We start from the raw sequence: 144,179 nt of genomic DNA, 5'->3' as shown, positions 1-144,179 counted from the left end.
GGCAGGAGTCTGGAGCAGGCTCCCTGCCTTCCATACCCCACACACCATTCAAAGTGGTTGGCTGCAAGTGCATGTGTTTGCTGCGTGCAGCTTGCCAGGGGCAGGGAGGGCTCTGCATGACGCTGTCACCCCCAGCACAATCTTGCAGCTTCCATTGGCTGGAAACTGGCCAATGGGAGCTGCCAGAGCCATGCTTGCAGCACAGGCAGAGTGCAAAGTAGTCTCCACCAGGGACAGGCGGGGTACAGATCACATGACTGCCACAGGATGGCCATTCTAAACATTATATCAGGGTGTGGAAGGTAGGGAGCCCTGGACAGGCTCCCACTGGGCTGCTGGCTTGGCCTTCTCTATATTAGGCACCCATTGGACAGTCTGCCTATGGCACCCCAGATCCTCCCCCGTCAAATCTTCTGTCCCCTCTCCTGCACCCATGTCCCAAGTTGCAACCTAAACCCTCTGCAGACCTGCTCCTGCACCCCTTCTCCAGGTCATAATCCTCTCTTGCACCCATAGCCACTATCAGACCCTAAACCTCCAATGCTCTGCCTCAGGTTACAAACCCCTCCTGGCCTAGGTCAGAACCCAAACCCCTGCACCTCTGCCCCAGGTCACAAGCTCCTTGAAGACCCCTAGATTGTTTCTTAGGGTCAGAATCCTTTTCTGCACCCATAGACATCCCCATGCCCCCTCCTGGACCCTGAACCCTCTTCTGCACCCCAATCTCCTGCCCCAGGTCACAACCCGCTCCTTTGCCCAACCTCCACCCCAGACCCCACACCCTCTCCATTCATACTGTGTAAGAGTGAGGCCTTTGACCACTTCACAAATACTTGGAGCGGTCCTGTATCAAAAATTATTGCCCACTCCTGCAGTAAAACCTAAATTAAGTCAGTAGAGCTGTGCTGGTTTATGCCAGCTGAGGCACTGACCTCTGATATTTGTTATTATATATAACTGCTGCTTACTGTTTAAGTGTAAAACTTAAACACAATGATCTATACATGTGTAATCAGGGTCTGAATGAAGTCTCCCCTGGCATCTAGTTGAAATGGGGGGAAATGATTTCCAGAGCAAGCTGTATTTACAGGAATACACCTGTTCTGTACAGGTACCCACCAGACCTGAGCTGTGTAGCTCCATGTAGTCAACACTGCTGGTGTTGGGTTACAAAATCAGTGGAGTACTGAATGCAGGCATAGTGAAATTATACTTAGCCTGTCCTGATTGAAGGGTCACCCTCACTGAAAGGAATTTGCTAAGCCAGGAGCTTGAAAGCCACACCTTTGTGGATGTAAGAGGTTTGGGCACACAGGAAGTATAGCCCCTCCCTAAGGTCAGGGTGAACCTGTTCCTCCCCACTGTCGAAAGATAGAGCTTCATAGGGACTCTTGTTATGTCAAATGCTTCACGAAGAACTGACACTCACTAAGAATTACGTGGGCTCTCAAGAGCCTGACCTGCAGAGATCAAGGCACAAATACAGGTAGCAAAAAGTGACCTGAAACTGGAATCGAATGGGCAACTGGTAAGACAGCCAGCGGACAGGAACCACAGCTGCATGAGGGGCCAGTGGAGAGGAGCTGCGGCTGGTTGAGTGGCTGGTCGGAGCAAGTGCTCAGGAGGTGGAACAAGCCAAGTTCTTTCTTCCCAGGGTAGGGGGATGAACTCACACAGCTGTACCTCAGAAGCCTGGATCGTCACTGAACAAGGACAACCCCTGGGGTGGGGGGAGTGATGAAGGAGCAAGGGGAGGGGTACAATAAAGGATTTTTGGCTGTGGAACTCAGGAGACTGAGGCAGAAGACGCTGACCTACACACTCTGGACTGGGTGTCTTGCTCACAGCTTTATGATTATGAATCTCGATTGCAGCATTTTCCCTAAATAGAAGTCGGTGCCTTCCCTCATTTCATTAAAGTTTCTTTTCTAAACTCAGACTCTGCTTGTGCAAGTGGGGAAGTATTGCCTCTCAGAAGAGGGAGCCAGAGGCATGTGTCATTTTCCCAGATTGCTAGGTGGGGTCTGATACTGGGTTTGTGTTGTATTATTGACAACGTACTCCTAGATATTGAAGCGGCCCCAACCGCTGCTGCATAAAAGTCAGGGTCTGCTGTCTTCATTTACACTGCATGCTTTACAGGCAGCAAAGTACTAAAGGAGCCATGGGAAAAGCTAAAATACTGGCTCCTTTGTGCGTTAGAATCTTTGGGTTGCCAGAATGGGTTCCCCTTATGCCCACTTCTCATCGCTGTCCGTGGGACTGATCCTGTTTCCTTTTGCCTCAGTGGGCACCAGTGCAGGTCCTGAATCATGAGAATGACCTTTAAGGTCAGAATTTTAATCCCAACAGTCTTTTTAAAGACTGCAGCATGGAACGCCTTTGACCTTTTTGATGATCTCTGTTGGACTGGCTGAGCATTCTATCCACTCCCTGGGGCTTGCTCTCTGACTCTGTTACTAATCTCACTGCGGAGGAATACAAATGTCAAAGCTGCAGAGGGCTATGCTCTGCAGCATCCAGGGAATACTGCCCTTTTGATGTTTGTACCTCAGGATGCAGATTATGAGAAATCAAGCTCATACCACAGACGGAATCCTTTCCTTGTGCAAATGAATGTGAAAAAGAATCATTCAGTGTTACTGAGCCTGGAGCGTTATTGTCTCTGCTGTGCAGTTTCTTGCAAGGCTTGTAACACAACTTCACAGGGAAGCTTATGAAAGTGTAGATGGAATGAATCTGTGATGGTATAATTTGCGCCTTCTTCTGGCCCCTTTAGTGAGCACAGTGCATCGATTTAGACCCCATTGCATGTCAGAAGTGGCTGTAAATAGGTGAAAGAAGAGAGGCACAGAAGAATAGACCAGTGGTCTGACTGTGGCCAGCATCAGATGCTTCAGAAGAAGATAAAATACCTCAAAATGGTGAGTTATAGTATAACCAGTCAGAGGGTACTTCTTCCTAATTCCTGTCCTCTACAAGTTGGCGTCTGCCCTGAAGCATGAGGGTTTATATCTACGTTTATTTTTTAATTCCTCTCCAAGGGAAGGGACTGATGCTGAGTGCAAAGGACCTGAAGTTATGGTGAGGGGAGTCTAATATAAAGTATGTTACAATCTGAGTTTGGCCCATCTTGCTCCCTCTCTCTTCACCTGGTTTGCTGATTTTTCTGTATGCTTCTGCATAGTTCAAGAGCTGCTTTCCTTTGCCTTGCCACAACTAATTTGCTAATATGACAAAAGGCTTATTCCAAACACAAAATAATATGCTTCATGAAACTTCAGGAGGCTGGAAATAATTCACAGGAAGTCACTATAAATGGCAATTTCCTAACACAGAAAGTGTTGCAGCCAACACACAGGAATTCTGTAGCAGACCTTGTCCTAACAGATAAAGACACAGAAGCACAGAACTAAAAGTAAATGATGGACGTGACATGATCATTTTTATGATGAGCGACAAGAATAAAGTCCAAACCAGCAATATAAATGCATGGTGTTTTAATGGGACAATTTCACAAAACTAAAAACAATTATGTGCCAAATCTGCTAGAAGAAAGATTTAATTTAAAATTTGACTAATAACTGGAGAAAAGAACACATTAAAACTACAATCCCACAGCTGAGGAAGAAAACTGTGATGGTTAAAAAACTAACCTGGTTTAGAGTCGGAGTGAAGGAATCAATAAAAAGTTTGTGTGTGTGTGTGTGTGTGTGTGTATGGAAGAAAGGAGAAGTTAATAGCAATGAATATAAATCAGAAGTTAATAATTTTAGAACATTAATAAGAGAAGCCAAGGGACACAAGAAGTACTTGAGGACCAACAAATGTAAGGGCAATAAGATTTTTTTTTTAAATATGTTAGGAAAAGAGTGGTACTGGTCCATTACTAGATGGAAATGGTAGAATTATCAATAATAATGCAGAAAAAGCAGATGTGTCCAATATATTTTTTCTGTTCTCCATATGGGTAAAGAGCAGATGATGCCATCTCATTGTACTGTGAGGATAACATTCTTTCCAGATCACTTGTGCCTCTGGAAGCCATTAAACAGAAGCTACTAAAGTCAATTTTAAATAAGAAGATCCAGATAAATTGTATCCAAAAGCTGTAAAACAGCTCATGGAGGAGCTGGCAGGGCAATGAATGATGTTTTTCAGAGAGTTTTGCAGCACTAGGGAAGCTCCAGAAGAGCAGGAGAAAGCTAACGATGTGTCAATTTTATACAGGGAGAAGGTGAAGGGTAGTAAATAGGATGACCTGGGTAATTGTAGGCCTGTCAGACTGACCCACATCCCAGTCATGATAATGTAATGGGTGATATGGGACTCAGTTGATAAGGAACTAAAGCAGGGTTATATAATTAATGAAAATCAACATGAGCTTATGGAAAACAGATCTTTCAGAAAAACCTGATATTTATGAGAATACAAATTTCATAGATAAAAGGGAGAGTGTTGACATAACAGTCTTAGGCTTCTGAAGAGTGTTTATCTTCATGTTAGTAAATCAGAGAATATAATATAAGATTCTATCGCAGGGATTCCCAACCTATGGGTCAGGACCCAAACATGGATCACCATTAGCTTTTCTAAGGGTCGCCAGCTGGGCAGCTCTGAGCTGCATGTGGCTCCTTAAGAAGCCATTTGCAGCTCCTGCCAGTGCCACTGCTCATTCCTCCAGCTCCCAGTCTCTGCCCTACCACACTGAAACAGAACTCAATTTAATTGGATTAACAGCCAGCAGGGCACTATTATATGGGAACACTCATTGGCATGTAATAAATAATTCTTGTCCAGTCCCTCAGCCAGTGTAGAACCAATTGCTTCACTGAGGCTATTCTGAAATACACCAGTTGAGGATGTGGCCCTTTTAACATTTAAACCTGAAAATGAATATTGTGGGATTAAAGTTCTGTAATTTTCAGATAAATTCTCTGCCACATATGCATCAGCAGGATTCATAATTACTCACAAATAGCCAGGAAACTAGCAGTCAGTAAAGTAACCACATTTAAACAGCTAAGCTATATCAGAGATTAATAAAATGTATGAACCATGACTGGCAGCAGAATGATTCTGAGTCATAAAAATAATACACTATTCACCACCGCGTACCGCTAGTGCACTTGCATAATGGAATGGATTTCCCCTGTTAGTCTTCATGCATATTCCTGGGGCCTGAATGCCAGCACAGCTCAAATCTTTCACCACCAACTCATTAACAGCATTTATAATGCCATGACTCTAACCACAATACTTGTACTTTTGGCTCCTCCTAATGCCATTGCTATTGATGTGGCTATCTAACAAGAGCAGCCACTAAAACTGGATCTCTTCAGATTTGATCTTCGTTAAGTGGTTCGTACTATGCACACGTGATTGGAATAACAAATGATAACAAACACTTGCTTTTATAGGGACAAGCTACTCAGTCATCTGTAATAATAGCTGAAGGTTCTATGGGCCGGCCTCTCCGATATATCGAATTTCTGCCTGGAGTAGCAGAGAATGGGTATCAGCAAGGAGTAGGGCAACCACATCTCCCTGTCCCAAATACAGGACAGGGAGATATGGGGGGAGGGGTGGCTCATCCCAGCTGCACCATGCCTCGGGGAGCCGGAAAGGAGGCAGCAGCTCCTGGCCCTCCCCCAGAGCCTCTGGGAAGCCACAGCTGCCAGCCTCCTTGGGAGTCCTGGGGAAGCCATGGCCTCTGGAGATCCCCAGAAGCTCCGGGCAAGCTGCAAGCTTCCAGGCTCTCTGGGAGCCCCAGGTAAGCAGCAGCCACTGGCCTTCCCCCAGAGCCCTGGGGAAACAGCAGCTGCCCATGCTCCCCTGAGGCTCAGGGAAGTGACTTCCCCCAGCAGCTGCTAACCTAACCCTAACCCTTTCCTGTGCAGCTGCTGGCGGAAAGGTCAGCAGGGCAGGGCCCAAATACGGGACAATTAGTCCCTTTTGAAAAATAGATCAGGACATCATTTTGGCATCCCAGCTATGGGAGTGTCCCGCCAGTATGGGATGCATGGGCACCCTAGCAAGCAAGCCATTTAGGACTCTCTCAGTCTGTGTTTGGAGCTGCCTTTAACAAAAGTTAGACGAGCCTGGGGGGCTGGCGACAGTTCTCAGGTCCCATCACATACTCCAGCCATGCTTCCTCCCTGACCCCTTGCTATCGATCAGTGTGCCAGAACTCTATGAGGCAAGGTAGCAGAGGTGTAAGCTATGTTGTCTCTATGCCCAATGCAGATTTACTGTGCTGGGGAAATGCTCAGAAAGGGGCATAAGGAGTGATCCCAGGGTCTTTGGCCACTAGAGCAACCTAAAGTGGAAGGAAAAGGGCAAAGAACAATGCTTTACATTTGCCTTCAGAATAGCCTACAGTTTAGCGATACACGTCCATTGTAGTATCCGTTTCTATCCCACAAAAGTCCTTTTCTAGAGGAACAACATCGTCAAAACCACAAAACAAAGGTTCCCAGCCAGAGTCTCTGAGGCAAAGCTTACTTGTTTATGACATACAAGCCAGAACTCAGAGCTCTGAACAGCACTGAGACTGAGCAGCTCCAAACCCCTTTCAAGACAGGGATTTTGAGCACCCGGAGCTTCGTTGTGCCACAGAGCACACGCAGCTGAAAGGAAGGCAGGCGGCACTAGGGAAGATCTTGTAAACTTTCTTTCCTCCCTCACACTCCTCCACACTTTTGTCTGGACCTTCATTGCACGAGGAGCTCTTCGGTATCGGATCAGCATTTTCTCTTTTCTACTGCACATTTATGGTGGTTGTGAAATAATAAAATAATAATAGGGAGAAGTAAACCAGAGAAGCCATTTGTGGGAGCTTGAAATGTCTGTCCTGGAATGTCTACCCATTTCAGGGAATATCTACTTTGGGATGCCCGTGATAACATTTAATCTCCTCATTTTCTCTCACCCACAGACTTAAGCAGCTGCAAATCTTGGCTTACAAAATCAAGTGATCAGCTGCTGAAGTAAAAATGTGTTAACTTTAGCATTTGCTTTGTGTCTGTCTCTGCCAACTGCCAGGCATGACAAATAAGCAATTTTTAAAATATAGGATCAGATTCACCAATACCCTCTGCCTGTTTGCATCCCCTCCAGTAATGCAAAACAGCCATAAAACTGATCTTAAGTGTACACGGTCTGCGTGCATTCTTCTCACCATAGGTGATGCATGGGGGGTGTGCAGGGGAGCCACAACCAACCCCCCAGCATCATCCCAGCCCCACTGCACTACCTCTGATAAGAGCAGGGCAGTTCCCTTCCCCCCTGGAGCACAACAATCCAAAAGGAGCACAAGTGTCCTAGTTTACACTGCTCCTAGGCTGTGCTGCTCCGGGGAGGGGGCACTGCCCCACCTGCAGCGAAAGCAGTGTGGCACTTCCACAGAAAGAGGTGGGAGCAAGGGAAGCAGGACTGGGAGGCAGGATGGCATGGACAGTGAAGGGGAGGGCATGGGCAGGGCAAGAGTATGTGGCCAGTGCCCCACAAAGAATCCCCAAAGTGGACTCCTCTGCCTCTCACTCCGGGCTGGTGAGGAGTACAGGAGGGTCTCAACATTCGTGAACTTATGGTTCACAAATTCGTTTTATTCCCAAGAGGCCACTTTCCTGGGGCCCCAAGAAGGGAGCGCTGGCACCTGCTGCTTCCCTGGGGCCCCAGGGCAGGAGCACCGGCAGGCGGAGCGGCTGCCATATTCATGAAATTCAACATTCGTGAGGGTTCTCATCATGGAACTCTCACAATGTTGAGACCCTACTGTGTTCATTCAAACTTTGTACTTTCCCCTTGCTCCCTAATAGTGAGGGGGAAGGTGAGGAAAAGCATGAAATGTCCCATTACATGCTGCTGGAGCCCCCTCCTGCACTCCCAAAATGGCACCCCTTCAGCAGGACCCTGCATCCTGTCCCATTGCTAGCTGGCACTTGCTGCAGTGGTTGGTGAGTTTAGGCAGGTGCCAGCCAGTTACATGTCACCTGTGATGCCCACCTACTAGCCCTTTAGGTGCTGCCCATCTCACCATCCTCTCCCTGCTTTTCCCCTTCAACCCAACCCCCAGCACTGCAGCTCCTCCATATTCCCTCCATCCCCAGCAGCACATGTCTTTCTCCCAGCACTGCATGGAGAAGCAGTCCCTGACTGCAGCACTGAGGTCACCGATAGCCTGGCCAGCAACAGGCTCTTTCTTCCCCCCCCCGGCCCCAGCTGTGTCTGAGCTTGTGTCTCTGGAAACTCAGGACTCTAACCAGAAGGAGACAAGCTTACATGTGCTGAGCCCATGCGCCACCCACCCACATTGCCATAGGGAAGCCTTTCTGCTCCTCAGCTAAGTTTGCAACCAGTAGAAGAGGGAGAGTAATTTCCAGCCTGTTCACATCCCGAACTTGCAGGCACCACAGCATCCCCCTTGGGCAGGGGGATTTCACCTTCTTCACCCACCCCCAGCCCTGAGTCCTGCTATATCTCCATGGGTGCTCTCCTCATTCCTATGGGGTGGCCTTCTCATTGAAGCCCAAGTTCCCTGGGCCCTGGTGCACAATGTAGCCATAGGACTCAAACCCTTCCTGCCCATACTGTACCAGTGGATTGGAGGTGATGGGGTTATCTTGGTGGCCAGCAGCCACCTGGAGATGTTAGGTACCTTTTGGCACTGTAATGGCAGGAAAGCTGTTTCCAGCCACGCTGGAGTAGGGGTAGGGGAAGAGATGAGCTCTGCCAAATCATCGCTCCTTCTCCTCCTCCCACTCTTTCTCTGCAGCTGGAAGCAGCTCCTATTCCTTGCTTCCTGCACAGTGCCAAAAGGCTGCTGCTGGCCACCTTCTGCCAAGAACCTGGCAGAAATGTGGGGAAGGGGCACGTGACCCTTCATTTCCCCAACCCACATATTGCCCCGGGAAGACACAGTGACAAGTACTAGCAAAGGTGGGTTCCTCCTGGAAGGCCAATGGGACATGAAGGGCAGTGAGTCCAGGCAATAATGGTCATATCAGTCACGCATACCCACCTTCCCCACGTGAGAGATGTATACAGGAGAATGTGTGCATCCGTCTTCCTCATTTGAACACTAAAGCCTGAAAGGTAAGAGGGTAAATTAAAAGAATCCTGCTAAGCAGTATTTCTTTTTAACAGAGCCAACTTCATGTTTATGTGAATATTTGTACCATTGATTCCTATTGAACTCATTTGAATCATTTCCAGTAGAGCACTATCTCCAGATCTGAAGGAGTCCCATGAAAGCTCATCACCTAATAAATCATTTTGTTAGTCTTTAAAGTGCTACATGACTGCTTTTTGCTTAAATATGAGTAATTTTACCAGATGTCCCATATTCAGCCTTGGGAAACATGGTGACCCTTCAAAAGTCACTTATATCTCATTCACCATTGGTTAATGAAAGAGTTTAAATTCTGGGATAGATATTCTTGTAATATCTTTGTCTGTTCAGTATTTCTTCCTGTTTCTCACTACTTTCTGCGGCAAATCAAAGCACCAGAAAAGTCTCACTCTTTGGGTGTTCATGTGAATTTTTTTCAGCTGACTTCTGTATTTATTCTTCCTAAATGGAAAAGAAATCCATCACCTCTATATAACTCTTCTCATTAATCGTCTGATCCAAAACTCACTGAAGTCAGCCTTCCCATTGACTTTAGCATGCTGGGTATCAGGCCCTGTGGAGTTGGGAACTAGCCTTCTCTGTTCCTTACTCACATAGTTACTTTCACTAATGTTTACTGGTATGAGCGAAGCTTACCAATGGTGTAGGGGTATCTGGACACAGCCAACATATTATACATGATAAATAAAAAAGATCAACCATGTCGCTGGAAGACTAATTTTACCTTGGTTGATTGTCCTTAATTTTGCCCTAAAGTCCAAATGTTTGTGTAATATATGCTTTAAAGACTTCCACCTTCCTTTTTCCGTCCTCTCCTGCCTATCAAGTTGACGCTGATACATGTTGCAGCTAGAAAAGACTGTAGAATAAAGTACGGAATCCCTGCAGCTGAGAAGTGCATGCAAAATTTGCTTCTGCTATTTCCTTTATCACTTGTCCAAACTCGCTTGAACTGTGCATGGAACCATACTAACTCACCCATATCAGAAAGTGCCAATTAATACCAGAGCTGCCTACTGCTTGTCTTTCACTCCCTGCAAGGTTTCCTTTCTTTCCCTGTAAGTCTTTCTAAATGTGAGTGGAAATGTCAGTGAATTATATGCTTGTGATGAGAACAGCCCAATACAAGTAAACGCATGTAGCTATATACCTTGGGTAAAAAAGAAAAGGACAGTTTATTATTGCAGTGCCTTGGTAGACACAGACAAAACATGTGACTATGCTGATGCTATATTAACTGTGCAAAGATAGTTGTACCTTCCCTGCTTTCATTATGCAAGCAGGGAAAATTATGTGTTGTGCAGCTCTTGAGTCATTGGCTTCTCTGAAAACATTGTCTTACATAGAACCTGATGGGAACCTTTCCAATGACTTCAGTGAGCATTAGATCACGCCTAAATGTAGAGACTGACAGGGCTGGTGTCATTACTTACATCTATACAACTGTTAAACACAACTTTAAAAGCCTCTTGTTTTCCAATGATATAGTCCAGAACTAGAGTTCACATGGAAAATGGATCATTCTTCAAATAAGCTTATATTTTGAAGGGCATAATATTCCTATGCATATATCTAATGGGAGTTCTCAATCTACCACTTTCTACTGACCACTCTTTGATTTTCACAGCACCTCTCTAAAGCTACATCTGCACTAGAGGGTTTTGTCAACAAAACTCATGGAGAATGCACATTAAAAATGTGTTCTGTCAACAAACTGTCAACAGAACTCAGCACTTTGGCCAGCAGCCTTCTGCCTCTCCCCCATGAGGCAGAATGCCTTTCTCAACAGGATCTGTTGACAAAAAAGCTGTGTGGCTGCTCTGGGGGTGGGGGACCCTCTGTTGACAGAAAGGGCTTCTGGACCATCAGGCAGCCCTGTCTGCTGTGTTTCCAGTTGGCTGTTCTGTCGAGAGAGCGGCCGGGCAGTCCAGCCACTCTCTGCTGACAAAGAGGATTGACAGGGCAATCTGCTTTCATGTGTGACCACGATCTGTTGACAGTTTTGTCGGAAGATATCTTCTGACAGTAACGTATGTTGACAGACAGCTGTAGTGTAGACATAGCCTAAGTGTCACGGCCCTAGAAGTAAAGCATTCTTCGGTGTGAAGAAATGCCCTTTTCAAGTGGCCAGCTTCTAAAGAGGGATTAGAGCAGATGAGATTGCATATACCATAACAAGTCATATAGGCAATGTACTGATGATGATACTGATGTACTGATGAAGAGACTGAGATCACAGCTAGAAGAACATCTAGCAGATGAGCAAGTGGAATTCAGGAAAGATAGAAGTACCATAGAGCAGGTATTGGCACTAAGACTGATAGTGAAGAAATGCTCATTGAAAGAACAGGAACATCTACAATTGCTTCATTGATTTTCAGAAGGTGACTTGGGCGGTGCTGGAGCCACACTGAGTGGATAGCAACTGATGTAGTTGTTGAAGCACATCAGTGAACAATGCAGATGCTGTGGTGAGAATGTGCAGAGTTGGGAAGTTGGTTTAGAATGAGTGGAGGTACGAGACAAGGAGATCCAGTACTGCTGAGTATCTTCATCATGAACCTGGACAGAGGGATTGACAAGATCAAGGAAGAGGTAGAAGGGATATCAGTGCATGGGATGAGAATTAAAAACTTGAGGTTCATGGATGATATAGTTATCATCAAAGAAGAAGCTACTGAGAATGGTGCAGGTGCTAAATGAGGAGGCAAGCGGCACCGACTGATTAGGAACATCAATAAAATGAAAACAATGGTATTTGGAGATTAGGAAATAGGAAGAAAGATCAGTGTAGATGGGATCAAACAAGAGAGTGTGGAGAAGTTCCATGTATCTGGGGAGCATCGTGACATATGATCTAGATTGTAAGAAGGAAATAGCAACTAGAATAGCAAAAGCAAGAGCAAGTTTGAAGGCGATTTGTAAGATCTGGAAAAGCAAAGTGATTAGCTTAGGAATAAAGCTGAGCACCTTGAAAACATGCATATTCAGCAACATGTTGTATGGATGTGAGACATGGCTGATAATGAAAGATTCAAAGAGAAGGATATTGGCATTCGAGAGGAGTTGTTCTAGAAAGATCTTGAAACTAGAATGGATGAAGAAGGTCACCAATGAGGAATTATATAGGAAGATATGGCCAAAAGAGAACCTACTGCAGAAGGTTATACAACAGAAGCTACAGCTATTTGGGCATATCTGCAGAATGAACAAGCAAAAAATCAAGACCCTGGTACCTGGCATACTGGATGGTTCGAATAGGAAATGCAGACCCCACAGAGAATGGGTAGATGATATATAGTAGGTTGGTGCAGAGCTACTCTACAGAAACTGAGCCACTCTGCACTGGACAGAGAAAGATGGAAGGAAATAGTGAGGGAGGCATCGGACCTCAATGGGCACTGAGCCCATAGCTGCTGCTGCTAATGATGTACAGAGATCACTTCACCCATGGCTGAAATACCTCATGCAAAAACTTCAGATTAACCAACATGTTGTTTATAGCGGCCCACATTCTTTGTTTTAGTCAAAGAGAGAGAGAACAGCAGCAGCAGTGGGAAGGAGGAAGGTCTTTGTTGGAATCACCTGTTTTTATACACTTGAAAAGAGAAGCATCCAGAAATATTCAGAAGAGGAAAGTAGTATCCACTGAGCATGCTCAAAAACTTCCTTGCAGTGTTTGAAGGCACCATTATGCCCAAGCTGCCATTTTCATGTCTCAACATCTGTAACAATTTGGCTGCAGTTGAGTGTTACTCCAACCTTTACCTGTTCAGGAAACCCTCAAATTTGTAGTGACACAGCCTTGTTGACAGTACAGCAAAAAGTGGGGCAAAGTAAATGCTTTTGTCAACACTTTTGTGGGCAACCCCCCTCCACCCCACTCCACCCCCAACATGTGAAGGAAACGAGATTTGTTAAAAGACCTATACTCACAGTTTTGAAGATAATGCCCAGAGTTTGTCTCTGTCCGGTGCTTTCTGAAAAGGTAGATCTCTCACATGGGCTTCAGCAAAAACTTAAACCAATATGCAGGAAGCATATAACAATTGTTGCCCATATCTTGCGTCAATATCCCACATTCTCTCTCTCTGTCTTTCCTCCTAACATAGGGATGGACATGGGCCAGACGCAGTTCATTGGGGTAAGCCCTTGGCAGGCAGCCAGATACTTTATTTACTTGATTGTCTGCCTGCATGGCTGCTCACAGCTCCCAGTGGCCTCAGTTTGCTGTTCCTGGCCAATGGAAGCTGCGGACAGTGACGCAGGGCAGGCCAGCACTTCCTGCCCCTCCCCTTGGCCTGGAGCAGTGAACTACAACCAACTGTGCCAGTTACCATCTATACCTATCGTAAAAGACAGTCCCCACCATCAGGAGCTTACAGTGTAATCGTAGTGTGGTGGCAGCAGCTCTGAACTGCAGGTTTTCCATATTTGATTTTTCTAGCAGTTCGAAAATCCTTATGCGGACTGGGATGTTTTGGAAGTTAGTGCACCTCACAGGGAGTAGGCGGCCTGAGGTGACATATCTCATGCTCATTGGCTGCTCCCTAGTTGCATTCTGTAGGGGCTCCGTCAAAGCAGTTTCCTGCTCACCACCTAACATTTTGTGTGCTTTAAAATCCACATGCATACTGTGCACTTCTTCTACTGTCAGGGAGAACACTGGTAATTAAATAGAGGGAAGGCAAAAGACAATTGCAGCAGCTGCAGCAACATTAGGCCTGGTCTACGCTAAAAACTTTTGACAATAGAGAAATGTCAGTTGACTGTGAATCTTTGACGTTTTTTTTACTGGCAAAAGGCGTCGTGCAGATGCAAAGTACCATTTATCTTATTTAGATAAGAGGTGTTATCAATAACATTATGAACATGTTTTTACCCTGGTAAGTTACACCTACATATATTACAAGTGTTTGCTAAATTAGCTATACCAGTAAACCTTTTGTAGTGCAGATTAGGTCTTAAGAAAAGGTAAGCATGCCACCTGGTCCTCACTGTTTCCTAAACAATGGGACTAAACAAAAAATTAGTCCTGCATCACTTTAAAGACTAGTAATATAATTTATTAGGTGACGAGCTTTCATGGGACAGACCCACTTCTTCAGATCTGGAAAATCCTGATAAATGATATCTGAGAGTAAGAGAATTTAACAGAAAGATAGAAAAAATGAAATAAAAACTGAGGAATCAGCTAGATATGACAGAAGGAAGATGAGGGGAAAGGGGGAAGAAAAGTAGTTTCTGCAAGTATCTATTAAGTTAAGTGGGCTGCCTGGGATCACAACAAATATCAAAGATGGGGAAACTGTCCTTGTAGTGTGTAAAGTAATTGATGTCTTTGTTGAGTCTGAGGTAAAAAGTATCAAACTTGAGAATGAACTCCAATTCGGATGTCTCGCTTTGTAATCTGGTGTTAAAGTCTCTGTTTTAGAATGTACGCTTTTAAGTTTTGGATGCGATGGGACACAGTGCGAATAAAAAAATGTGGTAGTTACAACTTTTCATCAATGCCAGTATGATCAAAACAGGACAGTGGTCATACTGGGACAGACCAAAGCTGTGTCTACACGTGCATGCTACTTCGAAGTAGCGGCACTAACTTCGAAATAGCACCCGTCGTGGCTACACGCGTCGGGCGCTATTTCGAAGTTAACTTCGACGTTAGGCGGCAAGACGTCGAAGTCGCTAACCTCATGAGGGGATCGGAATAGTGCCCTACTTCGACGTTCAACGTCAAAGTAGGGAACGTGTAGACGATCCGCGTCCCGCAACGTCGAAATTGTGGGGTCCTCCATGGCAGCCATCAGCTGGGGGGTTGAGAGACGCTGTCTCTCCAGCCCATGCGGGACTCTATGGTCACCGTGTGCAGCAGCCCTTAGCCCAGGGCTTCTGGCTGCTGCTGCTGCAGCGGGGGATTCATGCTACATGTACAGGGTCTGCAACTCGTTGTCGGCTCTGTGGATCTTGTGGTGTTTAGTGCAAGTGTGTCTGGGAGGGGCCCTTTAAGGGAGCAGCTGGCTGTTGAGTCCGCCATGTGACCCTGTCTGCAGCTGTGCCTGGCACCCTTATTTCGATGTGTGCTACTGTGGCTTGTAGACGTTCCCTCGCTGCGCCTATTTCGATGTGGTGCTGAGCAATGTCGATGTTGAACATCGACGTTGCCAGCCCTGGAGGACATGTAAACACTATTCATCGAAATAGCCTATTTCGATGTTGCCACATCGAAATAGGCTACTTCGATGTAGGCTTCACGTGTAGACGTAGCCCAAAGGTTCATCTCACCCCATATCCTGTCTTCTGATAGTGGTGCCTCCAAGGGAATGTGATCATCAAGTGGCCCATCCCTTGTTGCCCATTCCCAGCTTCTGGCTAGTTGCCATTGATAGACCTCACCACAAATTTATCAAGTTATTTTCTGAACCTGTTCTAGTCTTGGCCTTCACAACACCCTCTGGCAAACAGTCCCACAGCTTGACTATGGATTGTTTGAATAAATACTGTCTTCCATTTGTTTTAACCCTGCTGCCTATTGATTTCACTTGGTGACCCCTTGTTCTTAAGTTATGAGAAGAAGTAAACAGCACTTTTTATTTACATTCTCCACAGTTGTCAGGATTTTAGAGACCTCTATCATATACCCCCTTAGCCATCTTTTTACCAGGCTGAAAAAGTCTTATTAATTGCTCCTCATATAGAAGCTGTTCCATACTTCAAATCAATTTTGATTAGGAATTGCTGAGTACTAAAAACACATCCATAATAGAGCCCTATTCTCAGGGCTGTCATAATGCTGACATTAATAAATGCAGTGCCAGGATACTGTGGTCAGTCAAAACCATAACTAGTGTTCAACATTAAATATGAAGTCAGAAAACAAATTTCAATTTCTGCAATAATTTGTGCATGGTTCACAAGCCAAAGGTTTTCACCCCATATAGCACTGCTGTTTTTGTGAAAGGGGGTCCAAAGGAAATGTTAGAAAGACTTTTTTAAACCAGCTATTGCAACTGCAAATTATAGTTTCCCATCACAAACTGCTATAGGAAAATCAAGGAGTGCATAAATTACAACAAACATTTTAAATTACTCTAAGGCAAAGGACAGAATTTCTATAGAAATTTTTCATCCCATTAAAATGGAAATCCAGATATGACCTCAGTTATGATGGGTCATTCACTAGTGCCAAAGGAAGAGTCCCTGGTGCAAGCTAAGGTCATGTATCAAGGTCTTCCACAGATACAGTACCTAATCCAAAGAGATCTCTAAAATCCACATGCACAGGAAAATTGTCTTGAAAATGTACATACCCCTGGGGTAGAGTTTGTGGTGCAAACATTGGGGCTGCATCTACTCTACAGTTCTGATTGGAAAGAACGTCTTTCAAAAGAGAACCTCGAAAGATGCTCTTTCAAAATGGAGCATCCACATACACCAGCAGGGACCGAAGGTTCAGTCCGCTCTTTCAAAAGGCCCCCAGCACAATTTCGAAGGAGAGCATCCACACACGCTAGGGGGCTCTTTCGAAAGAGCAGGGACAGGAAGCACCACAGGCACAGTCACATGGCAGATGAGCCCTTGCGGATCCACTGCCTGCCATCCCCTTAAAGGGCCCCCCCGATACCTCAGCCTGCACACTCTGAGGGCCAGCAACCCTGTTCCCAGGCAGCACGAGAGTGAGAGAGAGAGACAGCGAGAGAGAGAGAGAGAGACAGTGGAGGTGGCATCCTGAACCCCGAGCAGAACCAACCCCCTCCATTGCAGCCGTGGACAGCACCCTGGCCGTGGTCCTGGCTGCCATGCTGCAGCGGCTCTGGGTGGCCACCACAATAGCCACCCTCCTGGACGCCACCCTCAGGGCACAAAGTCCCCAGCCAGTTCCCCCGTGTCATCCGCCGCCCGTGGAGCTTCCCCACAAGCAGCAACTGGTGGGACCGGCTGGTGCTGGAGGACTGGGGCAACGACTGGTGGCTACAGAACTTCAGGATGACCAAGGGAACATTGTTGGAGCTGTGCCACTGGCTTGCCCCAGTCCTCCAGCACCAGGACACACACCTGAGGCCAGCACTTCCCCTGCACAAAAGGGTGGCCATCACCCTATGGAAGCTGGCCACCCCGGACAGTTACCAATCTGTCAGCCACCAGTTCAAAGTGTGCAAAACCACCATTGGGACCATCCTCATTGAGGTAAGCCATGCCCAGCTCACACCTAGGCTGCATGCAGGGGGTGGGGGGGCAGCCTGGTGACAGGCACTGTCGGGAAAAGGGTGGGCACCCCTGGGCAGGGATGGGGATGGGCACGGGCACGGACGGACACCCTGGGGCCAGGGGCAAGGATGGGTATGGGCACAGACAGGCAAGCCGCACCCCACCCCATGCTCACGAGCGCGCCCCCCCCATTCCCTGCAGGTCAGCTGGGTGATCAACAAGGTGATCCTGACGCAGCTGGTGCACACTGGGGACCTGGACGACACCATCTGGGGATTCCAGGAGCTGGGCTTCCCCAAATGTTTTGGGGCCCTGGATGGCACCCACATCGCCATCTGGGCCCTAGAGCACAGCCGTGGGGCCTACGTCAATTGCAAAGGCTACCACTTGGTGGTCCTGCAGGCCTTGGTCGATGCCAACAGCCAGTTCCAGGACATCTACATGGGCTGGTCTGGCTGTGCCCACGACACGAGGGTCTTCAGGAACTGAGGGTTGGGACGCCGTATGGCTGAGGGGACCTTCATCCCTGGCAGGAGCTCCCCATTGCCCTGCATTGTGATGACACAGCCTGCATTGTGGCAGACGCGGCCTACCCCCTGCAGGCCTGGCTGATGCAGCCATACACCGGGCCCACCCAGCCGAGCCAGGACCTTTTTAATGAGCAGCTGAACTGCTTCTGGGACACCGTGGAGCAGGCGTTCAGCCGCCTCAAGGGGTGCTTCAGATGCCTCTGCACCAGGCTGGAGGTGGGCCTCCCCAACGTCCAGGCAGTGGTCAGGGCCTGCTGCACCCTCCATAACCTGGTGGAGGCAAAACATGAGCCCTATAAGCAGAGGTGGACCAACAAGGTGGTGCGCAGGTACAAACAGCCCCCTGCCACTTCATGCCACCAGGCCTGGCAGTACAGGGTGCATATAAGCGAGGCCCTGCACTGTGCCTTTGAGCAGGGGACATGGTAACCCCCCCCCACCCTGCACACTGCCCCCTACCTGTATCCTGCACACACACTCTTCCCCCCACCCACACCCTGCACACACACGGACACCCACCAGCACCCAGGCATGGGGGGACACAGGTTAAACCATAAACATAAACTATTTACTTCAAGAACTGTACCCCTCATTTTCTAGGGGGAAGTATATACATGTGGGGGGAGGGTACGTGGGGAGAACTGTTTACATGGGAGGGAGGGGGGAAAAGGGAAAACTATTTACATGGGAGCGGGGAGGGTGGACAGGGGGCCGGGGTGGGGGGGACACGCCTCCAGGGGGCTTAATGGCCGGGAGCCCTGTCACCCTCTCCTGCCCTTTCCTCCATGTGTCTGGGAGCCCTGCCGGGGCCAGTGGCACAGGGAGGTAGGGGCGCAGCTTGGGCGCAGTCCCCATGCCTGTGCCAGGCTTGGCACGGGGGGAGGGAAGGCCGGGGGCTCAATCTCCACCTGGCCAGCCTTGGCCAGCAGGGTGTGAGCCAGGCAGATGAGGCTGGCCGGGAGCAGGTGGGGAGGGAGCAGGGCCTCGAGGTCGGCCTCCTCAGGTGGGGGCATTGTGGCGGGGGCAGGGGGGAAACCGCTGGGGGGGGGAATGCATGGACGAGGGGGGCATGGGGACAGTGTGGGGGCTGTGGGTGCACGCGTGACCTGCAATGGAGCGGCGGCAGGGGCCAGGTGGCCAACCACAGCCTGGGTGAGGGCGTCCAAGTTGGACCCCACCTGGTCCCATGCCTGCTGCTCCATGGCAAGCCACTCCTGCACGATGCCCGTCAGCTCCCTGAGGGCAGCCGTGTGGGCTGTGCCCCCTGCCTCCTCCTCCCCAGCCTGGTGGCGCCAGCGGAGGGGCTGGCGCAGGCCCCTTGCTGGCACTGTCAGAGGCCTGGGCCGCTCCCCCTCGCCCTCAGTGGTGGGACTCCCCGGGCTTGTCGTGGGGCTGGTCCTGCTGCTGGCTGCTGAAGTGGTGGAGACAAAAAGGGAAAGGAACAGGCCAGTAGTCCTGGTGAGGGACCCCCTGAACCCTCCCCCGCCCTGCCCACCCTATCCCAGCATCCGGGGTTCCCCATCTGGGTTGTGGGAGCGCTGGCTCTCCTCTGCCTCCCTTGGTCCCTCCGCGGCCCAGTGGCCCTTGGTACTGTCTGGCCTGCATGGTGCTGGTGCCACACGTCAGCCCTCTGAGATGGGGATGGCGGGGCCGTCTGGCTTGCCTGTGCCCTAGGGCTGCTGTCCCAGGGGGACTGCATGCCCCAACACCCGGCCCCGTGGCCACCAGCATGCATGGTACGTACTGTGGGTCCCTCCAGGAAATTGGGCGAGGCACGGTTGGAGGGGACCAGGCTGGATGGGCCTGAGGGGACATCAATGACGAGGGTCCCCTCGCTTGAGTCCTCATCATCGCTCATGTCCAGGATCCTTGGGGGGCACCTGCAGGTGGCCAGTGGTCTGGGTCGGTCCTCTCCCTCGGTCCCTGTTCCCATCTCCTCTAGCTCAGTTGGGGGGTCAGCGGTGTCCAGGTATATGGCTGGGGGTCCTGCCTCCTTGTGCACAAGGAGGCGATCCAGTTCTCAGTAGTAGGGGCAGCTGGTGGACGCTGCCCCTGACTGCCCCGCCAGTAGGCCTGCCAGAGCTCCTCGACTCTGAACCTCACATGGGCCGGGGGCCGGGTGGGGTGATCCCGGCTGGTGAGGCCCTTGGCCAGGTACTCGAAGGCAGGCACATTTCGGTGCTGGACCCCCGTCTGCTGCAGGACCTCCTCATGTGCCCAGAGGGTGAGGAGGTCCTGCAGCTCGGCCTCTGTCCCGGAGGGGGCCCGACATCTGGGGACCTGGCTCCCCTCCTGGGAGGACTCCCTCCAGTCCCTGGATGGCCCCTGGGGCAGGCAGGAGTCCCGGCTGCTGGCCATGGTACCGAAGGTGCTGCAGCTTCCCCCGGGGCGTTGTGGCTGGGAGCTGTGCGGGCAGCAGCGTGGGCTCCCTGCTGCCTGCACGTGCTCAGTTTCCTGCCTGAGGGCTTCTGGGAGCCTGCGTGCAGAAAGGCGGCTGGATGCAGGAGCCATAGAGCTCTCCTTGTGCTGTGAGCGGTGCTGCCGCCTGCCAGCTGATTGTGGCCATGGAGGACCCGCTCTTCAAAAGAATGGGCCACAGACCGTCTATACTTGCTCTCTTCCGAAATTGTCTTTCGAAGGAGGGCGCTTTTCCCATCCCAGGAGCGGAGACCAACTTCGAAAGAACGGGGGAGTTCTTTCAAAAGCGGCGCGTCAGTGTAGATGCTCCGTGGCTTCTTTCGAAAGAACTCGGTCTTCTGATCTGAATTTCAAAGGTACTTGCTCGTGAAGGTGCACCCTGGATGATTTGATTAAGAGGTTACCAGGATACATGAACAGTATTAATTTTTTAACTTTTCAATATGTGCGTAGTAAGATGATCTTGAACACAATTTGTCATAAGGGATATCTGACTACACAGATCTAGATAAAACAATACATTTCCTATACACCTTTCCCTGCTCCAGTTTTTTTCACCGCTTTGGCTGTGTCTACACTAGCTCCCAACTTCGAATGGAGCATGGTAAGTAGGGTGTGGGGAGATTACTAATGAAGTACTTCAGTGCATATGCAGCGATTCATTAAGCTAATTCTCCCCCACGGCAAATTTGAAGTGGCAAATTCCGAAGTGCCAGCTTGTGTGTAGACATGGCTAACCCACGGCTACTTTGAAGTGCCCAGGCCACTTCAAAGTCCCTTTACTTCTCAAAATTTTGTATTATATCACATTCCTTTTGGGGTCACTTCAGAAATGACTGGGTTAAGATTGGGAATCTCTTTTTACAGTCAGTATAGAAAATAAGTCTGTAATAACCATGTTGCAATAAAATAGTGTGAAAACAGTGTTAAAATAAATTTGTCTTGCCACATATTTTTATTTTACTACCCTGCTGACATGGCTACCACCCCAGATGAGACAGGTACACAATTTCTAGTTGGAGTATGCAGTGGGGAAGCTGCCTCACTCTGTCTTTAAAGAGATTAAAGCAGGCCAGAGAGGCTCTGCAGAGCTTCAACGAACCAGGATAGGGCTTATTGACAGCCTTTCAACTGGAGGCTTGAAAGCAGCCAATCAGGGCCAGGCTGGACTCTCTAAGAAGGCTGCAGGCTAGAGAGGATTGCAGTCTCTCCCCCAGAGGGGAAAGGGAAAAGAACAGGCTCTTAGAAAAGCACCTAAGACAGAGTAGTGCTGGGCAGGGTCAGCAGAGGCTAGGAGAATTCAAGGTTGATGACTTCCAGACTGGGGCCCTGTCACAACAGAGAACGTGTCATGGCTGTGGGGAAATGGCCCAGGGATGTAGGCAGTACAGGAGAGTGGAAGTAGGGCAGTAAGTGGCTGCTGCTGGAGGGTCCCTGCCCCAGAATAGCAGGCTGCTCTGGGTCCCGCTTTTCCTTCCCAGAAGCTCCCAGTACCCTGGAAGGGGGAGAATAACCAACAGTGTGAGTACAGCCAGAGGGAAGTGTCCGTAAGTGGACACCAAAGTCCTAGAACGATGTGGTTCCAGCTCTGCAGACAGTGGACACAATGAGCAAGACACCACCAATGAAAGCACACCACTGAAAGAGCCAAGTCCCAAAATAACCAGCAGGGGGCATCACCGTGGTGAATCCACCCCATTACAGTACAGTATAGTGCAAGGAAAGTGGTTTGGTTTGGTTTTCCCTGAACTTTAGTTTTGATGACTACTTGCAGGATTCTCATAATCGCTCCTTTGGCTTCCTTTGATGAATCACACTACAGTGTTTCAAGAACAGAACTATAAACAAACCTTCACTGGAAAAATTAGAGATACTTGACAATGAACTGCACTATTCATACCAGGGTTATATCATGTTCCCAGCACATTATTAACTTGGGTGGTACTTGCAATAAATGACAAACAAAGCTTGCACTTTTATTATGAGAGTGACTAGTTATCTGAAAATAATGTGGGAAGAAGCAGCTTTAAAATCAAGCTGCATTTCTACATCTTGGTATTTAAATAGCCCTGATCTCTGCAGTGCCTGAACACATTAAAAATATTTACAAACTTATCCTCACGATTCCCTGTGAAATAGGGATAATATATTGTTATCTGTATTTTACGAGTGAGGAGCTGTGGTAAAGATTAAGAGCTTTGTCCTAGGTTATAGGAAATCTGTGGCAGAACAAGAAATCAAGCCAAAGTCTCCTGCCTTCCATTTGCATCCTTTCACATCCTTTTCCCAGCCAATGTTGCCTTGCCTTCTCCCAGGTGTGTGTTGTTCATGTTTGGAGCTTTGTGAGCTAGCAACTGGCCTCTGGACAGGCAGCTTACACTACTATAGCCCACTCCTGTCATGCTTGTGGCCTCAGGAATTGTGGAGCATCTATTCTGGAGGCAGATCTCAAGTTAGTGTATCAGTCCCACCAATCTGTTCTTAATTAATGCTTGTGCAGCTAAGAGCCAGATTTGGTCCTTTGCACTGGACTTGCCCTAAGTGGGTATCTGTTATTTCACTGTTGACAGAAAACAAAAAGAGGTTAATAGTCTCACAAATAACTAAGGTTACCATATTTGAACTTTCAAAAAAGAGAACACCCATGAGGAGTGTATGTGTATCAGTATTTACCAACTCATGTTGCACTAATGTGTTATAAGGACCAGAGAGGTAGCCGAGTTAGTCTGTATCTTCATAAACAAGAAGTCCTGTGGCTCCTTATAGACTAACAGATATTTTGGAGCATAAGCTTTTGTGGGCAACGACCCACTTCGTCAGATGCATGAGTCTTAGTATATATAGCACATTAACACATTAATACAATGAAAGCTGGTAGATTTTAAATATTATAGAAGATTTTAAAATGGTAAATATGTGAATATAACATGGTTTTCAACTGAGTCTATATATATGTGCATATATACATATATGTAAATAAAACAACGTTATATTGACTTTTTTACCATTTTAAAATCTAATGTATAGTAACATATAGAGAGCATCAGTTGAAAACCATGTCATATTCACATATTTACCATTTTCAAGCAATTTCAAAGCCTACCATCAACATGAAATTTGTCTTTGCCTAACTAACACCATCTTTAGCGGTGATTTCCAAAGTTTTCAGCATCTTTTCACAACTACAATTACTCAAGTCTGGAAGTTGAAGTTCTATATGAGCTGCATTAAAACATGAACCATACAGTAACTTCTAAACACTGGAAGCAATTTATTGGAGTATGCTCAGCTATGTAAATTTAAAGCATGTTCAAAAATCAACCACAGGATGTGAAGGTTGCATACACTGAGTGACACTAGCACATTCAGTAAAATTTAGGTATTATGCATGATTTTATTTTTTCACAAAATACAGAAACTAAAGATACTCAGTTAAAAATACAAATTCTGCATTTTTCTGTGCTTTTTCCCCTGTGGCAAATAGATTTCTAGGATCCCTGATAATGTCTACAGAGGTGTTAATAGGCAATTCTACTTTGAATGGTCCCTTACAATATGTACTACATATGATGAAGAAGCTGTTCCACCTTTCATTTTGCTGAGAAGCTGGGAATACCTTTTTCAGACTGAGGGAAGAATTCTGTGGGAATCTTGTCTCTCTTACTAATGGAAGTTGGTGTAATAAAAGATATTACCTCAGCCACCTTGCTTCTCTGTTTCTATCCTGAACATTCTAAAGCAGGAAATTCTCAGTCTTTCACTCTTAGAACTTTCAGAAAATTAAACAGTCGTTTCCCTTGTGTCATTGTGTGCTGCTGTAGCTGGTTAAACCATTCAGGAGAAATGGATTTAGGTGTCCTGTATGCAATGCTTTTTTTTTTTTTTTTGTGGTAATAAAAAAATGGAGCTGGTAGTCAGCCGGCTCCCTGCCCCATCCTTCCAACCAATTTCTGGGGCTGAGGCTGCTGATGTACCGGTACTCAGTACCAGCAAATACTAGCACAAAAAAAGCACAGCCTATAAATGTGAGATATAACTTCAGGAGTAATTTCCTTTCGAACAGGGAAGAAAACAATAAGAAGAAATATAGACCTGTCCTTATTCTATATGACATATATAAATCTGACTGGACATACAATATGACTGAACATACATACAACATACAATATGACTGGCCATGCATAAATCATGAGCTATGCAAGGCTTTTGAAACAGTAAGTGAAGACATCTGTCCTTCTTTAAATGCACACACTCCCCTTCTTTTGTCATTTGCTTTGCAAATTTGCTGTAGTCTGCACCAGTCAAAACAGAATGCTATCTTTCTGAGTAGCGCCATCAGTGACAGCTCTAATTATTTCAGGGTATTTTCTTTGCCCTTTGCCTCTCGAAATAGTTTTTGTTTAGTGGATAAGATTCTAGGCTAGAATTCAGAAAAGGGCAATTATCTTCCTGGCTCTGGAAGTCACCTTCTGTGTTGTGAGTAACACAACATTCCTGGCCTCAGTTTTCTTACCTGTGGAATGTGAATAATATTTACTTCTTTTTAGAACATGCTCTGAGACGTACGGATGAAAAATGCTATATAAGAGTTTGATATAAGTGCTGTGTAGAACATTTTTATGAGTCTCGCTGAGGTGGTTTAAATTACATGTACATTAAACTGTTTGTGCCCTCTGGGTCATTTTAACAGAGTATTAGCAAATGCACATTTCAAATTACAAAGAAAGCAGATAACATCCTCAGTGTTTACTATGGATAAAAACATGCATAGATGTCCAAGCACTTTCTAGACATTAGCTATCAAAGCCTCAGATCACCTCTGAGGTGTAAGCAAGGAATATCGAGTAACAAGTGGTCATCTCTGAGAGAACATAGCAGCTGCTCAACAGCACTCTTCTGCAGAACTATGTAAATGTATAGTGGAAATAAGAACACTCCAACTATAATTGCATGGGGGATTAGGGATGTAGAAGGTAACTACTGCATTGGAATTTGGCCAGGATACCAAACACTTCTAACTACTGAAAAACTGCCAAAAAAGCCCTCAGTGGATTCAATCAAGTAGCCAGGTCCTGGCTCCAAATCTTGTAGAAACAAAGTAACTTCTGGTAGTACAGTAATAGAGAGTAAGCCATGCTAGTCTATATACTATCAAAACAAAAAAGCAGTCCAGTAGCACTTTAAAGACTAGCAAAATAAGTTATTAGGTGATGAGCTTTCGTGGGACAGAACCACTTCTTCAGATCATAGCCATACCAGAACAGACTCAATATTTAAGGCATAGAGAACCAAAAATAGTAATCAAGGTTGACAAATCAGAAAAATATTATCAAGGTGAGCAAATTAGAGAGCAGAGGGGCTGGGGGTGGGAGTCAAGAATTAGATAAAGCCAAGTATGCAAAAGAGCCCCTATAATGAGCTAGAAAATTCCCATCCTGGTTCAAACCACGTGTTAACGTGCTGAATTTGAATATAAAAGAGAGTTCAGCAGCCTCTCTTTCCAAACTGTTGTGAAAATTCCTCTTCAGTAAAATGCAGACTTTCAGGTCATTAACAGAATGGCCCACTCCATTAAAGTGCTGGCTCACAGGTTTGTGAATCTGGAGTGTTTTTATGTCTGTTTTCTGCTCATTAATTCTTTGTCTGAGAGAGTTTGAAGTCTGTCCAATACACAAAGCATCTGGGCATTGTTAGCACCTGATGGTATATATGATGTTAGCGGAGGAACATGAGAATGTGCCCGTGATTCTGTGAATAACCTAGTTAGGTCCAGTGATGGTATCTCCAGAATAGATATGTGGACAAAGTTGGCAACAGGCTTTGTTGTAAGGAAAAGTTCCAGGACTGGTGTTCCTGCGGTATAGACTGTGGTGATTAGTGAGAATCCTCATAAGGTTGGGAGGTTGTCGGTAGAAGAGAACAGGCCTGTCACCTAGGGCCTGATGGATTAAGGATAGGTTGTAGGCCTTTAATAATGTGTTGCCGTGGTTTGAGTTGGGGGCTGTAGGTAATGACCAGTGGTGTTCAGTTATTGGCTTTTTTTGGGCCTGTCTTGAAATAGCTGGTCTCTGGGTACTCGTCTGGCCCTGCTGATTTGCTTTTTTATTTCTCCTGGTGGGTAATTCAGGTTTATGAATATTTGATTGAGATCTTGTAGTTTTCAGTCTCTTTGTTCACATATCTATTCTGCAGATACCATCACTGGACCTAACCAGGTTCTTCACAGAATCATAGGCACGTTCTCATGTTCCTCAACTAACATCATATATACCATCATGTGCCAACAATGCCCAGATGGCAATTTTCTAGCTCATTATAGGGGCTCTTTTGCATACTTGGCTTTATCTAATTCTTGACTCCACATCCCCACCCCTCTGCCCCTCTGCTCTCTGATTTGCTCACCTTGATAATATTTTTCTAATTTGTCAACCTAGATTACTATTTTTGGTTCTCTGTGCCTTAAATATGGAGTCTGTTCTGGTACGGCTGTGATCTGAAGAAGTGGGTCTGCCCACAAAAGCTCATCACCTAATAACTTATTTTGTTAGTCTTTAAAGTGCTACTGGACTGCTTTTTTGTTCTGGTAGTACAGTGCTTCTTTTTCTGTGCTGTGGCCTTGCTTAGTTCTCAAGGGACAACAATCATCTGAGGAATCAGCAGCATCACTTCCTACAATATCCAGGAATTTCTGGGCGGTCTTTCACGCAGGTCCTGAATGGCCCCTCTTCTTCCCACCAGGACCAAAGACAAAATCCAAGCAAGGGAAAGAGTCAAGTCAAGACTGCAACAGTTCAGCAAAATGGGAGTACTCACTTAAGCAAAGCTACTATGTGCTTGAGAGTGAGTGGAGCTTCATTAAGGTAATTGGCCTGATCACCTAAGTGCCTGCAAAATCGGGATTTATCCATTGATTAGTACTGACACAGGATTTAAGTTAGATACATGAGTTGTATCCTGGGAGTGTCATTTTAAGGGAAGAAAAAAAAATGTTTGAGGAGAAATTCAGTGAGTTTTTTTTTTCTGAAACAACAAAAGCCATCCTGTGTTTCTGCTCCAGAATATGTTAAATGTACTGAAACCATTCTGACAGATACCATATACTAGGTGATTGTATTGCAACACCAACACACCCAGGTTGTTGGCAGGGGAAAATTGAACCTACAACCCTATGAGTCAAAGCCCTCTATTCTACCACATGAGCTAAAGGCCAGCTGGCTCTGAACCTACCCTGTAGAGCAGAGACTTCACTTTCCCTAGTATGTGGGCTTAGTGTTTCTGGAGTTACAGTACACTACTTCATAGGGTTCTTGTCAAGGATGCTACTGTGTAATAAAAATGATAACCTTGTTCTCATGCCCTCGGGAGAGATGGATTTAGCTGTCTAGATGTCCTGTAAGCAATACTTTTTATTTATTTATTTATTTATTTATTTATGGCACTGACATCACTACCATATGCTAGTAGTAAATTGACCAGAAAAAGAATATATTTCCTGTAGCTCAGTGTAGGAGCTGTAATGATCCATTCTCAGTCCATGTTCACAGCCACGCAGGAGAAGGAAGTCCTATTTTTAGAAACAACCTTGAGCATGTTTACTGGCAAGCCTATCTACAGGCAAACCGCACAACTGCGTTAACTCTTTGATCCAACAGCTTTTCATAATCAAAGAGCACGGCTCAATAGGCTGCATGATTGAACTTATGTATTCAGGCAGCAAAACACACCTGAGTGAAGTACAGTCTAATCATGTGATTGTTTTCTGTTGCTTTCTTTTTTTAATGTATACTTCAGAGATGGAGATAAAAAGAATTTAAGGTGAAGGCCTATGGTTCTATGCAGAGAGAGTCACAGCTGGAGCTGTGCAAGCTCTGCCAGGCTCAGGCCATGAAGTGGATGGCAAACTGTAGGGTCAGCATATATGAGCTTTCAAAAAAGAGGATGCCCCTGAGGTTGAGTGTATCTGTACCAGTATCTACCAACTCACCTTGCAGTAATGTGTAGTACATATAGTACATTAATACAAGTGGAGCTGGTGGATACTGATACAGACACACTCCCTCTGAGGGGTGTCCTCTTTTCTGAAAGTTCAAAGATGGTAACTCTAGCTGAGCTCTGCAGGATGGATGCAAATCAAGTTTGAGTTTGATAAACTGGAACTCAAAGAGTAATTAGCACCCTGCTGCCTTCCCTCCGCCTGCGCGTGTACACAGCTACCGCAGCTACTACCTCCCGCCTCCCAAGTCTCCTCCTCTGCTTCACCAGCTCCTCTTTCTCCCAAATCAGCACTCACAGAATGTTTTGTGAGGTTAGTGATGGTGTCTGCTTCCCACTGCTGAGACCTGGGAGACACTTGTTATCCTTGCCACGTGTTTTTCAGGCCACAAAGGGCCATTTCCTCTAAAAGAAGCTTCAGAGAGCCATAAGAACTGAGTGACTGCCTGCATTCCTTCCCTTCCACCTCATCTGTAGCACAGCTGGTGTGCGGAAAGTGCCTGTTCCCTGGAGAAACGGCTTTATGGAAAGACAGCCAATAATCAGTGCCACAGCGAGGAAGCTCCTGGAGATGACCCGAAAAGAATTTGCTAGGGTAGATGCACCATAATCCCTAGCATGCTGTGCAAGCTTGGTTCCATATTTGATCTCAAGAGAACTACACAAAGTTAGGTAGATTTTGAAGCACTTTGCTACATTGGACCTAAGGAATACACCAGTAGAAAAGACGGTTTTTGCTGGGGAATGAAGGAGGCTTCCGAGGAAGAAAGTGAAATTCATGCTTCTCCAATCTCTGCAATAACTGCAGCTTTTCACTCAACTTTTGTGAGTGAAGGCTGAGGTTTTCAAAAGTATTGAACCTCCAATCCACTCAAACCAAGGCTCAAAATGAATAGTGCAGATATAGCCCAAAAGATGGTCTTTTCCTTCATTTAAAAGCACTGCAGTAAAATGGCAAGAGTTTAATCTGATTTTATCACAGTCTCCCATTAGACTTGAAAAGATATTGTAAGTAATTCAGTTTTCATGCCTTTACAGGTTTATATTCATTTAACACTTGTGCACCAGGGATGTAAAACCTTTTAGTTATATTTTTATAGTTTCCTTTGGTGACAGCAATAATTAAAATACAATAATAGGCTTCCTCATTTTTAAACAAGCTTTGTATAAATCAGTGCCAAAATGTCTTTGTCTAGAGCAACAAGGTCAGGCCACCAGACCATGGTAGGAAGGGGAAAAGGTAGCTCAGGATGCAGCCCTAGCTAGGGGAAGGGAAACCGCTGATTAAGCACCCAGGTGAAAGCAGCAGAGAGGGACTGCTGTTAATCAATGAGGGCCAACTTATCTCACAGCCAGTGTGCTGGCAGGGCTTTTAATAAGCCATCCTAGTCAAGGAAGGTGGGGCGTGAGAGAGAAGGTAGAAAAGGCTGGGAAGTATTTAAGAGTGATGTAAGATGAGATAACAAAGCAGACAAGGAGACCAGCAGCGTTTGGGAAAGACAGCAGGGGACGAAGTAGCTCCAAGGAGGGGATGCTTGGACCCCCTCCCCTGCAAAGACTGAAAGTCCACACTGTGGCTATGGGGGAAAGACTGCTCAGCCAGCTCTGACAGACAGAGGTGGGTGCAACTTAAACCCCTCAGCCAGAGGGAGAGGAGCAAGCCCCTGGCAAGACACAGGGGGTACCTGCTATATATGGCATCAGGTGGGATTAGCTGCTGCCATGAGAACCTGTAGTGGACTCACCCAGGGTAGGCAAAGCTGCCCACAAGAAGAGAAGACAAGATGGGGGATGCAGTCAAGGTGGTTGTGCAGGTCAGGGCCGCCCAGCAGGAGGCTATCCGGGTTCAAATTGCCACCCACCAAGAGTCGGTTTGGTTACAAGAGATCAACCAGCTGATGATGAGCCAAGCAGCTCAGAACCAAGCCACACTGCAGAAGGAAATTGTCCAGCTGAAGACTTTGGGTGGCTATGGGCACTCTGCTAATCAGCTGGATAGCACCTGAATCTCTCCTGGGCAGCTGTCCAAGCACTCATCTTACAGGAAACACTGTTTCTGACTCCAAATCCAGTGCCCTACTCTCTGGCCCACACTGCCTCTCTCATACCCTGTGTGCTCAGTACCATCTGTGAAGTGCTGAGGTTCCTTAAATCCTGTTGTCATTGGCAGTAACACTGCTTAATGCTTGGGTCATCAGCTTATCGTAAACATTGGAGCTGGTCAGAAAAATTATGATAAAACCCTTTTTCCTTCTGTCAAAATGTTTCAAATTGTCAAAACACGCCTGCTTTCCTGCCAGCTCACCTGCCCAGAGACTCAGCAGTCTGCCTGGTGGACTGATGAGGACCCAGGAACCAGAAAGTCCTTGGAAGCTTCTGGTTCCTCAGCAACCTACACATGTAACTGCAGAGCAGCGTAGATTTCCCAGGACCACAACAACTCACTGTATGGACTCAGGGTCTCCAGACTAGTAGGGTCTGTGGCATAGGGCAGCTGCCGGGTAGACTATCCTGGACTCAGAGCTCTGTTCCCTTTCTGAATCCCTTGTTTGAAATCACAATAGAACAAAATATCAGAACCATCTGCAGAATGCAGCTACCTCTGTCCAGAGCTAGGAAATGCTGTGGTAAATACATCACTCAGGGCATGTCCCTTTAGCCATATTGATTCACCTTTCCTCAAACTCTGACCTTCTACTGCCTCTCTTTTTCTATATTAAGCGTTTTTTTTATGAAAAAGGACCTCAATTTTAACAGGCCTGACAATTTTCAATTTGGCTTATAGACCAATTGAAGCTTTTCTTATAAGTCCTTTAATGTGTATTTGTTTTTATTTTTAGCAGAATTATGAATAGACCCAAAGGACCAGGCTGCAAAGAGTGTGACTGTGTAATGTTTACTACTTTGCAACTGGGTTTGATAAATGTACAAATGTTGAAATGCTGCCATGAAATATATTTCCAAGAAGTATTGTTAACGCCTATTGGAAACCACATGTTGTTCTAATAGGAGGGAAAAACATGATAAAATATGGATTAACACAAGATAAGAGTCATAATAATACACTCTGAGAAGAGCAATAACCATGCATTTTCTGAGAAAAGGGATGCATATTGAACCACTTCCAAGAAAGAATTTTAATTTGTTTCCCTGGAATGGCAACTTATGCCAGAGTAGACTGCTCAAAAGGAGGGCTATTTTTCCACCTACAGCATGTGTTGTTTAGGCTGAAGCTCAGTTAAATTCCTCACTCTGCCATAGACTTTTTGTGTGGCATTGGGCAAGTGGCAGTCTCTTTGTGTGTCAGTGTTCCATCTTTAAAATGAAGACAAAAACATTAAAGATGGTGACTTGTTGAGAAATTATACTGATGGGCAGCATACATGTATCAGAACTGATGAAAAAGTTTTCCAGGTAGCAGTGCAAGGAGTGGGAGAAATGAGACAAAGTCCAGAGGCTGGGGTGTTCTCAGATGTCAGGTATCTTTTTTTTTTTCTCCCTTTTTTGGAGGGGGCAGGAGGGAGAATATGTGCCTATGTATTTGCACAGAATTCTGAGTTAGAATAAGATTAAGGTCTGTGTGCCTTAGCATTCTCTGATAAACATGACGGGTGCATCTACACTAGCTAGTTACTTCGAAGTAGCTGACACAACGTCGAAATAGTACATGTCACGTCTACACATCTGTGAGCTATTTCGATGTTAAAATCAAAGTTAGGCGGCGAGATGTCAAAATCACTATTCCTACCTGAAGATGGGAATAGCGCTCTACTTCCATGTTCAACGTCAAAATAGGGCGTGTGTAGACAATCCACATCCCGCTATGTCAAAATAGCGGGGTCCTCCATGGTGGCCATCAGCTGAGGGGTTGAGAGATGCACTGTCCAGCCCCTGCGGGGCTCTATGGTCCCTGCATGCAGCAGCCCTTCGCCCAGGGCTTCTGGCTGCTGCTGCCGCAGGTGGGGGGTCCATGCTGTGTGCACGGGGTTTGCAATTGGTTGTCGGCTCTGTGGATCTCGTGCTGTGCAGGGCAAGTGTGTCTGGGAGCAGCCCTTTAAGGGAGAGGCTTGGGGCTTTGCTGTCCCCTTATTTCGATGGGGAGAGCTTGTGTGTGTGGATGCTCCACAATTCCTTCCGGAGTGGCTCCTTTCAACATTCTCCGTCACTACTTCAACTTTGAACATCAATGGCACCAGCCCAAGAGGATGTGTAGATGATATGCATCGAAGTAGCCTATTTCGATGTTCTTACATCAAAATCGGCTACTTCAACATAGTTGCTAGTGTAGACTTAGCCAACATGGCAGCAAATAGGTGATTTCATATACAGGTACTGGGTTGCTGCTGTGTATACTCTCAAGCTGTGTCTACACTACAGTTTTGTCTACAGACGTCACTATCGACAGATATTTCCCTATAGAGCCTCTGCCTACAGAACACATCCACACATAATAGTGGGTCTCCTTGTCGACGCCCTCTGTTGACAGAGAGTGGCCTATTGCCTAGCCCTCTGTCGACAGAACAGCCAACCAGAAGCTCTGCAAACTGTGCAGTCTGGTGAACTGGAAGCCCTCTCTGTCAACAGAGGTCATCCCTTCCCTCCCCTGGAGAATCTACACTATTTTTCTGCTGACTGAATTTGTCTACAGAGGCACTATGCCTCAAATATTGTAGACATAACTCTTCTGGGAAGAAGGTTGTGTTCTGTTGACAGATTCTCAACAGAACATGTTTGTAGTGTGGACATTCCCTAGTTTTGTTGACAGAAGGCCTCTTCCGTTGACGAAACATTGTAGTGTAGACACAGCTTCAAAGTTTAAATACATAAAATTGAATTCAGATAAAGACTTTGGATACAAAGCCTTATAGACAGTGTAGTCTCTCTGGAACATAATTTATAATATGAAGTCCATCATAACCTTAACTGTTACTGTTGTTATTGGGCACAGCTATAGTCTGACTGGAAAGGATAGAATTTGCCCTCGGTAACCCAGGAGGATTCAATAGCTTGGTGAGTCACAGACATTTGGTCAAGCGGGTTTAACCCTCAACGTGGCTTTCAGTAAAAGAGAAAGCTGGAAGTTTTCATTGTTGAGAAAGAGGTTGAACATTTTCAGTAATCTAGATAATAAAGCTGGGGCCTCATCAGTCCAATATACCAGGTGTATGGATAGGAGAGTGGGAAATGGGACAGAGTCCATTCCCTGGGGTGTACTCAGATGCATTCCAGGAGCATGTGCTGACATGGCAAAGTCCTGTGCATTGTACACTTAGCATATGTCACCCCTTGCAGCCATCAGTATCTTGGTTCCTCTTATACACATTTCAAACAGTTTTGTTTTATAGTTATATAACAACAATGATATTACAAGGTAAAAAGCCTTACTAGAGCCTGACTGTGAGGGCTGGCATTTGTACTGAAGGACAGCTTGTTTAAATTTGCACCACCTGTTAGCATTTGAAAAGGCCAAACATAGAATAGATAGGTGCGTTGCAAGGCATCATTACAATACACCACTAAGCATCCAAAGGTATGTCTTCGTTACACCTGAGACCACTACTGTGGAAGCTGAGTTAGATGACACAAAGGTAACCATGACTCTGTGACTTACTTGGTCAAGTCACACCCCACATCATGTCAATTAGTTATGCATACACCTTCTTCCCTGTTAGGTAAGACCATGACTAGTTGACGCAGTCCTGAACACAACCTGCTCTTTTCCAAGATGACTGTAAAGTCATACTCCACATTGTGTCAGCTTATTTGATACTTCCCAAATGAGTTCTAACAGGGTAACATTTCCTCATGTACCCAAGGGCACAGTGTCGGAGATAGATGTCCTGTCTGTCATGTAAGGAATGTGCCAGCAGGAGCTCAATACTGCTGAAGGAGTTGGGGAATGTGTCCTGCAGATATTATTTGCATGATAATACAAAGGTGTGCATATGTAATGCCTTGTAAACAAAGCCTCATGGGAGCAGGCAAAGCAAGGAGATTTTGTCTATTGTAAACAACATATCGTTGTAAAGTCACAATTTATGCTATCACCCAGTGTAAGAATTGTGGAGTCTCAACAATGCTTGAAGTTTTGTGTGGGTACAGGGCAATTGTCACTATTGTGTAAGATAGACACAGAGGGCTCCCCCACTCGAAGCATTGTGAGAGAAAAAGTGGAAGGCATAGTGGTTGAACCAGCTGGCTAGAAGCCTTTTGGCTGTGCAGCTATAAGACTGGTTTGACAAGTTCACCCCCCACTGTTCACAGGCAGACCTAAAGATGGGTCTATAGTTATTCAGTGAGAATCCACCTTGGTAGGTACTGAGCTGCTGTGGCTAGGCCTGGAGCTGAATGCTACGATGAGCTGAAATCACTGAGAGCTGGAATCACAGGGTTTTGCCGACAGCAAAACCCACAAGACAGCAGCAGATAGACAGTGTGGCCAGCTGGTTGGAGGAGCAGTGGATGGATGGACGGTGCAACCAGTGACCAGCCAGTAAGAGGAGCAATGGACGGCATGACCAGCAGCCAGCTGGTAGGAGGAGCAGTGGGCAGACAGCAGGCACGACCAGCAGTTGGCCGGTGGGAGGAGCAGAGGATGGACGGACATCGCGACTGGTGGTCAGCTGGTAGGAGGAGCAGCAGTGGACGGACGGATGGCTCAACAGGCAGAGGGCTGGTAGGAGGAGCAGCAGACGGATGGCAGGTGCAACCAGCTGATGGCCAGTGAACCAGCTGGCAGGGAGAAAGCAGAATGCTGGAGCAGCGTAAAAGGGGCATTGCCTCAGGTTCATTGAGGGAATGCATCAGGGTGATGTGTCCGGGCCTGCACAGACTGGACCGATGTTGTAAGTGGGGCATTTGAAAAGGGGAGGTACAAAGAAAGTTTGGGTGTGTGGATTGTCTGGTTACAGTATTGGACTGGTGAGCCTGAGAGGCAAGGGACACTGCTCAATCCATTTGAGCTGGGACAGTTACTTGAGGATTGGTTATGAACTCTGGGTGTGGTATTTCCCAAGCTCATGCCAATTGACTTTTCTGCCTTTTTCATTATAAGTTTCTTTTCTACACTCAGACTCTGTGCTTGCGAGTGGGAAAGCATTGCCTCTCCAAGGCACCTGGGGTGTGTGAATTTCCCTGGCTACTGGGTGGGGGCTGGAGCCAGTTCTGTGTGAGATGGATGAAAAGGGACCCCTAGATATTGAACCCAGCCCTGGTGGCTGCCAGCTCCTTCCGGCAGAACAATTACACTCATATTGCAAAGAAGTATGAGTTTTCAGGGCTGGATTTTTAGTAGCAGGTTCCTGGTGTAGGAAAGCTTTTTGAGAGGGGAACAAATTGTGGCAAATCTTGTGACATTTCTAAAAAGTGGACTCGTGTCCCACGAGGACTAGGTTGAGGTGTAATCATGAAGCGTGATCCTCTTGTTCCAGACCATGAAAACACCTGATGACCTAGACTACCACACCCTTTGCAGAAAAAATCTTCCAGAACCAGCATAAATGCCTTGGGCACTGAAGCTGACGTGTGACTAAATCCATTACTACTGCTCCAAGAGAGACTGTGCCACAGCATTCCAAATTCCATGCCTCCTAGGCCCTTCCCTGCTTATGAAGGTAAGGGTGTTCTTTGGGTCCCTAAATGAAGTGTGATTGTAGAATGAGCAGGAGCGTATACTCACACTAGCTCTAATGGAGCTTCCTTAGATAACAGTAGTGAAAAGGAGGCTGCATGGATTTCAGCAGCAGCTAGCAACCTGAATACATACACAGGATCCCTGGCAGGCTTGTAATGGGGCTCACAGCCCATGCTGAAGTGTGTGTTAGTCCATCTTCACTCCTATGTTGGCCACACTAGCTATATTAATGGTAGTATAGGCATGCCTACCTGTGCTTCAAGCTCACCCTAATTTGTGACGTGGATTTATCCTGTGGTGTCAAAAGTCTACAGATGAGCAGAGAATAGCTTCCCAGGCATCTCATTCTAAATCTCACAGACAGAGGCTAATCTAGTTTAGAAACTAATCCAGTCTGGGGACCATACTTAGCAGACAAATGCCTTGAGGTGGACCTGAAGTCAAAACCAGGCCGATCTATGTAAAAGGATAGATACTGTAGCTGAATACATCTCCTCTCCTATCAGACACTTAAGGTGCTCAGCTGTTCAGTTCATTGCCTAATTTCCCCAACAGTTCTTAATTCTTCATGAATGATCACAATACTGTACCCAACTCTCCTCTCATTTCCACTTTTTCACACTGCTGTGAATTAATGGAGTTATTCCTGACATACACAGCTTTAAGTGAGAGCACAATCAGCCCCTGTGGAGGTAAGTGAAAATGAAACAAGCATCCAGAGATGAAAGACTAGAGTATATTATATCAAATAGCCACTTACTCAGCTAAAAATCTTTTTTAACACAGCATTTTGCAAAGGAAATTTCTAGACTTGGGATGACAATTCAGCAAGATATTTTTGCACAAAATAACTTGTTTTGTACACACCCTTTCTTCTGCCAGCTCTTCCCTCACAAAAAAAAAAATAAGACAAATATTTAAAATACTTGCTTAATTACATTTAAAAACAGGGAAATAGGGAGCAGGAATATGAAAGTCATGCATCACCTCTGTATTTGTCAACAGCGTATTCAGTCCTAGAATACTGTGACCTATTCTGGTGTCCACAATGATACAAGGATGTTGAAAAATTAAAGAGGATTCACAGAAAAGCCACAAAAATTATAATAGAATTAGAAAAAAATATCCATTATAGTGACATGGTGAATTAATTTAACCTGCTGAAGGCTATCAAATAGATGGTTAAGTACTGACTTGATCTTGGGTGTTGTTTACCTAAGATTTATGACCTTGCTCCTACATGGCTTTTGGCCAAGGCACCATCTTAGAAATTCTTTGCTTTTGCCAATTAACTGAATTTTTCACCTCATTCCAAGTACTGGGCACACTCAGCCCAGATATGCTCTGTGGCTGTAGTTTATTTTATTCTACATTTTTGTGTTTGATATGGGACTTAATGAATAACTAATTAAAGGAGGATAATATAATTATCCTCCCATAAAAATGGGTGCATAGCAAATGTATCCTGTTAGACTAATTGGATATCTTTTTATGCAATTACAAGTTTTTTGATAAAGGTAACTGTATTTAGAATATACTTCAGTTTTGTGAGGTGTATGACTTGGTATTACATGATTAAAATCTAGAAAGATATAAAATTAACCTGCCACTGTTTAAAAGAATTAAAAGTTGGCCTCCTGATAAGTCTAAAAATGTAACTATAAATAGGAAATGATTACTGAGTAGGTATATTTCTAGTAAGGTCCCACAGGGTTTGGTTCTTGGTTCTACTATTTAATATTGTTGTCAGTGACCAAGAAGAAAATACAAAATTTTCACAGAAAATGTTTGCAGATGACTCAGTACTTGGAGAGGTGATATAATGAAGAGAACAGGTCACTGATACAGAGCAATCAGGATCTCTTGGCAAATTAGTAAACAATGTATTTTCATACAGCTAAATGTAAATATATATATCTGGGACCAAGAAAATAGGCCATACTTACCAAATGGAGGACTCCATCCCAGCGAGCCTGGACTCTAGAATAAAAAAAAAGATCATGGTGAATAATCAGCTAGCTCGGAGATATCAATGCGACACACTGGCTAAAAGGGCTAATGCAGCCCTTCGATTCATAAGCCAGTGAATCTCAAGTAGGAATAGAAAGGTTATTTTACTTCTGTATTTGGTGCTGATACACTTGTTGCTTGAATGCTGTAGTGTAGTGGTCTCCACATTTCAGGAAAGATTTTGATAATTTGGAAAGGATTCAGAGAAGAGCCAGAAGAATAACTAGAGGGTCAGAAAGCATACCCCATGGTGATAGATTCAAAGAATTCTGTTTCCTTTGCTTAACAAAGAAAAGACTAATGGGTGACTTGCTCACAGTCTGTAAGTCCTTTTATTGGGAACAAATACTTCGTAATGGACTCTTCAGTATAGCAGAAAAAGGTAGAATTGAGCCAATGGCTGGAAGTTGAAACTAAACAAATTCAGGCAAAAATCACAATGGAGAGAGTATAATTAATCATGAGAACAATTTACCAAGCATCATAAAAGAGTGTCCAACAGTGACAATTTTTAAATAAAGACTGGAAAGTTTTGGGTTTATTTTTTTTAACAGGATCTACTCTAGGAATTATTTTAAGAAATTTATATAGCCAGTGTTATACAGGAGTTCACACAAGATGATCACAATAGACCCCTCTAACTTTGGAGTCTATTATATTATATTATATTATATTATCATGCCAGCTAGATTCAAGTTAGCAGCAGACCCCGCCTCCCATAGGGCGTGAACAGAGTGGATCCTAAATATGGCTGCTCAGTTGTGGATGCAGCAGCCAGACCATTCTACCACCTCAATCCTTGAAATGGAATGACTGGTACCTGCATCCTCTTGGGTGTAAATTGGTACAGTTCCACTGAAATCTATCCTGAACAGGGACATCACTAGGAGCAAGGGATGTTGCAGAAGCTATAGTCACCCGAAAATTTGCCTTAGTCCCACTCCCCCAGCAATTGCCAGTCTCTGGCCACTAGATCTAAGAGCAGAGTGGAGAGCTGCAGGTGCTGGCTAGATACCCAGCTCAATGCATCACCACCACCAAAGTCCAATGGGGTATTTCATAGAACTAGAAGGGACCTTCTGAGGTCATCAAGCCCAGCCCCCTGCACTCACAGCAAGACCTATTGTTATCCCTGACAGTTTTTTTTTTTTTTAAATCTAACCTGCCCCAGAAACTTGAAAGAGTCCCTCAAGGACTGAATTCACAACTCTGGGTTTATAAGGCAGTGCTCTAGCCACTGAGTTTTCCCTCCCCCTGAACAAGTGCTGGAGACCAACTGCTTGTTGTAGTGTGTTGCCCAGAGCAGGTGGGAGGGTCCTTTGCTCCCCACAGCAGCTCAGACTTACCTACTTTAGCTTGGGTTCCTGGACCCTGCCCTCCATGGTCACTGCTCCCTGAAGGCTCCAGAGACAAGTCACCACCACTCAAGTGACTGTTGCCAACTGCAAACAGTTGAAGAGCAGCAGAAAGCTGAGAAGCAACTGCAGACCTGGAGCTCCAGCAGCAGGAGATGGAAGAACGTTGTTGCTGCCTGCCCCATAGCACCAGCCAGTGAAGCAGGTGCCCTGCACTGCCCAGCTCTGGCTTCCAGTCTCCAACCAGGCCAGGTGGCAGGGACTTAAGGGGGAAGAAGAACAGATGACACGAGAGGTCACTTAGCTGAAGGGAGGCAGGGAACAGGGCCTTGTGGCAGAGTCTTGTGGTCGGTGGGGTTCAGCCCTGGCAATTTTCTGTTTAGAACATCAACACCCCCTCTCCCCGCAACAGAAGAATCTGGTGAAGCTGCCGATCCTGAATGTGTTCAACATAAGGTCCACTTGTATTCATGTGGCCAGAAAATACATTCCATTTCTGCAAACATGAAGCTGTCTCAGCTGTACTTGTCAAAGTGTTTGCTCCACATGCAAGTGAGACGAATTGACAGCCCAAGCGTGAGGAAGCTCATGACACAGGTGGCTTGGATTAGACATGTAGGAATATGCAAAGGGCACTTGAAAAAGGAATAAAGATTGGTGACAGGAATTCTCTGAGCTGCTGAATGGTCACACTTGTGGGACTCAAGGTGTCTGCTGGGCAAGCTTTCTTAGAGGTGCACCACTGGCACATCCTAGCAGTAGGATCACACAGAAGACATGCAGAGAAGAATCTAAGCTTTCCCTTAGAAAACAAAAGCAAGGTGGTGTGGCAAGGGCCCTCTTTCCCAGTGTTTGGGACAGCAGCCTTTCCCCTTTGCCAGAGGTTCAGGCTCACAGCTGGTTTCAGAGGTAGAGAACCGAGCCACCACCCCTTTTGGGATTACCTTCCATGCTGTATCTGTTCAACTGTTTGTACTCTCTATGTTCCTTGCCCTTTCTCTCTCTCAGTCTCTTGTCCAGCTGTGTTTGCTTGCTTGCATTTGCTCTCTCTTTCTGTCTGTCAGCTATCCATCTCTTCTCTGCCATGCCGTTTCTTCCCCCTGCCTCCTTCTAAAAGTGGGGGGGGGCTTTTAAAGGCTTCTAGGAGTCCTGAAGTAGGGTCAGCTGGCAGTAATCTGCTTGGGCTAGCTCCCTGCCAGCTGCTCCTAATTGTCTGCAGCTTTCCACCTCTAATTAGCAGGCCTTTTACCCTTTCTGGGTCGGCTTTTCCCTACTCTGTTGCAGCCCCCTGGTCTGACCTTGTCACAGTGGGAAGGGAACAGATTCTCATATAAGTCAACCTAATTTCAGAGAAATGAATGGAGCTACATGAATTTATACCAGTTCATGATTTTGTCTCAAGTTTGCAGCTATTGTAGTTGAGAGCTAACAAAAGTCTCAAAGATAGGCACTATTCCTCGTAGAATGAGGTTTACCAAATTTGAAGTAAGCTGGTTGCTATTTCAAAATTATTTTGAAATGGTGGCATTATGTAGAGATGCTCACAAAGTTATTTTATTCCAATATACCTTTGCTGTGCAGACACACCGCCAAACATAATTTCTCACAGCTGAGACTTTGTTTAGAATAACTATACAAAACACCTGAGGAAACATTAAGTGTCCCCACTCTTGCCCTGAAAGAACTTAACTCTGCTGAAGCTGAAGTAAGATAGGATTATAAACTATATTTTCCTTGTTCATCACTGTAACATCTATGTTAATCTTCACACCAGTGCAGAAGTGTCAGTGACTGCAAAATATGTTGTTGGTGCCATTGTGTCTTTGGCGGTCACTAGATGACAAGTAGGATGTCTTCATGTCACCCTCCTATTTGTGACTCTGTTGATGGCTGATCAGCTCGATTCTGGAGCCACAGGTCTTATCACAGAAGGTGTAGTTGTTGGTAGCTGCTGGAGGGCATGGGACAGTTTTTACTACTCTTTTCTTCTTCTCCTTCTCTCCTCACTTGCACTGCAGTGGGACCTCTCAGCCTGTGCCACCCCTTCACAGATTACCACTCTCAACTGGGGACAATCTTAGGCAAAGTTCTCCCAAGTGTCGATACCAATGCAGCACTTTTTCACGTGTGGCTTCAACATGTCTTTATGCCACTTCCACTGCCCCCACCCCCATAACACTCCTCTGTCTTTCATCCAATTTGGAAAACAGAATCTGTTTTGAAAGGCACTGATTAGACATCCAAACCATGTGATCAGTCCAGTGACGAATGATAATGGCTTCAGTGCTGGTCCTTGTTCGACTCTTCCAGGACACTAGTGTTGGTGTGCCTATCCTACCAAGAGATGTCTAGGATTCTCCTGAGGCATCACTGATGATATTGTTCAAGTGCCTTCAAATGACACTTGTCCAGGTTTCACATGCATACAGTAGCACTGGAACAACCACTGCATGGTATACAAGGAACTTTATCTTGGGATAGATGTCCTGGTTCTGGAAGACACTTTGTCTCAGGTGGGCAAAAGCAGAGCTTGCATGGCTCAAACAGTGCTGGATTTCCACATCAAAGTTGACTTTAGCAGAAAGATGACTTCCAAGGTATGGGAAGTGCTCCTCATTTTCCAGCAGTTCTCTGTTGAGTTCAACAGAAGGTACATGATGTTGTCCCATCAGCAAGCGTTGGTGGAGCACCCTGGTCTTTTCGACATTCAGTGTGAGGCTGAGATTCTTGTGTGCTTCAGCAAAGGTACTTGCAATGACCTTAAGTGATGCGGGAGAAAGAGCAGCAACCATGTTGTAATCCCTGTACTGGACCTCTGTGATCAAGGCCATGGACGTCTTACTTTTAGCCTTCACTCTCTTGAGGGTGCAAAGTTTCCTGTTCATTCTATAGACAATCTTCACACCATCTGGAAGCTTGCCATCAATGATCTTCAAAACAGTGGAGAAGTATCAATGACTGCAAAATATGTTGTAGGTGCCATTGTGTCTGTCCCTGAGAGGACAGCTAAAACTTTATCCACAAGGTCAATGTAAACAGTTACAAGGGAAATAGCACACCGCTCACAGTCTGAGGATAACACAAATTAAAAAGGCCATTTTTCTTCAGGAAAGACAGTTGTTTACCTAAATTATAACTGTTATTCTTCAAGATGTGTGCAGAAATGTATTCCACTCATGTGTGCACCCCCAGGGTGGTGCTCACACCCTGTTGTTCTAACTCCTATCCTGATTATTTCAGGGCAGCACTGCCCTGACCATCTCAGATTCTTCACACTGAACATCCAGAATAGGGAGTCAGATGTGGAGGGCATGGAAGGTGGGTTGTAGACTATATACTTGTAACCATATCTTGAAGAACAGGAGTTACAATACAGGTAAATAACCATCATTTCCTTTTCATGTGGCTGCAGACTTATGTTCCACTTAGGTGATATAGACGTAGTGCTTGTAGAAGGTGAGACTCAGTTTATTTATGGAATAATTGTAGGATGGCCTTCTCAAAGTTTGTGTCTGACCTGACTACAGTAAAATAATCAAGCATGTCTGGCACAAGTGTGTATAAAACACCAAGAACAGCCCTACAAATGCCCAACAGTAATATGTCACTGAAGTGCTATCATCAAATGAGCTCCCATTCACTTTAGAGGCATGGTCTGAGCTGCTTCACATGCTCTTATAATTCAAGAAGTTACCCATCTGGATATAATGTGTGTAAAGACTGCCTCACCCATTATTTGATCTGCATAGGAGATAAACAGACATGTGGTGGTTGAAAAGATATAGTTCTGTCCTGGTCGAATGGACTCTAGGTCTGAGTGAAATCACTTGTGCCAAAACAGGTGAACCCATCAAGACAGGCTTGACCCCGAAAATACACCAAGAGACAGAGGCTTCAGTCTGCCCCAGAGACTGAATCATCTCACTAAGTCCCTGCACCAGCTGGTATATGTCTGGTGTAGAGCAAGGGCTGACTGGCACTGGGTCTCCTCTTCATGAGTTGATAAGAATCAGCCTTGGTGCATGCAATACTGAGGCATCAGTGTCATGGGTCCTAGAACTTTCAGGTGCGGCCTGCATTGATTGCACCGAGGTTGACCGTACCAGTGCCAACAACTTAGTTGATTTCGGGGCCTGCACCAGAGAATGGGAATGGCATTGAGCTGGATGCTTTGGAATCTCCATTGCTGGGATGGATCTTTCTTTGGTGCTGGATGCAGGGTTGAAGATGGTGTGCTGTGTATGAAAGAACTCAATGCAGGATCCTGCCAGGAAGGTTGAAGCACTGATTCCATGAGGAAAAAAAGCCTTGAAAATTCAGCACTTGGCCTGATGAACTTCCCACAAACAATGAAGACAGGCATCTTGAGGATTGCTTGTTGGTATAGACTTCAAGCAGGAGATACATGGCTTGCAGCATTAAAAGTTTTTCACTGCCCAGTTCCTGGAGGGGACACAAGGATAGAAGAGAGACCTTCAACCACCCACTGACTGCCTAACACTGACTATAACAACTACGCTAAAGAAAACTATTGACATCTATTTACACAATAAAAAGCTAGGGAGTCATGGCATAGCAAGAGTACTCAACCACATTTCCAACAGCCTACAATGGCAATAAGAAGGAACTGAGGGGAGGTTGGGTCAGCAGGGTCATATATAGAGCTCTGCACCAGCACCACTCCAGGGGGCTCTACAGCTGGCCTGATGGGTAGCAGCTAGGGTAAAACTTCACAACTGGCACACATGTAGCACACATACACCTAGCTTGAATAGACATGAGCAAGCAATAAAGGAAGGAGAAATCATAGTTATTAAGAAAACTGTTTTCTGAGACAGGAGGGACCAAGAACAGGTTGCCAGGTGCTCAAATGGACAGCCATCACAACATTAAAGTTTCACAAGGGAATGGGATTTTTCACAGGCAGGTAGAGACAATGATTCCCCTTCGAAACCTCATCAACATGAGATTCAAGAAAACTGACTTCCTTTGGATGTGTGGATGAGATGTTGAGATCATTGCCAAGTAGACCGTCAATGAACTGAGTGACAGTCCAGAAGACTGAAGGTGCAATAGATACTCCAAAATGTCCTCAGTACAGGCCAGCATCAGCCAAACTACCTGAGCAAGTGACCACTCCGAAAAATGCTCCCGTGTGCCATATATCATCTGGTAAAGGGCTTCCTGCTGTAAAGCCATGTAGCACCAAGGCTAAGAGATGTCAAGTGCTCATTGCTGAATGCAAAACTCAGCCAGGATGTGAGGTCAGTAAACGTACCTAGAAGCACTTCCCAGCCTATTGAAGAGGAATCAGTGACTACAGTTTTGTTCAGTGGAAAATGTGCAAAGGGAACACTCTAGTATATGTTGCTCTCAACTGTCCACCACCATGAGGAGGTGAAGATCTCTGGACGCATCTAGACAAGGCTGGCTCGTGAATGACAACTTGTATAACACACCAGCTACAACCACACGTAAAAAAGGTAAAGGTGTAATTGCACATGCTGGACAACCTAAGTGCATGTAATCACATGATGTACAAGGGGTCCCCTTTATACGTTGTGGTTAGGCACAGCAAAGTTGTGATGTATAGCGAAACAACATATAAAGGGGAATTTTCCCCGACAGGAATACATGTAAATACCAGGGGTTAGGGACAAACAGTAACAACACCCAAATGACTTATAGTGGGAAATTTTCTTCAATAAGAATGCATGTAAATATATTGGGATAGGGACCAAGTCCTCTAAGTTGTTTTCTTGTTTTAATATCTGTTAGCAACGGAACACAAATTATGCATTAAAACATTTTCATGTAAAAATTCATAATTAAAACACACAATTTAAAGGATTTTAACCTTAAAACATAGAGGGCCCTGCTTCAGTTTCAATTAAAACATTTTTAACATAAGGATATTAAAAAAGGGATAGAGAATAAGACGAAGAATATTATACTTCCCCTATATAAAACTATGGTACGCCCACATCTTAAGTACTGTGTGCAGATGTGGTCTCCTCACCTCAAAAAAGATATACTGGCATTAGAAAAAGTTCCGAAAAGGGAAACTAAAATGATTAAGGGTTTGGAAAGGGTCCCATATGAGGAGAGGCTAGAGAGACTGGGACTTTTCAGTCTAGAAAAGAGGAGACTGAGGGGCGATATGTTAGAGGTATATAAAATCATGAATGGTGTGGAGAAAGTGAATATTGAAAACTTATTTACTTGTTCCCATAATATAAGAACTAGAGGACCCCAAATGAAATTAATGGGTAGTAGGTTCAAAACTAAAGAAAATTTTTCTTCACACAGCGCACAGTCAACCTGTGGAACTCCTTGCTGGAGGGGGCTGTGAAGGCCAGCACTCTAACGGAGTTTAAAAAAGAGCTCGATAAATTTTTGGAGGTTAGGTCCATAAATGGCTATTAGCCAAGGGTAAAGTATGGTGCCCCTAGCCTTTAGTCAAAGGCTGGAGACAGATGGCAGGAGACAAATTGCTTGATCACTGTCTTCGGTTCACCTCCTCTGGGGCACCTGGCATTGGCCACTGTCGGCAGACAGGATACTGGGCTGGATGGACCTTTGGTCTGACCCAGTATGGCCGTTGTTATATTCTTATGTTCTTATGTTCAAACATTCATTTTAACCTTCACACCCAGAGAGTCCTGCTTCAGTATGAATTAAAACATTTTTAATGTAAGAAATCATTAAACCAAACATTCATTTCAACCTTATCACCCAGCAGGTCCTGCTTCAGGTTTATCAGGGAAAGTATGCTTCATTTCCTTTTAGAGAAAGAATCAAATGTTGTCTGCTTTCCTGCATTTTGCTTTGCTTTTAATATTTCTCAGTAGCAAGCCACAGATTCTCTAATGCTCCTAGCTACCGCTGATGAGCGGTCAAAAAGATTGTCACTTCTATGCATGATTTGTATTTCTCGTTCAATATGGTCAAACATTTCCTTTAAAGACTGACTTGTGAAGACTGCTTTCTGTTCGGAATCACCCCCGTCTTCACTATCAGATATAGTTTCTTCTTCAAAACCATGCATGTCCAGCTCTAACAGATCATCATTGCTCAGAGGCAAACCATGCAACTGCAACAACTCATAAACTAACTTCCACTTGATGGAAGCCTGCTTTCTTTGCCAGTTTGACTATCTGATCATGAAAATCTGATGAGCATCGAGGCCAAGGAAGGTATGGATTGCAGGAGGACACATTTTTTTCCAAGAATGGTTCATTAGGTGGCTAGAAACTTCATCTCAGGTGGAGCCAATCAACAATATAGAGTCATAAATGCTGAATTTTTTTTCCAGAATTCCGGGACTGTGGATTTTTTCATTACCATCAGTGTCAGCTAGGAGTCTGCAAAACATCTTTCAAGTAATAGGCCTTGAACATTGCAATCACACCCTGGTCCATAGGCTGCAGCAGAGATGTTGTCCTCTGTGGCATGAAAACAATCTTAATCTCGGGACACAGCTGTTCAAAATCAAGGTTATGGGCACTGGCATTGTCTAATATGAGTATAATCTTGAACATTAAATTATTTTTCTTGCAGTAGTCTTTCACTTCAGGGACAAAGTAATCGATGAACCACTCACAGAACATTTGCCTCATAATCCAAACCTTGCGGTGGGATTTCTAGATAACAGGAAGGCGAGATTTTACTATGTTCTTCAATATTCTTGAATTTTCACTACGATAAACTAGCAATGGCTTTAATTTCTTATCCTCCTTGGCTTTGCCTCCTGAAAGGAGAGTAAGACTATTTTTTGTGGCTTTGAAACCAGAAGCAGCCTTCTCTTTCACAGAAGGCATGCACTTCCAATACAGCCGAGTTGCATCAATGTAAAAAACCTGCTTAAAATCATAGCCACCTTCTTCAATGTTTTGTACAAGGTTGTCAGGAAAAGTTTGTGCAGCATCTGCATCAGCGCTGGCTGCTTCTCCCTGAATCTCTACGTTTTAGAAACTATACCTTTTTTGGAAAAGGTGAAAGCATCCTTGGGCAGCCTTGAAGGGCTTTTCATTTGAAGTAGATTCCTCTCCCAACAGCATTTTTAGATCTTCATATAAGCTTAAAGTGTTCTCTTCGATGAGGGCTAAACTGATTAGCATGTTCTGCTTATGGAGATCCTTGATCCATAATGCCAGCAAACGTTCCATTCTCTCCATTATCTCAGTTCTTTGCCTTATTATTTTTAACCTCTGAATTCTTCAAAGTATGTTTACCCTTGCTTTCTATTTCGGAAGCATTCTTCACTATTGTACAAACACTCATCGCCGGCAAGTTAAGAGCGCGGGCAATGTCAACTGCTCGTTCACCCTTTTTACTATGACCTGTAATATCCAGTTTAGTGTCTAAAGCAATACTACTGCATTGTTTCTTTGCCTTGGCACCTTCAATTGCACTTGCACTATGCTTGCTCATTGCTGATGCATGGCAAGTACATATAGTACAGTACAAGGAACAATGGCACAGAATGCATAACAGCTAGCCGCTAGTTGCAATGTGAGAACACTGGGCGAAAAAAGAGGTGTGGAGGATTCTAGTTCATTACATAACTAACATGGCAGCTGTGAATTTCAAATTCAGTGTGACAGCGGAAGAATGAGGAATTTCTATGTCTTTACCCTCAATTTGTCAGTGAAATGAGGTATGAAACAATGTACATTAGGGCGATGTATAAAGAGGACCCCCAGTAATAACTTTAAGTATGCATGGACCACGATTGAAGGTTGATATTGTACTGCCAGATATAAGTGTTAAATCACTTGAAATTTTTCTTTCAGCAGAAGCACTCTCAAAATCATAAACTTTGTTATGGCCCCAATGAAGCCAATTTTATGAGTTCATATTACTGTCAGCTTGTCTCTGGTGTGAGACCCAGATGATCAAAGACATATAATGTGAATCAGACACGGGAGATAACTTTGTCTCTAAGCTTGACTCTCACTGACCAATTTTCCAGACAGGAGGAAATATTAATGTCTCTTTTTCTGAGGTAAGCTGAAACTACAGCTAAGGTCACAACAAAAATGCACACTGAACTGATGGCACATTATTGACTAACAGATATTTTGGAGCATAAGCTCACTTGGACAAAGATGAAGCAGGTCCAAAATATGTGCTAGTCTATAAGGTGTTACAGGATTTCTTGTTGTTCTTGAAGATACAGACTAACACAAGTACCTCTCTGATACTGAACTGATGTTAATCAACCATGACAAATATAATGAACCTTCTGTGGCTTCACAGGATTGCCACACAGAAATAATCATCCTGAAGATTCAGGGTAAAAAAGATCACTCTAGTTCAAGGAGATTTGCTAAGTTATTGATATGGAACCCCATATAGCTGATATATCTGAAAGAGACACCACCAGCACCAGAAGATCCCATCACACATCTTTTTGGCATCAAAGCAAATAACTGAGCTAAGCCTGATGTTGGTGCCAAGTCTGATGAAAGTGTCCATAGTAAAGACACAGTGACAAAGATAGCATCTATATCAACAAAATCCTTGGTATTGCATAGGATGTTACCTACAACTCTACCCCCAGATGGTGAAGAATGTACTGCTGAGAAGTGAGACAGCTTCACAACCCAAGCAAACAGCACCAGTGTCAGGGTAGAAGATGAGGTAGAACATATGGCCCCTGAACTACCAGGAAACCTTTACCAGAAAGGCAAAGCAGTTCTGACATCATCCCAGTGGTGTGAAGAGAATCCACGCCAATGCTGTATTCAATGATACTGGACTTGACAGACAGCTTTATTGGAGTGGAAAATCGAGACTCCAGCTGGCCCTCAACATATTACCATGGTGGGACTAGCTGCTCTAGCTCCATCATGTATACTGAAGGACTCTGTTCCAGGCAGCATTTCTCACAGAGGATGAAGAAGAGAGTTCCTCTAGTCCTGGAACAGTCCCATTTGGTTTTACAGGACCTCTTCCTTGGAGGATCTGAAGGAAGAACAACTTCACTTCCTGTTTAGGGAAGTACTGGATCTCAAGCCAAGAACCACACTCTGTTGGCACCACAGAGGAGCACAAGGCAAGACAACCTGAAGAGTTCCCCAGTGCTGAAGTAGGTTTCATGGCCTATTCTAAGTGATGCTGATTTTTCACCCACACAAATTTCTTTACCGCTTCCACACTTCAGGGACACACACACACCTTTACCCAAACCCTAGGGCTCAAGGTGTGACCCTGTTAGACTCCCACCCTTATCCAATTCCTAGGGCTCATGGCGTAATTCCCTCGAGGTCTGCAGGATCTGTGGCACTGAAAAAACCTCACACAGTAATATTCTTACTCTCTATTTATTTACAATTACCAAGAAAGCAGAATACATGCTAAGCACTCAGAATCATACTCACCAATCGTGATAAAGGCAGGCAGACTTCCCCTGTTGGACAAGTCTCTGGATGCTGGTTGTTGCACCTCAGAGTCTGGCATTTCTAGACTTCCAGGTTTTTCCTTCTTCCCTCCTGTTTTTAACTTCTTGGACTCCAGTTTAAGTAGTAAAACTTGAGTCCTGCTTAGCTACACCTTGACCAATTATTTTAGTATAATTTTACTAACCAAAAGTAACCTATGGAAACAGAATTATCTAACCAATCAAACCCCACCACTCTAATTTGATTTATACTTAGTAAAATTAATTAAACAGCAGACAGAAACAATTACAAACCAGACAGAGATCATACAGGAAACCGGAGAACAGTGAAGACAATCATCATAGAATGGGGATTCCACAACCTCAGTTATTGATAAGTAGTTTCTTGCCAGACAAAATGTTAACTAAGTTTTCTTTACCCATCTTGAGATCTGCTTTCTTTTATCTGGTGACAGTGGGTGGCATTAGGACATGCTTTGCCTCTTAACAGCCTGGTGTGGAATTATTGTAATGAAATTTTGATGAAATGTGACCTTTGACTTTAGATGAAATGTGACATCGCTCTACAGCTAATGGATGCTCTTTATTCTGGTTGTGGAGGAGCTCTAGGACTCTCAATGTGGTTATAGAAAAAACATATCAGTTATATTGTTGTAGTTTGAGACACAAAATCTCACCACCTGTGTCCTCTTAAATGACTTTTTAATGTGTCCTTCCAGTCACAACAAACACTGTGTGGGAGTCACTGCTGGGGATAGCTATGTCACACAACAGATGTTTAAACCCTGGTGAGTTCATCACCTTTGTCAAATAACTATCCATCCTAAATACTGTAATTAAAACTGAGGGTTCTACTAAGCTACATTGAACATTAACTGGTCATCACCTACAGCCCTCATCTCAAAAAACTGCAACGAATTATTAAAGACCTACAACCTATCCTTAACCAGGATGCCACACTCCAGAAGGCCCTGGGTGACTTGCCTGTTCTCTCCTACAGACAACCTCCCAACCTTATGAGGATCCTCACAAACAGCCACAGTCTATATCTCAGGAATACCAGTCCTGGAACCTTTCCTTGCAACAAAGCTCGCTGCCAGCTTTGTCCACATATCTTCTCTGGAAATACCATCACTGGACCTAACCAGGTTACTCACAGAATCACGGGCACTTTCTCATGCTCCTCTACTAACATCATATACGCCATCATGTGCCAACAATGCCCAGATGCTTTGTATATTGGACAGACTTCTAACTGCCTTAGACAAAGGGTCAACGGGCACAAAACAGACATCAAAACACTCCAGATCCACAAACCAGTTAGTCAACATTTTAATGGACTGGGGCATTCTATTAATGACCTAAAGGTATGTGTGTTACTGAAAAAAAAAAACTTTCACACCGCTCTTCAAAGAGAAGCAGCTGAGCTGGCTTTTATATTCAAATTCGACACATTAACACGTGGTTTGAACTTGGATGTGAACTTTCTGAGTCACTACAGGGGCTCGTCTGCATACTTGGCTTAATCTCATTCTTGACCTTCCTCCCACACCCCTCTACTCTCTGATTTGCTCACCTTGATTTTTTTTTCTGATTTGTCCTCCTTGATTACCATTTTTGGTTCTCTGTGCCTTAAATATTGAGTCTGTTCTGGTCTGGATATGGTCTGAAGAACTGGGTCTGTCCCACAAAAGCTCACCTAATAAATTATTTTGCTAGTCTTTAAAGTGCTACTTGACTGCTTTTTGTTTTGATAGTGTATAGACTAGCACGGCTCCCTCTCTGTTTCTATTGAACATTAACTGTATACAAGAAATTTGCAGAAGAATGGAGAGAAACAGCATGAGGTTAATCACCACACACAAAGATCCAACTTAAGCTACAAGCGGAGAGAAGGAAATGAGCATCAGGGTGATGCTGCCTTTAAATAGCCAGGTGAGAAGCTACAGAAATAGGGTGTAAGGCTGCCCCTGTGGTGTTCCTTGAGAAAATTCTCCAGCTTCAATGAGTTGCATGTGCACACACAAGTGTAACACACATCTGCACCCACTCAAAGAACGTAACATGCAGGAATCCTAAAGGTATGAGATTGAAACTTTTTTTTTTCAGTGAGAATTTTGCAAAACTTGAAACAACACGAATCAAAGCCAATGAGTGATACGTTGTCCACAATACAAAATGCAGTCCTTTTTGCAAGTCATCTGAATTAGTTAATTGTTTCCAAGTGAAGACCTCCTCCTGAAAGCACTATTTCGGAGACTGATGATTTAGCATAGGTGAATCAAAGTAGCTCTATTAAACCAGCATTGCTACTCCAGCACTTTAGTGGGAATACTGCTCTCTCAAATTGTGAACACCACACTTTTAAAGTCCCAACTGACTGAAAACGCTGTCTATGGTCTCTCAATGTGGTAACTGCATGCACTAGAAACTAAAGGTGATGTGAACTGGGGGCCACATGCAACTCCACATTGCTGCCCCTCGTACTCACTGCGAGCTACACTTTTGATGAGTATACGAGCAGTCCCATCCCTCCCCCACAGGAGCACTGCCTGAAAGCGCTACTCCTAAATCATGCTGCTCTGGGGAACGAGGGGGAAGGGGGACTGGCCCTGCATGCACCAGAAGCAGCACAGTGCTTCCGTGGGAAGAGGTGGGTTGAGGTGGAGCATAGACAAGGTGAGGGTTGGGCATGGAAGGGGAAGAGGAAGTCACTCGTTTTCTGCACTAATGACGGTTCTTCAAGCTGTCCCCCCCATGGGTGCTCCACTCTAAGTGTCAGTGCATCTTCATGCTGGTGCTCGGAGATTCTTCTGTAGCCATGATTTCCCATGCCACGCATGTGCAGTAGCCCCTCCATTCCTCCTCTACACAAGCAAATAAAGCAAGATGCTACAAAGCAGGGGGAAAAGAGAGGGCAATGGAGCACCCCAAGGGAATATATATCTCAAAGAACCATCGTTACTGTACAAAGTGAGTGACTTCCTCTTCTTCAAGTAGTGTCCCCGTTGGTACTCCACTCTGGGTGACTATAAAGCAGTAGTCGCACTTTGGAGATGGGTTTGGAGTCCAGTAGCAATTACAATTGACAGAAGCTTGACTCATTTGAATGGAGGAAGCAATGGAAGGTGAGAGAATGTGGTGCTGTGCAAATGGATTGCAGGAAGACCACGTTGCCACCTTGCATATGTCCACAGAGGTATGTTCTTGAGAAAGGTAGTAGTGGAAGACAACCCAGGTAGAATGGATGGTGACAGCACCCAGAAGCTCCCTTAAGTGAAGTGCATAACAAGCATGAATGCAGGTGGAGATCCAATTGGACAGACATTGAGAAAAGGCAGGCAGGCCCTTGGACCACTCCGTGAAGGACAGGAAGAGCCAAGGAGACTTCTGCCAAGGCTACTGAAATTAATGTAGAAGGACAATACGTGATGAGCATCCAGAGTGTGCCATGCTGCATGTGCAGGATTGGAGTGCAGCTTCAGCAAGAACGCATGTAAACAGATAGGTTTGTTGATGTGAAATGGAAAGGGGAACCTTAGGGAGAAACTCAGGATGAGGGCAAAGGGTGACTATCCTCAGTAAACATGGTATAAGGAAGTTCAGCCATAAGAGAGGTGAGCTCCCCAACCTTCCTGGTCAATGTGATGTCATCTAAAAATGAGATCTTCTTTGGAAGACGGAGTCAGGAACACATTACCAGGAGTTCAAAGAGTAGTTTCATAAGGGCATTGAGTACATGGTTACAGTTCCAAATAGAGACCAGAGCATATACTGATGGAAAGGTGTTTTGCAGATCCATCAGAAAATGTTTGGTGATGGGATGAGAAAGGAAGGAAATCCCATACTCCACACTGTTGTGGCATGCACCAGGACAGTATTAAGGACAAGGCCTGATTCAGGCAAGTGCAGTAGGTAGTCAAAGACTACCTTATATCCCCAAAGGAGTTGTATTTTTCTTACAAGTTTCCTTAGTTTCTGGGGTGCAGGAGCCTTGTTAATTCTCTGTCTCTATAGTTCATGATCAAGAAAACCACTTGTTCGTTTTGCTTGATGTCTTTGTTTACTTCTAATACATATTTGGCAAACCCACATTCCTTTGTCTAGGGCAGACCTGTTTATCACCTTTACCTAGGCTGTCTTGTCTTAAATGCTTTTTAGTAACATCATACAAAGGAGGATCATAATTTCACATACAAGGTTAACACATTTTTTCACAATATTAATAACCAGTGTGTTACTAGTTTTCCTGCTGTATCTCACAAGATAAATGCCTAGATAAAACTTCAACAAAATAAGGCATGGAAATAAACGCAGAAAAGGCAAAACTCATGACCAGCATTCCTAGGGGTATATTTGCACAAATATCCATAAAACTACAGACATTGGAAAAAGTAAAACAATTTAAATACTTTGGGTCGATCATCTCTGATGCCCGTACAAAACCAGAACTACTCGCCAGAACAGCAACAACAACCGCAGCAATGGCAAAATTAAAACCAATCTGGAAAGACAAAAACATCTTTCTAAAGTAAAAAGTAAGTCTCATGCAAGCTCTTGTACACTCCATCTTTTATATGCTTGTGAAACCTGGACTCTGACAGCAGAACTAGAGCACAAGATCAAGGCCCTCGAAATGAGGCTATATCGCAAATTTCTTAATATCCCCTACACAGCATGTATAAGTAATAAAGAGGTCAGAAACATCATCAACTCAGCAATAGGACCTCATCATGACCTACTATCCAGAGTGAAAAAGAGCAAACTAAGATGGTATGGACACACAATGAGATCATCAGACCTGTCCAAGACCATACTGCAAGGCACAGTCAATGGTAAAAGGAGACGTGGCAGACAGAAAAAGCAATGGATAGACAATATTAAAGAATGGATAGGGATGCGCTTTGCTGCAACTCAAGAATTGGCACGACTGCCAAAAATGGAGAGACACTATAAAGAACGTTGTCATGAAGGCGCCCCAACAACCTCGGTCAAGGGACTGATGATGATGATCTCACAAGGTATATTTTTTAAAAATCTTTTTCACAGTAAAAAGGTAAATATATTTCCAGTACAGCACTATCTCCAGAACTTTTGAGAAAGGACCCATTTGGACAAGCAGTGAGCGAAAAGCTGTGCTTTTGAAGTGCCACGGCCAGCGGCATGCAAATGAGATGTTGAATATTCATTTCAGTGCCTCATTAGCATTCTTTGATTTGGCCATTGGCATGGCCATTTTGAAGTTTTTTCTCAGTGTAGACAAAGCCTAAGTTAGGGGGCCAGGTAGATACGTTGGAGGGTAGGGATATGGTCCAGTGTGACCTAGATAAATTGGAAGATTGGACCAAAAGTAATCTGAAGAGGTTTAACAAGGACAAGTGTAGAGTCCTGCACCTGGGATGGAAGAATCCCAAGCATTGTTACAAGCTGGAGACTGAATGGCTATGTATTAGTGGAACCGAAAAGAACCTGGGGATTACAGTGAATAAGAGGCTGGACATGAGTCAACAGGGTGTCCTTGTAGCCAAGAAGGCTAATGGCACATTGGGGTGCATTAGAAGGAGCATTTCCAGCAGATTTAGAGAAGTTATTCTTCTCTATTCGATACTAGTGAGGCCTCATCTGGAGTATTACAAAGGATGTGGTTGCACTGGAGCAGGTCCAGCGGAGGGCAACCAAAATGATTAGGGGGATGGAGCACGTGACCTACAAGAAGCTGATGGATCTGGGCTTATTTAGGTTGCAGAATAGAAAAGAATGAGGGTGGATTTGATAGCAGCCTTCAATTTCCTGAAGGGGGGCTATAAAGAGGATGGAAAGAGGCTGTTTTCAGTAGTGATGGATGGCAGAACAAGGAACAATGGTCTCCAGTTGTGGGGAGGGGAGGTTGGCTATTCAGAAAAACTATTTCACTAGAAGAGTTGTGAGAGGCAGTGAAATGAATTTCCTAAAGAGGTGGTGGAATCTTCACCCTTAGAGGTTTTAAGTCCCTGCTTGACAAAGTCCTGTCTGGGATGATTTAATTGGGGTTGATCCTGCTTTGGGCAGGGAGCTGGACTCAATGGCCTCCTGAGGTCCCTTCTAGCCCTCTGATTCTAAGTCCACAGCAACAATAAAATTTTAAGCAGGTGGGGTAGGCAGACTGAAAAAAGGCTCAGCCCATAGATCACGGACCAAAAAATCTTTAATACTAGCTGTTCCCACACTTCATATTGGTTGCATCCCAGGTTTTGTACTAATATTTATTCCTTCATGCTTTGCTTTATTGGTCATAAATTAATCATTTTTGCAACTCTGTGAAGTTTTACAGCCCTCTTACAACATCTGGGGATAAGAAGAAAATGGGCTGATATAATACAACATAGAAATGTTTTATGCAGACTGTTTTAATTAAATATTTACATCACTCTACAGGCATGCACTGCGCTTCCCGGGGAAAGTGATTTCCTGTTCCACATAGTTTACAATTCGAGGACTGAATTCTAGGGCATAATTACACTGCTTCAAGAGTGGGCCAGCAACAAGGCTCATCTACATGAGAAAACTGATCAGAATGAATAGCTATTGCAGAATAAGCTATTTTGGAATAGCTCCCTCTATGTACACATTGATTCTGGAGTAAGAATAGCCACAAGAGAGCTACTGCAGAACAACTTGTCCCATGATACTATTCCAGTAAATTTCCCTGTATAAATTAACCCTAAGTGTCTGTCCACTTTTTGCATTTGGGGAAATAACCTACTCCAACCTTGTGCTGATTACTTTCCTCTCTACTGTGGTTCAAATGTTCTGACTGTTGCATCTTGATAGTGAAGGTCAGGCAGAAGCTGTGGAGATGCTGCTCTCCACCCTAAACTGTGACATGGGTATAGATCTACAGATTACAGAGGGAAATTTGTGAATGGGAATTCATATTCAAATTCAGCACATTAACATGTGGTATGAACAAACATCAATTACCTCACGCATTACAAGGACTGCTTCCCTTCCTTTGATGCTCAATTATCTCAGGCAGGACACTTACCATCCACCCCGTCACCACCCTCCTTCAGTCCTATGTACTTGATTTGTCAGTTTTTATTGCTTTATTTTTGGCCCTCTGTACCTAGGTCAGTCTGTATTGAAAATTAGATTGATCTGATGAAGTGGGTCTGTGCCACAAAAGCTCATCATTAAGTAAATCACTTTGTTAGTCTTTCAAGTACATTTCTGCTGCTTTGTTTTGTCGTCAAAGGTGTTAGTTTTATAAGTAGATGATTTTTTACATCTCTTAAATGCTTCAATCCCCCTCCTTCAACAGGCTGGAAAATAAAGCTCCTGAGGTGTGGGGATTTTTCCATCATTTGAAGTCTTTCAGATTGGATGACCTTCTTATTAAAGATATGTTCCAGATCAACCAGAAGCGATGAACTAGCGTGAAATACCATGGTTTGTGTTATGCCAGAGATCAGGCTAGATCTTCGTAAAAATCCCTTCAGGCCTTAAAAATGCATGACAAAAATAACAGAATTATTTTGTATACAACATTCCATAAACGTGAGAGAGAGACTTGTGAGGTTCCCACCAAATAACTAATATCAATTTCACTCAGTAGGAAAGGGAAAAAAGTCTTCTTGGAAATTTGCCCAGCTGCCAGCCCATCAAGCCAAAAGGGGAAAGTCCATGAGTGTAAAAGGGAATAGCTCATTTTAAGATGCATGTTTTCCATGCGTAGGACAAAAAGGCTATGTATTATGAGGTATGTTTAAACACACAACAAAAACTACATACTGCAGGAAAAAATTATACTTTTTAAAAAAAGTCTCAATTTTATTAGGATGTTAGTAAATTACACAGGATAAAGTTCAGAAATCCATTGGCAATAGTCATCAATGTGTGCTCATTTTTATTTTACTTACATACACTCAGATGTGAATTTACTCACAATTTCATTTCCATTTTTATTCACTATCTTCACAAAGCGGATGCAGCGGGTCTTCCATTGGTAAATTTAATGAAAAACATTTCTCTTAGGCAAGGCACAAAGAATTTAGACAAATTTTCAATAATTTTTGATTAATCCCAATTTTTTTACATTAAGTACAAAGACAAGTTAAATAGTCACAAAAATTTCAGTGATACATAAAATCAGTTATGAATGCAGCATGATAATTCACAATTCAAAGCAGTCCAAGATGTAAACTGTTCACAATTACTAAGAGAGCCTGTTCTGTAAGAACATTTTCAACAACCTCCATCATTAATAAATTAATAGTACTGCCCCTTTGTTTTAATCTTTCATTTGAAAGATTTCAAAATTCTATTGCAAATAATGGAAAAATCCAAGAAGGAAAAAAACTGAAATAAGAACTATTTCAAGGCCATTTGACAGCCTTAAACCAAAAATACTCACAAGAAAACATGAGTTAATGCTTTAAAATACCTCTAATCAGACATTTTAAATGAACACTTTTAAACATCTGCTCTGTAAGAAAATATGGAAAACTAGCAAGTTTTAGAGGTGATATATTGGACAAAGTAGTATGATAGTTACAAATAATGTTCACGCAGCTGTAAAAAGTAATATTTCTAAATTTATTGTGATCACAGTTCTTAGATGACCAAAATGCTCAGGACAACCGTTTGAGAAATTATTTACAAAATAAAAAGCTTATTTCAGTTTCAAACGTATAAAAATCAGTTCTGGCACTACCCATAAGGCAATGCAAATACACCCTTTTTATATTAAATTATACAATAAAAGGTAAAGTTAACTGAAAAGATATGCAGTATTTAGAGGGACACGGTCAGTTTAAATACGACACATGCGTATCACTAAGAAGTCAATGATAGCAAATTACCACCAAATACTGATGTCTGAGATACAGAACATTTTCTTTATATATGCAACAGAAAATATCTGTACCATATTAGATATGACTGTGCTTTTTAGTTGTATCTGATGTTTTAATGAGGATCAAAAATTTGGAAAACTATCTTTTTACCTATAATTAATAGCAACATATTAGGAGAAAAAGACAGGAAATAGACAAAATACATTAAGTTTAATTTCTGTTATTGAGTTGAATAATTTATTTTTTGCATTTCCATCTGCTTGGGCAATGAAAATGTATGAATTAAGTTTTAGTTACTCAGGCTGAGTCTACACTGCAGGGAACTACCAGCAAAATATAGCAAATTGCACCCCACCCCCTGACAGCCATTCCTTCTTCCTTGTGGAATGAGGTGTACAGGGATGTCGAAAGAATGCTCCCAACCGGCAGATCTCTTCTGAGAAATCTGAGGTCTGGACATGCGTGCTGTTGACAAAACTTCTGTTGACAGAAGCGGGCAGTCTACACATAGCCTCAGTGTTGTAATACTTGGGCTGAAAAGATTTTATTTATAATCAGTTGTTTCCACTGGAATTTTAAGAAATCAAAGCAATTCTTCATTAACCTTAAAATTTTAAAGAGCTTTTTCAAAAGCTAAGATTATGGACACACTTGAACGCAGTGTCCCTTTAAATCTGAGCAAGCACAAGATTATTTTAGGCTACCAAGAAGCCTATAATACTTGGTTTTGCAAGCAAAAACCTAACAATAAGTCAGCATGCCTACTTAAGATGAAACAAAAAAATTAAAATTTTACAATATGTTTAAATAATCAAAAAGGGAAAAACAGTTTACCCTCAAGAGCTTTCTCATAAAACATGGCAACTTTGGAACACAAATCAAGTTATTAAAATATTCTGTTTAACATTCATACAAATAACATTCCTACAATTAGAAGTATACATACAATCAAGATACTTTTCATTGTTATCTAATATTTAATTACTTAAATTTACAAGACAAACATAAATAAAGCTGTTAAAACAGGCAAGTACAGTACTGGTCTGTCATTCAGCGTAAGTTGTTCTGTACTACTTTCTTCTTGAAACCCCATCAGGTTAGAAGTTTTTGAGTCATTCTTCACATCTAAAAATAAAGATCAAGTGAATTAGACTCCTATGTACTTTACATTACTGAGACAGAAAAATGATGAAAAGTCCTATTACTCATTCTGGTCAAGAAACACAATTACCATTGAATGAAAAATCTTAGAAGAGGCCACAGTCTTTTAAATTATTTTTTATGATGACGTCAGTTACAGCATCAAAAACAAACTGCACATTTTTGGTATCCGTAGCACATGTGAAGTGAGTATAGATTTCCTTTGTATCTTTTCTCTTGTTCAGATCTTCAAATTGACACTGGATGTATGCAGCTGCTTCTTCATAAGTGTTGGATCCTGAAAAAAGGGTAAAAGTTGATAAATAAACACTAAATTTCAGATAAAGACAAGTGAATACTATACACTTTGAAGGAAACCATGAACTTTTTTAAAAACTGCTGGACAGTTTAAAAAAAAAAAATCAAAGAACTGTATGCACTTTTAAAACACTGGCTGTTAGGTTACTTAAGTTACAATACGTAACTCTTGCTGGTAGTAAAACATACTGTATTATTAATGTTTTAAGCTACATATACACAGAAAGTTATGGACTCGATCCAAATCCCATTTAAATAGGAGTTTTACCCTTGACTTCAAATGGAAGGTTGATCAGGTTATTCAAGAGCTGTAACTGTTCTGCAAATAGAAGCTATGTTTTATTTCTGTGGAATTGTTTGCTCATATTTTAAGATTAAACATTAAGGAAATTAACTACTGAGGAAAAAAATCTCTTTTATCATTCCATCTATTTTTGTTTTTCACTGTGATTTTTCAATGAGCTTTCTTCCATCCCCATCTGCCCAAATTTGCATTTGGCCTACTCCCTCTTTTCTTCCAGTTTTAGTTCTATTTTGTCAAATAAGTATTCTCTCCATAATAGGAGGATATAATTTTATATAATTATGTAAATCTACCAACAGGCAGTAGAAATCTTAATGCAGACCACTGGTAAATCAAATTATCCCCTCCTCCAGAAGAACTCTTGTACACCATATTTTTCCTTACAATGTGTTAAAAAATCCTAAATGTCCTAAAACTGTAGGGCTGTGTCTACACTGAAAAGTTCTTTCTGATAATCAGGCCTTTTTTCAAAACATCATGTGGAACATCCACACACAAAATGTGTTCTTTCAGTGTGAAATCTTAAGAGCTCGTCTCTTCTTCCAGAAGTCATCTTCTGCTCCCAGATCAGGAAGAGTACTTTCTTTCAAAAGAGTCTTTCGAAAGAAAGTGCGTGTAGAGGCTCCATGGGTTCCTCTTTCAAAAGAGAGGTACTCCGTGGCACCAGTCAGTTGGGGTATGGATATGCCCTGGCTAGTGCTAGCAAAGCTCTATGATCCCTGCCCCCAACCGCCTTAAAGAAGCAGGGTGCCCAAGTCCCCATGGCCAGAAGTGGAGAGCGTGCTGGCAGCAAGGAGACAAACCCTGGCAACATGCCCTCACAGCCACCCCCTGCAGCTGAGACTCCAGCGATGGCAACTAGCCAGCCAAACTGCAACTCTCATGGGCTCCCCACAGAGTCCTCAGAGGGGTCCCAGGAGTCTGCCCTAGCCACCAAGTGCAGGGTGCCCTCCTGGACTGAGCTGGAGATCAAAGACCTGCTGGGACTCTGGCTGGAGGATGATGGCCCTCAACCCCCTTGGTGGACTTAACACCCGCCTCCCCCCGTTTCAAGAGGTTTTATGTTAGAAACAGTTCTGGTTCGAATAAAAATAGTTTATTCTATCAGCACCCCCATGTCCCTCATTGTTAGGAGAAAACAGGGAGAGGGGTGAATGGGTGGGAAGGCTCGCTGGGGGGTGGGGGGGGGAGACAAGGTCAGGTGTGGGCTGGAGTAGCCTGCAGGGGCTACCCAGGGAGGAATCACTCAGGCCCACATGTGAAAGTCTCCCAGCTGGCCTCCTGGATGAGAAGCCTGTTGCAGTGGGATTGATGATCAGGGGCTGCAGTGGGCTGCTCCTACCCAGGCCCAGACTTGACCACGCACCCCACAAGGAAGGTCTCCTCCACCTCAGTGAGGTTGTGGAGGGCACGGCACACCCCCAAGACCTGGGGACGTTCTGCACCATGACATAGAAGCACATCAGGAAGCACCTGAACCTTTCCTTCGAACTGCCAAAGGGCACACTATGAGGCAGTGTGCCCAGGCAAGGCAGCTGTTGTACAGATCCTGAGGGGGTGAGGTAGCCTGTGTATGGCTGCACGAACCAGAGCTGCAGTAGGTAGGCCAGGTCGCCCACCACACACAGGGGCATGGTGACATCCCTGAGCATGAGCTCCTGCTGGGGGAAGTAGGTCCCTGCCTCCATCCACCAGCAGAGACTGGAGTTGTGTAAGACCCATGTGCTATGGGCCCAGCCTGACCAGCCCACAAAGACATCCATGAACCAGCTCCAATGAGCCACCAGGGCCTGAAGCACCAGTGAATAATAGCCCTCGTGGTTCAGATATCAGCTGGCATTGTGGTCCAGGGCTCAAAAAGTAGTGTGGGTACCACTGATTGAGCCAAATCAGTGGGAGAAACCCAGGTCAGTGAAGGCCACAACATCCATGTCCAAGTCCTCAATGCGCACAAGCCTCTGGAGCAGCGCCTGGTTGATCACTGTAATTACCTGGAGGGGACGGAGAGCAAGCACACATGAGTGTGTGAAGGGATGCCCCTGTCCCCAGCTCCCTCCCCCGTCCCCTCAGACTGGGGTCCTGTGTACAGGTGGGGCATCAAGACCCCGCAGGGCTAGCCTTCCCTGACCCCCTGCCCTGTCCCCTCATACCCACAGCCCTGGCCCAATGGTCCCTGTTTCCTGGGTGCCCCCTACCCCCTCCCTGTGCCAGGTCAGTGAGCAAAACATGCCTTACCTTGAGGAGGATGGGCCCAACACTGGACTTGCCCACACTGAACTGTTGCCCCATGGAGTGGTAGCTGTCCAGGATGGCAAGCTTCCAAATGGTGATGGCCACGCATGTCTCCAGGACCAGGGCAGGCCGCATCCAGGTGGCCTGGCATTGGAGGGAAGGCGCAAGCCAGCTGCAGAGCTCCATGATGGTGTCATTCTTCATGAGAATATTCTGCAGCTAGCGTGTCATCCCACTCAGCCAGGACCAGGCAGTCCCAGCATTCAGAGCTAATGGGGTAGCTCCAGAGACACAGGCTGGCCCGGTCGGGGGCATAGCCAGGTGCTTGGTGCATTGGAGGCCCCGAGAATGGGGCTCAGACACCAGAACAGGTACACAGCGGCCATGAGGAGGGTGGCCAGCAGCCCAGCCAGGGTGTGAAGGCAGCCAAGCTCCAAGGCTGCTGTAGGTCCATGACTCTCAGATGTGAGGGTCAGAACCAGGCACAGGCTCACCTTTGCTGTGATCAGCTCAGCAGGTTTCAACAGCATTTGCAGGGAGGCGGTGTTCGGGAGGGGCCCTTTAAGGGTGGCCAGCAGTCCCAGAAGGGCTTGCCAGCCATGGACCTGTCCGTGGCATTTCCTGGGCCATTCTTTTGAAAGAGTGGCTGGGGTGTGCGTCCGCACTCGTTTAAAAGAGCAGATCAATCTTTCAATCCGCTTTTGGTGTGTGGACACAACCTTTCGAAAGACAATTTTCCGGAAGAGATCTTCAGAAAAATCTTCTTTTGAAAGATCACTGTAGAGTAGACCTAGCCTAGCAGAAAATCTTAGGATTTTAAAGGTTTTGGAGCAAAATGGAGTAAAGGAAGAGCCTAATCAGAATAAATGGGAAAAAATCTCACCACAAAGAACATTTAAACACATTAAATATTGAACAATGAACCAAATACATATGTGGATTCTCCTCTACTGTTTCCAAATATTCCATTTATTTGAAAAGATATCGGACATCAGCTTTCAATAAACCATGAATGTAACAATATTTTTGATCATAATTAAATATTTTATATTCTCCTTTAATGTTAACAATTAAAATGTCCACTGCCTTATAATGCATCTGTTTGTGTTGGAAAGAGTTCAGAGTTGTCATTTTGTAACCTGTTTACAAGTTTGAGACAGTTATATGTACAGGTTTTTACACCTCTGAACTGCGATTAACTGAATTTTGTACCTACTGGTGGCCTTTCAGGCTGTAAATGCTCACAGCTCAGAGGCTGAGAGTACTGATCTATCAGGAGCATTCTGGGTCTACAGCCTTTAGCTCATTGAATTCTCTTTGCTTTACTCATATTCATAGTTCTGTTGATGCACCTGAGACTACCTGTATAAGTAAGGAGAGCAGGATTAGGCATATATTTAAAAGTGACTAAAAGTGGCATAACAAAGTCTCATGTTTATGTTACTTACCTTCTGTACCAGATCATCTCAGTTTTAATAAAAGTGGTCTCCCCTAACTGGTAGCTACATGTATACAACTGACTCCAGATGAAAGTGTTTCTTACTGGTTCATGCATCATAAAACCAGAAATAAGTTTCCATGACTAGAAGTGATTTAACACAGTACCTGCATATTCAGGGTAGCAAATAGTGAGGGGACTCCTTTTGATTTTTTCTTCAAAGAGATCCTTCTTGTTTAGGAAAAGAATAATAGAAGTATCTGTAAACCATTTATTGTTGCAGATGCTGTCAAACAATTTCATGCTTTCATGCATACGATTCTGTAATAAAAAATAAGATACTTCAGCTGATATCCCTTTATTATTTTCATTAATAATGAAATCAGAAAACATACATTTGACACAGTGAAACTCTACCAACAGAGTAGTAAAATATCCTGTAAAAGTAATTTTGTACACTGAATCCCAGAAACTTATGATTTACAAAAATGAAAACAAGCTACTCAAAATAATCTCCTATAATAATTTTGGTGGTATTCAGGTGAGTACATTATTTTTGTCTTTCTTTTCATTTACTTATGACTGTAGTTTGGAATATTGAATGTCTAACAATTGCATAGCTTAATATCTATTTTCCATTCATAACTGCAAATGTTACAAAGAAAAAGGATTTAGGGTAGACAGCAACCTGTAATTAGAAACTGATTATAGTAGAGCTTTTCTAAAAAAGTTGAAAATAAAAGTTCTTTCTTTATTAAGCAAGCTACAGAGTAACACAGACTAGGCTCACTCATAAGCCCAAAGAATAAAGAGGGGTGTTAGTTTGTGTCTGCTTCAGATTGGTGGGAATGGGGGGTGGTGTCTGAAAGAAGAATAACCGGAAAGAAAATACAATGAAATTAACAAATAGGTACAGAAGACCAGCAAATGCAGGGGAAACTAGGTTAAAAAAGAAAAAAGAAAACACAAGGAAAAAGTCACAGGGGTGGTCTAATTATGCCCAATGGTTTTCCACTAAAAATTGTCTGAATCACCAAAATTTGTTTTATTAACTCTCCATTATTCAATTTTAAAGTAGTATTCACTCTGTTAACAAATTGTAATTAGAACGTCTTTTGGCACATTTGTTATTCAAAGGGATGACATTTTCCTCACTGTCTACTGTACACTGGCATACTGCAAAGTGGAAATTGCTTCCTTGTGAAAACAGAGGGTATACAAGGTTGAACCTCTCTCATCTGGCACCCTTGGGACCTGCTGGATGAGACGATCTCCTACACCACAGGAGGTCAATATTGTCTAGCATATTACCAACACTTCCACTGCTTATTGTGCTCTCAGAAGACATTTGGGGTAAATTACAGCTGAACAGCAGCACAGAACACTGAGTGCCAGGACTGGTGGCTGTGAACAAATTTTATGGGACCACAGGAAACTTGGCCACACTCATGAGAAGTGGTCATCCAGCTAAAATCATGGATTACGGATGTTGCAGGATGAGAGTTCCAGAACAGAGAGGTTCAACCTGTATACACTCTTCATAAAGGGGTTAACTTCTTTAAAGATCATTTAGTTTCTATTTCTGCTTCTCCCCGCTTTCCGTCAAGGTTAGTTTACTTGCCATTTCCTCATCTTCTGCTAGGACCAAGTCATAATCACTGAGTGCTACACAAAAGATTATTGCTGTAACTCCTTCAAAGCAATGAATCCACTTCTTCCGTTCTGATCGCTGGCCTCCCACATCAAACATTCTGCAAAACAGGATTTAAAAAAAAAAGTCATAGTGTTAAAATGCCAGCCTCCTGAATACTAGATATTGTTGTAAATTCCTCTTCAGAGAACATGTCCCTGGCCATGGGCTGTGAGGTTTGTGTACCTTCCACTACCCTTTACCAGATGGCCTCGAGGTTTCAAGCATTTTTAAATTAAAAGTTTTATTTTTATTGACTTAACAGTGTTCCCCACTAATCCGCTTAGGAATGGAATTGAGATGTAAAAAGATTTATCATAAAAACTAGTGTTAAAATGGCTAAGGAATACAGGTATGATACAAAGTATAGGTGGTGACTGTTAGGGTCACCCGTTACTTATGAATATGCATGAGCTAATTGACTATTCATGAGCATTGGTTCAAATTCAGATGCACTGATTGGACCATTTATGATGCTCATGAATATGTAAACCGAATGTGCATCCTGGTTGCCGGGGCAACGCAGGTGCGGACCTGACACCTGCGAGTGTTAAACCAGGTCCACCCTGGCTCTATAAATTCTGGAGCCCAGCCCCGGCTTTCTCAGTCCGTCGGGGGATAGCAGAGGAAGAGGACAACGGACGGAAGATCAAAAAAAAGAGACAGAGTTCAGAGCTGGACTTCGCTTTAAGCCGAAGATTCGATGGAAAGTGCTGAAGCGGATCTGCGTGTCAATCTACGCACCCCAGCCGCCGCGGGACGCAGAAGCCTTTTCGAAGAGCTCCGGCTAAGAAGATCAGAAGAACTGAACTGAACTCACTGTAAGCCCTCAGATTTTACCTGAGGCAGGCTCACCAGGCAGACCGCGCCGGCAGGTGCCCTGCCTGGTGAGCCGCGCAAGCGGCGGCCTCTGCTGGCTGGCAGCGGAGCCGCTGCCGCTTATTTCTTGCCGGGGTTTTTTGTTACCCACGTTGGCCTTTTTCCCCTGGCCTCCTCTTTTCTCTCCTATCTTTCTTATCTGCCTGCCGCGGCTGCCAGTAAAAAGCGCGCCGTGAGGGCCTTCTTTCCTAGCTTGCTGTGGAGACCCTCGGGCCCGGCGCCCAGAAAGACAGAGCGGGAGGATAGGTATTTACTATCAAACCCCCCACAAACATTAGGTTAATTGGCTAAAAACAAATGGAGTTAGGGTTAATCTTTTTTGTTTTGTCAGTGGTATGGTTATTAGTAGCACTAGGTATATTGATCCCTTGTTGCTGTTGTTATGCACAAGGTAGATCAGAGAATAATATGGTTTGAGTAAAGCATCTTAGATTGTGTAACCCTGTTCCCTGGGGTCTTTTAAGTGTAAAGAACAGGAGGAGGTCTAACTGACCTAGCCTTTTTACCTCTGCATTCATCATAGAAGAATAGCTTAAGGTTTTATTAATTTTAAGGGATCCAGAACTGATTGCTCCCTCTGCTGGGTAGAGCTCACCCAAGCGGGTGTCGATGCACACGGGGATAACCCATTAAAGGGAAAACCCCAATTAGTATTATACATATAATAGTAGAGTAATTTAAGGGACTAACCCAGTAAAGGGAAAACCCCATTACACAAATCCCTGCAGGGTAGTATAAGACCTTGGGCTATATCAATAAGACGCTGGGCGGCCCTAGAAGGAGGCATAGTATCCTACTTTGACTAAGGAGTCGTGTACCTACATTAATTAATTGTATTCATATATTTAAAAAGTCCTAAGGTAGTAGTCCACGTGCTACTTCTGGAGGTCCCGTCTGCCTGGCCAGCAGGGGCAACCTCACTTAGGCAATCGATAGCCCATCTGTTCCCCTGGGTTGCTGGGGGCCTAGGGTAGAACCAGCACCGGCCATTCTCGTAAACGGGGAACGCGTATACGAGGAAAGTGCTCTGAAGGGGGCGGGTGCCCCGAGTAAAAGGGAGATAGTATAGTTTAGCTCCCCCCGGGACAAAGCAGTAAAGGGACTCTATTACTAGAGGGTTCGACATAGGCGGTTTCCGGGAGGCCTCGTACTATAGTCCTTTTAGATCCAAACCAACCCATTAGGGCGTTGGGACGCTAAGGCGAGAGGAAGTCAGTGTAGTCTTTAATCATTACATTGAAGTCTTTTCGGACTAAAATATCCCATTTCACTGGAACCAGTTACCAGGATAAACAATCTGGTATAATTACATTCTGGAAGCCCGTTACCAGATAAAATAACCTGGCATAAATATATGATATTAACACATACACATTAATACATATATAGACACACATAAATACACACATAAATACAGAAATACTTCTATCAAGTTCTGGTTTGTTCTTTTCCCTTACAGCGCATACGAAGAAGAACACCGAGTTGTGTACCTTCGTGGAGTCACCCGTAAGTTGAGAGGGTTTAGTTTAGACATTGTAACTATAATAAGATACAACTAAGGGCTACTAGTCTGTTAATCCCAAATCCTGTGCTGAGACTCAGGGAGCAGGGAGATAAATAGTTGTAGTTTTAGTAACACTTAAACAATACAGTAAAAAATAAAGTATAAATAGGAAAGGAAAGTGTTATATTATAAATAAACCGGCTCTTGTTAAAATAAAAAATTCAATTAGTGGACAGTTGACCCCTCATTTGTCGTCCTTTCTGGGGAACAACTTGGCTCCGTCACACACCCTGTAAAGCCCCACTGGATTAGGTCCCGTTGACTTCGGTCCAAGTAGCGGGGTAAAACCTGAGGTGGTGCTTGGTTGCTGGTGGGAGGACTTAGACAGCCTTATAGGCCTTTTGGTTGTCTCTGTGCTGACCATTGCAGCTTGGCCTTGCCTGCCTTTCAAGACCGTTAGATATAAAGTTAGAGTGAGCAGGCTTTACCAGCCTGATCACGCAATTTTATAGAGAAAAGGTGAGAGGGGTTTGGTCACAGAGACCCCCTGAGGCTGTTCCCGATGGGCTGATCCCACTTACCTGCATCTGGGGTAGTCCAGCACCCTGTGCTCCTGAATCAGAACGCCTGGTCTCCCCCAGCAAAGGCACAGAGTTGGGATCACAACCCACAGAAGAGCAATAGTTGTGGGAAGACTCAGTTACAGAGACCTGACACAGCATCCAGGTGCACATCCCCAATGGAACCAGAACCACAGATAAACCAGTCTCACTCTGAATAAGAGTTTTATGCAGAGCAACCTCATAAGTTGTTCATTCCCTTCATCAATCAACAAGAGATACATAGCTGTTGTCCACCCCACAATTATTAATTACAATGGGTTTAATGATAAAAGTGATTTAAGCCGTTGCACGACATACCAAAGTAACTACACCCCGTGGGTGCTCCACATTAGGTGTCGGGCTCGCCTGGCGCTGCAGATCGGATCTTCCAAGCAGTTTCTGCCGGACCGCGCATGCGCCGGTGCGCGCCGCTCCCTTGCACGCTCCTGGCCACGTGCGTGATCCAGTCCCCGCCAGTTCCTTGACCAACCGCCTCGGATGCTCCTGCAAAATACTAAACAGAGATCCGAAGCGGGGAGGATGGGCGGGTAGTGGAGCACCCACGGGGACACATCTCGAAGAACCACCGTTACTATGGTGAGTAACCTTTCTTTCTTCTTCGAGTGTCCCTGTGGGTGCTCCACATTAGGTGACTACCCAGCAGTAACTCAAGATAGGAGGTGGGTAATCGGATCATGTACAGCTTGTCCCCGAGAGGACCACTGTCGAGAGCTGGGTATCCTCTTGGAATACCCTGTGAAGGGCGTAGTGCTTGGCGAAGGTGTCATAGGATGACCAGGTCGCCGCTCTGCAAATGTCCTTTAGCGCAACACCCTTGAAAAAGGCTGTTGATGCCGCCACCGCCCTAGTGGAGTGAGCCCTGGGCGGGGCCAGTAAAGGAGTCTTCTTGAGTTCGCAGCACATTTTTATGCAGGATACGGTGTGCTTGGAGATTCTCTGCGAAGAGAGACCTTCTCCTTTCGATTTGGGAGCGAGAGAGACCAGGAGTCTATCTGTTTTCCAGATGGGCTTGGTCCTGTCTATATAGAAGGCCAGCACCCTCCTCGCGTCCAGGAGGTGTAGGCGCGCCTCTTCGTTAGAGTTATGAGGCTTTGGATAAAACGAGGGTAAAACAATAGGTTCATTAATATGAAACTCTGAAGAAACCTTAGGAACAAAGGCTGGATGCAGCCGTAGAGTCACCGCCTCCTTGGAAAAAACAGTGCAGGGTAGCGTTGCCTTAACTGCCTCAAGCTCGCTCACCCTGTGAGCTGACGTGATTGCGAGAAGGAAGGTCGTCTTTATCGTAAGGAGGCGGAGGGAAACCGTGGCTAAAGGCTCGAACGGTGGTCCCATTAGCGCATTAAGCACCAGATCCAAGTTCCACGAAGGTGGAAGCGGTTTCTGAGGGAGGTATAGGTTTACCAACCCTTTGAGGAACCTGGTAACCATGGGATGGGCGAACACTGTGTGCCCTTCCTCTTCGTGTCTGAACGCTGAAATGGCGGCAAGGTGGACCTTTAACAAGGATAGTGAGAGTCCTCCTCTCTTGAGGTCCAGTAAATACTCTAATATTACAGGTATAGGCACCAAAAGGGGGGCTAGCTGTTTGGTAGAACACCATGCCGTGAAGCGAGTCCAATTCTGCTTGTAGGTCTTCCTGGTGGAAGTCCTCCTGCTACTTTCTAGGACTTGTTGCACTTCCTCCGTACATGTGCTCTCTAGGGAGCTGAGCCATGGATTAACCATGCTTGTAGTCGCAGGCCTTGGGGGTGCGGATGCACTATGGACCCCTGGGCTTGCGTGAGCAGATCCAGCGCCACCGGAAGAGGCATCGGTGGACGGTCCGACATGCGCAGGAGTAGGGGGAACCATTGCTGTCGATCCCACATTGGGACTATCAGGATCATTCAGGCTCCTTCCCCCCTGGCTTTCTGCAAGACTTTGTGGATCACCACTGTGGGAGGAAAAGTGTAAAGCAGGGGGCCCCTCCAGGAGATCGCGAATGCGTCCCCCAGGGACCCCCGTCCCAGTCCTGCCCTGGAGCAGAATCGTGGGCACTTCTTGTTGTGTTGAGTGGCAAACAGGTCTATCTGGGCAAAGCCCCATGCGTGAAAAATCGGCCGTAGCACATCGGGACGGATCTGCCACTCATGCGTGAGTGCGAAACGCCTGCTCAGCTGGTCTGCCTTCACATTGTGAGCGCCTGGTAAGTACAAGGCTTTCAAGGTTATATTGTTGGCGATGCACCAGTTCCACAACCGGACTGCTTCCGCACATAAGGCACAGGACCGAGCTCCTCCTTGCCGATTTATATAAAACATGGTGGAGGTATTGTCTGTACTGATCCCGACTACTTTGCTTTGTATATGGTCTCGAAAGCGTCTGCAGGCGTTGAACACTGCTCTGAGCTCCAGTATATTTATGTGCAGTGACTGTTCCGTGGAGGACCACAGTCCTTGCGTCACCTCTTCGCCCATGTGTGCTCCCCACCCTATGTGGGAGGCATCTGTAGTAAGAAAAACCGATATTTGTGGTTGGTGGAAGGGCACCCCTGTTAGCATGTTCTTGGGGTTTACCCACCATTGCAGGGATTTGCGCACCTCTGTTGTGGGCGACACCACCCTGTGAACGGTGTGTGCTGCCGGTTTGTATACGCTCGCCAGCCAGTGCTGCTTGCTGCGCATGTGTAACCTGGCGTTCTGTAGTACGAACGTCGCTGCTGCCATGTGGCCCAGCAGCTGTAAGCACGTCAGAACCAGTGCCGTAGGGCTGAAGGTGATGACTTGCATGAAGGAGCCGATGGCCCGAAAGCGTGTCTCTGGTAGATACGCTCTCGCTGTAATAGAATTTATGCGTGCCCCTATGAACTCTATGTCCTGTGTGGGGTCTATCTTTGATTTTGCCAGATTGATAACCAGGCCAAGCGAAGAGAACATGCCTGCTGTGACGCGTATCATGCGTAGTACCTCTTCCTTAGAGGCCCCTTTGAATAGGCAGTTGTCCAGATACGGGAATATAAATACCCTGTCTGTGCAGGTAGGCTGACACCACTGCCAAGGTCTTGGTGAAGACTCTGGGGGCCGAGGAGAGGCCAAACAGTAGGACCTTGTATTGAAAATGTTCTTTGCCTACCATGAACCGGAGGAATCGTCAGTGAGCCGGATGGATAGTTATGTGAAAATACGCGTCTTCTAAGTCGAGGGCTGCGAACCAATCTCCATCGTCCAGTGCCGTAAGGATGGAGGCGATTGTGATCATCCGAAAGCGTTGCTTGCGCAGGTACCGGTTGAGGCCTCGAAGATCTAAGATGGGCCTCCAGCCTCCTGTCTTTTTCTCTGTGAGGAAGTACCTCGAGTAGAGCCCTTTCCCTTGCAGTTGCTCTGGCACTCTTTCCACTGCCCCTATGAGCATGATATGGTCTACCTCCTGCTTGAGCCTTGCTACGTGGGAGGCCTCCTGGAGGTGGGGCCTGGGTGGAGGTCATGGCGGTGGGAGCGACTGGAAGGGGATGGTGTACCCCGTGGCTATGATCTCCAGCACCCATTTGTCTGTGGTGATCCTTTGCCACTGGTCGTAGAATGGTCGGAGGCGATGGTGGAATAACAGCTTCGGATGACCTTGTGCGATGGTAGTGATGGCGCAGCCCTGGATCTGTGTGTCAAACTTGTGGCCTTTGGCCCTGCCCCGAGGACGCACGGCTCTGTTGGGAACATCACCTGGGAGTTCTGTACTGCTGGTGCTGTTGATGTCGCCCTTGCTCGTAACCCCTATGGTACTGGGGACGCTGTGGCTGGTACTGGTACCGTCTTTGTTGAGGGTAGTACTTTTTCTTTCTGTATGGAGGGGTGTAAATCCCCAGGGTCCTAAGTGTGGCTCTTGAATCTTTACTGGAATGAAGGACCGGGTCAGTTAATTCAGCAAACAGCTTCTGCGTGTCGAAGGGGAGATCGACAATCTTCACCTGCAGATCCCTCGGTATACCCGAAGTCTGGAGCCAGGACTCCCTTCGCATCACCACTGCCGTAGCTGTGGAGCGTGCTGCTGTGTCCGCAACATCCAGGGCGATCTGAACTCCCGTCCTCGAGGCCACGCAGCCTTCTTGCACGATGGCCTTGAGCACCGGTTTCCTGTCCTCTGGAAGCGAGTCCATGAGGGAGGTCAACCTAGTGTAGTTGTCGAAATTGTGGTTAGCTAGATGCGCTGCGTAATTTGCTATTCGCAACAGTAGTGTGGAGGAGGAGTAGACCTTTCTGCCGAACAGCTCTAGCTTCTTGGCATCTTTGTCTGTTCCCCTGTCTTGAATTGAGATGTCTTTGATCTTTGTTGCGACGACTCTACCACCAAGGAATTTGGTTGTGGGTGGCTGAACAGGAACTCCATGCCCTTCGCCGGCACAAAGTATTTCTTGTCTGCTCTCTTGTGGACAGGCGGAATAGTCGCAGGGGTCTGCCATATCGTACTGGCGGACTCCAAGATTGCTTCGTCAAGCGGTATTGCTATTTTGGAGGAGGCCGGAGGTCTCAGATTTTTGAGGAGCTTATGGTGTTTCTGTTGCACCTCTGCTGTCTGGATGCCTTGCATGAAGGCCGCCCTTTTAAACAGCTCTTGAAACTGTTTGAGATCATCCGGAGGACGGACGTCCCCCGGGGCCGTAGCCTCGTCCAGGGAGGAGAGCAAGGAACCACTAGGATACGCCTCTCTGGACCCTCCCGGTTCCTGTTGGCGATGGTACATCCGCTCGCTGGAAGCTTGTGAGGGAAAATCTCGGGGTTCCATAACCAGTTCCCCCTGAGATACTTGAGTCTCTGTCCCCGTTCGCGATTGCCCTCGGGGATATGGGACCGTCTGTGGGGATCTTTCCCTGGTAGAATGACGGTGGTGTCTATGCCCCACGTGATAGGGATGACCATGGCAGCATGGGCACTGTTCTTGGGAAGGTGACCTGGACCACTCCCTTGGTGCGTACCCACTGCGTCTGGGGGAGCGAGATCGTCGAGAGACATGGGACACTGGAGAGAGCGATTTGTGTTAGTACTCCAGCGGCTCAAACCCCAAGAAGGGTGAGGGTGGTCCCAGCCAGGGCGAGGCTGGTTGTAAAAATGGAGACAGGGGCTCCGGGTAGGCTAGGGGGGGACCCCTGCCTTCTAGTTGGACTCCGCAGCATGAGTGGAGGGCTGAGAGAAAGCAACTCTGCAGCTCTGTCTGGAGAGGGGCTGCGGTGCCTTGTTTTCTGTGCAGCCCTCCCCCTCCCTTGAGGGGGTGGCTCTGCCCCCTGACGTGCAGGGGATCTCGGCCCTGTCTGCGCCGCACTCGGCACGCTCTTGGGCGGTGCCGCGCGGGCGGTGTCCTCCGGTGCCTGCAGGCTGCGTGCCTGCGTGCTCTGCACCGCCAGTTCCCCAGGGGTCGGTGCCGCTGCCTGCGGTGCCGCCGGTACCGGCGCTTGTTTAGCCGCCACCCTGCCTGCGGGGCGGGGCGGCTGTTTGATCATCGGAGGCTGAGCCACCTCCACGTAGCTCTCCGTGCTGCCGCCGATCAGCAGTTGCTGCGACTGGGGGCTGTGCGCTCCTCCCGTCCCGCTCGCTGTTGCTGCCGGCAGGGATCGGGTTGGGGAGACTTTCCTCCGTTTTTGCGCTGATGGGGTGAGGGAGGCAGCTTTCCTTTTACGGGCCCCGGAGGGTCTCTCCTGCTGCGGCCGCTCTGGCACGTCTGGCTGGAGGGCCTTGTCGAATAGCAGCATTTTAAGCCACATCTCCCTGTCCTTCCTTGCTTTGGCTGTTAATTTTGCACAGAAGAAGCATTTCTGCGTGACATGGGACTCCCCAAGGCACCTTATACAGTGACTGTGCCCATCAGACGCTGGCATTGCCTCTCGGCAAGACTCACATTTCTTGAATCCTGAAGAGGACATTGTCGGTGAGTCTTTTAGTTGTTAATGGGGTACTTAGCACCTTCTCTGTGCTGTTTTCCCCCTCTCGGATAGCCTGCCGCGGCAGGAGGGCTAATGGCCCTAGGCTCCTGGCCTCCGGTGCTCCGCTTGTTACTAGGACTGGACTGAATTCCGTCCCCCTTGTTGTTTCTTGTTTTTTTTGTTTTTGAAAATAACAACTAGCTAACTTAACAATAGACTAAGAACTTGAAAACTTTAAAGAAAACAGCTAAAAACCATTGAATACGCTAACTTGGCCATAGCCTAGTCGGATTCCGTCTGCAGCCGACGGCGGTTAAGAGGAACTGGCAGGGACCGATCGCGCACGTGGCCAGGAGCGCGCAGGGGAGCGGCGCGCACCGGCGCATGCGCGGTCCGGCAGAAACTGCTTGGAAGATCTGATCTGCGGCGCCGGGCGAGCCCGACACCTAATGTGGAGCACCCACGGGGACACTCGAAGAAGAACCCTGTAGAACTTCAGCTTCTTCATGAACTTGTTAAGGATTCACAGGCCTTTGATAGGTCTGAGATCCTGTTGGCTTTTGGGATCAGGAAGTAATGTGAATAAAACCCTTTGCTTCTTTACTCCATAGGAACCTTCTCAGGGTAAAAAGCCATGCAGAGGGATTGTACCTCCTGAACCAGAAGTCTCTTGTGAGAAGGATCCCTGAAGGATGACACGAGGGAAGGAAGAAAAGGAAGAAATTAATTGCAGGGTGTATCCCTCTTCTATCAGACATAGCATCCAACAATCACAGAATCATAGGACTGGAAGGGACCTCAAGAATTAATCTACTCCAATCCCCTGCACTCATGACATGACAAAATATTACCTAGACCATTCCTGATTGGTGTGTGCCTTGCTTCCTCTTAAAAATTCTACAATCTCCCTAAGTGATTTATTCCAGTGCTTAACTATATTGACAGTTAGAAACTTCTTCCTAATGTTCAGTCTAAACCTCCCTTGCTGCAACCTAAGTTTACTGTTTCCTGTTCTATCAGAGGTTAAGAGTAAGTTTTCTCCTCCTTTCTTCTAACAACCTTTTCTTTGGTACTTGAAAACAGTTTAAGGTACTCTCTGTGTCTTATTTTCCAGACTAAGCAAACTCAAATCTTTCAATATTTCCTCACAGAACATGGTTTCTAGATCTTTAATCATCTTTGTTGATCTTCTCCAGATTTTCTCCAGTTTATCCACTTCCTTCCTGAAATGTCACCCAGAACTCAACACAATACTCCAGCTGAGGCCTAATCACCACAAAGTAGAAGGGAAGAATTACTTGGAATCATAGAGCTGGAAGGGACCTCAGGAGGTCATCTAGTCAAGCCCCCTGCTTCAAGCAGGATCAACTCCCACTAAATCATCCCAGCCAGAACCATGCCAAGCTGGGACTTGAAAACCTTGAGGGATGGAGAATCCACCACCTCTCTAGGTAACACATTCCAATGCTTCACCACCCTCCTGGAGAAGTAGTTTTTCCTGATATCTAACCTATACCTCTCCCCCTTCAACTTCAGACCATTACTCCTTGTTCTGCTACCTGGCACCACTGAGAACAGTTTCTGACCCTCCTCTTTAGAGCTCCCCTTCAGGAAGGTGAAGGCTGCTATTAAATCACTCCTCTCTTCTGTAAACTAAACAAGCCCAAATCCTCAGCCTATCCTCATAGGTCGTGTGCTCTAGCCCCTTAGTCATTTTTGTTGCCCTACTTCTTGTGTCTTGCTTATGACATTCCCACTAACACATCTCAGAATGATTTTTCAGTGCTATAACGTTATACTGTTAAATATTTAGCCCCGATACACTACGACCCTCATATCCTTTTGTGCAGTATTCCTTCCTAGACAGTCATCACTCATTTTGTTTGTGTGCAAGTGATTGTTTTTTCCTAAATGGAGTACCCTGCACTTGCCCTTACTGAATTTCATCCTATTTACTTAAACCATTTTGCCAGTTTACCCAGATCATTTTGAATTTTAATCCCATGCTGTCAAACACTTGCAGCTCTTCCAAGCTTGGTATCATCTACAAACCTTCTCAGTGTATTCCCTATGACAGTGGTTCCCAACATTTTCATTAGTGCAGACCCCCAACCACCCTCTCACCCCCACAAACTGTTTGAGGACCCCCATCAAAGCAAATTCTAGCTGCTATGTACACTTGATTAAATGCAAAAGGAAACCACAACGTAGATTTTTGCACAGCAATTAACATTATTAGAAGATATTTAATTTAAAAATAGAGTGTAACTTTGTAATTTATTTAAAACTTATTTTCTATGATCATTTTTATCATTTTGTTTTTTAACAGACCCCCTGTAGTACCCTTGCGAACCCCCAGGGGTCTGTGGAATCACTGCCTTATGCCATTACCTAAAACACTTATGAAGATACTGAGAAAGCCTGGACTCAGAATGGATATTTGCAGGACCTCTCCCATTACATTCTTCCACGTAAGTGTGACACACTGATCACTATTCTCTGGGAATGGTTTTCCAAACAATTTTGCAACCACCTTATCGTAGCTCGATCTAAGTTGCATTTTCCTAGCTTATGAGAAGGTTATGTGAGATATCAAAAACTTTAGTAAATTCAATAATATATACCATCTCTGCTGCTTCACCCATTCACAAGCCTTGTTACCCTGTCAAAGAAAGCTATCAGGTTTATTCGACACAACTTGTTCTTGACACATCCATGACGACTATTGCTTATTTCCTAGATGTTTGAAAATCAATCGCTTAATTATTTGCTCCATTATCTTTCCAGGTACAAAAGGTAAGATGACTATCTGTAATTCACCAAGTTGTCCTTATTTCCATTTTTATAGATTGGCACTGTATTTGCCCTTTTCCAGTCTTCTGGAATCTCTCCTGTATTCCATGACTTTTGAAAGATAATTGCTAATGGCTCAGATATCACCTCAACTTGCTTCATGAGTATTCTACGATGCATTTCATGAGCCCCTGGTGATTTGAAAACAACTTGTCTAAATCATTTTTATCCTTTCCCCTCTATTTTAGCCTCTGATTCTACCTAATTTTTACTGGTGCTCATTCTTTTACATGATAGTCACCATCAACCTTCTTGGTGAAAATTGATACAAAGAAGTTATTAAGAATCTCTGCCATTTCCACATTTTCTGATACCGTTTTCCCTCCTCATTCCTACCATGTCCCTGATCAATCCGAAGTGATGTTGGTGCATGCCCAATAAAAGTGCAATGAATGGTCCACAAACGTAAGGGTAAGCAGATTAGTTTGACAGTATATATTTTCCATAAACCCATATTGATTTACATTTTACAAAAACAGGACATGTGATGTAACTCTTCCCTTGCATCCTTTTCATGCATTTGCTTTGCTGAGAGAAATGGAAGATACTCATAAGTGTTTAGTTTCAAAACATCTAATGGAGAGAGAGATAATATCTCATACTAAGACTTAATGCAGAGACATCTGCTTCTTTCAAGTTTCCTGAACACTGTACAGTCTCATTTGTCCTAATGAAGAAACAGAAAAATGAAAACCCAAAACAAACAAAAAAAAATGAAAATCAGTGAGTAGATGAAGCATCCTATTGCAAGCTAAGATAGAAATCAGCCTTTAGCTTTACTATAAAAAGATACATTGGTGGGTGCACTTCACAAATACTGAGTGTTCATAGTCTGTTTGCTCTTCAACTAATTTTCAAGGAGAAGAAAAGCTGATTTTTTTCAATCACCAGTTCTTCAACATTAAACAAAAGGGATTAATTGAAAGAAGTTTGTAAGGGAACTAAATAGGCTTTCCTGGTGCTGCAATTCATTGTTAAATACGTCTCCAAGAAGTTTATGTTACTTCACTGTACTTGGTCTCTCACTACGAAAGTCATTTCTCCAAACCCTTTCATCCCAACTGATGTTCAATTTCTCTGAAAATGGTTCCAAACACCAAAAAATAAGTTGCGACAAATGTAAGCCACAGTTAATAACCAAGATTTAAAAATCTGAATAAAATATATAACAGGGTTACACATACAACTTGAATACTCACTTAAAATGAAGATCTTTGAAAGTAAAATGAGTTTCCACTATTCCTGTAGTTTTCACTCTAGTCCTGAGAACATCCTGTTGAGTTGGGATATAACTGGTTTGTGCTATCCTGTCCAAATCATTCAAGTAACTAAAGATGAAATAAAAACCACTTTTAATTATTTTAAAAAATAAGAGATTTACACAAATAAAGGTATTTTAACATATCTAAAAATCCTTGCATTTGCTTTAGTTCTCATCACAGAGACTTGCGGGGACAGTTTTCTTTGGGGTAAAAACTGAGATCTGGCATTCAAATCTTACAAAGTTATTCACTGGTTTAAAAATCTAATTTTTAAAAAAGTTTGGCAAACCTTTACTGGTTAAGGCTGCATGCTGAAAAAATATTATGCTGAAAAGAAGAAAACTGAAGCAATCCATTCTAAGTCTCAGAACGCATGTGTGGTTGTCTTCCACTTGATGCAAGCAAATATAAAGTAGAAAAACGTGTTGACCGATAATATATTTTATTACTTTTGCACTTGTCTAAATAATTGACGTATTTTAATATGCTGCCCCTTAATGGGAACAAATAAAGGTATGAAGACTATTCCATCAAAATACTGACTCGAGATGTTCATGTGACTTAATGCTCTGTGATGCTGTTTATCGTCCTGGTGGTGAGTTTGGTACAGTACCACAGTAACTTTCCTTCTAGTCAGAGAATCTTGAAAACAAAGCCTTGTGGTTTACTTTCTGAAACTCTTGATACGAAGGCCGGTCATCAATCTAGTGCTTTAAATATAGTACATGTGATTTTTATGTCCATTCACTTTGAAAAGGAACACAAAAAAGGAAAGCTTGCCTGAGTAATCAGAAGTTATCAAATTGAGAGGTATAAAGGGGGTGGTAAATAAATTGGGTTGTCATTATGAAATTGCAGAGAGAGAAACAAACAAAAAAAAAACCAAAACAAAAAGATAATCTATCTGTAACTGAAGTTCTCTGATACTTGTAGTCCCTACGTGTATTCAGATGAGGGTTATGCACATATGCTGGAGCATTTCCAAATAGTACTGCTCAGTGGTCCACATGTGCACCTCTGTTCTGCCTTCTAGTTTTGCCCAAGGCAATAAAGGGCAAAGCACACCAACCACATCTTCAGTTCCTTCTCCACTACAGACATATAGATCCAGAGCAGAGGGAGAGGTGTGGGGGACTGGAATACAGATAGAAACCCACATCTCAAAGAATGTCTATTAAGAGGCGAGTAATTTCCTTTTCTTCTTTGAGTGACAGTACCTATTGTATTACAGTAAGGGTGATTGACAAGCTGTACCTAGATGGGAAGGGTGAAAGGAAGATGGTGGAAACATAGAACAGGGGATTGCTTCATCAAATGAAATGCCCATCGCAGAATTACGTACTAGAACACAGTGGACGTAAAGGTGTGTACTGAACTTCAAGTAGCCGCCTTAAATATGCCTAAAAGTGTATGTTGTAGAGCACACCTGTGATTGATGCTTGTGCACTTGTGGAATGGTCTTGTATCCCATCTGGTGGGGAGTGCCCTGTCTACTGATAGGCTCTGTCTACACACAGACAGAAAGTCGGTCCCATATATGCATTTCTAGCTATGCCATTAGCGTAGCTAGAATCAACGTATCAGGATTGACTTCCTGCCACTGTGCAGAATGGAGCTCTTAGGGCTCACACCTAAGTTCCTCACTCCACACAATAGCATGGAGTACCAGGGTCAATGGCCAAGCCCGGAGAGATCAATTTTGTCGTATCTTCACAGGTGTGCCCCGAAACCTATAAAGAGATTTTGTGGTGGAAATGACCTGTCCTTTTATTCTCTATTAGTAGGGCCCGCCCCTTTGAGGTGGTTACTCAGCTGGGGACTTGTCTGGGACGTGGAGCTCTGCCAGCAGCCATGAGACTGGGGGCCATCAAGGATGCGGAGCTGCGCTGGCAGCCCTGAGGCTGGGAACCCGTCTGTGGTGCAGAGCACCATTGGGAACTCTAGCCACAGGGACCAGGCCAGGGGAAGCCCTGCAGCCCTGGGGGCCGTCTGGAGCTCAGAGCTCCACTGGCAGCTCCAGTCATAGCGACGCAGTCAAGGCCGAGGTAACCCGGGCATCCCCAGCCCTGGGGACCTGGCCAGAGCCAGGGGAGTGCCAGCAGCCCTGGAGGCAGGAGGGGAATGGAGTTCCACCAGCAGCCCTGGGGCTGGGAGCTGGCACCTCCAGACCCAGGGACGTGGGGGAAACCTGGCAGCCCTGGGGCTAGGAGCTGGCAGTAGAATGGAGCTCTGCCAGCAACTCCAGCCCCAGAGCCAGAACTGGCTGTGGCACAGAGTTGTGCCAGCAACTCCAGCCTCAGGGATGCGGTCAGGGCCGGTGTAATCCTGAGTGCCCCAGTCCCAGGGACTTGGCCAGAGCCATGGCATGGAGCTCCATCAGCAGCCACAGGGACCTGGCAGCTTCAGCAGCAGGAATCCAGAGGAACAGCAACAGCCCCAGGGATGAGAGCTAGATGGGTGCAGAGTTCCACTGGCAGCTCCAGCCCCGGGTATCTGGCTGGGGTGGGACAGGCAGACAGACAGACACCTCTCCTTTTAGAATAGTGTAGAGACTACAGCAAGAAATACCCTGGGGCACTTTAAGGCGAGGCTCTACACACATTAGGGAAATGAAGCCACCATCCCTCTTTTGAGGCATGTGTCCTTTGGAAAGAAGGTGGCACATATATGGGTTGGCTGAGGTAGAACTGGGAAACAATCTTTGCTAGAAACTTTGGATGCAGTCAGGGGTGAAACCTGGTCTTTATGGAATGTGGTTAAAGGGGGATATCCCAGTGTTGCTCTCAGCTCACCAATCCTCTTCACTGAGGTAATGGCAACAAGGAACATGACCTTCATGGACAGGAGGGGGCGAGCAGAGGGGATGAAGGGAGGGAGAGAGAGATGGAAGAAGGCCAGAAGCTTGAGACTTCATTAAAGAGGTAGGGACTAAGTTGAGATCCCATTGTGGAGCAACAGTACAAATGGGCAGAAAATGACACAGAAGTGCCTTCAAGAATTGTATGGTCAGGGGTGGCTAATAATTGAATACCCTTCGGCTGGAGGGCAGAACACACTAATTGTGACTCTATGCTCTCTGACAGAGCTGAGAGCGAATCTTGAGGTTTTCGATTAGAACAAGTAGCCTTGAGACCACAATATTCTCAATTGCTATGTGAATGGAAATATAACAACTAGCAACATAAAGCACTTGAGTGTACTTCTTTGTTTTTATTTCTCATACTGCTCTGGGTACTGCTTACAGATTTGACCTATTAATTCCAGCACAACTCTCAGTTTCTCCATCAAATTCCTTTTTTTCCCACCTTCAAACTTCCACTTTAAGAGTGGTGCAGCTGTCTCCTCCCAGAAAAGGGAACTTCTATCATGGTGTTTTTAAGATTCCCATCAATGTAGTATCAGACTGCCTCAAAGGACTACTTTTTACAAAAATCCCCTTTACCATTATACAAGAGAGGAGCAGGCTTGGCTACAGTCCTACACTTACTATGCTGCAGAGTCATTAAGCTGGTATTCTCTGGATCTATTGAAACAGGCTTGAACTCCACTATCTTTCCACAATCTCTTGATAACTCCTGCAAGTTCCATGGTCATAAATCCTTCCTCTGCTGCTCCAGCTAGTACAAAGAGCTGTCGGGCATCATCCTGTAAGAAATATGGAAAAAGAAAACTTGAAGGACCAAAATAAAATAAAATAAAAAAAAAAAAAAACACCCTCAAAAATCCCACTACTCAGTAGAGCAGAAATCTAACCTTTTCTTTAATCCCATGGTGTCCAACACACTAGCCACATGTGGCTATTTGGCCAGTCAAGTGTGACTAGTTGGCAAGAACAGTAAATGTATTTTCAGACTAATGTGGCTAGTTTGTTACAGCAGTACAGTAGCCTGATTCAGAACTGGTTGGGCACCACAGCTTTAATCCAGTAGAAAGACTTAAAAGCCTCAGACCAGTCCACAGCAAACAGACGAGTTAGCAGACCAAGGAAAAGAATATGTCTACACAACGCATGGCAGTAACCTTCTGACCCATGTTGACAAACTAGGTTTCATGGAGCTCACACTACTGTAATTCACATGCCTAATATGGAGATATTACTGTAAGACATCAATTGGGTGGGAAGAAGGAATAGGTTGTGTCTAGATCCTTATCGATAGGCAAACACACAACCATCTTTTCAGACTCAGAAGCTTCTGGAATCAGCTGTAGCAATTTTGAGACTGCCTGATAGATCCCTGTTGCTGAACTCAGACTCTATGAGGGCAAGTAGTCAGTACAGGTACTTTGCAAAAGGTCTGAAAATCTGTCGACATCTGTTTTAAATATTCATCTACAGATGTGGATGTCTATGGATCATTTTTGAGGCTGAAGATGTGGATATAAATTGTGTCTGTGCAGGGCTCTAGACACATGCACTGCATGGCCTGGAATAAGCTGACCTCCAGAAGCAGAAAGACAGCAGGCTGGTTTCCCTAATGCTTAAGTATTTTACGCAAGTTGGGTTTTGTTTTGTTTTGTTTTTTTAAATCTATATGCTGAACTAAGCAGTTGATTAATTGCACAGCGTACAACTGATTCCAGCAGAGCAGGGGGAAGAATCTTCACAGATTCCAGCCAAGATTTCTAAAAGCAATTTGGGTGAAGATGTTGCTTTTAACTCAGCACACTAAACATTTGGTGATCAAAGATTAGTTGAGACTCAAGTGATCTCAAGCTAAGCTTCTGGGAGCTCAGTTGATTTTAAATGTTTCAGTGGTGTTCAATGCTTTTAGATTTATTCATGTATCACTGTGAAGACAATGTATATGGATTATGAAATAGCCATGTTATGTCATAAAAAGCAACCTATTTATTATGGTTCTTCATCATAAGAGCTTTATAAAGTTGGTACTTAGTTAAGTTCATTCATTTTGTTCTTTTTGGTACTTGAACATGGGGAGGTAGACCCTGTGCAATCCTTAAAGCAGTGGTGGGCCTACTCCCTGCCTGCCACCCTCTCCCCGACTGCACTGGGACACGAGTCCTGCATTTTCTACTTCTCTCCTTCTCTCTCGCTACTCTTAGAGCTGCAATCCACCTGATTCACACTCCATCCGCACTCCTCTGTCTCTCTCCCAGAACTGGAATGCTGTTAATCAGCTGTTCGCATCACTCTAGCTCTAGGAGGCAGAAGGAAGCACAGGGATGAAGTGTGAAACACGTAATTCGTGGCTCTGAAAGTTCTGGCAGCGAGGTCCAGAGAAATGTGGGGCTCTGATGCTCTGGTGTGCGACAAGTGCATGGGGGAGGGGATAGGCAGGGGGGTTCACAGATGAAGATCCAGTGGGCCAGAGGCCGCTGTGGTCCACTGAGGTGAAGGAGGGCCACTCATGTGGCCCGTTCACCCTTTGCAGTTGCCCATCACTGACTTGCAGGATGAATTCTAGGTCTCTTGTGCTTTTTCTACAGGAGCTGGGTTTTTCAGGAACTAGAGAAGGGTGCTGAAGTGAACTCTTACCCACTCAAAGGTTACACTAGCACACTAAAAATTAGCCATGCAGACAGTACTTTGAAGGTGCAACACAAGCTGGAGCTCAGACTCAAGTCCACACCGCAAACCTAGGTGTAAAAACACAAGCCACAACAGTACACATCTATTTTTAGCACAGTATAACAAACATGAGTCTGTACATACAGGCCGAGAATTTTACTGCGATGGGCTACATAAGTGTAAGCAGTGGAACCAATCCTAAAAATGTTTATGGCTGTTCATGACCTAGTTGATTTCCATGTGGCCACTCACAAGGAGCAAACGTATGCCTATGGGTACCTATTTGCATGTTCACAATCAGTAACTACTCTCATTAACAAAGGATATTTTGTTTAAATCACACCCCCACACCTTCCAAGGTGGAGAATTTTAAGGCAAGATCACCTGATTGCTAGCTGCTCATATGTTGAGCCAAATTAACGTAGTTCTGCTATAATCACTTTAAAGGGCTTCTTACAATCAATGTCTAGCCCCTGGTCTAATCCTAGAAATGACAGCATAATACAGCAGAATCTTTTCTGTTTTTGGTTTGTATTGCTACAGACAAACATACTTGATGACAGGTATTTTGAAATAAACTACCAAAGAAACTGAACTGGCATGATTATATTTTATTATTTTGAAAAATAAAATAGGCGGAATTTTAAAATATTGTGCCCAGAATTTTTTTTGGGCTCAGGACTAAACATCAATTTCTCTCTAATACTAATGAATTATTTTTTATTATATTACCACCAATCAGGGCCAGGGCTCCACTGAACAAGTACTGTACAAAAACGTAGCTTGAGATAATCCCTGACCTGGAGAGTTTACCAGGGAAAAACCACAACCAGCTGGAGAACAAACTAAGCAACAGGTGAGGAAAATGTGGGTAACATTAAGAGCAATAAGATAATACAGACCAGCTGAGTACATAATTAGCAGATTCTGAGCACATTATATATATATTTCTTGTTCCACATACAACAAGAAAATTAATGATCTAGTAACCCCTATTTACCATTGGCCAAACCATTATCACATCTATCACCATAAATTCAATTTAAAAATACAACACTGTCTAGTAATCTGAACACAGAAATGGAATCAAAAGATCTGGGTTCTTCACTCAGCTCCACCACGACTTTAAGGGTATCTTGGTGGCCTTAAGACAGCCGAAAATTCTCTGTTCCCTCCAAAATGACGATAAGGTGATTCAACAGGGGCCTGCTGGCTATAATAATTAATGTTAGTAAGTGTTTTTTTTACACATTCATATAAACCAGGTATATAAGTGCAAAGCATTGGCATCTAACATTGCACTTCTTTTCTGATAAAAACATTTTTCTTCCTCTTGGTCTGTTTCCAACCACCTCTTCCTATCATTCAAATTTGTCAAAACTTGATATGAAAGGAAAAAAACCCCTAAAATAGAAAAAAACAATAAAATGTCTAAATACTATAAAAATTTCTTTCAGTAGATACTCTGCGGAATCTCTCCCCTTCCTTTAGGTCCCTTCTGCAAGGACTAACCCATACCCGGGGCTGTTTCCTGCTTCAGCTGTTGCAACCAATGACTATTTCATACACTGACCTTCATCTCCAGCAATTGCAATAACTTTTTATGCATTACAGACCAGGGACTACCACTTCAGGAGCCTAAATCCAACATTTGACTCTTACTGATATCCTCAAAACCCTGACACATCTAACACCCACATCTGTAGACATTTGAAATCCCTGGGTGCTGAAGTATCCTCTGTCAAAATCTCTCTAGATGCCGAAGTTTCTGCAAGCGTGCATGCACATCGATACCTTGGTCTAGATGCCTGAGAACCTCTTGTATAACCATTTCCCCTCAACTCACCTACAGTACCTGATCATGCAAACATGTTTAGGGCATGCCTAAACTCAGGCAAAAGGGCTGTGGAAGCTCTCCTTAAAGCCCAGAGCGCACAGCCACAGGATGTGGGAGATGAGAATATAATTATCCCGTGTCTGATGTGGAGAAGCAGTCTGAACACAAATTTCTCGCCTCTCACTGGGCTATGGGACATTCTGGTGCAATCTCAGTTTTTCCTGTTGAAACTGTTCCAGTGTCTATAAATTAAATAAATAATTGTGCTTGAAGACAAAAGGGCAGAATGACTGTGTAGATCAGCAGTTAGGGCATTCACTTGGCAGGTAGGAAATGGAGTTCTAATCCCTTCACCCCTCCCCATGAGGCAGAAAGACAAACTGAATAGCCATGTACCATGTAAAGTAACACACCATTTATGGTGCTCTATAAATCAAATCCCCTGCAAAGGAAAACTATCATTTATTCATTTGGGGTACTAAAAGTGGACTACTTAATTTTTAGAGTTCCCTGCACCCATTGCATCAGACAATGTAGGTAAAAGTTTTCAAAGTTCTCTAGATTGGGTTATTCTAAAGTATTTTTCTCACTCTAATAAGTTTTGGGATTTTTTTCCTTCTCTTTTTGGAGCGTGGATAAAGGAAAAAATACATCTTTACCATGAAATAACAATCAATCAGAAAATGATGCTGGAACGACATATGACATGTTAGCTATGTATCTCCATTTGTATATACTTCAATACTCACAGCCCTGGTTGGGTCACCAAAGTCTATCTTCAATCTCCCCATTGCTCTAATGATAGCAATAATGGACTGAATGGTATTACTGTAGACTACAGCTTTGTATTGTTTACATTCTTCTTCAGAATAACCGGCCTCATGGATAATCCTATGGAGGAAAATAATATTAACTCTTCTGTCCAAATACAAAAAAGTAAATTACTTCAGTTATGTCTTTTAACCATACTTACTTCATTTGTTTTACAATTGTGCTTTTCCCTGATTCACCAGCTCCTGAAAAATAAATGTAAAATTATTAAAAGACATTCTTAACCTTATCTTTATTTCCAAAGCTAGCCATTCAAGAGTCAGTTTTCACATTTAAAGAATTCCTTAATTACTGAAGAATTTTTAAAACATTTTTATACTTTCCCCTTTAACAGGAAGGAAGTTTAAATTACATTATTTTTAATTTTGAAACATTAGGAGATTTTACTCTGAAATATTTTTATATTCATAAATATACTCTATGAAGGCACATTAAATCATCTCATCTTTAAACTGACATAATTTCTAATCCAAATAGCCAAATATATATCTGTATAATCCATTAACTATACCAACAAGTTGACAACCCTTTCCCCTCGCATATTCTAACAACAGCTCCCTGAAAAATAATGTAATGAAGCAGGGGGCTGGACTAGATGACCTTCTGAGATCCCTTCCAGCTCTATGGTTCTATGTGATCAAAATGTCCTGATTGTAACATCTAAAGGCTCGTCTATACAGTGCTGCAATGCAGGACATAAGTGTATGAACTATAAAGCACGCTGAAGTGTTTTTGCTGGAGCTGTCAAACATAGAACTTGCTAATGTAAACTAAAAGGCACAATGGGACTGCATTAACACGAAAAACATACACTTTTTAGTATACTAGATCAATCATTTAATTAGCCAGTTTCTGGAATGTAAAACATTTTTCAGTTTGACTTGGGCCAAAAATTGTATAAGGAGTCTAAAAACAATTTATAGTTTTACAAAAAATGTGAAAAAGATTTGTGTAAGTCGTTACTCAGAGGAAATACAGAGCAATTGTTTTTCCTCTCTCTCCTCTATATTATTTCTTAATTAACCAGTTCATCATCATAAAATATGGATTTGCCTGAGATGGTACATTTAATCTAAAAACTATGTGTACATGTGTATTTCACATACATATTCACATAGTTTCTCCTCAAGACTCAGATGGGATGATCTTAATATCTCACTTGTAATGTCCCTGCTCATGAATAATGCAACTATCCCAAACTCCTATGGATAGAACCTTTATGGTACAACAGGGGTCAGCAATCTTTCCAAGGTGGAGTGCTAAAATTTGACCTTTAGACCTCTACATACAGTCCGAGTGCTGGTGATACCTTTTTAAAGTCACTAACAGTACTTCTTACAACAGCTTAAATAAATAAATAAATAAAGGTGCAAAACTTTAACATTTATGTGGTGATAGCATTAGCAGATCTTTTGTTAATCTGCAAGTGGCATGGCTTACACCAAGCTCCTGGGTGCATGGGGAGGAGGGGCCAGGCTGAGTTCCCACTTCACGTGCCTACCTTCTGCCTACCTTCTGCCTACCTTCTCTTTCCTGTCTTTTAACCAGTTCTCAATCCAGGAAAGGACCTTCCCTCTTATCCCATGACAACTTAATTTACATAAGAGCCTTTGATGAGGTACTGTGTCAAAGGCTTTCTGGAAATCTAAGTATACTAAATCCACTGGATCTCCCGTCTGCAAGTTTGTTAACCTCTTCAAAGAGCTCTAATAGATTAGTAAGACATGATTTCCCTCTGCAGAAACCCTGCTGACTTTTACCCATCAAATTATGTTCTTCTACATGCCTGACAATTTTATTCTCTACTACTGTTTCAACTAATTTGCCCAGAACTGATGTTAAACTTACCGGTCTATAATTGCCAGGGTCACCTCGAGAGACTTTTTTAAATATTGGTGTCACATTAGCTATCTTCCAGTCATTAGGTATGGAAGCTGATCCAAAGGACAGGTTACAAACTAGGGTTAATAGTTCTGTAATTTCCCATGTCAGTTCTTTCAGAACCCTTGGATGAATGCCATCCGGTCCCAGTGATTTGTTAGCATTAAGTTTATCTATTTGTTCCAAAAACTCCTCTAATGACACTTCAATCTGGGACACTTCCTCAGTTTCATTTCCTACAAAAAATGGTGCAGGTTTGGGAATCTCCCCAACATCCTCAGCCATGAAGACTGAAGCAAAGACATCATTTAGTCCCTCCGCAATGGCTTTATCATCCTCGATTGCTCCTTTTGTATTTGTATTATCTAGGGGACCCTCTGTTTCTTTAGCAGGCTTCCTGCTTCTAATGTATTTTAAAAACATTTTGTTATTACTGCTTGAGCTTCTGGCTAGCTGTTCCTCAAAATCTTTTTTTGGCTTTCTTTATTACAGTTTTACATTTTATTTGGTACTGTTTATGTTCCTTTCTATTTACCTGTGATGGGGTTTAGGGATCCCCATGCACTGCATCCTGTCCACTGGCAGGAGTGACTTTCACTCAGCAGCTACAACAGGAGGTTTATTAGGCAACAGATGCCCAGTTTCTCACAGAAGCATCAGTACAGCAGTCAGAGACAGCAACGAAGGGTCCTGTGGCACCTTATAGACTAACAGAAAAGTTTTGAGCATGAGCTTTCGTGAGCACAGACTCATCTGATGCATCTGATGAGTCTGTGCTCAGGAAAGCTCATGCTCAAAACTTTTCTGTTACTCTATAAGGTGCCACAGGACCCTTCGTTGCTGTTACAGATCCAGACTAACACGGCTACCGCCCCCCCCCCCCAGATACTTGACAGTCAGAGACAGTCATTCCAACCCATCCCGGGGAGAGGAGCCCGAGGGGTGCCCCTCTGGGGTGTAGCTTCCCCCCTCCTCCGGCTGGCTGCCTTCCAGCTCCCTCTCCCCCCAGCCTCTAATTGCCACCTCTAATTCAAAACCAGCTTGGCTCCACCCTCCTCTTGGTTCAGGGCTGAGGTGTTACCTGCCAGCCTAGGTTATAGCCTCAGGGTTATCCTTACCAGCTGGGAGCTGCTCTGCTTGTCTCACACATGCACTCCCCCCACTCCATCACATCACCTCACTAGGATTTGCCTTCCACCTTTTGAAAGATGCCTTTTTATCCCTCACTGCTTGTTTTACATGGGTGTTAACCCATGGTGGCTCTTTTTTCGGTCTCTTAGTATGCTTTTTAATTTGGCGTATACATTTAAGTTGGGCCTCTATTATAGTGTCTTTGAGAAGCTTCCATGAAGCTTGCAGGATTTTTGTTCTAGTCACTCTGACTTTTAATTTCTGTTTAACTAACCTCTTCATTTTTGCATAATTCCCCCTTTTGAAATTAAATGCCAGAGTGCTGGACGGCTGAGGTGTTCTTCCCACCACGGGAATATTAAATGTTATTACATTATGATCACTATTCCCAACGGTCCTGTAATAGTGACCTCGTGGACTACATCCTGCGCTCCAACAGTATTAAATAGAGAATTGCCCCTCCCCTTGTGGGTTCCCGTACCAGCTGCTCCAAGGAGGAGTCATTAATGGCATTGAGAAATCTTATTCTGCGTCTCATCCTAATGTGACATGTACCCAGTCAATATGGGGATAACTGCAATCCCCCATTACTATTTAGTGTTTTATATTGGCAGTCTCTCTAATCTCCCTTAGCATTTCAACATCACTATCACTGTCCTGATCAGGCGGTTGATAATATATCCCTACTGCTATATTCTTAGTAGAGCTTGGAATTTCTATCCATAGTGATTCTAGGGAACATTTTGATTAATTTAAAATTTTCATTTCATTTGATTCTATGTTATCTTTCACATACAGTGCCACTCCACCAACCACACGGCCCATTCTATCCTTCCGACATATTTTATATCCTTGTACGATTGTGTCTCATACATTATCTTCATTCCACCAGGTTTCCATGATGCCTATTATGTCAATTTCCTCCTTTAATACAAGATACTCTAGTTCACCCATCTTATTAGTCAGACTTCTAGCATTTGCGTAGAAGCATTTTAAAGATTTGCCTCTGCTTATTTGTCTTCCTGTCCCAGATGAATTAGATTCTTTTATACGTGATTGTCTGTCTGATCTAGCCCATTGTTTGATATCTCCCCTCTCCTTTTTACTAAAGCCTAGAGTCTCTCTATCGATGGATTCTCCTCTAAGAGGAGTGTCTGTCCAATCCATGAGCTCCTCTGCACCAATTGGCTTTACCCCATCTTAGTTTAAAAGCTGCTCTATGACCTTTTTAATTTTTAGTGCCAGCAGTCTGGATCCCCTCTGATTTAGGTGGAGCCCATCCTTCCTATACAGGTTCCCCCTCTCCCAAAAGTGTCCCCAGTTCCTAACAAACCTAAACCCCTCCTGCCTACACCATCATCTCATCCACACAATGAGACTCAATTTCTGCTTGCCTACCTGGCCCTGCATGTGGAATAGGAAGCATTTCTGAGAATGCCACCTTAGATTTCAGTCTCTTTCCTAGCAACCTAAATTTGGCCTTCAGGACATCTCTCCAACCCTTTCCTATGTCGTTGGTACCATCATGTACCACAACCACCGGCTCCTCCCCAGCCTATACATTAGTCTATCTAGACGTCTCGAGAAATCCACGGCCTTCGCTCCAGGCAGGCAAGTCACCATACAGTTCTCCTGGTCATCGCTCTAGGTATAAATAGCTTCCCATCTCAACTGCTAGGAAGGACTAGAGGATTGGCAAATGAGTCCTCCAGCTTTGGTATCAACCACTAGCTAGTAGGTCAAATAAAGCTGGTAGAAAATTGAGAATAGTACTTCCACTCCCCTCTCATAACTCCATCCTACCCTCAGGGCTTGTCTATACCAGCATTGTGTCTCTTATGAAATTCTCCTATGTACATATGTAAAAAAGTGATAGTTTTCCCCTGTATCAAACAAGCAATCAAGAAAGTCATACTAATGCAAATAAAATTAGATGTTTGCATGATCACAAGCCACATCACAAAATATAAAATATATAAAAACAAAAACACAAACACAAACACAATGTAAGAACCAAGCAAGCATGCCATGGATACATGGTGCTATTGAGAAGGATTTGAAACCAGCTCTATTTACTGAAATCAGGGACACCCTATACCAAAAATGGATGAGAGGGAGAAGTTATAGATACTGAATAATAGCTTTGTCTTGTGGGGCTAATACATTTTAAAGGCAGCCTTGTTCATACACCTCTCTACCACAATCTCAAACCCAAATTTTTTTTCCCAGGGATTTCAGATTGAGAATAAGCTATTTGTCGTTTTTGTATCTGTTAGCTTTTTAAGGTGGTGAACAAGAGATTAACTTTGGCATGTACTATATTCCAAGGTGGAAAGAACAATTTTTGCCAAATATTCCATATCACCTGAATCATACTGGTCACAGATGGGGAATCATCTCTCATCCTCAGAAGGGGAAAAGAAAAGGGACACCACTAGCACAGGACACCAAAACTTTAACAATGCCCTGATTTTCATTTGGGATCATAGAATCATAGAATCCTAGTGCTGGAAGGGACCTCAGGAGGTCATTGAGTCCAGCCCCATGGGAGGAAGGAAGGAAGAAAAATTATTCTCCTTAGCCTCTGATGAAAGGACAAAAAACAATTGGCTTAAATTGCAGCAAGGAAGGTTTGGACATTTCCTAACTGGAATAAATTGTCGATCGTGGGCATAGTGTCTTCATCACTGGAGATATTTAAGAACAGGTTAGAATCACAGAATTCCAAGGCTGGAAGGAACCCCAGGTTGCATCCTGGGCAACCTCTGTGTAAATCGAAATTTTGTGTAAATGTGCATGGGGGAGGGGGAAATCCCTGGAATTCCCCTAGCTGGGGGAAGTGGGCGGCTGGACCCTCTACTCCAGCTGGAGGCTGCAGCTCTCCCTGTGGGCAGCCAGCGGCTGGGTGAAGGGTGGGGCACCTCCTGCTCCACCACTGGCCATGCAGAGCAGCCATGGTGCCCCTGCCACACCCCAGCCATGGCACAGCTTATCCTGAGGCTGCTCAGGCAACAGCAGCTCCAGCCACAACATTGTTTGGACCCAGTCAGCTCCAGCCACGCCTGCCCCTCTCTGCCCCCAGCTGCAAGGCAGGAGCTGACTCCTAAGAAGTCCCTGAGCCAGCTGGCAGTGTGGGGGAAAGCGACAAAGTGGGTTAGAAGAAAGTAAAGTCCCTCTGGACTTGACTCTCATAACATACAATCGTGTAAGTTGAGTCCATACAAAAGAGGGCTCTACTGCAGTCAAATTACTTACATACCTGGATTATTGTCACTAAACTCATTAGCCCTGAAACAAGCAATGACAAATTAATTTAGGATTTTTCTTTTTCTTTTTTCACTGAAAGAGTATAAGTAGCCCAGTGCTTCAGAAGAAACTTGGAATTTAAAAATAACCTTAAGACTAGCATTCACCACCATAATTTCCACTTCCATAAAACTTTAATAAATGAACTTTTTAAAGCCTTATTTATCTGTGAATTCCTTGATATGAAATTTGAGTTAAATCTAACTGATCTTCAGATCATCCCCAATTCTTTCCATATTAAAGTTTCTATGACAAAGTGCTTACCCATCAGTTTCTAAAGAAAAGTTTCCACTTAATGTTTCTTGCTTTGGTTACAAAACAACATTCCAAATATAAAATGATGCATCTTGTCTTTTTATATCTACTGATACCCTAAAACCAGAACATGGCAAGTTATCCAAATCCTGGACCCAAAACACAGCCCAAACAGACCAACCACCATTTCCCATAGGCCCTGTTTCAAGTCCCACCCCCCAACTATGTGCAGAATCTGACTAGTCAGCCACATTCCCTACCATTTGTGATCACGAAGATTACCACACTTCCCCTTTGGCACTTCCACTAAACAAAATCTCTAAACATAGCAATTGTTTATATAGGAAACAATAGTATTAATATTACAATAGCACTCACCATATCCATTATGTTGGGTACTGTGCAAACACAAATTTAAAAACCAGCAAAGAACACATAATTTTATGCTCTGATCTTGCTCAATTTCACACTTCAGCAACTCCGCCCAGATAAGCAGTTCCACTGAAGGAGATTAATTTATTTCATTCACTTATGTGCTTGTCTTAAAGGACATACAGGTACAACCTCCCTGGCCTGGCACCTGTGGGATCTGAGCAGTCCTAGACCAGGGATTTTGCCAGACCAGGGGTGGTCAATTCTACACCCCACCCCACCCCACCCTCAGCACATGATCCTCTCCCTCATGTTCCGACTCTCTCTGTCCCTCCATAGGCTTCCCAGGCACCAGCTCCCACCCCCAGCCACTGGCTCCCCAGCCATAGCTTCCTGCCCAGCCCGAGCCACACAGAGCATCACAGCTTTGTACACAGCCTTGGCTTCCTGCCCCACCCCAGGGTTGATCTGCTGAGGGCCAATGCTCCCCCCACCTCGGGGACTTTGCGTGCAGGCCTGGCCAGTGGCTTCTTGGGGCCACGCTGCCACAAGGCACCACTCTTCAGCCAACAACTTCACAGCCAGGGCTGTGCACAGCTTCCCATCAAGCCCTGCAGATGAGCTGCCGTGAACCTTGGTCGTTAGCCTACTAGCCTGGGCTCCCTGGCTGCTGCTGCCACCCCCACCTCTCCCCACAGCCAGACCAGCTGTGGCTGCCCTGCCCTGCCCTGGACTCCTACGGCTGGTCTGGCTGACCCCTCTTCCTCCAGCCTTGGGACTTTCTCATCCTGCAAGATCTATGGTCCTGCCAGATGATGGATGTTGCCAGATGAGAGAATGCCAGACTTTGGAGTTTCAACCTGTAGAAGAGAGGGATACATGTACACACCTACAGCCAGCCATATGACAAACAAAAACTCCAGACCAGAAGTAGATTTTTTGTTTTAAACGATGAATATTCATGCTATCAGTATTTCTCACAGTCTAGCTATTGTGTCAGAAAGTATAATGTTTTGTGTAACTTCAAGTCTACCTCTTATTCAGAGCCTCAATGTTCAACAACTGACCTCCACTGAACAGAATTGCCTAGATTCCTGCAACGAGGCACCCAGAACAATCTACTCTATAGTTTACCAGTTCTGTTCTGGTATGGCTATGGTCTGAAGAAGTGGGTCTGTCCCATGAAAGCTCACCTAACAAATTATTTTGTTAGTCCTTAAAGTGCTACTTGACTGCTTTTTTGTTTTCAAATATCAAGTGTTATGCATAATGGTTCAGAGAAACAAAAACTCTTTCAGATGAGTTTTCTGCTGGACTGTAGGCACAATATCCTATCTGACTTCTAACCTGTGTGTAGTCCTAACTGACTTTTCCCTGGGTTAGAGCCCCGAACCCAAAACAGGTTTCTCCACCCCGCCATAGGTTTTTATTCCAAAGTAAATATATAATCAGCCACAGGAATAATCAGAACAAATTCAACATCCCCATTGTGGCTTCCTCTACGTTAGTATCCAGATCTCCTGCAGCTGTCCAGAAAGCCACCATATTTCACTGCATTTGTTTTCAGACCTCCTGTTTCAAGAGAAAAGGAAGATTTTGTACTTCAGCCTGTTGACCATTCCTACCCTCAGAGGCATAAAGGCTGAAACATCTCAAGCAATTCTGTAACAAACCAAGAAGATTACACCCTAAAGTATTGCTCCAAAAAAGGGAAACTGTTTACTGTATGAACCACCGGAAAAAAGCATCTGCTCCATTTCTAACATGAGATATCTGCAAACCTACAACACTGTCTACAACAGGGATGGGCTAAATATAACCCACAGGTCAAGTGCAGCCTGACAAGCCACCAGATCCAGCCCACAGGAGCCTCTGTCCAACTTCCTACACTGACCCTGCCCCCAGTAAAATGTTATAGCTTCCATTGGCTGGTTTTTGTCCAATGGGAGCTGCCTGTCTGCAGGACAAGCAACACGCAAAGTACACCTCCCACTCTGGGCTCACAACATTCAGAGTTGGCCACACATGGCCCCTGAAGCCAGTGAAGGGGCAAGGAAAGCAGGGACCCTGGCTGAGAAACCAGCTGAGCTGCAGTCCAAGAGCCAACAAACTAAGCGTCTTTTGGTCAGAGGCGACCTCTGGTACCCCAGTGCCTGCCCCCCACCGCAAACACACTGCCCCGACTTATCCACCCCTACACCATGTAACCCAAACCCTCTTCACCCCTGCTCCTGCACCTATAGCCCCTCTTAGACCTTCCAACCAATCCCTTAATCCCAGTCACAACCCAAATCCTTGCAACACCTTCTGCAATAGGTCATAACCCCTTATTCATGCAAATGCCTTCCTAGATACCACACCCCCAATCCTTTACCTGAAGCTCCCTTCTGCACCCAACTTCCATCCCAGACTCTGCACCTCCTCCATTAATATCATGGAAGAGTGCAGCCCTTGACCACTTACTGTTATACCCCATTAACAATTCCTGCCCACCCTTGTTCTACAACTTAAATCTTAAGGTACAACCTTCCCAAAGGTCTACACAGCAACAGTATCTGTCCCTAAAATAACTTATGAGCAAACTCGTCCTCTCTCTTCTTACAGTATTCCACTTCCTCAACGATATAGTGAATGGTTTTACTTCTGTTAGAAAGCCCCTGCTGTCAAGGGCCTTAAATACTGCCCTCATGTCAAAGCTGATAGGCCTCCTGTTACATGCCTCTGACACAAACCTCTCTAACTTTAAAATGGCATGAATCACATTTTCTAAGGAGTGTGAGTGAGTGAGTACTTCAAAGCCTTCTCCACTTTACAGTGATCCCAATGAGGCACCATCCAAACTTCACACATTTTGGATTAGATGTACAGAATCACATTTTAGCTTTGAAACCAATAATCCATGGTTTAAACCTCAACAAGAGCAGCCACATTATCTGTGGTACCTCTTAAGCAGTTTCTCTGGGTGAGATAAGCAAAACAGAAACTTGAAGTTCACTGCACCCTTTCATCAGATATTCTGTGGGTTTGCATGGCACCACAACGACCAATTTAGGAGAATGGTGCTATAGTTCATACTGAGCTTAAAACTCCCCTGGCCCACCATAATCCTGGTGGGTTACTGTTTATGGGAAACCCTCAAAAAAGAAATGTCTTGTATCAGTACCAGTTGCTCCATGGTCTGCGTGTATTCAGAGTAGGCCACCTTCACCTCTGTTTCAAATTCCTACACATCGCCACAATTTGGCAATCTTGGAGAAGAAACTGTTAGATGATTGCAAGTGCACTCTTACATAGCAGAGCAATGTTGGTCAAGAACCCTCACAAAGGACTGCTCAAGAAACCGTCAACTGGCATAGCTTTTCAAGTCAGTTCCATAGCTGCCTATCTGGAGAGCCATATCCTACAAGTGGGACCACACTGGAGCCCTGGAAAAAGAAAGCTGTACTTGCCCTGGTGCTCTGCTTTACATCACAACAGCGCATCAACACTGGATGTGTTGCACTAATATAGTACTAGCAGTGCAAAAATCTCTAACATAGCCAAACCTTTAATCTTTAACCTTCCTGATTCACAAGTCTAGATAATGGCCTAATGGTCTACCCTATGTTACAAAGCAAACCATTAAGGAATCCAGATACAGAACACCATTTTCAAATTTACGTGCCATGTTATATATGCAAAATGTGTGCGCACATGCAAATGTATATTCCACATTTATACTGGGGATGTAATAGAGAAGGGATTCACAACCTATGGGTCACCATTAGATTTGTTAAGGGTCGCCAGCAGCTTGGAGCTACATGTAGCTCTTAAAGAAGCCATTTGCAGCTCCTTAACACTACCACATCCAGCAGTTCTCTCTATCAATAGAGAAGCAATTATGGATTACAAAGACAGTTTCTACACCTGTGATACTGGTAGCCATCCCAGGCAAGACACTTAATAGACTCTTGCAGTAAGCAATTTTCACACACCCCCAGCCCTTCCCCTCTTTTGCCCCGCTTCTGTTGTATGTAGCTTATTTGTCAGATTTCATGTTTTGTTTGTCTCTCCCCCCCAGGCCTGAGTGTGACTCCCCCAACCTGTGAGTGTGACCCCCAGCATCTCCAGCCCCTGAGGGTGAGCCCCCAGCTCCTCGCAGCCCCTGAGCGTGGCTCCCCATAGCTCCTCCAGCTTCTGAGTATGGAGTTTAAGCGGGGGGAGCTGGAGGGGAACAGTTTAGGGATGAGGGTCTTTCTACCAACACAATTCAGATCAACTATAAACAATAAAATAATAATAAACTATAATAAACTTAGTATTATTAATGTATGTTCCCTTTTTCTATGAAATAACTACTATGAGTATATCAACATGAGGTGGCTTAATTTTATATTCTTGCCCTAGGCACAAAAGTAGCTAGTTATGTCACTGCTTCCACCCCCCACCCCGAGCCCATTTTTTAATTGCCTTGGGTGTAGGATGGAAATTTCTGAGGCAGGTTATGGCACTCTGCTAAAGACCCCTTAGTCGAATCCTAGAGTAGGCTTACAATCCTATAGTTCAGAAACCCAGTTAGCACGAGTGGAAGGTTATTCCTACTTGCCCAACCCTCGCCCCCAATCTCACTCACAAGACCCAGGGAAGGTCATCCCAACTCAGACAGGGCCTTGGAGTTTGGAGGGAGGGATAACTGCCCCAGCAACCACATTCTAAGAAGAGGCCGTGCAAGTGAGAACCAGAATATACCACCATCCCATTTGCAATCTCAGGCTGGTACTTAAAACAAATGTGCTATTGCTCTATGCTGTTACTGTCTCTTTTGCTTTAATCTTCTAGTTAACGCCCCCCTGAATGTGCCCATGTGAAGGCACCACCATTACTCTTGTAGATGCATCATCTGTCCAGTTAGACATATAGATGTTATTGCATGTCACAGAATCACAGGGCTAGAAGGGACATCAGGAGGTCATCGAGTCCAGCCCCTGCTTCAAGCAGGATCAACCCCCACTAAGTCATCCCAACCAGGACCTTGTCCAGCCAGGACTTAAAAACCTCAAGGGATGGAGAATCCACCCCTGTGTAGGCAACACATTCCAATGCTTCACAACCCGCCTGGTGAAGTAGTTTTTCTTAATGTCTACCCTACACCACTCCCTCTTCAACTTCTGACCATTACTCCTTGTTCTGCCATTTGACACCACTGAGAATAGTTTCTCACCCTCCTTTTTAGAGCTCCCCTTCAGGAAGCTGAAGGCTGCTATTAAATCACCTCTAAGTCTTCTCTTCTGTAAACCAAACAAGCCCAAATCCCTCACCCTATCCTCATAGGTCTTGTGCTCCAGACCCTTAATCATTTTTGCTGCCCTTCACTGAACCTGCTCCAGAAAGTCCACATCCTTTTTATACGGGGGGGGGGGGGGGGGCAAAACTGGACACAATATTCCAGATGTGGCCTCACCAGTGCAGAATAAAGAGGAATAATTACTTCCCTAGATCTGCTCAAAATGCTCCTCCTTATGCACCCTAGTATGCCGTTAGCCTTCTTGGCTACAAGGGCACACTGTTTATTCATATCCAGCCTTTCATCCACCATAACCCCTAGGTCCCTTTCCATTGTACTGCTGCTGAGCCAGTCGGTCCCCAGCCTCTAACAATGCTTGGGATTCTTCTGCCCCAGGTGCAGGACTCTATACTTCTCCTTATTGAACCGCATCAGATTTCTTCTGGCCCAGTCCTCCAACTTATCCAGGTCCCTCTGGATTCTCTCTCCATCCTCCAACGAATCTACTTCTCCCCCTAGTTTTATGTCATCTGCAAAATGTCTGCTTTGTTTAAGTAAACTTATTAAGGAAAGCCACTTGTACTAGAGATAAAATGTTCTATAAGCAACGGATGGGGATACTATGTAACCTTTTTAGATTATTGTCTTACTGTGCTCATTTTGTCTTGTGGCTAGGACCTATCCAGGCTTGGGTAACATCCATGCCATAGTTTCCCCCCAGCCATCAATAATCTATATAATCAATCGTAACCTATTGTCTGACAGTGCTCCACTGAGTCCTGATTGGCAAAGTGACACTCCACCAGTGCTGTGTGTAATAAACCCTCCCGCTTGCTTCATACACCGCATCCAGACTTTGTTCCAACGTTGTGTCACCAAGTCTTCTTGAATGGTTAAAATGGGTCTCCCTCTGGAAAAGGTTGGGAACCACTGTAGTTGAGTATCCAGTTATATGACTAACTGATAAGCACCTGCTTATTGGTTAGTGTTACCGGTCACTTGCAGCATCTCCTTGCCCGACCCCGCACTCCGACACAAGTAAATAGAGAGTGGCTGGCTCAGCCTCTATCCCTGCTTATGCAGTGAACAGACAGTTTCTCCTGCTGCCTATTTAAAAGGCTAAGCCACCTGCAGGCTGGCTCAGCTTCTGTCCTCCCCTCCTCACCACTGCTGCTCTGCATTTAAAAGACTGAGCCGCACACAGGCTGGCTCAGCTTCTGTCCCTGTCATAGGGAAAGAGAAGTTACTCACCTGTGTAGTAACGATGGTTCTTCGAGATGTGCCCCTGTGGGTGCTCCACAGTAGGTGTCGAGCTCGCCCGGCGCCGCAGCTCAGAAAATCTTCAGCAGTCTCCGTCGGGTCGCGCATGCGCCGATGCGCGTCGGCTCTTCGCGCGCTTACGGTCACGTGCGCGATCCAGTCCCCGCCAGTTCCTGATCAACCGCTCCGGACGCCCCTGAAAAAACACACAAATAGAGCTCCGAAGTGGGGAGGAACGGGTGGGTAGTGGAGCACCCACGGGGACACATCTCGAAGAGCCATCGTTACTACACAGGTGAGTAACTTCTCTTTCTTCTTCAAGTGGTCCCCGTGGGTGCTCCACGGTAGGTGACTACCCAGAAGTGACCCCCACCCCCGAAAAAGGAGGTGGGTACCCGATTTATGCGCAGCTTGCCCGTGAAAGGACTGCTGTCGACAGGCGTGTATCCTCATCAAGCATCCTGTGCATGACGTAGTGCTTGGCGAAGGTGTCATAGGAAGACCACGTCGCCACTCTGCAGATATCTCTCAGTGCGATGCCTTTGAAGAAGGCCGTTGACGCCGCCATCGCCCTAGTAGAGTGGGCTCTTGGCGGAACTGGCAGAGGAGTCTTGCAAATCTCGTAACACAGTCTTATGCAAGACACAATGTGATTTGAAATCCTCTGTGAAGACAGCACTTCTCCTTTTGACCTGGATGCAACGGACACCAGGAGTCTGTCCGTTTTCCAGAAATGTTTAGTGCTATCGATGTAGAAGGCCAGTGCCCTTCTTACGTCAAGTAAGTGCAACCGTGCCTCTTCATTCGAGTTGTGAGGCTTAGGATAGAACGAGGGCAGCACTATTGGTTCGTTGATATGAAAGTCTGAAGAGACCTTCGGAACGAAGGCTGGGTGTAATCGTAAGACCACCACTTCTTTTGAGAAGATCGTGCAGGGTGGTGTGGACATTATGGCCGCGAGCTCACTCACTCTGCGAGCTGACGTGATTGCCAGAAGGAAAGTCGTTTTAATAGTAAGTAGTCAAAGGGGGACCGTAGCCAATGGTTCAAAGGGCGGTCCCAAGAGGGTGTGTAGAACTAGGTCTGAACTCCATGATGGCGGTATTGGTTTCCGAGGGGGGTACAGATTCACCAACCCCTTTAGGAAACGCGAGACAACAGGGTGGGCAAATGTGGTTGATCCATCCTGTTCATGCCGAAACGCTGATATAGCCGCCAGATGCACCTTTATAGAGGATAGCGAAAGTCCGTTTTGTTTGAGTTGTAGCAAATAATCCAGAATCGTAGGTATGGTGGCGTCCCGGGGTATTAGTTGCCTGGAGGAACACTATTCGGAAAAACGCAACCATTTGTGCTGATAAGTCTTTCTGGTGGAAGTTCTCCGACTACATTCAAGGACTTGTTGTACTCCCTCTGAGCATGTAGTCTCTAAGGTGCTTAGCCATGGATTAGCCATGCTTGTAGCCGAAGTCTCTTTGGGTGCGGGTGCAGTATTGACCCCTGAGCCTGAGTGAGAATGTCCAGTACTGTTGGTAGGGGAAATGGCCGATGTTGAGCCACGCGCAAGAGCAATGGGAACCACTGTTGCCAGTTCCCGGGTTGGGACTATGAGTATCATGCGTCCTTTCTCCCTTCTGGCCTTCTCCAACACCTTGTGTATAAGTGTCGTGGGAGGGAACGCATAAAGTAGAGGGCCCTTCCATGGGATCATGAAGGCGTCCCCCAAAGACTCCTGTCCCATGCCCGCTCTGGAGCAGTACTGGGGACATTTCTTGTTTTCTCGGGTGACGAACAAGTCGATTTGGGGAAAAAACCCATCTGTGGAACACTTGGTGAAGTAGGTCTGAACGGATCTGCCACTCGTGAGTGGGCGCAAAGTGTCTGCTGAGTTGGTCCGCCTTGACATTGTGGATCCCCAGTAGGTATGAAGCCTTTATGATTATATTGTTGGCGATGCACCAGTTCCAGAGTCGGACCACCTCTGCACAAAGCGTACGAGACCTGGCTCCCCCGTCGGTTTATATAAAACACGGTGGTGGTATTGTCGGTATTCATGCCGACTATTTTTCCACGCAGATAATTGTGAAAATGCCTGCACGCACTGAACACTGCCCTGAGCTCTAATATGTTTATGTGCAGTGTCTTCTCCGCGGGGGACCATAATCCTTGAGTGGTTTTGTTGTCCATGTGAGCCCCTTATCCCATATGGGAGGCATCTGTTGTAATGAACACAGTAATTTGCGGTTGGCGGAAGGGCACCCCGTTAGGAGACTCTTGGGGTTTCCCCACCATGTTAGCGAGCTTCGTGCCTCTCTTGTAAGTGACACCCTCTTGTGGACGGTGTGGATTAAGGGTTTGTATACGGTTGCCAACCATTGCTGCAATCCTCGCATATGCAGCCTGGTGTTTTGCACCACAAACGTGGTGGTTGCCATATGCCCCAACGGTTGTAAGAACGTGAGAACTGGAACAGTGGGGCTGTACGTTAGTAGTTGTACGAGAGATTCGATGGCACGAAAACGAGCCTCGGGTAAATACACCCTTGACGTGCCTGAGTCTATCCGAGCCCCTATAAACTCTATATTTTGCATGGGGTCAGTCTTTGACTTTGAGAAATTGATGATGAGGCCCAGTGAGGTAAATGTGTTTGTGGTGATGTGTATCATCCGTAATACCTCCGCCCGGGAAGTTCCCTTTAGCAGGCAATCATCCAGGTACAGGAAAATGAAAACTCCCTGTCTGTGTAGGTATGCTGACACCACCGCTAAAGTCTTGGTGAAGACTCTGGGTGCTGAAGAGAGTCCAAATGGGAGGACTCTGTACTGGAAATGATCTGTGCCCACAAGGAACCGGAGGAAACGCCTGTGTGCTGGATGAATTGCGATATGAAAATACGCATCCTGTAAGTCGAGGGCTGCAAACCAATCGCCATGGTCTAGTGCCGTGATTACTGAAGCCATTGTAGTCATTTTGAAGCGCTGTTTGCATAGGTACTGGTTCAGTGCACGTAGATCCAAAATGGGTCTCCACCCTCCTGTCTTCTTTTCCGTCAGGAAATACCTGGAGTAGAACCCTTTGCCTTGAAATTGTTCCGGTACTCTCTCCACCACCCCTATGAATAGGAGGTGGTCCACCTCCCGCCTTAATTCCAGTAGGTGAGAGGGGTCTCTGAGGAGGGGTGCGGTGGGAGGATTTGGTGGAGGTAAAGACTGGAAGGGGATCGTGTATCCCGTGTTTACAATCTCCAATACCCACTTGTCCGACGTGATGCTTTTCCATTGTGGGTAAAATGGCTTAAGTCGGTGATGGAACATGTACTGAGATTGGCACTGAGGTACGGTCTTGGCTTCGCGGCCCTCAACATACCCGTCAAACTTGCTGTCTTGCACTTTGCCCTGCGGAGGCGTTGCCCTGCTGAGGCCGGCACCTTGGGCCCTTATAATGCGTTTGCTGATGACGTCCCTGATCATACCCCCGTTGAAATTGGGTACGTTGCTGTTGGTAACCATAACGCCGTTGCTGAGGATAAAATTTCTTTCTTCTGAATGGTGGGGTATATATCCCCAAAGTCCGAAGTGTCGCTCTGGAATCTTTGCTCGAGTGTAGGACTGAGTTGGTCGACTCAGCAAACAATTTTATTTTGTCAAAGGGGAGGTCTGCAATTTTGACCTGTAACTCCTTTGGAATGCCGGATGTGTGAAGCCATGACTCTCTCCGCATTACCACTGCAGTGGCCACGGCGTGGGCCGCTGTGTCTGCCACATCCAGTGCAATCTGCACGCCTGCTCGAGAAGCCGCGTAACCCTCTTGCACAATTGCCTTAAGAATTGGCCTTTTATCCTCCGGAAGGAAGTCCATGAGGGCAGTAAGCTTGGAATAGTTGTCAAAATTGTGATTCAACAAATGAGCGGCATTGTTGGCCATGCGGAGCAACAGAGTAGAGGAGGAGTAGGCTTTTCTACCCAGAAGATCCAGCTTCTTTATGTCCTTGTCCAATCCCCCAGATTTGTACTGGGACGATTTGGACCTGTGTTGGGACGATTCAACCACTAGCAAGTTTGGCTGTGGATGACTAAATAGAAATTCCATACCTTTCGCAGGGACGAAGTACTTTTTGTCCGCTCTTTTGTTGGTAGGAGGAGCGGATGCTGGAGTCTGCTATATATTAGTGGCTGCCTCCATGATTGCATCATCCAGAGGAATAGCAATTTTAGAAGAAGATGGAGGCCTGAGGTTTTTAAGGAATCTGTGGTGTTTCTCCTGCACCTCCGCCACTTGAATATCTTGGGATTGAGCTACTTGTTTGAACAGCTCCTGGAACTGTTTCAGGTCATCTGGGGGAGAAATGTCTCCAGGGACTACGGCCTCATCTGGCGAGGATGAGGAGGCATCACTATGGTATCTCTCCTCCAATTCCTCTGGATCCTGGCTGTATTGATGTGATTGCCTTTGTGGAATTTCGAGGTGGGGTTCAATGCCTTTAGACCCAGCCTCTGATTGGGGAACTCGTGGTGTTCCCCCAGGTGGAAGCAGAACACTGTGGCGTTGAGGGGTGGTCGACGGGGATCCATAGTGAGACGTCGACCTCCTATGCTGACGCCCCGCATAATGATGGCGGTCGTAGCAACAGGGACAGGGGCCCGGCGATGGAGACCTGGACCATGACCCAAGGATGTAAGGGTGGTGCCTGGAATGTCGAGACCTCCGAGATGATACCGATGTACGAGGAGAGCCTCTGTGAGAAGACTCGTGGGGATCTCTGCTAGATGATGGAGAAAAGCATGCAGACCCCTGGGATGGACTCCGAAGAAAAGGAGAAGGACGTCTGTGGCAGGCTGAAGGTGTTGCTGCCCATCGAATCTCCGGTGGTGATTGTGGTGACAGAGGCAGCGCAATTACCTCAGGAGAGGGGCTGCGGTGCCTGGCCTTCGTTTTAGCCTTTACCCTCTCGGGTGGTCTTGTCGGTGAACTTGGTACTGGAGCAGGGGTCATGCTGATTTCCACTGCTTCTGGTGCCTTCGATCCCAGTGCCGATGTCCTCGGTGCCGTCGATCCCGGTGCCTCTGGGGAAGTCTCGATCGGTGCCGCAGTAGCCGGTGCCGGACTGACTAGTGCCCGCACGGCTCTTGGTGCCGTCTCCCTGGTAGCTGCAGGGCCTTGAGCGGTTGCATGCGCCACGGCTTTACCAGTGGAGGAAGCCAGCGTGCGCGGGCCCTTTGTTACACTCGTCCCGCTCCCAACAGTAAGGGGCAGGGATCGAGTAGGCGAGGCTCTTCTTTTCTTCTGCGCAGAGGAGGTCAAAGAGGCAGCCTTCCTCTTGTGCGGTCCTGAAGAGCCCTCCGCATGCGTTGCCTCCGATGAGGCAGGCTGAAGTGCTTTGTCAACTAACAGCATCTTCAGCCTCATTTCTCTATCTTTTCTAGCTCTATTAGTCAACTTGGAACAATGGGAGCACTTCTGGGGAACGTGCATCTCCCCAAGGCACCGTATGCATCTGCTATGGCCATCCGAAGCAGGCATGGCCTCCCGGCAAGATTCACACTTCTTAAAGCTGGGGGATGGCGTTGTTAAAACTTAACTCTGAGTCCTTAGGTGCTAATAGCACACTTAACAGTCTGCTAGGTGATGTTAATAACCGTTGGCCTTTGAAGGCCGACAAACAAAAGCAGCGGGCCCACCCGGAGGCAGCCACTGCGGTTTTAAGATAGTCTTTAACTTTTAACAACTTTTAACAGAGTAACTAACTATAATAACTATAGAACTGCTAACTATGAACTGTTAAAACTATTAACACGAGAAAAAAAATAAGATTTATCTGTCTCAGGCGTTGGAGCCGGAGAGGAATCCGTCTGCAGCCGTTAGCAGTTGAGAAGGAACTGGCGGGGACCAGATAGCGCACGTGACCATAAGCGCGCGAAGAGCCGACGCGCATCGGTGCATGCGCGACCCAACAGACACTGCTGAAGATTTTCTGAGCTGCGGCGCCGGGGCGCGCCCGACACCTACTGTGGAGCACCCACGGTGACCACTCGAAGAAGAATGGGCTCTTCCCCCTCCTGTTACTCTGCATTAAAAACTGAACAGTTCAACAACTGTTCAAATAATCTACTCTCCCAATCTCCATTGCTTGAGCAGAGGAGTGGTTCCCCTTTAAAAACAGAGTCATGGCTCTTCTTCACTGTGGCTGATCAGTTGGTTCCATTAAGGTTTCAACTCATAAAAATTAAATATTGGTCGTGTGCAAAAATCGACAGACAACCACAAGTGTGAATTTTTGGCTTAAATGCATAAAAATATATACCTAAACAGAAGTAACTTGCTGGTTGTCTGAGAATATTAATGCTAGGTCTAGCCTGACCCACCCACAAAAGCAACAAGCCACTGAGCAGCATAGACAAAATTCAACTATTGTAGAATCCACAGCAGTGGCAAATTGCCAACCACTACTAGCAATGATGGAAGTGCTAAATGATATTAGTTGGGAATCCCAGGCAATGACATTAAAAGCTTTAGTAGCATATAATGGTTTTGCTATGTGTTTATTGGATTTGTCAGGGATCAGTAAGTGAATCACCATACAACTAAGAAATCCACTTCCAAGACAAATATATAATGCAAGAGAAGAAAGACAACACTTATCAAAGCTTTTGGATTTTATATTCAGTCCATCAGTAACTGCAAGAAAGCAATGGAAGGATTCAGTAACTCTTTCAACATCATACATTTAATTCACCTTTAAAGCTACAAATGCCTAATCCTACTGACTTGCTATACTCAGCTTTCTGCTACCACAGAAAATTTTTGGCTTGTGCAGACTCTAAATTCAGACCTAAAACTGTGTATATAATTCAGTTACTATCTTACTGGTGTTATCAAGAGATAGACAGGATTTGAATACAGTATACTCTTTCATATCCAGCAGCCCCAGGACTGGGAGGTTGCCAAAGATAGTCAAATATTCTGGATAATAGAGAGGCATACCTAGCAATGCATAACACTAAAGAAAAACAAGATTAGATATTAAGAAAAACACAAATGTACACAGATTACTTTATTTACCAACAATAGTATTGTACACTGTAAGCATACTGTATTCGCTGTAATTACTTACTCTATACTGTACTTATGGAAAATGTAAATAATATTTACTTATGATTAATATGCCGGTTATCTGAGAGTCCTGGATGATACAATGCTGGATACAAAAGAGTTTACTGTAGCTGCTCTCTTACAACTATCTGTACTGTAAACTAAAAGAGTGTCTCTTTATTGCATGTTTATGCAAAAATTCACAACAGGGTTCTACATGCACAGAGTAGGGATAGGTAAGATACAGCCCATGGGCTGCATCCAGACAGACAGCCTTTTGATCCGTCCCACAAAACCTTTTGATCCAGCCTATGACCCACCCCACCAGGGTGCCTGCTGCATCCCAAGGCTGCTCAGAATGGCTGGCGTCACCCACTAGGCACCATGCGCCTCTTGCAATATCAAGCCAATCATCCTCAAACATAGTGGGTCTATGACCTACAGAAATGGCCAAAATTGGTCTCATGACCTACCATACTCACAATCCTTTTGTGACTTTACATACTGCCATCACCCCAGGCCCAATCATCAAAGCTCCCAGCAGCCAGAAACTGGAGTATTTCCCCAAAAGAGGTGTGCAGTTCCTAGAGGCACGTAGAGGGAGTCTCCAAACTTTTTGAGCAACCTGCGGCTGCAGCAGGCAGTGTGCCTTCCTCAGGGTCCTACTGGGCTGCTGGCTGAGAAGACAAACAGGTAAGTACCCTTCTTCCAGAGCTTGCCTCTGGCACCCCACCTCCTCCCGCTCCCCAATTTCCTTCACCAGGTCATCACACCATCCCTGTTCTAAGTTACCACCCAAACCTTCCGCATTCCCCTCTTCCCTAGGTCATAACACCCTCCCAGATCCTGCACTCCTCCTACACCCTTCCGCCTCAAGCTAGAATCTTCTCCTGCACCCATACACCCTCCCAAACCCTTTACCAGGTCACAACCCCCAGTCACCCAAATTTCCTCTCAGATCCAACACCCTCTACTGCACTCCAGTACTGTAGCCCAGTATCCCTTCTGCACCCTACCTCTGTCCCAGACCCCAAACCTTCTCCATAGCAACATGCAGCCTTTAACCACTTACCAAAATCTTGGAGTGACACACTCACTAAAATTATTGCCCAGCCCTGACATACACAATAAAGAGACCGAAAACAAGACTGAGGTATTCATCTACAGCAGGTCACTAAATATTTGCTGCTAATATCTTTTAACTGGCATTTGGGGAAATTTAAGACAGTCACTGCATGATCAGCAAGATTCAAAAAAGACCAGGATTCTCATCTTTTTAGGGCTAGAAGTTTGTGGGATCCAATTTTCCAAATGTGGATGCAAACTGTGATGTCAAAAGCCATTAGAGTGCATAATTAAAATGCTTTCAAAAATGGATCACTTCCTCAACACAACCCCTACTTCCTGACCAGAGTTCAGAAATGTTCCAATCCATGTGTTGCTATGCATTTTACTTCCTGTTCTATAAGAATATCATTTCTGCATAAAAGTCCTACCACAACCCAGACCACTTCTGGTGAAAGTATTGCAACACATAGCGATAGGAAGACTGTTACCACAAACTGTTTTTTCCACAACAAACTAAGTCCTTGTCAACCCTAGTTAGGATCAGTCATTCATCATATTCATCATCCACCACTAGTAACAAAAGTGGTTTATAGGTCCAATTAGGTCAAATGCAGGAAACCTAGAAAAGTTTGTTCCATTTCAAAACTATATGCTCAGATACAAACATCTCAGGACTGATAAATTATGAGCTACAATCAACTGAAACAATAATTTGTAAAGCTCATTATCATCAAAGGACTGAATAATAGCTTATTAACAAGGAAGTAGTAACCAACACTGTCAATTATTGCTGAATCTAGGGGAAAAAGGCAATCTGTTTTCCCATCACGCTGTTTCTGCGAAGCATCTTCTGTTCATTCTTAAGCCTAATAAGCCAGTCAATTGATCACATGAGAGAACTAAGATGAAAGGTTATTAAGTTCTAAGAAGAGTACCTGTAAACTGTAACAGTTAAACTAAAATAAATGCAATAGAAACATTTTAAAAATGTGCTTTTCATATCAGAAGCAATACCAGTACTGGCTATTAATGGAACTGATATTATACAAGTATGGTAAAAATATCATTGCTATTTCGAGCCAATGGTTCTCAAACATAATGGGTCTATTACCCACAGAAATAGCCAAAATTGACTTCAAGACTGGCTGTACTCAATCTTTTGCAGAGACGTGGAAGTGGGGTCACAGTACGATTTTTAGTCCATTTAGTATGTCAGGAGACAGCTTGCTGGTTGAGATACTTTTCTCCGCCATTCACTTAGCACTCAAATTTAGGGAAGCAGTGCCGCCAGAGATTCTGCAGATAAATCTACTACCTCTGATATTCCACTTTCCCTGCCCAGTGCTACACAGTAACTGGATTTTGTGCAAAAGGCAGCAAGCTTGGGAAGGATAAGCCATGAAAACAAACTGTTGCCTCCTTTTTGTAAGGCTGTTACAAAATCCGAGGAACCCAAGGACATTGACTTTGCTCACCATATCAAACCTAACCAACATGAGATGCATACGGTATCCCTTTACAATTCAAAGCCGAACAGCTGAGTCCACATTTTCTTATGCCAAGATTCCTAAGACACAAAATTGTCTCAACATAAAAAATGTTTTCCCTTTGTCCCACTAGTCAAATTGCCTATCCATATCCTTGTTATTTCTCAGATCTACCATGTCACTCTTATTTTGAGTCACTTCACTGACTTCCCAGTTGCCTATATAATAAAATTCAAAACTTTTTTGTCCTCACTATCAAGACCTTGCATTATTCAACACCTGCCTTCATTTCTGACTTGATCTCTTTTATTGTTCACCCCCACCACCACAAGTGCTAGTTCCTGGACACAGATGCTCATAGGGGTGAACTGACATCTTTGGTTGTGTCATAATAAACCAGGGTCAGCAACCTTTGCAAGGTGAAGTGCCGACATTTGACCTTTTGATTTCTACGTTCTGGCTGAGTGCCAGTGATACCTTTTAAGTCGTTAATAGTCCTACTTACAACAGCTTCATTCATAAATAAATTAAGATGTACAACTTTACCATTTAGGTGGTGGTTGGTAAAATTAGCTGGTCTTTTGTTAGTCCGCAGGCAACATGGCTTTGAGCAAGTTCACAGCTACACAGGAGAGGAGGGACAGGGCTGAGCTCCCACCTTGCATGCCAGTGAAAATCAGGTCACTTGCCACTCCTAGCATATGTGCTAGGGGCTGCTAATCCCTGGTCTAGACAAAAACCTAGCAGTAAATACTGAAATCTCCAGGGACAAAGCACCCTTGATGACAATATTAGGTCCCCAGGCTATCACTTATGTTCTCTACAACCCACTGTTGGGAAGATGTTACACCATTATGTGGCTATCATTAAGATTACATACACCGGGGTGGGCAATAATTTTTGATGGAGGGGGCACTCTGAGAATTTGGTAAGTGGTCAAACTCTTCTAGGACATTAATGAAGAAGGTGCAGGGTCTGGGATGGAGCTTGGGTGCAGAAGGGAGCTCAGGGTAGGAGGCTGAGGTCCAAGAGGGGACATGGGGTCTCGGAGGTGGTTTAGGAGAATGAGGTGGTGGAGGATACATGAAGGGGTATGGCTGTAAAAAGATATCCATGTGGAAAAAAGAAAATGCTAGACCAGAGCGATTTGATGCAGAACAAAGACAGATTACAGACTATGGCTCTATGTAAGACTCTGGAGAGGGCCAAGTCAAACATAATTATCTGAATGAAAGATGGCAATAGCGTCTACAGCAGCGGTTCCCAAACTTTTTGGCATCACTCTCCCCTTTAATTTTTGAGAAACCCTCTCGCCCCATGTCGTCTTTACTATTATCCAACCCCCTTTAACAAAAAATTCAATTCATAATTTGAAATAAACACAAAAGCTTGATAAAAAATGTTATTTAAAATTAAAAATAAGCACAAATAATTTTTCTTGGCCCCTTGTGGTTGCCTGGTGAAGCCCCAGCTGGCCAGCTGGCTGAGCCCTGCGGTAGCCTCCAGAGTTGCCACACCAGCTGCCCACCCGCCTGAGACCTGTGCTGCCAGAGTCACCCTCCCGAGCACCACACCACCAGGGCCAGACACCTGCCCACCAGCCTGAGCCATGTGCCGCTAGGGCCAGCCATCCACTCAGGCACTGGGGCCAGCTGTCTACCCAAGCCCCATGCTGATGGGACCACCAGCCATCCACCCCAGCTGTGGGCCAGCCACCTGAGCTTCCCGCCCAAGCCTCACACTGCCAGGGCCAGCTGCCCACCCACCATCCCAAGGCGCCTAAGCCCTGTGCTGCTGCGGCCAGCCACTCACCAATCAGCCCAAGCCCTGTTCTGCCAGGACCAGCTGCCTGAGCCTCACACATCCAGCAAGCTGGCTGGCCACCCAAGCTGCCCACCCGAGCCTCTCCCCTCCCCTCCCACAAAGCCAGGCACCTCCAGCACCCATCTAACCCCATCCTCCTCCTACCTCCCAACCCATGCTCACTCTCATTTGCAGAAGGCAGGCAGCTCCACGTGGATCTCTGTCAGCTGCCTGCTTTTTACAGCAGCTGCATTGGGTCATCCACATAAAATGGCAGGTGAGAGCTAGAAGCAAAGGCTGGATCTTTCCTGAGGTGGGGTGTATTATTGGAGGGGGAGGGGGGCTGGGTCGCCTTGAGAACCGCCCCCCAGAATTTTTTCCATGCCCCCCCACCCCCGGAGGGCATGCCCCCCAGTTTGAGAAACCATGGTCTACAGTAACTGAGAAAAGAAGAGAAATTGTAAGAATTCCATTTTGGGTTCATGGAGCTTGGGTAAAACACGATTACCCACAAGAGCAAGACAGGGCAAGATCTTTATTTGGATACAAGGAAAACGGTAAGAAGTGGAGAGATGCATCTGCAACTCATCAGCCTAAAGATGACTATAGAAGTCATATGCTGATATCACCCAGAACAGAAAAAGGAAAATCTATAGCCCTTTGGTCTGATCTGTCCCACTCCCACCAGTTTACCTGGATCCGACCCACACCAAGGTTCAGGGCTTGCCTTTGCAGTGGGGTGAGCTGGTGCTTGCACTCCAGTCCCACTGCAAGTCTCCAAGTCGTGTGAGCAGGCTGAGGGTGGGTTTGTGGGGTCTGGACAGGATAGAGGTGTAGGGTCTGGATGAGTGGGATGGTACAGAAGTGGGTTGGGGGTGTGAAGTCTGGGTGAGAGGCAGGGTGCAGGAGCAAGCTGAGGTAGAAAGTCTGGGTGGAACAGAGGGTGTATGAACAAGCTTAGGGTGTGGGGTCTGGTTTAGAGGGAGGGTGCAGGAGCAGGGTGCGAGTGTATGAGGGTGACGGGAGGCTCTTCCGTGGTGCAGCTCCCTAGGCACACATGCAGCTCTGCATCCCACCCCACCCCCACTCCAAGGCACCACTCCCTATTGCTCCCATTGGCCAGGATTGGAAGAAGGGGTGTGGTGGAGTGGGAGAAAAGTCTCCAAGCCAGCACTTCCCTGCAATCCCATTCCCCCAGGTGTGGGAAAGGAGGGAATGGGGAGCAGCATCATGTGCAGCACTTCTTCCCAATCTGGGTTCCTGACTTGTAGATAATGGTCGTGATTTTGTGAGTTTGCATATATATTGTTAGAACGTAAACAAAAAGGTCCTGTCTATTACCCTATTAATTCAAAAATCAAAAAACAATATTAAATTAAAGTAAGCATAAACAAAGTGATATCCCTATCTTGATTTCTCTTTTAAGTATACAGTAAACCTCTGACATGCACAATTGCAACTTGTGCTTAACTTGCGTTAACCTGCTCCGCCAGATCCCCACTCCATCCCCCAACTCGGGAAGCCAAACTGCTGCATCTGCCCGCCTGGCTTCTCCACAGCTTCCCCCAGCTGAGGGGAAGCTGGGCGGGTAGATGCATTGATGCAGCTTCTCCCTGGCTTCCCCCAGCTGAGGAAAGCTGGGGGACAGACAGCCACGGCTGCACAGCTTCTCGCCGGCTTCCCTCAATTGGAAGAAGCCACACCACCACAGCTGTCTGCCCACTCAGCTTCCCCGAGCTGGGGAAAGTCATCTGAACAGACAGCCGTGCTGCGCTTGTAGCTGTCTGGCTCCTGGCTCCCCACCGCTCTGGGAGCACTGGTCAGTTTCCCAGGTACCACAAACCCAAGGAAGATGAGAACCAGGCCGACGCCTATTTTCCAGTTCCCCCTGACTTGTGCGAAATTTGAGTTATGCAAGGGTGCGCAGGAGCACAACCCTCACATAATTTGGGGGACTACTATATAGCAGATCATCTGCAACTAGTGGGAGATTTAACACAGGGCAATTCTCTACCAGATAGCTAATTATTCACAGAATACTAGAATTGGAAGGGACCTCAAAGTCATCAAGTCCAGTCCCTTGCCCTCATGGCAAGACCAAGCACCACCTATATAATCCCTGTTGGATATTCACCCAATCTGTTCTTAAATTTCCTAGTATACTCAAGGAGCTGATAAAGGAAGTGTCCAAGTCACTAGCTTTGATCTTTGAAAAGCTGCAGAAGTTGGGAGAGATTCCAGAAGACTGAGAAAGGGCAAACATAGTGTCCATCTATAAAAAGGTAAATAAGGGCAACCCAGGAAATTACAGACCAGTCAGCTTAATTTCAGTGCCAGGGAAGATAATGGAGCAAGTAATTAAGCAACCCATCTGCAAACATCTGGAAGAAATATGGTGATAGGTAACAGTCGGCATGGATTTGTAAGAAAAAAATCATATCAAAACAACCTGACAGCTTTTTTGGGGAGGAGTGGGAGATAGGATAACAAGCCTCACGGATAAAGGGGAAGCAATGGACATGGTACACTTAGACTTTAAAAAACCATTTGATACGGTATCACATGACCTTCTCAATAAACTAGGGAAATACAACATAGATGGGGCTACTATCAGCTGGGTGTGTAACTGGTTCACAGAGAGTAGTTATTAATGGTTCACAGTCAGGCTGGAAGGGGTTCTGTGGATGTCAGTTTGGGGGCCAGTTCTGTTCAACATCTTCCTAAAAGACTTAGATATTGGCATAGAGAGTAAGCTTATCAAGTTTGCAGATACCACCAAGTTTGGAGGGGTTGCAAGTGCTTTGAAGCACAGGGACAGAATTCAAAAAGATCTGGAGAAATGGTCCGAGGCCAACAGGATGAAGTTCAATAAGGTCAAATGCAAAGTATTGCACTTAGCGAGGAACAATCAATCAGGTTCACATATACAAAATGGGAAGTGACTACCTAGGAAAGAGTACTGCAGAAAGAGATCTAGGGGGTCATAGTGGACCACAAGATGAGAATGAATGAACAGTGTGATGCTGTTGTAAAAAACACAAATATGACTCTGGGATGCATTAGTAAGAGTGTTGTGAACAAGACACAAGAAGAGACAGTTACCTGTTCCATAACTATCAGAGAGGTAGCCGAGTTAGTCTGTATCTTCAAAAACAACAAGAAGTCCTGCGGCACCTTGTAGACTAACAGATATTTTGGAGCATAAGCTTTCGTGGGCAAAGACCCGCTTCACCAAATGCGTGAGTGGGGAGTTTCAGAGGAGGATTTAAAGAAAGAGTCTCAGTAAAGGGGATGGCCAGAGCTGACAAGGTCTATTCAGTCAGGGTGGATATAGCCCATTATGGGCAGTTAATGTGGAGCTGTGAACATCAAGAGAGGAGAAACCAAGTCAGTTCAGTCAGGGGGGATATGGCCCATTGTCAGTTGCTAATGTGGAAGTGTGAACATCAAGAGCAGAGAAACTGCTTTTGTAATGGGCCAACCACTCCCAGTCTCAGTTTAATCCTTGGTTGATGAAGTCAAATTTGTAAATAAATTGCAGCTCTGAAATTTCTCTTTGCATTTTATTCTTGAAAAATTTTTGTTGTAGGACTGCTCCTTTTAAATCTGTTACTGAGTGTGTATGGATATTGAAGTGTTCTCCTACAGGTTTTTGTACGTTACCGTTCCTGATATCCGATTTAGGTCCATTTACTCTTTTATGTAGTGATACTGGCCAAACTAGACAGTCTCTATGTAAAAGAATAAATGGACCTAAATCGGATATCAGGAACAATAACATACAAAAACGTGTAGGAGAACACTTCAGTCTGCCTGCACACTCAGTAACAGATCTAATCCTTGTGATGGAGTGGGGGGAGTGCAAATGCGAGACTCAGGCTAGATGTGAGAAACAAGCAGAATAGCTCCCAGTGGCTAAGGATGACCCTGGGGCTACAACTGGCAGGTAACACCTCTGCCCTGAACAAACAGGAGGGAGGAGCCGAGCTGGGTTTTTGAATCGGGGGGGGGGGGGGCGACACGGAGTTAGAGGCTAGGGGAAGAGAGAGCTGGAAGGCAGCCAGCCTGAGGAGGGGGAAAGCTACACCCCAGAGGGGCAGCCCTCGGGGTCTTCTCCCCAGGTCGGGTTGGAAGGAATGTCTCTGACTGCTGTACTGACGCTTCTGTGAGCAACTGGGCATCTGTTGCCTAATAAACCTCCTGTTGTACCTGCTGAGTGAGAGTCACTCCTGCCAGCAGACGGGGTGTAGTTCAGGGGGACCCCTGAACCCCATCACACTCCTACAACACAAAAATTTCAAGAGAGTGCGGGCCTTGTGCCAGCATCGGTGCCCACACTTCACTACCCAACTCAGGGTGCAATCTGGCAGACAACTTGGAGGGTTCTTGGTGCTTGACCCTTTCGAAGGACAGGCCTCGTTCATGCCTCTTTTTCTTGCGAGTCACTGGGCTTCAGCGTTGCCTCGCAGCGCTAGGCGCCAACCCCTGGACCTGACGTCGGGAGATTTCTTACTGCACCAATGGTGCTGGAACCCTCTGCACTGACAATGCACTGTTCTAAGCTTCCACAGGAGAAACGTCTGGGCTCAAGGCCGCTTCCATTAGTATGACTTTTAAACGTTGCACTCTGTCCTTTAGAGTTCAAGGTTTGAAGGCCTTACAGATAGTGCAACATTCACAAAATTGTGCCTCACCAAGGCAACTCTCACAAGTCCTGTGTGGATCACTGTTGGGTGTTCATTTGCCACATTTTGAACAAGTTTTGAAACCCGGGGAGTCAGGCATCCCCTGGTGCCGAAGCACTGAGAGGGATTCAAGTGCCACCATGGCTCACTGATAACTAAGTGAAAACTATTCACAAGTGATAAGAAATAATCTAACCTATTTACAACTATTTACAAGTGATGTCTACCAGCCAAACTAGGAAAGAAGAGAGAGCTCCAGCAACCCGCAGCACGGCAAGAAAGAACTGAGCGGCGGGGGGGGGGGGGGGGGTGTGCATATATTGGTCGCCACACAGGTGCTACTCCAGGGGGCACCACACCAACCATATGGCTACTGGCTAGGGCAAAAAGCTTCTGGCAATTGGGCATGCATCAGTGCACACCCAACTTGGAATGCACATGAGCAATCACTCAAAGAAGCAGTAATTCTTCCACTCTACTCAGCGCTGATTAGACCTCAAATGGAGTGCTGTGTCCAGTTCTGGGCTCCACATTTTAGGAAAAAGGTAGAGAAATTGGAAAAGGTCCAGAAAAGAGCAACTAAAATGATTAAAGGTATAGAAAAATATAACCTGAGAGAGAAGATTAAAAAAATTGGGTTTGTTTAGTTTGGAAAAGAGAAGCCTGAGGGGGACAAAACAGCAGCTTTCAAGTACCTAAAAGGATGTTACAAGGAGAAGAAAAAAATATATATTCTCCTTAGCCTCTGATGATAGGACAAGAAGCAATTGACTTAAATTACAGCAAGGAAGGTTTGGACATTTCCAAACTGTTAGAGTGGTTAATTCCTGGAATAAATTGTCTTGGGTGGTTGTAGAGTCTCCACCACTGGAGATATTTAAGAACAGGTTAGAACCATAGAGTTCCAGGGCTGGAAGGGACCTCAGGAGGTCATCTAGTCCAGCCCCCTGCTCAAAGCAGGACCAACCCCAACTAAATCATCCCAGCCATGACTATGTCAAGCCGGGACTTAAAAACCACTGGGGATGGAGATTCTACCACCACTCTCCATCACGCATTCCAGTGCTTCACCACCCTCCTGGTGAAATAGTTTTTCCTAATATCCAACCTACACCTCTATGTTTGTAATTTCAAACCATCGCTCCTTGTTCTGCCATCTGGTACCATTGAGAACAGTCTCTTTCCATCCTCTTTAGAGCCCCCTTTCAGGAAGCTGAAGGTTGCTATCAAATCACCTCTCACTCTGCTCTTCTGCAAACTAAATAAGCTCAAATCTCTCAGCCTCTCATCACAGGTCATGTGCTCCAGCCCCCTAATTATTTTCATTGCCCTTCGCTGAACCCTCTCCAAAGGGTCCACATCCTTTCTACACTGGGAGGCCCAGAACTGGACACAATACTTCAGATGTGGCCTCACCAGGGCTGAGTAGAGGAGAATAACAACTTCTCTAGATCTGCTGGAAATGCTTCTCCCAAAATGCCATTAGACTTCTTGGCTATAAGGGCACACTGTCGACTCATATCCAGCCCCCCATCCACCGTAATCCCCAGGTCCTTTTCTGATGCACTGCTACTTAGCCAATTGGTCCCCCGCCTGTAACAGTGCTTGGGAGCCTTCCGTCCCAAGTGCAGGACTCTGCACTTCTTGTTGAACCTTATCAAATTTCTTTTGGCTCAATCCTCCAATTTGTCTAAGTCACTCTGGACTCTATACCTACCCTCCAATATATCTACGGTATTTAACAGGGACAGTATATATGGTGCTTGGTCTTGCCATGAAGGCAGGGAACTGGACTCGACGACCTCTTGAGATCCCTTCCAGTTCTAGTATTCTATGAGTCTGCAATCATCCTATTGATGATGTTTAAGAAATAGGAGATAAACCCTTGATTTAATGGACCCTGATATAAGGGACTTTGGAAATAACAGACACTGTCTGCCAGCCCATCCTGCCTGCCCCCCAGATAAATGCCAGAGCTGCCGCCAGGGCTGGAGGAGTTGCCAGAACAGCTGAGGCCACCAGGGCTGGAGGGGCTGGGAGGGGGTGGGGAGGGGAGGACTCCATCAGGGCACAGGAGCTCTCCTCCCCCAGCCTGTGTGTGTAGCATGCTGGCACCCAGACACTGCTGCCTGCAGTGGAGCTGAGCAGCAGTCAGGGTGTCCGAGGCTGCTGCCCACTGGCAAGCTGGGTGTGGCCACACTCTACCTTAGCGCAGGCGGCTTGGAGCCAGGGGTTGGAGGAGCCACAGCGCTGAGAACTGCAGGAGGTGGAAGGAGCCAGGCCAGCATTCCACTCCTTTCCTGGTAATTGGGAGAGGGAGGTATGAGGGAAAAAATGGGGCAGGAGGGGGGAAGGGAAAGGGGGGCAGAGGATAGGAGTGAGTGATGGGCTGGGAAGGTCAGTGCATCGTCATACAGTATAACCATTTGTCTATAATGGACTTTCAGCATTAAAGGACGCTCCTTCCCCGCCTTAGTCCATTAAATCAAGGGTTTACTGTATTGTTCAGCTGAGGTCTGCATGCTATGGAGAGTATTCCTAACAACTATGTAAAGGGCTCATGGGACCTGATCCTTTTTATTTCAAATCTATTTTTGTTTCCTCGTGGGACTCCACTTTTATTTTGAATCCATCAGGTATCGGACTCTGGATTGAACCTGTGAACTAATTTTGAAAGAACTCTTTGCAATGCCAAAGCTCATCATCTCTACCATGAAACTGGCTTTAGAATTATACTCATACCTATATGTATGATGATCTTTTTCAGTTTAATAAAAATTGATTGTGAGCATGTAGTTGCACACATTTTGAAAATTCATTAACTTCAGGAGTAGTGTAGCCAATTTTTTATATGATAAACTTTTCAGTAATCCTCATATCCGAGTTGACTGGAAAGGAGCCCAAGTTTAGGTTACCTTAAGGGAGATGAATTTTTGGCTTCTGGGTAACCAGTAAGGTACTGCGGAAGCTGTTTCGTTGCTGGCTTTTGACATTGCATATTGAAATGTATGTGGGATTGTTTGCCAACGCAGAGTGGCCTCCCCCAGGACTTGAGGCCATAATCTAATTTTCCCTATATCCAGAGGTCTGCAACCAAAATAGCGCAAAGAGCCATTTTTTCAAATTCAGTTCAAAAATCAATACTTGAAGAGTCACAAAGCTTGTGAATACGACACAGTCCTTAATAAATGTCAGACTATACTTTTTTGTAATCCCTATTTTAAGGGCAACACAAACAATAATTTGTACCAGTTAGAAATTTTAAGTTACCTTCACCTCTGGACTGGAGAGCAAATGAGAACAAGGAAAATGCTGCGCTTGGGGATAGGCTCTTAAGCAGGAAGGAGCAATGATCACATCAACCCTCCACACTGAGGAGGAGGAACTGGGCAGCAAGTTCCCTGCAGGTGGCACTCAACGTCACACTCACTCTCCTGGCCAGAGCTGAAGCGCCAGCCCCACTTGGCGTCCCAGGATCTGACGCTGCTGTTAGTTTGAGGCACCCTGAGTTCCCACGCTCCCAGGACCAGTGGCGCCCGGACACAGAAGCTGCTCTGTGCAAGACACAGCACCAGCTCCCTGCCCAGCCATCAGATGGCAGCATCATGCCCTGCCTTCTCCTTGCCCTGTGTGCTGCCAGAGGAGTGGAGAGGGACGTATCAGTCGCCCATGACAGAGGCCAGGCAGGCAGAGGAGCCAATTTCCCCTCCATCCTCCTGCACCCATTCCACCTTCCCCTCCCCTCTGAGCCCCTGGATCCGCTGACCTGCACCAGGTGGAGGGAGGGAGGGAGCTGTCCAGAGCCAGAAAACATGGAAGACAGAATTGAGCAGGGGAGGGAGGATGTAGAACCACTCCCTCTAGCTCCCCACTCCGCAGCCAGATCACTGTCTCCCAGGGCCTGAATGGAGTCATTGCAGCGCCAGATGCTACCGCCGCTCACTCCTCTGCAGTTCCCTGCCCTGCCCTGCCACTGCTGAAATGACAGAACTAAATTCAGTTGTTTTAACAGCCGGATCCCTCCGGACGCCCTGCCGCCCATTAAACCCACTGAATTTAGTGCTATTGTTTTGCTCTGGCTCACCCTCACTCCCTGGCGTGGCTCCAGCTCTACCCCCTACAGGGTCCCATGACCCCAGCTCAACTCCACCCTCCCCACACCCCCTGCAGCCCTAACCCACCCCAGGCTTAACCCTTCCTGCCCCACTCCCACTGCTTCAATCCACCACCAGGCTTAAACCTCCCCAGCTGCTCCCCACCCCCAAGACTTACCTTTCAAAAAGAGCTCAAGGTGCTCCTCCTGCTCCCCCCGCTACAGAAGCTGTGTTCTGCTGGGAAAACAAGGCCACCCCTCCAATTTACACAAAATTCAAATTATGGGAGAGTGAATGCAAACACAAACCTTGCATAACTTGAGGGACTACTGTATGTGCATATGTATAACACCTTGCATTTAAATATATTAGCACAAGTCACAATGAGAAACACTCAAGTTAGGGAGCTAAAAGTAAAAATAGCTTTTGTAGTGTCTAGTTCATTTCATCTCAACTACTAATCATTTGGAATAGACAGATGCTCCTGCACCCCCACCCGCCTAGACTGTGAACCGAGCAGTTCCACAGTCCAGCCTGCACAGGCACATGAGTGGGCACATGAGTCATTAAGGCCCGTTGGGGGTGTCCCTAGCCTTCCCCGAAGTCTAACCCCTGCCCTCCCTCTCCCCTCTACCTCTTCTGCTTTCCCCCACCATCACACTCCTTCCCTCAAGCCCCGTCCCCTAAGGCACATGGTATCAAGGACTACTGGGAGACCAGGCATGGGGTGGCAGCAGTGGGGGTTGGGTCCCCCGTAATCACTGTAGCAGCAGGAGCTGTGGGCAACTGGAGCAGTGCAGCAGCCTCTGCTGTGCTGCCATATCTCAGGCAGACCAGGTCATCCCACTTCACAATAGTGGTGGAAAGTGGAGGAACCCAATTTTAGCATGGGCTGGCTTTTGAGATAGCAGCAGAGCAAAGCAGGCTGCTGCTTCGCTCTGTTTCCAAGAAGCTTCTCCTGCCACTGTGAGTGCAGTGAACCAAACCCCTGCTCCTCGCTCCAGTCCACCCAGCCCTACAGACTAACCTGAGTATGGGGGACCATGTAATCTATAAGACCTTTGGAGTGGCCACTGTGGCAGCCATGCTGAACTCTCCTAGGGATGGGATAGCTTTGCACACACCTGCCACAGGGACGTGCCAGCAGCGGCACAGAGCTAGCAGCCAGAAGCTGCTCTAACCCTGCTGTGGTACCAGTGGTGAAACAAGGAGACAAGGTTAAATCATCTGGGAGTGGCAGGTGGAGCCAAGGGATTCACTAGGGGGGATGGCCAGTTGCCATGCAGACTGACAGGCAGAGTCTATAGATGGGGATGGAGGGAGGCACACATGGGGATGCCTTGGAACCCTGCCAGAGAGGAAAGCCCACTGGCACATTAAGAGGATTTGAGGACTAGCATTGGTCCTAAGGTAAACAGAATTTGAGATCCCTAGTCTACATAGTACCAGGAAAAAGCAAGGGAAGAAACCAGCCAACTTAGGTGTAGAACAGATGATGAACCACACATGTAGGTAAAAACATTTTATCTGAACTGCAGCAGTGACAGTAACTTGATTTATTAAAGGTACTGTCATATCGCATCCCCCTTGGGAGGGGCGCAATACGAAAATAACTATCAGAAATTTAAGTGCAGAGTAGAGTACAGCGGGCTCAGGCCACGGGATGGAAATGTGGGGGTGGGGCTACAGGAATCAGGGAAGGAGCTTGGGGCCATGGGGCCTCAGGGCAAAGGGCTGAGACGTGGGTGGGTTCAGGAATCAGGTTTCAGGGTATGGGGTTCAGGAGTTAGGGTTGGGGGGACACAGGGGTTTCAGGAGTCAGGGCAGGGAGCTGAGGGCGTGGGGAGGCTCAGGACACGTGGGGACAAGAGCACCATTTTGGCTGCAGCCACACGTATAGTACCGGGACGCTGCTGATATGAGGGAGTAAGAGGAAAACGTACAATGCCTCCACTGTCCCCTGCAACAAGGAGTGACAGGAATGCAGACAAGCTGTGCAGTTTCCCCTGGCACCTTGTTAGGTTAAGAGTAGAAGCAGAGTACCAGGTACACATGACTGCAGCCTCCCCACCCTCCATAAATAGTGCCCAGAGGGAAGGGGGATTTGGAGCTGCAGCAGTCCCAGACCAGTGATGGGGAACCACATGTCCAGCCAGCCCCAACTTGCTCCCACTCCCTTCCCTCCCCAGACACTGCACTCTCACCTTGATGCCTCCCTTCCAACCTGCCCTGCACCCTTCCTCCCACCCAGACCCCACACCCCCAGCCCAGTCCTGAACACCCCTCTCACCCTAATCTCCACTCCTCTAACACCCACTCCTGGTCAAACTCCCACCGACAGCCCACTCCTGTGCCCCCTCCTGTTAGATGCCCAATTCCCAGCCTGCTCCTGCACCTTCCCTCCCACCCAGACCCCACACCCTAAGCCCACTTCCTGGCAGCCCATTCTAACACAACCCCTCCCCCCTCATTCCACCGGAAGACAAGCCCCAGAGAAGCCCACAAAATGTACTAGCTCCCCCTAGGCTGAGGAGCTGGTGGTGTGAGAACATAAGAACATAACATAAGAACGGCCATACTGGGTCAGACCAAAGGTCCATCTAGCCCAGTATCCTGTTTGCCGACAGTAGCCAATGCCTGGTGCCCCAGAGGAGGTGAACCGAAGACAACGATCAAGCGATTTGTCTCCTGCCATCCATCTCCCGCCTTCGACAAAAGGCTAGGCACCATACCTTACCCCTTGCTAATAGCCATCTATGGACCTAACCTCTAAATATTTATCGAGCTCTTTTTTAAACTCTGTTAGAGTCCTGGCCTTCACAGTGTCCTCTGGTAAGGAGTTCCACAGGTTGACTGTGCACTGTGTGAAGAAGAAAAAGGGGGGAATGTCTCCTTTGTTTTGTTGTTTTTCAGCTGGGGACCAAATCAGTAAGGGTTTTTTTTATTGTTGTTTCTTTGCTTCTCACTTGTATGGCCCCCAACTGATTTGTCTATGGGTCAGTAGCTCTTGACATGAAAAAGGTTACCCACCCCTGTTTTAAAGGGTATGTTCAAATTGTGCTTCTATGGATCCCATACAAAGGATTATGCACAGATAGATGGAAATATACCTGTCTCATAGCACTGGAAGAGACCTTCAGAGGTCATCGAGTCCAGTTCCCTGCACTCACAGCAGGACCTATCACTATCCCTGACAGATTTTTTTTTTAAATGTATTTGTCCCCAATACTTAAATGGCCACCTCAAGGACTGATCTCCCTACCCTGGGTTTAGCAGGCCAATCCTCAAACCACTGAGCTATTCCTCCCTGCCCCTTTTTTGGTCTTTTTTCTGAAGAGCAAAAGCAGCCACTTACAATACTATAACTACATAAATCAAATAGCGACAGAGAGATAGTTATGTTAGTCTGGTATGGCTATGATCTGAAGAAGTGGGTCTGTCCCATGAAAGCTCATCACCTAATAAATTATATTCTGTTAGTCTTTAAAGTGCTACATGACTGCTTTTTTGCCTGACAAATTAAGAATTTCACAAAATTAGCATAACACTTAAGATTTATTTTGGTTGCAGCTTTTAGGAGCTTTCACAATTAAGTGATCAGATGCTCTTATCTTCAGGCATGGAAACTCTAAAATATCTGGAACACTGACCCCACATACTTTTTTAACCTTTCACACAACAATAAATGGCTGGGGAAGCATTGCACTAACCAAACAAGCCCAACTCTTTCTGGAAATAAACAATAACAAACAAAAAAAAATAACTGTTTCCTTCATAACAAAAATGTCAAGTACCTGAAGGTAGTGCTACATCTCTTTTTCTCTATACAAGCTTGTTGCCATTCTACAACTATGTAGAGGAGAACTCCCATGCAATAGATTCTAATGTGCCATTTTAATTGGAAGTTAGAATAGGAAAGAAAAATAGTAATTGTTTCTTGTGCAAAAAATATTTTGAGAGTAGTATTCTGGCACAGTCAACATTTTCCGGGGAAAAAATGAGGAAAAAAATATTTTGAAAACTATCAACTGCTACTGCACCTCCTAAATGGCAGAAAAACACATGCAATTACTAAGTCTGTATATGTGGGTTAATATTCCTTTTCAGTTTGTACTTTTAAAATACACATCAAAACATACCTTACAATAATAGCATATATCCCTCATTTGTGGATTAATCCACTTCCCTTATTTGTGGATTAAGCTTTTAAAATATTTTCCTTTTGTAACTAAGAATTATGTCACGTCTACTTCAGTGAAGAGTCTAAAATGTTCACTTCCGATTTTCTAAAACCTTTTAAACCTTCCTATATACACAGCCAGCCCTCCTTCTCCCCACACAGGCAAGTGCGTTAAAAATAAGACCACACCCCAGAGAAACACGGGCAGGACTATCACTCTATCGCCACAACTGAAAGATGAGAGACAAAGATACCGTGATTCAAAAAAAAACACACATGGCGAAGGAGCGCCCCACCAAAGGCCATGTTAAACTAGATGTGTAAAGCACAGGCGAAAGGAAGCGCCCCTCGTGGAGGCAGAGCGTTTGCAGACTTAAAGCCGTGCCTGCCCGGGCTCCTCGCATGCTGGTAGTTTCTAAAGGCGAACTAAAACGAGGAGGCGAGTCTGCCGGGCGTACGTAAAAGTAAAAGGGGTCCAAGCCCGGGTGCCGCTACACTGAACCTCGCCGTTAGCAGCCGCTCTTCCTCTCAGCCAGCTCTCCGGGGAAGGAAGCTGCCCCACCTCTCTCCACAACTTATCCCAGGGATCGAGGCCATGAGAACACGCCCAGCCCCGCTCCCGAGTGATCTTCGTGCGTGCAGTGACTTCTCCAGGGTGCCACGTCGGGCCCTTCGTTTCCCTGTCAGGGGAGGGAGTCCCCAGCTGCCCGGGCAAGTAAGGCTCCCCGGCCCCGCGGGCACCGGCAGACCTCGGCTCCGACACAGCAACGCACCGGACCTACGGGCGGGGGACTGCCGCGGCCCCGTCCGCGCCTCACCTAGGAGCAGCAGCTTGACCTCCCTGGCCGCCTTCTCGCCATCCTCCCGCAGGTTCCTGTCGATCATCTTACTCCGCTCCACCGCCGCCTTGTCCTCCGCGCTCAGCGTGCAGCCCATCTTGGGGGCGGTAGGTGAGGAGCCCGGACAGGCGGGCAGGGGACAACACACCCTGCACGCACGCGCCGAGCGAACCCGCTCTTTCCCGGGCGTCAGTTGAGCCAACGGTCCCCGCGAGCAGGAACCCGCTGCCGCTCTCACGCCTCAGCCCAGTGATGCTACCGCAGCCCCAGCTCCCAAGGCCCCGCCTAGCCCTCCCTCAGCAGCGCGCGCGCCAGACAACACCTCGCTCGCCTACAAGCTCTGGGGCACGCTCCGACCCCCCGTCTTGGTCGCGGGGGGGGGGGGGGGGGGAGAGGAACAGTGCGCATGCGCTCGACCGCTCGGGCTAGAGCCTGCGGGAGGAAGGCGGGGGTGCTGGAAAAGAAGGGGTAGGAAACCCGGATGGAAAATGGGGAAGGGGTAAAGCACCTCTCCCAACCCACGCTGCGTCTGCGTGACGTCACTCGGCCGACTGATTTAAAAAAAATCCGTTAGTGGGGAGGGCAGAATGTTGAGGAGTGTTGTAGTACCGGACGCTACCACTTTCACAGAAGGGAGGTGGTGCTCATTCAAAACTATACCAACGGGAGCGCCGCCCGGGCGGGGGCGTCCCATTTCCTCTTCCCCCTCGCGCGAGCTCTCGGGAGGTGCGGAGGAGCCAGCGAGTACCACCCACCACAGGAGTCAAAAACTTGCACAACTTTTCTTAACGGGGAGTGAAAGCCACCATGTTCTCGCCTTCCTCCCAGCTGGAGGGGCCGTTAGCGACCCTGTGAGAGGGGCCTCCGGAGCCACCGAAATGAGAGGACTCAGCTCCGATTGCGGCCGCTCTGATTGGTTAGTCTAGCGCAGGAAAAAAGGGGGGGTGGAAACAAGTGGGATGGCAACCAATCAGAGTGCTCAGATATGCTGGGGGTGGAGCTTCTCGCGGGATGCGACTGGTTCCAATCATGCTCAGCAGCCTCAAGGTACTGGGCCTCGGTATGATGCCACCCACCTCCTTATGCCCTAAGGGCTGTGTGTCACATGCCGCTGAGGGCGGCCTCCTGCCCGGTTTAGGAACAGACACTCAGGTCAAACAGAACCCAACGGTGTCCAGTCAGGTGTACTGAATGGCTACCAAAAGTCCAGGTGGGGGTTTGTCCTCCCTGCCGGCAGGCTTCGGGACAAGCTGCAGTCACCCCAAGCCCAGCCGGGGACGAGAGGGAAGCGGGTACGTCTAGATCGGGGTCAGCAAACTTTTTACACTTTTTGTCCCTGCAGTTAGCAGGGCCCCCGGGACGGCGTCGAAGTGAGCAGTGATCTCCCTGAAGCAACGCACTGCGCTCCCTGGGTAATGGTGGCAACAAAGGCCCGGGGGTAAATCAGGTGTCTGAATACCACTTTGTCTTTTGAAAAGCCCAGCTTGTATTTTTAGTTCATTCAACGAAGTGAGACCAGCAAAAAAATTTATAAATCTTTTTTACCGATTGGACCGACAGGATCATGTCTCTGACCCAGGCATTACACAGAAAGAGATTGATAGTAATTGTGGTAGTTTTGTAATTTACATGGCTTCTTACTGTAAGGGATTCTCAGCAGCAATGAAACTTTAAACGAAATATGTTCCTCTCTCTTTATATCAGACTCTTGGAAGCTTTAAAACAAGCCCAGCCCAGGGTGCCTCAAGAAATTAAGCCTGAACATGACTTAACATGCCTTTTGTAGTCTGTATGCAGTGTGAAACTCAGCCTGAGTTCCCCTGAACAGTCAGCCCCTGCTGCTAACTTCCCTGCGGGCAGGTCATTAATCAAGCTGCTCTCCTGCAGCAAGGCCACACCCTCCTCCCTGGAGAGACACCCGGAGGGAATGCTGCCTTGGGGATAAAAAAAAAAAAGACCAGGAGAGAGCTCTGCAGAGCTGAGCATGAAAGGCACAGTGTCTGTGGGATAGATAATGGAGGGGAAGGAGGAGGGGCAGCTTGACCGTGCTTTTGACCCAGTGCTTTTTTTCTAGGAAAAAAAAAAGGTGGTGGAATACAAGTCCCAAACCAACCCACCCCCAGTGGTCCAAGCCACCCCTTGCACAGGATTGCCACCCCTCCACCAACTAAACTGCCGCCAGACTTCCCCACCCCTGCAGCCCCAGACCCATCTCCCTGCTCGAAATGAATGCCTTCCCCCAGAAACAGCTGCTGCCAGTGCACACAATGGAATGCCTTCCCCCTACCCCAGAGCCAGGTACTTCCAGCCTGCCCCAGCTGAATGCCCTCCTCCTTCCCCAGAGCCAGGTACCCCCAGCTCTCTCCACAAGTGAATGCTGGTGAGTTACTGACCTGGTGCCACTGGGACCACTCCAACTAGAGCTGCACCAGGCCGCTGGTGCCACACAAGTGCCAGGCCTCCAGGACCGCACCAGGGCAGCAGGAGCCACACAGCTCCTGGAAGGAGCCACAGAACCACGCTGGGCCCAGAGGAGCTGTGCGACTCCTGTCTGGAGCCATGCATGCGCAGAGTGGTGGGAGGGACACTCCACATGTGTGGCTCTAATGAGCCACATTTTACCACCTTGTGCTGCCCCATTTGCCACCACATGTGGTGAAAGGGGAGTGCAGCTCAGCAGTCTTCCAAAATGGTGGCAGCTCCAGGAAAAAAGGTGTCAAAATGCCATAATGCGGTGTTCCAGCAGAAAAACAGCCCTGGCAGGATCTCTCAAATTGTGCCACCCCCTCGCGGATTACCACTCTCCACTGGGGATGGTCCTGGGCAAGGTTATCCCAAGTGTCAACATCAATGATGCACTTTTACTTGTGCCTTCAGCACATCCTTATATCACTTCCTGAGGCCCAAAATGCTTCTCTTTCCTTCCTTCAACTTGGAAGACAGTCTGGGTTTGGGAGATGCTGCTTAGGCATCTGAACCATGTGACCAGTCCAATGAAGTTGTTGAGGAATGATAATGGCTTCAATACTGCTCATGTTCAACTCTTCCAGGACGTTTGTGTTCATGTGCCTATCCTCCCAAGAGATATTTAGGATTCTTCTCAAGCAGCATTGATGATATTGTTTAAGTGACTTTAAATGACACTCTCATGTCGTCCAGGTTTCACATGAATAACCACTGTGCAGTATACAAGGAACTTGGTCTTGGCATAAGTGTCTCGGTTTTCAAAGACCCTTTTGTCTAAGGTGGGCAAAAGAAGAACTTGCACAGCTCAGTGCTGAATTTCTGTGTTGATGTTGACTTTAGCAGAAAGATGATCTCCAAAGTATGGGAAATGTTCCACATTTTCCAGCAATTCTTTGTTGACTTCAATAGAAGTTACATGAGATTGTTCCGTCAGCAAGGGTTGGTGGAGCACCTTGATCCAGCTATTAGAAGGTATACTAGTACTAGCTGTTAGAAAGATGGCAACCCTAAGCAGTACCTGTGGCTCATGGTCCCTCGACTGCACTCCCCTTGCTTCCATGCTAACTCAGTGCCCTGGCCCAGTTGTAGCAATACTGGGCCCACTTTGCCCTCAAGACCCCTGGGGATGGACAGGAAGGCACATGGGATGCAAAGGCATGTGATCAGCTGAGCTTCTTGCCCAGAAAAACATGGGTCCTTTCAGGTGGAGTGCACTGAAACCAGAAGAAAAATTGATTTGGACAACAGAGCTCAAACAACCACAGTTAACAGAGATGATGTTGTGTTCTCTCTTTGGATTACTGAGCACTGTAGTTAAGTTTAAAATGAAAAACTTGTACAGCAAAGTCATGACATTCATGAGTGCCACATTTGTGAATTCAATTATTCAGGAGCAGCCTCAATTCCCCAAGGCTTCAGGGCCAGGAGCACCAGTGGCTGCCGCCACTTCCCCAGGGCTCCAGGATCAGGAGCCCCGGTGGCTGCCACTGCTTCCCCAGGGCTCTGGGTGGGGAGAACTGGCAGCTGCTGCTGCTTCCCTGGAACTCCAGGGCCAGGAGTGCCGCGGCTGCTGCGGCTTCCCCAAAGCTCCAGGGCTAGGAGTGCCAGCGGCTGCCACCACTTCCCCTGAGCTCCATGGCCAGGAGTACCTGTGCCTGCCACCGCTTTCCTGGGGCTCCACCATGCCCCCAGGGCTCTGGGCTATTTGTCCTACTCACGAAATTCAACATTTGCCAGGGTTCTCGACATGGAACCCTCGCAAATGTTGTGACCCTACTGTAGTTGCTTCTGATTTCCACACAATTAAGAGTAACCTCTGTAAAAATGTCCACTATTGACTACAACAGAACTGTGCTTTAAAAAAAAAAGTTTGAGTTTAGTTCATATTAAGTTATGGTTGAAAAACTTCCATTTGTTACTGAAGACATTGATCCCCTTTAAAATATCTTAAACTCACAAACTGAACCTAACATTTCAAACTTGGCATGATTTAAGTTCTCACTCAGCAAAGAAAATGAAGCCAGATTTGAAGAAAAATTGTTTGGTTAACCAGGAGAGGGAAACAGTGGCCTGGGCCAGAAGTGTGACATTGCCTGTGTACAATTAGGAGAATAAAAGGAAGAGGCATCTCTCCTCAGTCTCACTCGTTCACCACAAGAATCTGGTGCCTGTCTTGCTGTTTCCACCCTAGCAAACCCCCACCCCTCTTCCAGCCACAGTGTATGCTAAGTTTAGCTCAGTTTATGTTCTTTTCTGGCGTCTTCCGCCAACCACCCTCTCCCCCAAGCTAGTTTTTTGTTTGAAAAATGAACAACTTTTTACTAGCTCTGCTATCTATTAGTGATATTGCATCTCAGAATAAACTCTGATCTATTGTGGCTTCTTTACTGCCATGTGGGAAACCTAGCATCAGTCTCATTTCTCAAACCAGAGAGTTTTGGGAGCAGCTGCATAATTTACTTAGTTCCAAGGATGGAGGAAGTGAATAATACTACAAGGCTACATCTACGCTAGCCCAAAACTTCGAAATGGTCGTGCAAATGGCCATTTTGAAGTTTACTAATGAAGCGCTAAAATACATATTCAGCAGCTCGTTAGAATGCTGGCAGCCTCAGCACTTCGAAATTGACATGGCTCGCTGCCACACGGCTCATCCAGATGGGGGTCCTTTTCGAAGGGACTCCAGCAACTTCAAAAATCCCCTTATTCCTATCTGCTGATAGGAATAAGGGGATTTCGAAGTTGCTGGGGTCCTTTCGAAAAGGAGCCCCATCTGGACGAGCCACATGGCGGCGAGCCACGTCAATTTCAAAGTGTGGCAGCTGCCAGCATTCTAATGAGGTGCTGAATATGTATTTCAGCACTTCATTAGTAAACTTCAAAATGGCCATTTGCATGGCCATTTTGAAGTTTTGGGCTAGTGTATACACGGCCCAAGAGTGATTCTTAAAGTAGATTAAAATGGATTAAGAAATGACCACGAAATAAAATCAGAGGTATTGGCATCACTTGGGGCTTGTCTATACTACCACCATCCTTCGAAGGGAGGATGGTAAGTAGTGTGTTGGGAGTTTACTAATGAAGTGCTGTGCTGCATATGCAGCACTTCATTAAGCAAATCCCCCTAACACCACCACCACCCCCCGCGGCATCTTCGAAGTTTTAAACTTCAAATTTTGAGGTGTAAAGGGACTTCGAAGTTGCCCCGGCACTTCAAAGTACTGGCAGGTGAGCTGCTGCTAGATGCAAGCCAGTACTTCGGAGTATAAAACTTCGAAGTTGTTTTGGGTGAGGTGGGGGGGAATTTGCTTAGTGAAGTGCTGCATATGCAACACAGCACTTCATTAGTAAACTCCCAACACGCTACTTACCATCCTCCCTTCGAAGGAGGGTGGTAGTATAGACAAGCCCCAAGTGACCCAAATACCCCTGATTTTATTTCGTGGCCATTTTTGAATCCATTTTAATCTACTTTAAGAATCACTCATGGGCTGTAGACACTAGCCTTGGTTAGCTGTGTGAGGGTGTCAAAGGTGATGTGTATGAACTTCCAAATGAGCTTTTGTTTTTTGTTTTTTTAAACAAGAGTTCCTTTGTACAAATGCAGGAAGGTGAAAAAAATACTAAGGTTCCTGCTAATCTGATCTGGAGGAAAGTGGTAGTCTGTTTGACATCAAGTCCGTGAGCAAGATCCACAAGCAAGCAACTGCGAAAGAGTTCTCTGTACTGTTTCAGAGTACCAGCTAACCCCATTCACTGTCATATCTCCAACCAGCCCATTTTTGTTTCAGAGGAAATAATAAAAGCAATCAGGAATACATTGGGGAAAAATATTCCCTCCTGATTCTTCCAGGAGATCAGCTGAAATTGACATTACATAATGTTATTTTGTTATTCTTCAATTCAGAAGGGTTAATATCAGTGGCATTGCTTTGACAAATACATTCAAACACTCTGAAATAGCAAGATAATAAAGGTACATCGCCAACTTGAGTCTTCTAAAACTAACTTAGAAACATTCAATTGTCAAAGTCCCCTTTTAAATAGTATGTGACCCCACTTTGCCTTTAGTTAATCAAATAACATTTGGAATCAATGTTCTAATTTCAAGTGTAAAACAAAATGCACATGAAGCTTTGAGTCTTTAAAGATGCATTAAAATTAGCAACATGCTGTCATGGCAAGTGTGCAATAAACCACCATGATGAGCATGTAGCCAAATACATCTAAAGACTGCATCTATAATAGTGTAGAAAAATGGAAGTTTCAGTAATTTAAATGGCAGACAGATAGAAAAACAAATTGATGAAGACAATGAAGGACCATTTCATTAATCTCATAAATTAATAATCTTTAAACAAATAAAAGTCTATTTATGGATTAGATTGTGAATTACATATCCAGTAAAAGGCTGTATATTTCACATATACCTGTAATGGTCAGAAGTACAGTTTCCAACATGTATATTGTTTATTTTTACAAAGATTTTAAATATGATTGAATATGACAAATTCTGGCAGTTGGACTCATATTCCAGGTATAATTATTTGTTGCTTACCAACAATTTGTTAGTGTTTGGTGCACAAAGCAGAATGGTTTGTGCATTGATCTAATATGCATATATTGTTTCGAAACCTGATTCTGCACAACTGAATTCAATGGTGATTGTGCCATTGGCTTCAGTCCAACCACGAAGAAGTGCATAGTTCTGTGTGTGTCTTGTAAATGAATACCGGCAAGTGAGTAAGCATTCAGGAGACCTAAGGAAGGCTTTTGCCAGGGTTATAATGCTTACTCTCATTCTCAGTGTCACCCATCCCTCCTCATGCTCCCCAAAAGTGAGGAGGGAGGACAAGGACAGTCTCCTACCCCACCCCCGTGACCTCTTCCTACTGCAAAAGGTTATTCCACCACCCTTAACATCCCTTCTTTTCCATGCAGTTTAACCCTCCCCACCAAATAAAAGTATTCTATTTATGACAACTACAGTCTGATTTATTGGTTCATGTGTGTGGTGGGATGCACAAATCATTGAAGGGAATTAGTATCACAACAGCTAAGTGCAGCAGAATCACATGCCTGCCCAATCATTCATTCAGCTGGAGAGGGCTGATAGCAGAGCTGCTACTACCCCAAGGTTCACAGACCACTCATGGCAGAGGGAGCCAGGTGGGGTTTGCCAAAACCAATGGGGCCAGTGAGACCCCAGAGGGACTGACTAGTGTACAGGGTCTTGGACTGGTGGGTCGTCAGTGAGGCCAGTCCGCAGGCATGGGGAAGCCAGGTGCCAAACCTGGCTTATTTCACGCATGTGTGCACCCCTGCTAAAAATACACACACATACACACACAAAAAAACAGAAGCATTCATTTTGTGAAAATAACCTTCCCTTTACATCCTTTCTTTTTCCTGCACTTTAATCCTTCTTTTTCCTGCACCTTAACCCACACCCCCCCAGTAAAACTATTCTTTTTGTGAAAAATATGGTATGATTTATTGGTTCATGTGGTAGGGTGCACAAATCATTGCAGGGAATGGGGGTGGTATCACAACAGTCAAATACAGGAGAATCTGTGGCGGCCCAATCATTCATAAAGCTATTTTTCAAAGCCTCCCTGATTACCTCTGCATGTGCACTGCTGAATGCTCTTGTAGGCAGCTACGAAGGGTCCCGTGGCACCTTATAAACTAACAGAAAAGTTTTGAGCATGAGCTTTCGTGAGCAAAGACTCACTTCATCAGATGCTGGTCATGGAAATCACTGCTCACAGCAGCTGCCTCTGCACTCCAGACTGTCATGAAATTCTCCCACCTGGACTCACAAATACTATGCAAAATACAGCCCAGTGAAGCCATTAGTTTTGGAAAGATCCAAATGGGTCAAAAGGCACCTGAACCTGGCTTTTAACTGCCCAAAGGCACATTCCACCACCATTCTGCATTTGCTCAGTTTGTAGTTGAAGTACTTGCTGCGGTCCAGGGTGCCTGTGCATGTCTTCATAAGGCAAGGAAGCAGAGGATAAGAAGGGTCACCCAGTGTTACTACACGCATCTCCACGTCACTAGTTTTGATTTTCCATTCTGGAAAAAAAGTCCCATCCAGGACTTTTCTGTACAGACCAGAATTTCTGAAGATGCACGCATTGTGAGCCTTTCCTGACCATCCCATGTTAATGTCAGTGAAATTACTTTTGTGATCCACCACAGCCTGCAACACCATTAAAAAGTATCCCTTATGGTTTTTATCCTCAGAGGCCAGGTAGTCTGGGGCCACAGTGAGGGTTTGTGCGCCGTCTATGGCTCCACCACTGTTAGGAAACCCCATGGCAGCAAACCTGTCCACTATTTGATGGACATTTCCCAGAGTCACACTCTTCTGCATAGGATGGCAACAGATTGCACTGGCTACCTGCATAACCATGGCCCCCACTGTAGATCTGCCCACCCTGAACAGATTTGCCACTGATTGGTAACTGCTGAGCATTGCGAACTTTCATAGAGTGATTGCCACTTGCTTGGGAACGCTAAGGAAGGTTGCATTCTTGTATTCCTATGCTTCAGGTTGGGGGACAGCAAATCACAAAGTTCCGTGAAAGTTCTGCATCCACTGCTGGGCATCCTAGACCTCCAAAATGATGTGGTCCCACCAGAGTGTGCTGGTTTCACAAGTCCAAAAATACTGCTTCACTGTAAGCACTGTATTCAGAGCAGCCAACATTTCTAAGTTCCTGGTCTGAAGTTCTTCAATTTCATCTCCACCCTCTTGCTCCACAACCATCATCTCAGACCACTGCCCTTCTTGAAACAAATATTCCGTGACATTCCAGAAAGTGGACATAATGCACTGTGCAATGGCTTGAATCATTTGAGGATTCATGCTAGTGCTAGCCCTGTGCCAAAGAAAATGGCATGGTCTGCCATTTGTTTGTTTTCGTGTGGTTAGTGGGTGCTTTGAATTCTGCGATAGTGCTTTGCATTCTGGGATAATGACATCAGACCCACGAGCAACTGTGGCACATTTTTTTTCCACAACCCAATGGTGCAAAACCCTCAGAATGCAACAGGGCAAAGGCACTGTGGGATAAGTACCCACAATGCATTGGTCATGCAGTCGAACTTGGATAAGGCAATGGAGACACAGTAAGTTGACACAGAGAAATGGTACGTTGACTTTCCTGAACGACTGCAGACATTTAACTTTGAGTTTTTAAAATTGAGGTTAAAAAGTTGAGTTTATTAAAATTGATTTTATTTCGTAGTGTAGATGTAGCCCAAAGCCCCATGTTTAGGACACTACCAGGTGTGTAAAGAAGTGTTGAGGTTTAAGTCCCTGTTCTACATCATAGAATATCTTCAACAGGAGAAGCTGAGATAGCCCCATAGCATCATGCTCAACAGGCAGGTGCCTAGAGCAGCTGGGGTGATGCAGATCGGAATCTGAGCCCCTGCTCTAATTCTGGCAGAGAAGGGATTTGACAACAGGTCTTTCTACCTCCAGGGAGCATGCTACCAATAGGTTACTGGATATCACAAAACATGAAGAGCCAGCTAAATTCTTGCTCTCACCTTCATTTTGTGAGCACTAGATATGCTATGAGCACACCTACTGGATCAAGCCATAGACATGAGAGAATGCACTGGATGAGAACCCCCCAGGCTTTGAATACCAAGCAGCTTGGCCACAGCAGGACCTAAGTGATTTTGCACATCCCTGCCTGTGGAAACTAGGGTGCCCACAGAATTAGGCAACAGCTGAGTTGTGGCTTTGTGAATATTAGTGGCATCTACATCTTGGATTCAGGCAACTAAAGAAGCAGATGGACACAAATATCCTTTTGAGAACCTATCCCTTATACTCACACTTAGTTTTAAGCCCTTGAATCTTCCCACTTGAAGCCAATGAGTGAAATCTTGCCTACAGTGAAGTCAGTAGAAATGTTACAGTGACTTTAATGGGGCCAGGAGTTTACCCAGTAGGAACTGTCAAGCATGTAGGTAGGTTAGGTTAGGGTTAGGGTGCTCAGCACCTTGAATAATTGAACCCCTACATCATTAAAATGTCATTGACTAAGCTGAGACTTGCCATTTTACACAAGTATTGTTATAACCCAACTGAGCTATTTTAAGTCATGATGGTGATCCTTTGTCCAGAGTTTGACACTGTACTACTTAGGAAGAAAGATATTATTTTGATTTAGGCGCTGGAATCTGAGGATATATGAATTCAATTCTCATCTTGGTTGTAACTTTTGAATAAACTATTACAGGTTGAACTTCTCTAATCCAGAACCCTTGGGGCCTGACCAGTGCCAGATGAGAGAATTTACTGGACTGTGGTAGGTCAATATTGTCTAGCAGAATTATAAACACTTCCACTGCTTACTGGGCTCTTAGAAGACATTTAGGGGCAAATTACAACTGAATAACAGCACAGAACACTGAGAGACAGGACTGGTGGCTGTAAACAAACTTCTGGGGCTGTGGGAAAATTGTCCTCACCCATGATAAATGGTCGTCCAGCTAACTAAAATTACAGATGTTGCTGGACAAGAGAGTTCCAGATTAGAGAGGTTCAACCTGTAGAATCTCTGTTCCTCTGTTCACATCTATAAGAAGGGGAATAATACTTCCCTACCTTGAGGCATGAGAATTTGGTACTACTTAATTTTTTTGTGAAGCTACAGACAAACATGGCTACCCCTCTGAGAATATTGTATATAAATTGATCAGATTCTTGCTGATTAGAGCTATAGTAGTAGATACATACTTTGTTTTATATTGATCTTTTTGAGGAAAACAAAAATTATTAGGCTTTGTAAAGGAAATATGGGTTACTTTTAATGAATTTATCTTCCACTTACAAACGGGAATGAGCAAACCAGCTCCCCAGTCAGTTAAGCTTGGGTGTTCCTTATATGAACAGACTCGCAGACAGCAGGACACAGATGGAGGGAATGTGGGACTCTGAAGGCATGGGGCCCAAGGCATCTGCCTTGCTGCCTATGTCATACGACCAGGGCTGCTTTCAGTATTACTGGTTAGCAGCCCTTTGTTTTCTTTACTAATACGCAGTTAGGTATGATCTTTCAGCTTTAACTCTAAGAAACCCTATCAAGTCAATTAAACCCACTGCATCTGAGTAAAATATGAGTAAGGGTTGCAGAATTAAGTTTAATTCTTTATGATATTAAAACTTCAACTTATTAAAGCTTAATGTATTAGTAAAAATCAGTTAAATAGAAAACAGCTTTTACTAATATTTTACAGGTTTTGTGATTGGAAACAGAATTAATGTTTATTACACAAAATCATATCAAAATAATTGGTTATAGGCCCTGATCTGATCTCAGTCAATAGAAATTCTGCCATGAAGTTAAAATGGGAATGGTGAATGGTGAATGGCCATGTAGGTAGCTGTGTGTAAGCCCTGACTCAGCCTCAGTACTCCAGGCATTCATGAAATTCTCCTGCCTGGATTCACAAATGTTATGCAAAATAATGCATGCTGTAATCATGGTGGGGACATAAGTGTCAGAAAGGTCCAAACGGGTCAACAGGCATCTGAACGTAGCTTTTAAAAAGCCAAAGATGCATTCAACTGCCATTGTTGGATTGATGTTTTCCTTCCTGTGCAGAAGTTAAGCAGGGTTGCCCAATATTACAGCAGGCATCTCCACATCACCAATCATGATTTTCAGTCTGGGAAGAAAGTCCCATCCATGAGCTTTCTGTATAGCCCAGAATTTCTGAAGATGCATGCATTCTGAACATTCCCTGACCATCCCATGTTGATGTCGGTGAAGCAACCTTTGTGATCTACCAGTGCCTGCAAAACCATGGAGAAGTACCTCTTTCTGTTTATATACTCAGAGACCAGGTGGGCTGGGGCCAGGGTGGGGATGTGCATGCCATCTATTGTCCTGCCACAGTTAGGAAACCCCTGGCTAGCAAAGCAATCTACTATGGCCTGTACATCTCCCAGGGTCACAGTCTTTCTGAGGAGATGCCAACAGATTACATGGGCCACCTGCATCACAACAGCCCCCACTGTAGATCTGCCCACCCCAAATTGATTTGCTACTGACTAATAACTGTTGGGTGTTGCAAACTTCCGCAGAGTGATTGCCACTGGCTTCTAAACAGTTAAAACTGGTTTCATTCTTGTGTTGCTGCACTTCAGGACGGGGGTCAGCACATCACAAAGTTCCACAAAAGTGGACTTGCACATTCAAAAGTTCTGCAACCACTACTGGTCATCCCAGAACTCCAAAATGATATGGTCCCACCTGTGTGTGCCGGTCTCAGGAGTCCAAAATCACTGCTCCCTTGTCAGCAATGCATTCAGGGCAGCCAGCATTTGTGAGTTCTTGGACCACACTCGAAAGATTTCCTATTCAAAACTTTTGTCATCATCATACTCAACCATCATCTCACTTTTTAATCAGCAGAAAAATTGCATGACAGTCCGTGAAGTTGCCATAACAGTGGGTGCGTCTACATTTGTATTCCTCTTTCAAAAGATGTATGCAAATGAGGTAAATAAAAATGCAAATGAGGTATAAATTTGCATATTTGGACCCTCGTTTGCATATTTTAATTTCAAAGAGCTTCTTTTGAAAAAAGAAAGCCATTGTAGACACTGCTCTTTCAAAAGTAAACCCCGTCTTCGAAAGAATCCTTCTTCCCTTTATTTAATGGGAAGAGGGATTCTTTCGAAGATGGGATTCACTTTTGAAAGAGCAGCACCTACACTGGCTTTCTTCTTTCAAAAGAAGCTCTTTCGAAATTAGAATATGCAAATGAGGTAGCAATATGCAAATTTACACCTATTTTGCATTTTTATTTATCTAATTTGCACACCTCTTTCAAAAGAGGAGTGCAAGTGTAGACACACCCAGTGAGGCCCTGTCTACACTAGCCAAAATCTTTGAAATTGCTGTGCAAATGGCCATTTCAAAGTTTCCTAATGAAGCACTTAAGTACATATTCAGCGCCTCATTAGCATGCGGGCAGCCGCGGCACTTCGAAATTGACGCAGTTTGCTGCCACGCAGCTTGTCCAGATGTGGTTCCTTTTCAAAAGGACCCCAGCTACTTCGAAGTCCCGTTATTCCCATCTGCTCATAGGAACAAGGGACTTCGAAGTAGCCGGGGTCCTTTCGAAAAGGAGCCCCATCTGGACGAGCCACGCAGCGGCAAGGTGCATCAATTTCAAAGTGCCGTGACCGCCCACATGCTAATGAGGCGCTGAATATGTATTTCAGCGCTTCATTAGTAAACTTCGAAATGGCCATTTGCATGGCCATTTTGAAGTTTTTGGCTAGTGTAGACGTAGCCTGAGTGCAAAGACTTGAAGCATTTGAAGATACATGCTTGTGCTACCACTGTGACAGAGAAAATGGCAGTATCTTCCATTTGTTTTCTTGCTCTATGTGCTCTGCATTTTGAGGCAGTGCTTTGCATTCTGGGATAGTAACATCAAACACCCACAAGCAACCGGTGTTAAGGCACTATTAGATAGGTACCCACAGTGCATTGCTCATTCAGTTGAACTTCAATAAGGCAATGGAGATGTGGAAACCTGACACAGAAATACGGAGGGTCGAATTTCCAGGAGGTTTGTGGACACTTAAATTCGAATTCATAAGAAAGAGGTTAAAAATTGAATTTATTAAAAGTTGTATTTATCTTATAGTGTAGGTGGAGCCTTAGTGAATATTTTTACATAAATACATCTGCAAATAATATTTCACAAACATTTTACAAGCAGAAGTAAAATTAATCATGTAAGTTATGTAAGAATTACTCCTCTTGTATCAAATGTGGTTTGGGAAGAATGTTAGTGCTGTGAACTAACCTTAAAAACAGTTAAAGCATGTTAGCAAAACTAGTTAGAATTTTGGTGGCATGGACAGGGCTGTTTGTATAACAACAGTTCTAATTTTTCCAAGTAGATAAAGGGGTTTGTAATATGTCGACTAAACGTTTTGTTTGGATTATTTGTTTCAAGCATCTTGAAACATTTGTTTTCCTTTGAAACCCATTTTTATTTGATGCTAAGCTTAACTGCTGTTAAACTTTGTAACTAATATTTCAAAATCTTATTGATATCATTGATGCAAATTCTCTGATGCAGGCGGCAGAAACAATTCTAGGTATATGAATATATACTACCATTGTTTTGACAAGGCATTATCAGACACTTGCGGAATATGTAACTGATGTTAACAAAATTTTGACTATTTTCACTACAGTAGTCCCTCGAGTTGTGCAAGGGTTGCATTCCCACACACCCTTGCGTAACTCGAATTTCACATAAGTTGCGGGGGTGGGGAGGGGCTTTTCTCTCCAGTGGAATGCAAGTTCTGCAGTTGGGAAAGCAGCAGGAGCACCAGGAGCTCCTTTTGAATGCTAAGTCCTGGGGCTGGGAGTGAACAGCTGGGGAGGGTTAAGTTTGGTGGTGGGTTGGGGCTGTGGGACAGGGCAGGAGGGTTAAGCCTGAGGTGAATTAGGGCTTCAGGTGGGTGAGTGGGGGGCTGGATTTGAGCCAGGGCCCCACAACCCTGTGGTGGGTTTATCCGGAGCCAGGTGTGGGGATGGAGTTGAGTTGGGTGCAGGGGTGGTGAGCCAGAACCACCTAGGGTGGGGTGAACCGGGGCCATCTGAGGGGGGTCTGAACCAGGGCCATGCTAGGGGCGTTGAACCAGGGCCACAGTGGGGCTGGGGTGGTAGATCCAGGAGTAGGGGGCGGGGAGGGAAGCAGGATTTTGTGTTGCACTTCACTCATGTTAATGCAAGTTAAGCGCAGCTTGAAATCGTGCATTTTGAGGGATTATTGTATAGGAAATTGGAATGGCAGTGACAGATACAAGCTAGGATCAGTATTAAGAATAAAAAAATGCAATAACTATTTTCATGTGCATCTCATGAGAAGTCTGATACCCTGGGCATCCTGTCACCTACTGAAAAAAGAAGGTATCCAGAACTGATAAATGTGTTTGTGGAGAGAATTAGGGAAAAAAATTGATGGAAGTTTCCAGTTAAACAGGAGCTGTGAAGCTCATACGTAATCTGCTCCAGCAAAAGCCACATTAAAAGGGCAACTCAAGTGCACTGGTGCTTACAGCTGCTGTGGCCCCAGGGCAAGGTGGGAAGGGGACCCAGATTTGCATCTTGATAAAGCTGGGGCCCAGAGTGAAAAAGGCAGGGCCTAGAGCAATCAGGCCTCAGTGCCACTCAGACAACGGCACTTGACCCCTCCTCCCTCCCCATCCTCCAGAGCTAGGGCTGCACTGCCACAGCACTTCAAAGGGGTTTGAAGCTCTGGCCACTGTCTGCCAAAGTAGCAGCAGCAGCAGCCAGAGCTCCAGGTGCCTTTGAAACACCAGAGTGGAATAACTGCCCCTTTGCCCTCCCCTGTTGGCAGGCTGGCTGAAGTTTATGCAGTGAGTATGACACTAGCATTTCCACCCCACTGCTGGTGTGGTAGATCCCCCACAATCTAGGAATCAGTGTCACTCTATGTATGGCAGCACTGACTGAAGCAGGCCAGACATGGCCGCACCAAAATCAAGAATTATTCTATTTTGAATACCGAAGTTGTTCATTTTAATATCTACTTACATGACCCTTTATAAATGTGTATATTTTGCTTATTCACAAGAATTTTGTGGGCTGAAACAAGCAGTTGGTATTTTACTATTCGTACATCTTTGCTTCTTAGTGGTGATTATTCAAGGCTAGACAAAAGCCCAATTGAATGACTAGGAGAAATTTTGTATTATACAGTCATGTAAATGAGCATCTAGGACATTCTCTGGACAATTACATAAAACAGGCAAGTGATCTGCTATACAATGGTTGCTTTCAACGTTATCCAAGGCCAAGCCAGGCTTTTGACAGTTGTATAATACAGATGGATCTTAATAAGCCAACACAGAAATGTTCCTCATTCATGCAGTAAATGGAATTACATTTAGCAGAAGATGAAAAAAAAATGACAGTTAAGAAAATTAATCAGCCTCCACTGAAGGACAAAGCATGTCTGATGTTATTAATGGCAATAAAACCTAGCATTCAGTATGTGATCATGAAATCAAGATAAAAATGAGAGGTATAGAAAATACTGAAGTATCAGAAAATTTTGGAGCTACTCAGCCTGTGAATCAAATTGATGTTGCAAAGAAACATGAAATACTGTAGCATACAATACTTTTTTATTAAATTAATATATGTCAATAATGAGCATTGTCAAGTTATGGAAAATACAAGAGACTATATTTAGAGTATTTTGCAATACTTTCAAAATATGGTTTCCAAATTAATGTAGTTCTTGTCCAATGAAAGATAATGAGCTGACATTATCCAGCGCACAGAAAAGTTAGATATACCCCTTGTGTGAATAGCAGAAAGAGCAGCAGCACAAACTTCCTTGTGCTGCTCACTGTTACGTTCTCAGTATGACCTGGAGAAACATCTGATAAGTATGCACGGATCATAGAATCCTAGAATCCTAGGGCTGTAAGGGACCTCAGGAGGTTATTGAGTTCAGATCCCTGCCAAAAGCAAGATCAACTCTATCTAAATCATCCCAGCCAAGACTTTGTCAAGCTGGGACTTTAAAACATCTGGGGATGGAGATTCCACTCTGGGTAACACATTCCAGTGCTTCACCACCCTCCTAGTGAAATAGCTTTTCCTAATATCCAGCTAACACCTCCTACTCTGTAACTTGAGACCCTTGCTCATTGTTTTGCCATCTGTCACTACTGAGAACAGGCTCTCTCCATCCTTTTTAGAGTCCCCCTTCAGGAAGCTGAAGGCTGCTATCAAATTGCCCTTATTTAGTTCTGCACACTAAATAAGCCAAAGTCCCTCAGTCTCTCCTCATAGGTCATTTGCTCCAGCCCCCTAATCATTTTGGTTGCTCTCCTCAGGACCTTCGCAATTCATCCACATCCTTTCTATACTGGGGAGCCAAGGATTGGACACAATACTCCAGATGCAGCCACACCAGTGCCAAATGGAGGGGAATAATAACTTCTCTAGATCTGCTGGAAGTACTTCTAATGTGCCCCAATATACCATTAGCCTTCGTGGCTACAAGGACACACAGTTCACTCGTATCCAGCCTCTCATCCACAGCAATCCCCAGGATAGTTCAATCTCTCTGTACATTTTCAAGATGGGAAGTAGGCCAGTCAATGGGACACAGATGTTCAGTATGATTTCAAAGAGGAGTCTCTTTCTCCTGGTTTCCTTTTGCTGAGGATAGCCAGCACAATATACTCCACAGCAAGGTGCATAATATCTTGCACTGGGCAATCGTGCAAGAGCATTCTCAGGAGGAAGCTTTTTTCTGGTCCCACCAGAGAGTGATTGGCTCATGTCCTGATGCATGAAGATTAGTGCCTCTGGAATATCTTTTATCCTGCTCAGCATGATTGAAGAAGCTATTGCTATCTTTCATATTTGTCTAATCTCTTTAAGGAGGAATTTTTTAAATCTCTTGATGTTCTCTCCAATGGAAAAGCTCCAGGAAATGACTGAATTCCAGCTCAAGTCCTGAAGGCAAACAAGGCTGTGCTATTTCCTTTCCTCTATGATTTATGCCTAAAATGTTGGAGAGTAGTAGATGTCCCACATGACATGAAGGATGCAAACATCATCACTCTCTATAAAAACAAAGGCGACAAGGGTGACTGCAACAACTACAGAGGCATGTCATTACTGAGCATCACAGGACAAGCATTTGCCCATGTCATTCTCAAATGCCTGCAAAAACTTGCAGATCAAGTCTATCCAGAAACACAATGTGGCTTTAGGGCTAGCAGGTCAACAATGGACATGATTTTATCTCTTTGACAACTACAGGAAAAGTGCAGAGAACAAGGAAAGCCATTTTTCATAGCATTTGTGGGCTTAACAAAGGCATTTGACACACTTAGTAGATCTTGAAGATACAGACTATTATCCAAGATTGGCTGCCTACTGACTCTACTCAAGCTCATAACATCCTTTCATGAAAACATGAAAGCAACAGTGCAATATGATGGATCTACATTGGAGCCATTTGCAACAAACAGCAGAGTCAAACAAAGGTGAATTCTTGCCCCTACCCTCTTCAGCATATTCTTCTCAGTTCTACTAAAT

At 45.3% G+C, this 144,179-nt stretch overlaps 1 protein-coding gene across 1 annotated transcript; it reads right to left on the bottom strand.

Annotated features, from left to right (window-relative positions):
- Window positions 1-57,535: 57,535 nt before the first annotated feature.
- Window positions 57,536-126,065, bottom strand: GNAI1 (G protein subunit alpha i1). The gene is made up of 9 exons (XM_075017313.1): window positions 125,542-126,065; window positions 86,992-87,034; window positions 86,768-86,909; window positions 82,139-82,296; window positions 78,589-78,717; window positions 65,572-65,701; window positions 64,118-64,271; window positions 59,750-59,956; window positions 57,536-59,643 (listed from the first exon to the last, which is right to left on the bottom strand). The coding sequence occupies exons 1-8, from the start codon at window positions 125,657-125,659 to the stop codon at window positions 59,766-59,768; spliced, it is 1,065 nt and encodes a 354-aa protein (XP_074873414.1). The 5' UTR covers window positions 125,660-126,065; the 3' UTR covers window positions 57,536-59,643; window positions 59,750-59,765.
- Window positions 126,066-144,179: the final 18,114 nt, after the last annotated feature.

The sequence above is a fragment of the Carettochelys insculpta genome, chromosome 1 (assembly GCF_033958435.1).
Source record: "Carettochelys insculpta isolate YL-2023 chromosome 1, ASM3395843v1, whole genome shotgun sequence".
Classification (NCBI taxonomy): domain Eukaryota; kingdom Metazoa; phylum Chordata; order Testudines; family Carettochelyidae; genus Carettochelys; species Carettochelys insculpta.
Note: the sequence above shows the minus strand (reverse complement) of the source record. Positions and strands in the feature narration are given on the sequence as shown.

Bases quoted from the DNA above. Each gene is read 5' to 3' on its own strand.
- GNAI1 (XM_075017313.1), bottom strand. From the start codon at position 125,659: ATGGGCTGCACGCTGAGCGCGGAGGACAAGGCGGCGGTGGAGCGGAGT. The intron at 86,910-86,991 runs GTAAGTATGGTT...TTTCCTCCATAG, and splicing joins ACAATTGTAAAACAAATGAA to GATTATCCATGAGGCCGGTT. The intron at 59,957-64,117 runs GTACTGTGTTAA...CCCTTTTTTCAG, and splicing joins TTGCTACCCTGAATATGCAG to GATCCAACACTTATGAAGAA.